The sequence below is a fragment of the Ostrea edulis genome, chromosome 9, assembly GCF_947568905.1.
Source record: "Ostrea edulis chromosome 9, xbOstEdul1.1, whole genome shotgun sequence".
Lineage (NCBI taxonomy): Eukaryota > Metazoa > Mollusca > Bivalvia > Ostreida > Ostreidae > Ostrea > Ostrea edulis.
Genome location: NC_079172.1, coordinates 68,008,697 through 68,136,098, shown reverse-complemented (window position 1 = coordinate 68,136,098; position 127,402 = coordinate 68,008,697). Strand labels below are relative to the sequence as shown.

Sequence of the window (127,402 nt, the reverse complement as noted above, 5' to 3'; positions counted from 1 at the left end):
TTTGGCATGACCACTGAAACCCTCCAGAACATCTACAATAAGGGTGAGATCGATGACAACGTTTTGAAAGAACAAAATGTACTTAGTCCTATAGTCAATGCCATTGGACATCCTACGGAGAAAATCTCTGAATTCATTGATTTACATACTCCATCAGCATGTACAAAATTTACTGTCATACCTGAAGGACACGACTAATTACCTAAATAAAACCCCTTCATCGGACTTGCCAGACCATACCCTCCTTGTGACCATGGATTATTTGATTTACGCCCCGTCGAGAATTTTTCACTCATACTAAGACGTCACCAACTGTAGGTGAAGTACCACAAATTTTTACCTATGTTCAGCACTCAGTGTCGTAGCGATATGGCACCTCCGTTTTTAAGTTCATATCCGAAAGACCCGTGATTTGTAAATGCCGAGCGTTTGGCGAAGGAGCAATCACTACCTATGTTAACGTTTTAGGTTTGACGCGGCCATGGCACGAGCGGGGCTCGAACTCACGACCTCCAAGCTACGAAGCCAACACCCTACCACAGCGACAGGTGTGACCATAGACGTTATTTCACTTTGCACTAACATTCATTATGATGAGGGTATCAAGTCTAGAAGAGAGGTTTGGAATAATTCAATGTCCTTTAACTGAATCAATCATTCAACCTCTTGAACATGTCTTCAAGTTTGATAACTTCATGTACAAATGTGAACACTGCCTGCAAAGCAGTGGCACAGCAATGGGAACATCTTTACGGGGAGACTGGAACTCGGCCTCAGAGATTACCTATTGTATTTGAAATTCATGATCTTGTTTTGTCCCCTCTCATATTTTCTCACCTAACTATAACATTATTTCAAGACATTAACCACATATTTTAAATCTTATATGCACCATCTGATCGAATAAATTAAAGTGGTATCCGGTCTATACTCCTCGTATGTTTTATCAGACATCGCATGCAGTGAGAGATGAGCAATTTTCGGTAGGTAAAATAGCATTTGTTCGATATTGTGTTGTTGGATAAAACTAAATACATCTTGTCTTATTGAAATGTAAGTGATGTTTAAACCTTGGTCGAAAACTCCAATATTTATGGGGTTCCACAAGCTTCAACCTTTTATTGTTATCTCGTCCTGTTGTCAATTGTCCCTAGTACAATGACTTATCAGCCTCGTTTTAGAATGTCCCGATGTGTCTTTGTAGTTGCTTATTAGACTCGTTTTAAAATGTCAAGGAAAACTAACCGAAACGAGCGAATATAAAAGGGGCGTTCCCTGTAGATTCAAACAAATTAACAAACTACTTACACCGTGAGCAGTGAATACAAAATTAGACAGTTTTTACAAAGTCTCTAGTATTCGAGCACGCATTTTAACCTAGTGTATTTTCTCAAATCTTAAACAGGAAGTATATATGAATATGTTAATAACATACCTAATATATTGGCCAAAAGCAAGAGATACAAAATCTTCGCCATATTGAAGAATTTCTATATGTGATAGTAGGTCACTCACGTTTGGGGTTATCAATGTGTCTTATCTAATACGAATGCATAGTACAATATTTCATAGTACGATATTTTATGTGGGTGGAGGAACCATTAAGGTTAAATTAATGTTCCCTTTTTTATTTCCTAACAATACATTATCGTATACCTGTAGTACCACAATTCTTTTATATTTACATTTCCGATGTTTCTGACTTTGATATACTTACAAATTGTGATGCGCGTATGTATACAGATGAATATAGTATGTCCCTTTTAACGTCTATGAATTCCGAAAGAAATAAAAATTAAAATGTAAATATGATAACTAAATTATATTCACACCGGTAATTATTTTCACTACCGGTATATATCACTATAGAGGAAAAAAAGCATTAAAAACCAGTTTGCAGAATTGATGCCAAATAACACAGTCGGAAATGTTCCATGCTACCTGTCTCATCTACCGACACCGGAAAAACAACACCTTACCTGACATATTCGAAAACAAATTACCCGCGAACAAGACTACCCTCAAATCCAGGTGTGTGTTTTTTTTTTTTTTTTTTTGTTTTTTTTTGTTTTTTTTTTTTTTTTACATGTGATGCGCACCTCTAGTATATCCAGGGGTCTGTGTATGCCCTAATCTCTATTTTCCATTGCTTGTAGTTATGAGATATTGATCACTGTTCGTAATCTTCATCTTTCATGAGTGTAAACAGCCGGAGTGCACCTCAGGAAGTAGCCTAAGCTACCAACATCAAATAGCTCCTTTGTATACACTTGGTTATTTCTACAAATTACACAAAATTTCCTAATCAAGTGTACAAAAATTAAGGGAAAAGAAGAGGAAATGACAAAAGCGCACATGAAAAAAACACTTTTAAATATATGGAACTACATTTGACTAAGTTCATTTTGATTGGACAATTACCTGTGTGATACCTGAAAATGCCTGAGGGAATTTCTATGCTTCATACTGTCTTACTTTTCATTAAATACTAACGCGTTTTAAGAATTAAATATGATGGAGTGAAACCAAGATCAATTTCAAATCGAGGCATGAAACTTGGCATTAATTTCACATTTGGTAATCGTACGTAGACTCCAACTTCCCTTTAAAAAATGAAATTCTTCAAAATCATGCTTCAGTTTTAGGCACATTTAATATCCCAGTCAATGGGATGGGTGAATATGAGTTACTGTACCTATACTGCATCCATACATTTCACAACAACCCTTACAAGAAAGATACATTGCTTGGTCCAGTAAGTGCTCTACCAAGCCCCTATCTTTGCTCCTCGCGAAAATGTTAACAGCTGTGAAGGAGAAATTTGAAATATATTGTGCCACAACATATGCCAGAAGTAGTGTAAGTCAAATGTGGATTCTTGAAAACTTCAAAATAACTTTTATTAAATTTGAAATCGCAAAACTTTTCTCAAATCAACAGCATCAAGACGTATGACTTTTTAACACTTTACACGGTCATCTTATTTGCAAATACAACCCTGTCATTGGGTTGAATGTTGTCTGATGTGCTTCCTACTAATTGTTAAGCCGTTTTTAGATATCGATTTTAATTACGGATAACCCCGTTTACCTGATCAAGGACTCACGGTGGGTGTTACCGGTCAACAGGTGGATGCTTACACCTCCTTAGCACCTGACCCCACCTCTGGTATGTACTGGGATCAGTGTTTGTCATACTCTTAATTTCGTATTCTTTATGAGATTTATATGATTGACCACTGTTCGATTTCTTCACGTTACATAGCTCTGATAAAGTGCAGGATTCCTTCGAATTACCGTGTACGTGTACCCTTCATATACAAGTGGTTCAGGAATATAAGTCGATATTATCTACAGTTAACAAAACTTACAATAAAAGTTTTTCATGGATCATCCTCGTGTCAATGGATCTATATATTATGTTGGTAGTATATGCTTATCTCAACTGTAAGCTTAGTTTATTTATCAGCTTAATGTTATAGTCTTAAAGCACGTGATCCTTTTACTGGTGAATGTAATGTATCTATGTATTCATGATGTGTCATTACCTGAATAAAGAAACAAACATTGAAATTAACGTATTTCTTCTTCACCAATCTTTATTCCAGTTATATTTATGCTTTGTCTTATCATATATCTCATATGGAGAAACAGATTACCTAGTAAACAGCCTTTCCCTATTTCGAAAAAAATTGAGCATACCCTTTTGCATAACACATAGCTGAACTTAAGTATAAAATACATGTATCCATCTAATAATGTCAGGAGAAAGTTGAAGAACGATAAAGTTATCAAAAATCAAATTTCCAAGAAATTGAATCAAATATTTTTTCTAAGTCAATAAGTAATATAAATCCCGAATATCTGTCTACGGTACACATTCAAGAACATTTCTTTTTGTTCTACAATGGACGCAGATAAAATTTTATAGGAAACGTAATGGTAAACATATTACCATATAAACTGTTATTGTGTGGACTCCCCCCCCCAGTAAAACAAACTGTTGCATGGCATACCATTGAAGATTTTGATACCTTAACTTATTTATAGGAAACACTTTGATTCTAGCGTTTATTATAGTAAAAAGCTTCCATACCAGTACTTTGAATTCTCAAAATATGTAGTAAAAATTTAGATAATTTGTAAAAGCACTGATATTTTTTCCATCTTTTTTTATCCACAGAAAGTTTGATAATATGAAAAAGTATGGTAAAATCTTTGATAAAGTGTACTAAAGTAAAGACAATCATGATGAAATCTTATTTCTTTCATCCACAATATATTTGTAAGGAGCAAAAGAACAAACAACAAAAGAGAACAAAAAAGACAAGCAAAATGCCCAAAAACTTTGAAACTATAATATTTACGTATATGCCAATGCTTTGTCAGCTATAAGGCTTTTCATTGTAATTTATTTCTGGATAAATTCTGATCCCGCCCTTGTTCAGTTGTTGTGCTTTTTAAAAGACCCCATGAGGTCACGACATATGTGAACATGAATTCGCACAGCATGAGGATGCATCAACATCAATATGACTAACATGACCTTGCTGTTTTCTACTCATCAAATTGAGACAAAAATTACGGATATTTAAAATTTTAACCATCTTCCAAGTCACGATAAAGTTCATTTCCTCACCGATATACAGACTAGAATCTAAAAATGTATATACTAGAAGTGTGCACATGTACAAACATTTGGCAAAGAAGAAAAGAGTTTCTTTCTACAAACCTTCATATTGGACACGTGTTTTGGATGCGTGCGCAGTACAATATACCTCTTCTCAGGAATTGATGCATTGACAACTGTTAAACTGTCATTGAAAGTGAATTGAGTCGTAATGTGTTACCTGATAAATCGTAGAGACAGTGAATACTAATGTCCTGTTCACACGAAGAGTTTAATTCGCATTAGCTACGTGTGAACGCAAAGCAAAGCTAATGCGCATGAAATGTAGACGCATGCGTAATGATAATTGTGGGTCACAGGCATTGTACCCATGGTCAGATATCGATATTAATGTTATTTTTTAACTAAAAACTAATAAACAAACAACATTTCATTAGATAATGTCAGACGTATTCATGTGTGCTCTAACTGCTTATAGGGATACTAAGTAAATGATATAATGGAAGAAATTGCTCTTAAATACGATAAAAATGTTTTAAAATGATGATAATATGATTTTCGTCTTTACATTTTCACAAATATGCCACCCATTGTTTAAATCGTATATGATTTGGCGTCATGGTCGACTTCTAATACGTATTGGTATTTAAGAATTACGTCACAACATTAGTCAGCGGAATAGTAAATGGTGAGAGAGACGTTCAGAGGTTTAAATTAGGCCCATGCGCTCACGAAGAAGTAATATATTGTCTTGATTGAATGCTGGTCTTCAGAAGAAAATAACAAATATTTTTTGAAAACATAAAAGCAAACACGATGAAATTCCTTGTATGTAGATCAGTTACATGTACACTGTAAACATAGAGTACACTATATACAGTGTTTTGAACATTAAATTCTGTATATGTGAACAATATTCATTAAAATATGTATCAAAATAATTTTCAGTGATATGGCCCATTCTTTGATTTATTTCGCGCACCCATTACATCTAGAAATGCTTACGAATTTAATGCACATGAGTTAATTTCGCATTGAATTTTTAAATGTGAAGTGAAATTTACTTCGCATGCGTGTGAACGAGGCATAAGTTTACAACATTTAACACGGATAGATTGAGGAGCGGAATATAGAATGTTTCACAATGAAAAACAATCCTGTCCTAAAATGCTAAATATAATGAATGATAGGTGAAGATAACGAACAGTGGTCGATCTGATATCTCCTACAAACAATACAAAATAAAAAGTTGGGCAAACACGGACTCATGCATATACCAAAGGTGGAATCAGGGACCTTGGGGTAGTAAGCATTCCTGTCAACCGGTCACAGTCTCCGTGAATCCTGTATCTAGATCAGGTAAACGAATTAATCCGTAGTCAAAATCAGTGTGCCAAGAACAGCCTGACAATCGGTATGAAAGATGTCAGACAGCCTTTTACTAAATGATAGGTTGTATTCGGAAACTAGATCGTTATAACGACCATAGAATTAGTGAAATGCTGACTTTAAAGGAGATCGTGAAAATCCCTGCATCACCAACGTGTTTGTCAGTAACCTCTCTCCATTAAAAACTGATCATACGTAGAACAAACTCTTGTGTATGGAATCAGTTGAGATACATGTATATACAGACCATATGCAGGTGATCAATGTAAAACTTACACGGTACCAATTTTGATGCACCAGATGCGCATTTCGACAAATAATGTCTCTTCAGTGATGCTTAACCGAAATGTTTGAAATCCGAAAAACAATGAAGTTTTAGAGCTATTATAGGGGAAAACAGTGTGCCAAAAATGGAGTCAAATTCGTCTAAGGATAAGAGCTATGTAATGGAACATTGCTACATAGATAATGGAAGTTGACGATAGAGAAGCTGAAATCATTCCATTTGTCAAAAAGTTGAGTTGTTAGTTTGCCTGTAATATCCCTTTTTAATAAATTGTGCAATGATTTGCAAAATAAGATACACTGTACATACATTCCTTGGTTTGCAGTTATTGATAATTTCGCTCACATCGTAGAGAATTTTTAGTTCAGCTACATCAGTTATGAGTCCTGAATTTTATCGACAAACACAATGCTTTTCAACATGTAGATCGCTTTTATTTTTGTTATCAATATTGCCTTATTTTTTCGTTAGAAAGACTGTATCTTACCGGAGATCTGGTGGCCTGTCTTAAAACTCTTCATCATAGGCAACAGATGACGTGATCAATTAACTTGCTTTAAGCTGATAGTCTGTCTTTCAGAAGAATGGAAACCTATTTCTCCGAAAACACAACCGACTACTTGTGGCAACACATTTTAATATTCAATAATTGTACATAATTCATAGGTAAGAATTGTTTATTCGTAGATAAGAATTGTTGATCCATCCCTTAATATTCAATGCCGATCTTCAATTAGGACATCATTTATTTGTCCTTGGTAATCATTTGTATTTACACATCTAGTTTCGAAACAGTTGTAGAATATGTAACAAGCTGAATAAATAAATTGACTATAATGTTCAAATATACCCCCTGAGGAAAGTCAAATTAAATTCAAAATGATAATTATGATGATCCTGAAATATATTGATGACTGAAAATCAACAATTTTTATATCAAATAATACAACATGTTACCTTAAACTTTGTATAAAATGGTCAAGAATCTTGTTTTCTACAGTTTTGTACCCAAGTATTCAAAGCCATGAAGTCTTCTGTACTGCTGTCCGTGGTCCTGATGGTCGCCTTCCTGCTCACTGTAAGCGAATGTGTGAAGGATGAAGAACCGGAAGTCAGAGATCTAGAAGCACACTCTTCCGGTAAGATTGTTTTAGGACATGCTTAACAGTAAAGCAAAGACTGTTGATGATATTTTGAATAAAAATTAATTAAAATATACATGCTATGCACAATCTTATTTGATGGATGAAAATCATGTATTACGATTCAGTAATTACAACAGATTAAGTTGTAAGAATTTCCTCAGTCGTTAGGAATATGGTTAACACTGCAGACACTTATTTCAGACTTGTGGTGTATACTTTTAGATATATTTATCAGATTTAGATACATCTATCAGGAATAAGTTTCCGTCTCCATGAATGTAAACAATTTACTAGTATTCACTCTCCCACGTGTAAACCATATATTTGCTGTGGTTTCATTTGTAGTGTGTTATTTTGCATCTTTGTAAGATGTCAAATACATGGTAGAGCAGGTGTATATTGAGCAGTATTCATATAACATGTAATGCACCTTAATACCATACATTCTTATTGCAAAACGTACCTACTTTGTGTTTGCTATTTCATTCATTCATTTTCAAACTAATTTGATACGGGGCTCACGGCGGATGTGACCGGTCAACAGGGGATGCTTACTCCTCCTAGGCACCTGATCCCACCTCTGGTGTGTCCAGGGGTCCGTGTTTGCCCAACTATCTATTTTGTATTGCTTGTAGGAGTTATGAGATTGATCACTGTTCGTTATCTTCACCTTGCATACTGTGAAAGATTGATTTGTGAGGTCTAATAACAAAAAAAAAAAAAAAATGATGTAACATCTGCAGAAACATTTCTGGCATTATTAGCATGCTTATATAAAAGAATTAGATAGGTTACATGAGGAATATGTTTTGGTTCCAGTTGACAAAGATTGTGACAACGATGTCTTTGTTTGTAAGGCTCATTATTACAACTGTATTTTAAACGAACTCCACTACTGCATTACTTCCACTTTTGGTAATCATACTTATACTCCAACGGCCCTTTCAAAAGATGAAATTCTTCAAAACCATGCTTCAGGTTTAGACACATTTAACATCCCAGTCAATGGGTCGAATGAACATGATTTATATATCGTACCCATACTGGATTTCTAAACTTCATAAAATCCTTTACAAACAAAGATACATCACTGGATTCAGTAAGTGTTCTACCAAGCCCCTAACTTTGCTCCTCTCGAAAATATTACCAGCTGTGAGGGAGAAACTTCAAACGTACTGTGCGACTACATATGCCAGAGGTGGTGTAAATCAATTGTGGATTCTAAAAAATTCTAAAGAACTTTTAGTAAATTCGAAATCGCAAAACTTTTAAATCGACAACATCAAAAGGTATGGTTTTTCAACACTTTAGACGATCATTCCTCACGACAAATTCAAGACTAGTTTTTTTGACATCATAGACAGTTGCTTCTTCAACAAAAATGGAAAACGGAAATCTTCATGTCTAGTGATCAGTCATCCAAAAAATTACTTTCTTAAACACCACTCTGATTCCACGCACAAGTGCTCTAGAGTTGAAATAAAATATCTACTGGAGTTCCTCATTGACAATATCTTCGTAGTCTTTGGTGATCAGGTCTTCCAACAGACCTATCTTCGTAGTATTTGGTGATCAACACAGAGTCGTCTACTTCTGCTTCATATTTAGATATTTCATTGAAAAAAGATACTGACGGCAAACTAACAACTCGACTTTATGACAAACGGTATGAGTTTAGCTTCTCCATCGTCAACTTCCCATATGTATGTAGCAGTATTCCATTATCACCTGCATATGGTGTTAATATCTCTCAAGTGATTCGATCTGAAAGAGCTTATTCTGGGTATGGTCAGTTTTAAATCGAGGCAGGCTACTGACAAACAAGTTTCAACAGTTTTGTTTAAAGTCAGCATTTCGCAAATTCTGTGGTTGTTATAACGATCTAGTTTGCCAATACAACCTATCATTGCGCAAAATGCTGTCTGACGTGTTTTCATACCGATTGTTAGGCCGGTCTTGGCAAACTGATTTTGACTACGGATAACCCCGTTTACCTGATAAAGATATGGGGATCACGGCGGGTGTGACCGGTCGACAGGGGATGTATACTCTTCATAGGCACCTGTTCCCACTTCTGTTATGTCCAGGTGTGTCCAGGGGTCTGTGTTTGCCCAATCTGTATTTTTCATTGCTTATAGGAGTTATGACATTGATCACTGTTCGTTATGTTCACTTTTCACATACATGTATTTCATTCTATGAAATAACAGATCTTCAACTGTTTTTCTAATTTCAAAATCATTGTATATAAGGTTCACAATTTGCCAGTCAGTTTATCAATCTTTACTTTTACAGAAACCAACGTCTTATCAAAAAGACGCATTTGCCATCGATTCCCTAAAAGGGTGTCCTTCTACGTTCGATTGACTCGTCCTCTCACGAACTTAAGAAAAAATGATGTCATTAGCTTTGACAACGTGGTATCTGACAGGTACCACACCTACAATAACGGAACTGGAAAATTCGTCTGCCCTAGCTCTGGTCAATACGTCTTCACTTGGACTTTGATGACTCATCACAAAAGATGGGTTGTTTCAGATTTGGTTGTTGGGGGTGAGGTCAAAGGAAAATTGACCGTGGACAGCGATGAAAATTATGAATCTGGGTCAACAACTATCGTGACGTACGTTCGTCGAGGGGCAACTGTATACGTCAGAAATATCGGCGGTGATGGTAAATTGGAGGCTGGGGTGAGCAGCTTTGCGGGATGGAGATTATCTAGAAAGTAGCAGGACGATGGATACTGCCACGGCTACTACTGGTATTTGTGCAACCAGCAATTACTAACATTTTCAAATCTAAAACTCTATTCTTATTATCCAGTTCTCATACTTTTCACTTTGTAATAAACTTTCTTGTCGTCAGTTGCTAGTTTGAAATATTAATAAATATAAAACATGAAATTCTTTACGAATTTGTTATGGTTTTTTTCGTAGTGTTTATTAAGAAATAAGTGAAGGACTGTATTCTGTTTACCAATATCTGTTCCACTGTTTGAAAGAATGAAGATAACGAACAGTGAAAGTAATTATTCACGTAACTCCTATAAGGAATAGAAATTAAAGATTTGGGCAAACATGGACCCCTGGAAAAAACAGAGGTGGGATCAAGTGCCTAGGAGGAGTAATCATCCCCTGTCAATCGTTTACACCCGCCGTGAGGCCTATATCTTGAACAGGTAAATATAGTCACCCGTGGTCTAAGTTAGTATGCCAAGACCGACCTAAGAATCGGTATGAAACACATCATAAAGCATTTGACCCAATGACAGGTTGTATTGACAAGCTAAATCATTATAACGACCATAGAATTTGCAAAATATATTAGAATTATTCAAAACAATGTTTTTAAATTTGTTCTTACATTTTTCTAGAATATTGGAAAATAAAATCATTCGATAATGGCAAATATTCGTAACCGGTGAAGCGACTACACTGTTTCCTGTTATGGTTATAGCAGGTTCCTGTTTCATTTGGGTTCAACTACAAAACTGAAAGAAAAAATATTTTTCAAACAACTGAACTGCAATGGTATAATCTTTTATTGATATATATGGTTGAAAAAGACCGAATTTTAAATACTGTGGGATCGTTTTAATTCGTGGGGGCCAATGTTTGTGGGTAAGGACAATTTTGCTGGTTCATGGGTACGTAATTTTGCTGGTAAGCGATACGATGTCACTAGGAGTGATAACTTTACTTGTATTAAAATATATTTTCGAGGAAGCGTAAATTCGTGGGTGAGAGTGACCCACAAAATCCACGAACATAAATCCCTCACGATTCCACAGTAAGAATTTTCCATTCACAACATCAGTTTACAACAGGAGGTTACGATGCTAGACTTTGTTTTACATAGACTTATAAAGCTGAATTTTTATTTCGGATCACTTATATGGGTGTCTAAAAGGAGAATTATCAATTACTGAAAAGCAATGAATTCCATCAATAATCTTACCTAAGCGAGATAACAAAAGAGATTTTTTTTAAAGTTTCCTATAAAACTGTTTCTGTGTGTATAAAGTGATGCTGTTCTTGAGTGTGTAACTGGAAAGGAGTGTGTATATGGCACCAACATGCAACTTAAATCTTGAACCAAACAGCACCAAAATTGTAACGAGAACCCAGAATTTAATGAAAATCCTGGTTCACACGGCATGCACCTAAAACGTAACAGAAAGCCTTTGTGTATGTTGGGATTGAAAGGAGTATATCTCCTTCCAAAACACTACTTCTATTGCTTTACAAGAAGAACTCATTGTCAATATTACTTGGGATCAGAAAGACTTATCACACTACAGAAATTATGAAACACTGTTTCCGTGTTGTACCCTGGTTCTTTAGCGATTCCTAGGTTAAGTTCAACACCTGGTTTGAAATGATAAGACCTGTAATGTTTGCTATTTCATATAGCATCAGTGAACATGGGTTAAGAATAGTTGATAACAAATAACAAGTTTTCACCGTGAAATGTAATAAGCATAACCAGAGAGGAATTTACCCCAAATAAAAGACCAGAATTACGAAAAATATATACAGTAATAATAATAAAAAAAATGTAAAGTTAGGACACTAACGACAGTAACGAGCTTCAATATTCTGTAAAAAAAAAAAAAAAAAAAAAAAAAAAAAAAAAAAGCAATACAATTTACTACACTCGCGTTCCCACACACACCAACACGTAATACAGTTCAAGGCTAAATGAAAGGTGAAGATAACGAAGAGTGATCAATGTAAAACTTAAACGGTACCAATTTTGATGCACCAGATGCGCATTTCGACAAATAATGTCTCTTCAGTGATGCTCAATTTTGGAAAATCGAAATAACAATAAACTTGTAGGAGCTAAAAGGAAAACTCGAATGCCAAAAACTGGAGCCAAATTCATCCAAGGATAAGAGCTATGCACGAGGAAGATAGTTTTTAATTTTGAAATAAATTTCTAAATTTTATGGCAGCAATTAAATATACATTCGTATTTTCAAGTTAGTAACGAAGTACTTAGCTACTGGGCTGTAGAGACCCACGGGGACTAACAGTCCACCAACAGAGGCCTCGACGCAGGGGTCATAATGTAAAACTTATATGGTACCAATTTTGATGCACCAGATGCGCATTTCGACAAATAATGTCTATTCAGTGATGCTCAAGCGGAAATTTTGAAAAATCGAAATAACAATAAACGTGTAGGAGCTAAAAGGAAAACTATAGTGCCAAACCTCATAACTCCTATAAGCAATACAAAATAGAGATTTGGGCAAACACGGACCCCTGGATATATCTGCGATGGGATCAGATTCATAGGAGGAGTAAGCATCTCCTGTCGAGCGGTCACACCCTTCGTGAGCCCTATATCTTGATCAGGTAAACGGAGTTATCCGCAGTCAAAATCAGTTTGCCAAGAACGACCTAACAATCGGTATGAAACACGTCAATCAGCATTTGACCCAATGATAAGTTGTAGTGGCAAAGTAGATATAAAGACCATAGAATTTGCAAAATGCTGACTTTAATCGAGACTGTTTAAACCCCTGCACCATCAACTTGTTTGTCTATAGCCTGCCTCGATTTAAAAACTGATCATACGTAGAAGAAGTAGTTGGGATATATAAACACCATATAGGGCTCATGGCGGGTGTGACCGGTCAACAGGGGATGCTTACTCCTCATAGGCACCTGATCCCTCTGGTGTGTCCAGGGGTCCGTGTTTGCCCAACTATCTATTTTGTATTGATTGTAGGAGTTATGAGATTGATCACTGTTCGTTATCTTCACCTTGCATGTAGGTGATAAGGGAATGTTGATATATAAATTTCGAAAGAAGCTAAAATGATTCGGTTTGTCATAAAGTAGATATATAGTTAGTTTTCCGTTAGTATCTATTTTCAATAAAATATCTAGGTATGAAGCAGAAGTAGACGACTCTGTGGTGTCTTTTATTTCGAGTTTGCATGGATATATCGAAACGACAGATGAATGAAAATTCTTATTATCAATAGATAGAACGTCGTCGATATATCTAAATGTCGAAGGAAGATTTGTTTCGGAAATGCTGAGGTAGCTTAAATATGTAACTACTAACCATGAAAAATACTCAGGTAAGGGATGGCTAATTCTATCATGAACGAAAGTAAACCTCGACTCTGCTAAGATATCTACATTTTGTCGATAAAGACTGTTTCCTAACGTTAGTTTTACTTATTGCACGTTGAAAAACCCTACTCTACGTAAATGAATAGAAACGAGGTGCCTAGGATGAATAAGCATCCCCTGTTGACCAGTCACACCCGCCGTGAATCCTACATCTTGCAATAACTACGTCATTCAAGTATAATAAACATCAAATTTGTCACACGTGTGTACAGAAGAGAAAGATACCAGTAAGTATTCTAGTGATTTTTTGAAAAATAATTTTATTCAAGTTTTTGGAAATTCGCTAAGTGTTTGTCCCGACCTTATTAAATGCATACATGTACTTTATGATCAAGCTCAGCTATGTGTTATCCAAGAGGGCATACATATATATTCACATTTTTTTTAAATAAAAAGAGGATGTTTACAAAGGATTCTGTTTCTCCATATGGGATATATGATAAGAAAATAATCCCAAAAATATAAATGGAATAAAGATTGGTGAACAAAAGTACGCTTATTCATTCAAGTAATGACACATTACTATACATGAATACATTAAATTCATCAATAGAATAATCACAGTTTTAAGACTACAGATATAAGTTGATACATAGAATAAGCTTATACATTGCAGTTGATTAAGATAAGCATACTTTACCAACATACTATATAAAGCTATTGACACGAGAAGTACCCGTGGCAGGCGTTTATTTTAAGTTTTGTTAACTGTTCATAATTTCGACCACTTGTCTACTGACCACAATTGTCGAACGATTTGATAACATTTATCAGGCTGACTGACCGGTTTATTTCGTTAGGGAATGAATTGCTGATTTTTCATCTATCTTGGCGCAAACTCTGAAACATATGATGTGAATTGAATTTTATGCCTCCAGGCAAGCATATAATCCAGAACATTATCTTATTTGCTAAAGGCTTCTGCAGAAAAAAAAACCCCACTATGGCAACCAATGTACACAAGACATATTGCGATGTATTCTATAAATAAGAGGCCAAAACAATGCTTCAAATGTTGTGTCATACAGGTGTCGTGTTGCTGAAATTTTTTAATTTACTGGGTGGATGTAAACACAAATATCAGAATATGACAACTTAATTTTCGTATTTACACACATCTATGAATTAAAAAATGACAGACTGGAGAAATTAAAATCCGATATTTTGTAAATCTTTATACAACACTGGAATTTTAACAGATTTCAGTGAACCTGCTGTTCTGGGTTAATTTCTGTCGATACGCGTATTTAACCGAGTATATTGTAAATAGGAAGTAGAACCTGTTGCCAAGTGTTCTCCAATAAACCATTGACATTTTCTAGGAGGGATAAGCACCCTCTGTTGACCGCTCACACTCGTCATGAGCAGCCTAACAATTGGTATGAAACAGAAAGCTTTCCACCAAATGGCAGGTTGTTTTTGCAGATAAGATCATTATTTGTAAAATGCTAACTTCAAGGGAGACTGTTGAAACCTCTGTAACAGCAAGGTATTGACCAGTAGCTTGCCTCGATTTGAAAATTGATTCGAGCTATTTAAGAAAAGAATTTCATTGCCGAAAATACATGGACTGCGGTTTCACGCCTGCAAGCTTCACGACACGCTTTAGTACTTCATAAAAATTATGCCATTGTGAAGCACTGCAGTTCACACCCTCATGGATTTTCAAATATGTAATTTATTCCTTTTATTTACAGTCCACTCATAAAATGCAGTTGAGAGTTGAAACAAATAGGTACTTGATTTACATTCTTGTTAGTTAAACTTTTTCGTTTGTCCTTAGGAAGGGACGGGTCATCCCTAGAACTTCTGGGACGGGTCATCCCTAGGAATTATCGAATGTTCGTGTCGTTGGTCATATCGCTGCTTTATATAAAATTTTAATGACCTTGTATCCATTATGCGGATCCGATACCTCTAGGTATCGGGTGTTGTTGGATTTTAGTGCTGTTTCATATCACTATTTATCCACTGCATCAGCTTGATCCGGCTGTATACCCATTTTCCTGTTTGCTTCATAGTTTGTCATAGTTTGTCTCACCCCGTTCGTGATATTCGCCTTTCACATCATAGTTTTGTGTGTTTTTCCTCCAAATTTACATGTACTGGTAATAAAAATCTACCACAAATTATGCATGTAAAACCAGCTTCTGGGATAAAAAAAAACTGCCATGAAATATGAAACAATTCTAAAATCTTTACTTTATTCAACAATTAAAAAAAAAATCAAAAGGCCAATATTCTTAATTTAGTTACGGTAAACAGGCCCACCTAAGTAAATTCTAAACTTTATGCCAATTTTTTTGGAAATCAAATATAGAGTGTACAATAAACCAAATCTGTAAACACAATGACAGGGTGTATCGGTAAACTAGATCGTTATAACGACCATAAAATTTGCAAAATGCTGACTTTAAACTAGATTGTTGACACCCCTGAAATGTCAGCTTATTTGTCAGTAGTCTGTGTCTCGGGCCACCCTGATGATGACGTCTGGGAACAGGGCTATGACTGGCAGCAACACGATACTTAACCAGACGGTACCACTGGACAGACAGGTGGTGTACACTTTATAGTTGTCCTTCAGTGACTGTATAAACTCCCTGTGCAAAATAAAATGTAAATAAAACGTTTCTATGACCTAACACTTGCAATTTAACAAAATTCAACCAAACACTTATATTTAAGACTCTCAGAACGTTTGATTGTATGATGGAGATATAAAGCTTTATGTCTAATCAGCGAAATAATACTCAACATGGGAAACAAGCTTTATTGAGATCATAGATAGCTAGTAGGAGAGTAAGTATTAAATTGTAAGAAGTTTTCTTCCACTCCTTTTGACCGTATCAGAAAAATATGTTAGCATTTTTGTCCGCCAAAGACTATTCCATAAAATGCTGAAAGAATTCAAAACTGATTGAGTATATCATCTGATTACAATGAAGATAAACTCACGGCCATATGATCATGTTGTCCATGAAAGTCAAGCACATATTGACCACACCAGTGGCGACATAAGCCATGAACATAGGAAGTGGCCAGTAGTACGTCTCCAAGCACAGCTGTAAAATATAGTCCACATTTTTAAAGCTCCCAATATTTCCCCAGTAATATCATTGACAAAAAACAAGCCACATCTTCATAGCTCTTAACATTTCCCCCAGTAATATCATTGGTAAAATACAGGTGGCCTGTGGTGTTCAAAGCTTCCAACATTTCCCCTGTAATACCAGTGATAAAATTCAGTATAACTCAACATACACATTAACTGATAAGTTTAACAAGTTCTCAGTATAACTCAACACACACATTAACTGACACGTGTAATCAGATCTCAGTATAACTCAACATACACATTAACTGACATGTGTAATCAGATCTCAGTATAACTCAACATACATATTAACTGACACGTGTAATCAGATCTCAGTGTAACTCAACATACACATTAACTGACAGGTGTAATCAGATCTCAGTATAACTCAATATACACATTAACTGACAAGTTTATTAAGTTCTCAGTATAACTCATATACACATTAACTGACACGTGTAATCAGATCTCAGTATAACTCAACATACACATTAACTGACACGTGTAATCAGATCTCAGTATAACTCAATATACACATTAACTGACAAGTGTAATCAGTTCTCAGTATAACTCAATATACACATTAACTGACAAGTGTAATCAGTTCTCAGTATAACTCAATATACACATTAACTGACAAGTGTAATCAGTTCTCAGTATAGCTCAATATACACATTAACTGACACGTGTAACAAGTTCTCAGTATAACTCAATATACACATTAACTAACAAGTGTAATTAATTTACTACAATCCCACTAAAGTAACTTTTCAATATAACGCAATATTATAATTGTAATTATATAACTAAAATCCCACAAATATAAGTACTCTTAAAATACTTCTTTGTACAATCAATATGCAATAATTATTATGTTATTATAAAATTCAACTAAAATACATGCAAGTACTCTTAAAGTACTTCTCAGTACAATTTAGTATGACAATTGTAATTACATAACAAAATCCTACTAAAATAAGTACCATTATGTATCTCTCAGTACAACTCAATTTGTAACAGTAATTATTATAGGATAACATTCTTTTCGTAGAATTTATTGATTGAACTCCAGATATTTTACTCACAAACTTAAGACAAAAGTATCTGACACTTTAATTAAGTTTGTGAGTAAAATATCCAAAAGGAATGCTAGATTCTTTTCATTCCAATTTGTTCCCCATATTAAAAATTTCAAAAATTTAAATAGTTTCCTCGCTGAGTCTCCGTACATAACTTTAGGCGTTCACATGTGTCCAATCAAAACAATTGTAGTTAATAACATTGGAGTTATATAACTATCATCGTACTAGAATGAATACTCTTAATTACTTCTAAGTATAACTCAATATATAATCGCTCAGGATAACAAAGGTTATAGAGATCATTTCTTACCTTCAAATTGACTGTAATAACACAGATTGTATACGCTATTGTGCCAAAGCTCGAAAGTCCCATCATCTGCAAAGTATGCACACCATTACTTAACCAGCACAAAACGGACCAATGAAATGTCACATACCAAATGAAAGGTGACAACAACAAACAGTGATCAATCTCATAACTCCCACAAACAATACAAAATAGATAGTTGGGCAAACACGGACCCCTGGATACACCAGAAGTGGGACCAGGTGCTCAGGAGGAGCAAACACCCCCCGCCAACCGGCCACACCCGCCGCGAGCCCCACATCCCGATCAGGCAAACGGAGCCACCCGCAGTCAAAATCAATGTGCCAAGAACGGCCCAACAATCGGCACGATACACGCCAGACAGCACCCGACCCACGATAGGTTGTTACTCAATATTTTTATCATTATATTATGACACCACCGAAATTCACTTTACCATATCCCATGATATAATTTTTATCTCTTAACAATTCACACATGCTCCCTTCAAATTCCAGGTGGAAGTCTAAGTCAAGGGACCATCTAGCAAGAATATACTGAAGTCCGAAACCTTCAATAATTCGAGACCTTCATTAATAATTCCTAGATATATATTGCATCATACTTGAAATATGGATTTACCTTGACCACAAAAACGAACTTGCACATAATTAGATAAAAGTTTCAGCCATTCTCAATTTAAGGTTTCCATGACTTCAGTACTCACGGCGGGTGCGACCGGTCGACAGGGGACGCTTACTCCTCTTTGGTACCTGATCCCACCTCTTCATTATCTTCACCTTTCATTAAAATCTTATGACGTTCTTTTTTTAAATGTGACGTAAACAATTAGGATCTTTCAACAACAGGATGTTTTGAGATGCTATATTTCTACCCATTCTTTTACAGCTTAAGTATATGCTTATATTTGTGTTCCCTACCTTCCCATCAGGCCACAGTGAGACATCGTTTCCAAACAAAAACACAACACCAAAGAAGAACACAACGACATGCCATAATCCTACAATAAACAAATCAAGAGTATGATAATTAGCTGCATAAATTTACACTAATGAAAAGGTGAAGATAAGGATCTCATCAATCACATAAGGAATAAGAAACAGGGAGTTGGGCAAACACGGATCCCAGGTATGGATTCTGTCAAAGATTATACTTCTCATATTAATGTAGCAATACATGTGTATTCCATTATCACCTACATATGATGTTTATTTCTCTCTATTATTTCGATACGTAAGAGCCTGTTCTACGTATGATAAGTTTTTAAAATCGTGACAGGCTACTGAAAACCAAGTTCATGTTACAGGGGTTTGAACAGTCTCGCTTAGAGTCAGTATTTTGCAAATTCTATGTTCGTAATAATGATCTAGTTTGCCAATACAATCTATTCTTGGGTCAAATGCTGTATGACGAGTTTCATACCAATTGTTAGACTATTCTTGGTACACCCATTTTGACTACGGATTACGTTTTCCTGATTAAATCATAGGGCTCATGGCGGGTATGACCGGTCGACAGGAATAACTTACTCCTCTTAAGTACCTGAACCCACTTTTGGTATGTCCAAGGGTCCGTGTTTGCCCTACTCTCTATTTTGTATTTTCTATATGAGTTATGAGATTGATCACTGTGCGTTAGTATTCACCTTTCATTTCACTCAAGTCAATCAATGAATAAATATCCCTTAATGGCAGAAATTAACTTGAGCCAAATGGCATGTCATTGTAAATATATGTATGTCATATTTGAGGAAAAGCCGAAGACTGAAGACAATATCGTAATGGATGAATGATTACTACCAATGTATTTAGGTTATATTTGTTTCTGCAAGTATAATATGCAGCAGACCCAATGATTTCTGCTTAGAACTCACGAGAATTGTAATGAGGGTTAGGACCAACAAGAAAAAAAAATCAATAAAAGCATTCACTTACAACTGTATGTTACTGGGGTCAAATAATCCAATAATACACTAGTGAAAGGGAATGAATTACTGAGTTCAAATAGGGTTTCACCTTCATCTTATTAGAAAATTGTTTATTGCTTTGTGCATTTTCACACTTAAAAATTTCCTGTGAAACCTTGTAAGAAAATCTAAGAGGACGTTTTTGCAATACGAGACGAGAATTACATAGCTTCAAATGAATGACGAGATTCACTGTGGGATTGTAAGAAAAGATCAAATGTCATTGATAAGATAAACGTCAAAATCAAAAATTATTTCTACACCAGCTGTAATCTTGTACAATAAAATTTTGTCTTTTGGAGAAATTACATATTTCCTTTATTTTCCATGAAAAATAAGAAAATAAGTAAAAATATACTTACCTAATACAAACCATTGTAAAAAGTTCCTTTTGTCTAATTTACGATTTCTTGTTATATTTCTGCAATTAAAAGACATCATGGAATAATGACAAACATCAGTGACTCCCTGACATAATTGTAGTCCTGTAGCTCTCTGGGAAAAGCCTTGTCTGTCCAAGGGAACTTCAACATACTGACATAACTGCCAACCTAGTCTGTCCAAAAGAACTGTAACATACTGACATAACGACAGACCTAGTCTTTCCCAATATTTCCCCCAGAGAGCTGCAGTTCTGCAGCTATCTCTGACAGGGCTTGTTGAAAATTAAACTCACATTTGGATACATCCTCACTAAAAATAACAAGAATTCTGGGTGGGGCTGAAACGATTTACCGATTCGTTGCCGCGATCTTCGATAGCTTATTTTAAACATCAGGTTCGGTAAAAGACATTAGGCTTCACCTGTACTCATTATGTTTACATGCAGAAGGTACAAAATGGCGTCCATTAATAGTCAGACTGTTTTTATCCTCGATATGAACAAAACCAAGAAAAAACGTAATCCGTTTAAACTACAGTGCCAACAGGCATCTTGCCATTTGGCGGTTTGGAAACATTTTGTGTTTAAAATTTTGATTTTGAATCTTCGCTATTAATTTTTTCTTCGAAGAGGAACTTCATCATACTCAGTACAGATATACTCCAACATATTGAGTACAGAGCAACTCTAACATACTCAGTACAGAGGAACTCCATCATACTCAGTACAGAGGAACTCCAACATACTCAGTACAGAGGAACTCCATCATACTCAGTACAGAGGAACTCTAACATACTCAGTACAGAGGAACTCCATCATACTCAGTACAGAGGAACTTTAACATACTCAGTACAGAGGAACTTTAACATACTCAGTACAGAGGAACTTTAACAAACTCAGTACAGAGGAACTTTAACATACTCAGTACAGAGGAACTTTAACATACTCAGTACAGAGGAACTTTGCCATACTCAGTACAGAGGAACTCCAACATACTCAGTACAGAGGAACTCCATCATACTCAGTACAGAGGAACTTTAACATACTCAGTACAGAGGAACTTTGCCATACTCAGTACAGAGGAACTTTAACATACTCAGTACAGAGGAACTTTAACATACTCAATACAGAGGAACTTTGCCATACTCAGTACAGAGGAACTTTAACATACTCAGTACAGAGGAACTTTAACATACTCAGTACAGAGGAACTTTAACATACTCAGTACAGAGGAACTTTAACATACTCAGTACAGAGGAACTTTAACATACTCAGTACAGAGGAACTCTAACATACTCAGTACAGAGGAACTCTAACATACTCAGTACAGAGGAACTTTAACATACTCAGTACAGAGGAACTCTAACATACTCAGTACAGAGGAACTTTAACATACTCAGTACAGAGGAACTTTAACATACTCAGTACAGAGGAACTCTAACATACTCAGTACAGAGGAACTTTAACATACTCAGTACAGAGGAACTTTAACATACTCAGTACAGAGGAACTTTAACATACTCAGTACAGAGGAACTTTAACATACTCAGTACAGAGGAACTCTAACATACTCAGTACAGAGGAACTCTAACATACTCAGTAAAGAGGAACTCTAACATACTCAGTACAGAGGAACTCCAACATACTCAGTACAGAGGAACTTTAACATACTCAGTACAGAGGAACTTTAACATACTCAGTACAGAGGAACTCCAACATACTCAGTACAGAGGAACTTTGTCATACACAGTACAGAGGAACTTTGCCATACTCAGTACAGAGGAACTTTAACATACTCAGTACAGAGGAACTCCAACATACTCAGTACAGAGGAACTTTGCCATACTCAGTACAGAAACAAACAACATTTCATTAAATAATGTCAGACGTATTCATGTGTGCTCTAGCTGCTTATAAGGATACTAAGTAAATGATATAATGGAAGAAATTGCTCTTAAATACGATAAAAATGTTTTAAAATGATGATAATATGATTTTCGTCTTTACATTTTCACAAATATGCCACCCATTGTTTAAATCGTATATGATTTGGCGTCATGGTCGACTTCTAATACGTATTGGTATTTAAGAATTACGTCACAACATTAGTCAGCGGAATAGTAAATGGTGAGAGAGACGTTCAGAGGTTTAAATTAGGCTCACGAAGAAGTAATATATTGTCTTGATTGAATGCTGGTCTTCAGAAGAAAATAACAAATATTTTTTGAAAACATAAAAGCAAACACGATGAAATTCCTTGTATGTAGATCAGTTACATGTACACTGTAAACATAGAGTACACTATATACAGTGTTTTGAACATTAAATTCTGTATATGTGAACAATATTCATTAAAATATGTATCAAAATAATTTTCAGTGATATGGCCCATTCTTTGATTTATTTCGCGCACCCATTACATCTAGAAATGCTTACGAATTTAATGCACATGAGTTAATTTCGCATTGAATTTTTAAATGTGAAGTGAAATTTACTTCGCATGCGTGTGAACGAGGCATAAGTTTACAACATTTAACACGGATAGATTGAGGAGCGGAATATAGAATGTTTCACAATGAAAAACAATCCTGTCCTAAAATGCTAAATATAATGAATGATAGGTGAAGATAACGAACAGTGGTCGATCTGATATCTCCTACAAACAATACAAAATAAAAAGTTGGGCAAACACAGACTCATGCATATATCAAAGGTGGAATCAGGGACCTTGGGGTAGTAAGCATTCCTGTCAACCGGTCACAGTCTCCGTGAATCCTATATCTAGATCAGGTAAACGAATTAATCCGTAGTCAAAATCAGTGTGCCAAGAACAGCCTGACAATCGGTATGAAAGATGTCAGACAGCCTTTTACTAAATGATAGGTTGTATTCGGAAACTAGATCGTTATAACGACCATAGAATTAGTGAAATGCTGACTTTAAAGGAGACCGTGAAAATCCCTGCATCATAAACGTGTTTGTCAGTAACCTCTCTCCATTAAAAACTGATCATACGCAGAACAAACTCTTGTGTATGGAATCAGTTGAGATACATGTATATACACACCATATGCAGGTGATCAATGTAAAACTTATACGGTACCAATTTTGATGCACCAGATGGGCATTTCGACAAATAATGTCTCTTTAGTGATGCTCAACCGAAATGTTTGAAATCCGAAATAACAATGAAGTTTTAGAGCTATTATAGGGGAAAACAGTGTGCCAAAAATGGAGTCAAATTCGTCTAAGGATAAGAGCTATGTAATGGAACATTGCTACATAGATAATGGAAGTTGACGATAGAGAAGCTGAAATCATTCCATTTGTCAAAAAGTTGAGTTGTTAGTTTGCCTGTAATATCCCTTTTTAATAAATTGTGCAATGATTTGCAAAATAAGATACACTGTACATACATTCCTTGGTTTGCAGTTATTGATAATTTCGCTCACATCGTAGAGAATTTTTAGTTCAGCTACATCAGTTATAAGTCCTGAATTTTATCGACAAACACAATGCTTTTTAACATGTAGATCGCTTTTATTTTTGTTATCAATATTGCCTTATTCTTTCGTTAGAAAGACTGTATCTTACCGGAGATCTGGTGGCCTGTCTTAAAACTCTTCATCATAGGTAACAGATGACGTAATCAATTAATTTGCTTTAAGCTGATAGTCTGTCTTTCAGAAGAATGGAAACCTTTTTCTCCGAAAACACAACCGACTACTTGTGGCAACACATTTTAATATTCAATAATTGTACATAATTCGTAGGTAAGAATTGTTTATTCGTAGATAAGAATTGTTGATCCATCCCTAAATATTCAATGCCGATCTTCAATTAGGACATCATTTATTTGTCCTTGGTAATCATTTGTATTTACACATCTAGTTTCGAAACAGTTGTAGAATATGTAACAAGCTGAATAAATAAATTGACTATAATGTTCAAATATACCCCCTGAGGAAAGTCAAATTAAATTCAAAATGATAATTATGATGATCCTGAAATATATTGATGACTGAAAATCAACAATTTTTATATCAAATAATACAGCATGTTACCTTAAACTTTGTATAAAATGGTCAAGAATCTTGTTTTCTACAGTTTTGTACCCAAGTATTCAAAGCCATGAAGTCTTCTGTACTGCTGTCCGTGGTCCTGACGGTCGCCTTCCTGGTCACTGTAAGCGAATGTGTGAAGGATGAAGAACCGGAAGTCAGAGATCTAGAAGCACACACTTCCGGTAAGATTGTTTTAGGACATGCTTAACAGTAAAGCAAAGACTGTTGATGATATTTTGAATAAAAATTAATTAAAATATACATGCTATGCACAATCTTATTTGATGGATGAGAATCATGTATTACGATTCAGTAATTACAACAGATTAAGTTGTAAGAATTTCCTCAGTCGTTAGGAATATGGTTAACACTGCACACACTTATTTCAGACTTGTGGTGTATACTTTTAGATATATTTATCAAATTTAGATACATCTATCAGGAATAAGTTTCCGTCTCCATGAATGTAAACAATTTACTAGTATTCACTATCCCACGTGTAAACCATACATTTGCTGTGGTTTCATTTGTAATGTGTTATTTTGCATTTTTGGAAGATATAAAATACACGGTAGAGAAGGTGTATATTGAGCAGTATTCATATAACACGTAATGCACCTTAATATAAGATATTCTTATTGCAAAACGTACCTACTTTGTGTTTGCTATTTCATTCATTCATTTTCAAACTAATTTGATACTGTGAAAGATTGATTTGTGAGGTCTAATAACAAACAAATGATGTAACATCTTCAGAAACATTTCTGGCATTATTAGCATGCTTATATAAAAGAATTAGTTAGGTTACATGAGGAATATGTTTTGGTTTCAGTTGACAAAGATTGTAACAACGATGTCTTTGTTTGTAAGGCTCATTATTACAACTGTATTTTAAACGAACTTTGCATTACTTCCACTTTGGTAATCATACTTATACTCCAACGGCCCTTTCAAAAGATGAAATTCTTCAAAACCATGTTTCAGGTTTAGACACATTTAACATCCCAGTCAATGGGTCGAATGGACATGATTTATATATCGTACCCATACTGGATTTCTAAACTTCATAAAATGCTTTACAAACAAAGATACATCACTCAGTAAGTGTTCTACCAAGCTCTAACTTTGCTCCTCACGAAAATATTACCAGCTGTGAGGGAGAAACTTCAAACGTACTGTGCGATTACATATTAAAGATACTAACGGCAAACTAACAACTCAACTGTATGACAAACGGGATGATTTCAGCTTCTCCATCGTCAACTTCCCATATGTATGTAGCAATATTCCATTATCACCTGCATATGGTGTTAATATCTCTAAGTGATTCGATATGCAAGAGCTTATTCTGGGTATGGTCAGTTTTAAATCGAGACAGGTTACTGACAAAAAAGTTTCGACAATTTTGTTTAAAGTCAGCATTTCGCAAATTCTAGGTTGTTATTACGATCTAGTTTACCAATACAACCTATCATTGCGCAAAATGCTGTCTGACGTGTTTTCATACCGATTGTTAGGCCGGTCTTGGCAAACTGATTTTGACTACGGATAACCCCGTTTACCTGATCAAGATATAGGGCTCACGGCGGGTGTGACCGGTCGACAGGGAATGCATACTCTTCATAGGCACCTGATCCCACTTCTGTTATGTCTAGGTGTGTCCAGGGGTCTGTGTTTGCCCAATCTCTATTTTGCATTGCTTATAGGAGTTATGACATTGATCACTGTTCGTTATGTTCACTTTTCACATACATGTATTTCATTCTATGAAATAACAGAACTTCAATTGTTTTTCTAATTTCAAAATCATTGTATATAAGGTTCACAATTTGCCAGTCAGTTTTATCAACCTTTACTTTTACAGAAACCAACGTCTTATCAAAAAGACACATTTGCCATCGATTCCCTAAAAGGGTGTCCTTCTACGTTCGACTGACTCGTCCTCTCACGAACTTAAGAAAAAATGATGTCATTAGCTTTGACAACGTGGTATCTGACAGGTACCACACCTATAATAACGGAACTGGAAAATTCGTCTGCCCTAGCTCTGGTCAATACGTCTTCACTTGGACTTTGATGACTCATCACAAAAGATGGGTTGTTTCAGATTTGGTTGTTGGGGGTGAGGTCAAAGGAAAATTGACCGTGGACAGCGATGAAAATTATGAATCTGGGTCAACAACTATCGTGACATACGTTCGTCGAGGGGCAACTGTATACGTCAGAAATATCGGCGGTGATGGTAAATTGGAGGCTGGGGTGAGCAGCTTTGCGGGATGGAGATTATCTAGAAAGTAGCAGGACGATGGATACTGCTACGGCTACTACTGGTCTTTGTGCAACCAGCAATTACTAACATTTTCAAATCTAAAACTCTATTCTTATTATCCAGTTCTCATACTTTTCACTTTGTAATAAACTTTCTTGTCGTCAGTTGCTAGTTTGAAATATTAATAAATATAAAGCATGAAATGTTTTACGAATTCTTTATGGGTTTTTTTCGTAGTGTTTATTAAGAAATAAGTGAAGGACTGTATTCTGTTTACCAATATCTGTTCCACTGTTTGAAAGAATTAAGATAACGAACAGTGAAAGTAATTATTCACGTAACTCCTATAAAGAATAGAAATTAAAGATTTGGGCAAACATGGACCCCTGGACAAAACAGAGGTGGGATCAAGTGACTAGGAGGAGTAATCATCCCCTGTCAATCGTTTACACCCGCCGTGAGGCCTATATCTTGAACAGGTAAATATAGTCACCCGTGGTCTAAGTCAGTATGCCAAGACCGGCCTAAGAATCGGTATGAAACACATCATAAAGCATTTGACCCAATGACAGGTTGTATTGACAAGCTAAATCATTATAACGACCATAGAATTTGCGAAATATATTAGAATTATTCAAAACAATGTTTTTAAATTTGTTCTTACATTTTTCTAGAATATTGGAAAATAAAATCATTCGATAATGGCAAATATTCGTAACCAGTGAAGCGACTACACTGTTTCCTGTTATGGTTATAGCAGGTTCATGTTTCATGTGGGTTCAATTACAAAACTGAAAGAAAGAATATTTTTCAAACAACTGAACTGCAATGGTATAATCTTTTATTGATATTTATGGTTGAAAGAGACCGAATTTTAAATACTGTGGGATCGTTTTAATTCGTGGGGGCCAATGTTTGTGGGTAAGGACAATTTTGCTGGTTCATGGGGACGTAATTTTGTTGGTAAGCGATACGATGTCATTAGGAGTGATAACTTTACTTGTTTTAAAATAAATTTTCGAGGAACCGTATATTCGTGGGTAAGAGTGATCCACAAAATCCACGAACATAAATCCCTCACGATTCCACAGTAAGAATTTTCCATTCACAACATCAGTTTACAACAGGAGGTTACGATGCTAGACTTTGTTTTACATAGAGTTATAAAGTTGAATTTTTATTTCGGATCACTTATATGGGTATCTAAAAGGAGAATTATCAATTACTGAAAAGCAAGGAAATCTACCAATAATCTTACCTAAGCGAGATAACAAAAGAGATTTTTTTTTAAAGTTTCCTATAAAACTGTTTCTGTGTGTATTGTAGAATATAAAAGTGATGCTGTTCTTGAATGTGTAACTGGAAAGCAGTGTGTATATGTCACCAAAATACAACTTAAATCTTGAACCAAACAGCACCAAAATTGTAACGAGAACCCAGAATTTAATGAAAATCCTGGTTCACACGGCATGCACCTAAAACGTAACAGAAAGCCTTTGTGTATGTTGGGATTGAAAGGAGTATATCTCCTTCCAAAACACTAGTTATATTGCTTTACAAGAAGAACTCATTGTCAATATTACTTGGTATCAGAAAGACTTATCACACTACAGAAATTATGAAACACTGTTTCCGTGTTGTACCCTGGTTCTTTAGCGATTCCTAGGTTAAGTTCAACACCTGGTTTGAAATGATAAGACCTGTAATGTTTGCTATTTCATATAGCATCAGTCAACATGGTTTAAGAATAGTTGATAACAAATAACAAGTTTTCACCGTGAAATGTAATAAGCATAACCAGAGAGGAATTTACCCCAAATAAAAGATCAGAATTACGAAAAATATATACTGTAATAATAAAAAAAAATCTAAAGTTAGGACACTAACGAGCTTCAATATTCTGTAAAAAAAAAAAAAAGCAATACAATTTACTACACTAGCGTGCCCACACACACCAACACGTAATACAGTTCAAGGCTAAATAAGAGTGAATATAACGAAGAGTGATCAATGTAAAACTTAAACGGTACCAATTTTGATGCACCAGATGCGCATTTCGACAAATAATGTCTCTTCAGTGATGCTCAATTTTGGAAAATCGAAATAACAATAAACTTGTAAGAGCTAAAAAGAAAACTCGAATGCCAAAAACTGGAGCCAAATTCATCCAAGGATAAGAGCTATGCACGAGGAAGATTGTTTTTAATTTTGAAATGAATTTCTAAATTTTATGGCAGCAATTAAATATACATTCGTATTTTCAAGTTAGTAACAGTCCACAAGCAGAGGCCTCGACCCAGAGGTCATAATGTAAAACTTATATGGTACCAATTTTGATGCACCAGATGCGCATTTCGACAAATAATGTCTATTCAGTGATGCTCAAGCCGAAATTTTGGAAAATCGAAATAACAATAAACTTGTAGGATCTAAAAGGAAAACTAGAGTGCCAAACCTCATAACTCCTATAAGCAATACAAAATAGAGATTTGGGCAAACACGGACCCCTGGATATATCTGCGATGGGATCAGATTCATAGGAGGAGTAAGCATCTCCTGTCGAGCGGTCACACCCTTCGTGAGCCCTATATCTTGATCAGGTAAACGGAGTTATCCGCAGTCAAAATCAGTTTGCCAAGAACGACCTAACAATCGGTATGAAACACGTCAATCAGCATTTGACCCAATGATAAGTTGTAGTGGCAAAGTAGATATAAAGACCATAGAATTTGCAAAATGCTGACTTTAATCGAGACTGTTTAAACCCCTGCACCATCAACCTGTTTGTCTGTAGCCTGCCTCGATTTAAAAAATGATCATACGTAGAACAAGCTCTTGCGTATTGAAGCAGTTGGGATATATAAACACCATATGTAGGTGATAAGGGAATGTTGATATATAAATTTCGAAAGTTGACAATGAAGAAGCTAAAATGATCCGGTTTGTCATAAAGTGGGGTTGTTAGTTTTCCGTTAGTATCTATTTTCAATAAAATATCTAGGTATGAAGCAGATGTAAACGACTCTGTGGTGTCTTTTATTTCGAGTTTGCATGGATATATCGAAACGACAGATGAATGAAAATTCTTATTATCAATAGATAGAACGTCGTCGATATATCTAAATGACGAAAGGAAGATTTGTTTGGGAAATGCTGAGGTAGCCTAAATATGTTACTACTAACCATGAAAAATACTCAGGTAAGAGATAGCTAATTCTATCGTGAACGAAGTAAACCTCGAATCTGCTAAGATATCTACATTTTGTCGATAAAGACTGTTTCCTAACGTTAGTTTTACTTATTGCACGTTGAAAAACCCTACTCTACGTAAATGAATAGAAACGAGGTGCCTAGAATGAATAAGCATCCCTTGTTGACCAGTCACACCCGCCGTGAGTCCTTCATCTTGCAATAACTACGTCATTCAAGTATAATAAACATCAAATTTGTCACAAGTGTGTACAGAAGAGAAAGATACCAGTAAGTATTCTAGTGATTTTTTGAAAAATAATTTTATTGAAGTTTTTGGAAATTCGCTAAGTGTTTGTCCCGACCTCATTAAATGCAGACATGTACTTTATGATCAAGCTCAGCTATGTGTTATCCAAGAGGGCATACATATATGTTCACACTTTTTTTAAAATAAAAAGAGGATGTTGTTTACAAAGGATTCTGTTTCTCCACATGGGATATATGATAAGAAAATAATCCCCAAAATATAAATGGAATAAAGATTGGTGAACAAAAGTACGCTTACTTCAATACGTTTATTCATTCAAGTAATGACACATTACTATACATAAATACATTAAATTCATCACTAGAATAATCACAGTTTTAAGACTACAGATTTAAGTTGATACATAGAATAAGCTTATGCATTGCAGTTGATTAAGATAAGCATACTTTACCAACATACTATATAAAGCTATTGACACGAGAAGTACCTGTGACAGGCGTTTATTTTAAGTTTTGTTAACTGTTCATAATTTCGACCACTTGTCTACTGACCACAATTGTCGAACGGTTTGATAACATTTATCAGGCTGACTGACCGGTTAATTTCGTTAGGGAATGAATTTGCTGATTTTTCATCTATCTTGGCGCAAACTCTGAAACATATAATGTGAATTGAATTTTATGCCTCCAGGCAAGCATATAATCCAAAACATTATCTTATTTGCTAAAGGCTTCTGCAGAAAAACCCCCACTATGGCAACCAATGTACACAAGACATATTGCGATGTATTCTATAAATAAGAAGCCAAAACAATGCTTCAAATGTTGTGTCATACAGGTGTCGTGTTGCTGAAAATTTTCAATTTACTGGGTGGATATAAACGCAAATATCAGAATATGGCAACTTAATGTTCGTATTTACATACATCTATGAATTAAAAAATGACAGACGGGAGAAACTAAAATCCGATTTTTTGTAAATCTTTATACAACACTGGAATTTTAACAGCTTTCAGTGAACCTGCTGTTCTGGGTTAATTTCTGTCGATACGCGTATTTAACCGGGTATATTGTAAATAAGAAGTAGAACCTGTTGCCAAGTGTTCTCCAATAAACCATGGACATTTTCTAGGAGGGATAAGCACCCTCTGTTGACCGCTCACACTCGTCATGAGCAGCCTAACAATTGGTATGAAACAGAAATCTTTCCACCAAATGACAGGTTGTTTTTGCAGATAATATCATTATTTGTAAAATGCTAACTTCAAGGGAGATTGTTGAAACCTCTGTAAAAGCAAGGTATTGACCAGTAGCTTGCCTCGATTTGAAAATTGATTCGAGCTATTTAAGAAATGAATTTCATTGCCGAAAATACATGGACTGCGGTTTCACGCCTGCAAGCTTCACGACACGCTTTAGTACTTCATGAAGTAGGCCATTGTGAAGCACTGCAGTTCACACCCTCATGGATTTTCAAATATGTAATTTATTCTTTTTATTTATAGTCCACTCATAGAATGCAGTTGCGAGTTGAAACAAATAGGTACTTGATTTATATTCTTGTTAGTTAAACTTATTCGTTTGTCCTTAGGAAGGGACGGGTCATTCCTAGGACTTCTGGGACGGGCCATCCCTAGGACTTCTGGGACGGGTCATCCCTAGGACTTCTGAGGACTTCTGGGACGGGTCATCCCTAGGAATTCTCGAATGTTCGTGTCGTTGGTCATATCGCTGCTTTATATAAAATTTTAATGACCTTGTATCCATTATGCGGATCCGATACCTCTAGGTATCTGGTGTTGTTGGATTTTAGTGCTGTTTCATATCACTATTTATCCACTGCATCAGCTTGATCCGGCTGTATACCTATTTTCCTGTTTGCTTCATAGTTTGTCATGGTTTGTCTCACCCCGTTCGTGATATTCGCCTTTCACATCATAGTTTTGTGTGTTTTTCCTTCAAATTTACATGTACTGGTAATAAAAATCTACCACAAATTATGGGATAAAAAAAACAACTGCCATGAAATATGAAACAATTCTAAAATCTTTACTTTATTCAACAATTAAAAACAAAAACAAATCAAAAGGCCAATATTCTTAATTTAGTTACGGTAAACAGGCCCACCTAAGTAAATTCTAAACTTTATGCCAATTTTTTTGGAAACCAAATATAGAGTGTACAATAAACCAAATCTGTAAACACAATGACAGGGTGTATCGGTAAACTAGATCGTTATAACGAACATAGAATTTGCAAAATGCTGACTTTAAACTAGATTGTTGACACCCCTGAAATGTCAGCTTATTTGTCAGTAGTCTGTGTCTCGGGCCACCCTGATGATGACGTCTGGGAACAGGGCTATGACTGGCAGCAACATGATACTTAACCAGACGGTACCACTGGACAGACAGGTGGTGTACACTTTATAGTTGTCCTGCAGTGACTGTATAAACTCCCTGTGCAAAATAAAATGTAAATAAAACGTTTCTATGACCTAACACTTGCAATTTAACAAAATTCAACCAAACACTTATATTCAAGACTCTCAGAACGTTTGATTGTATGATGGACAGATAAAGCTTTATGTCTAATCAGCGAAATAATACTCAACATGGGAAACAAGCTTTATTGAGATCATAGATAGCTAGTAGGAGAGTAAGCATTAAATTGTAAGAAGTTTTCTTCCACTCCTTTTGACCGTATCAGGAAAATATGTTAGCATTTCTGTCCGCCAAAGACGATTCCAAAAAATGCTGAAAGAATTCAAAACTGATTGAGCATATCATCTGATTACAATGAAGATAAACTCACGGCCATATGATCATGTTGTCCATGAAAGTCAAGCACATATTGACCACACCAGTGGCGACATAAGCCATGAACATAGGAAGTGGCCAGTAGTACGTCTCCAAGCACAGCTATAAAATATAGTCCACATTTTTAAAGCTCCCAATATTTCCCCAGTAATATCATTGACAAAAAACAAGCCACATCTTCATAGCTCTTAACATTTCCCCCAGTAATATCATTGGTAAAATACAGGTGGCCTGTGGTGTTCAAATCTTCCAACATTTCCCCTGTAATACCAGTGATAAAATGCAGTATAACTCAACATACACATTAACTGATAAGTTTAACAAGTTCTCAGTGTAACTCAACATACACATTAACTGACACGTGTAATCAGATCTCAGTATAACTCAACATACACATTAACTGACAAGTTTATTAAGTTCTTAGTATAACTCAACATACACATTAACTGACACGTGTAACAAGTTCTCAATATAACTCAATATACACATTAACTAACAAGTGTAATTAATTTACCACAATCCCACTAAAGTAACTTTTCAATATAACGCAATATTATAATTGTAATTATATAACTAAAATCCCACAAATATAAGTACTCTTAAAATACTTCTTTGTACAATCAATATGCAATAATTATTATGTTATTATAAAATTCAACTAAAATACATGCAAGTACTCTTAAAGTACTTCTCAGTACAATTTAGTATGACAATTGTAATTACATAACAAAATCCTACTAAAATAAGTACCATTATGTATCTCTCAGTACAACTCAATTTGTAACAGTAATTATTATAGGATAACATTCTTTTCGAAGAATTTATTGATTGAACTCCAGATATTTTACTCACAAACTTAAGACAAAAGTATCTGACACTTTAATTAAGTTTGTGAGTAAAATATCCAAAAGGAATGCTAGATTCTTTTCATTCCAATTTGTTCCCCATATTAAAAATTTCAAAAATTTAAATAGTTTCCTCGCTGAGTCTCCGTACATAACTTTAGGCGTTCACATGTGTCCAATCAAAACAATTGTAGTTAATAACATTGGAGTTATATAACTATCATCGCACTAGAATGAATACTCTTAATTACTTCTAAGTATAACTCAATATATAATCACTCAGGATAACAAAGGTTATAGAGATCATTTCTTACCTTCAAATTGACTGTAATAACACAGATTGTATACGCTATTGTGCCAAAGCTCGAAAGTCCCATCATCTGCAAAGTATGCACACCATTACTTAACCAGCACAAAACGGACCAATGAAATGTCACATACCAAATGAAAGGTGACAACAACAAACAGTGATCAATCTCATAACTCCCACAAACAATACAAAATAGATAGTTGGGCAAACACGGGCCCCTGGATACACCAGAAGTGGGACCAGGTGCTCAGGAGGAGCAAACACCCCCGCCAACCGGCCACACCCGCCGCGAGCCCCACATCCCGATCAGGCAAACGGAGCCACCCCCAGTCAAAATCAATGTGCCAAGAACGGCCCAACAATCGGCACGATACACGCCAGACAGCACCCGACCCACGATAGGTTGTTACTCAATATTTTTATCATTATATTATGACACCACCGAAATTCACTTTACCATATCCCATGATATAATTTTTATCTTTTAACAATTCACACATGCTCCCTTCAAATTCCAGGTGGAAGTCTAAGTCAAGGGACCATCTAGCAAGAATATACTGAAGTCCGAAACCTTCAATAATTCGAGACCTTCATTAATAATTCCTAGATATATATTGCATCATACTTGAAATATGGATTTACCTTGACCACAAAAACGAACTTGCACATAATTAGATAAAAGTTTCAGCCATTCTCAATTTAAGGTTTCCATGACTTCAGTACTCACGGCGGGTGCGACCGGTCGACAGGGGACGCTTACTCCTCTTTGGTACCTGATCCCACCTCTTCATTATCTTCACCTTTCATTAAAATCTTATGACGTTCTTTTTTTAAATGTGACGTAAACAATTAGGATCTTTCAACAACAGGATGTTTTGAGATGCTATATTTCTACCCATTCTTTTACAGCTTAAGTATATGCTTATATTTGTGTTCCCTACCTTCCCATCAGGCCACAGTGAGACATCGTTTCCAAACAAAAACACAACACCAAAGAAGAACACAACGACATGCCATAATCCTACAATAAACAAATCAAGAGTATGATAATTAGCTGCTTAAATTTACACTAATGAAAAGGTGAAGATAAGGATCTCATCAATCACATAAGGAATAAGAAACAGGGAGTTGGGCAAACACGGACCCCAGGTATGGATTCTGTCAAAGATTATACTTCTCATATTAATGTAGCAATACATGTGTATTCCATTATCACCTACATATGATGTTTATTTCTCTCTATTATTTCGATACGTAAGAGCCTGTTCTACGTATGATAAGTTTTTAAAATCGTGACAGGCTACTGAAAACCAAGTTCATGTTACAGGGGTTTGAACAGTCTCGCTTAGAGTCAGTATTTTGCAAATTCTATGTTCGTAATAATGATCTAGTTTGCCAATACAATCTATTCTTGGGTCAAATGCTGTATGACGAGTTTCATACCAATTGTTAGACTATTCTTGGTACACCCATTTTGACTACGGATTACGTTTTCCTGATTAAATCATAGGGCTCATGGCGGGTATGACCGGTCGACAGGAATAACTTACTCCTCTTAAGTACCTGAACCCACTTTTGGTATGTCCAAGGGTCCGTGTTTGCCCTACTCTCTATTTTGTATTTTCTATATGAGTTATGAGATTGATCACTGTGCGTTAGTATTCACCTTTCATTTCACTCAAGTCAATCAATGAATAAATATCCCTTAATGGCAGAAATTAACTTGAGCCAAATGGCATGTCATTGTAAATATATGTATGTCATACTTGAGGAAAAGCCGAAGACTGAAGACAATATCGTAATGGATGAATGATTACTACCAATGTATTTAGGTTATATTTGTTTCTGCAAGTATAATATGCAGCAGACCCAATGATTTCTGCTTAGAACTCACGAGAATTGTAATGAGGGTTAGGACCAACAAGAAAAAAAAATCAATAAAAGCATTCACTTACAACTGTATGTTACTGGGGTCAAATGATCCAATAATACACTAGTGAAAGGGAATGAATTACTGAGTTCAAATAGGGTTTCACCTTCATCTTATTAGAAAATTGTTTATTGCTTTGTGCATTTTCACACTTAAAAATTTCCTGTGAAATCTTGTAAGAAAATCTAAGAGGACGTTTTTGCAATACGAGACGAGAATTACATAGCTTCAAATGAATGACGAGATTCACTGTGGGATTGTAAGAAAAGATCAAATGTCATTGATAAGATAAACGTCAAAATCAAAAATTATTTCTACACCAGCTGTAATCTTGTACAATAAAATTTTGTCTTTTGGAGAAATTACATATTTCCTTTATTTTCCATGAAAAATAAGCAAATAAGTAAAAATATACTTACCTAATACAAACCATTGTAAAAAGTTCCTTTTGTCTAATTTACGATTTCTTGTTATATTTCTGCAATTAAAAGACATCATGGAATAATGACAAACATCAGTGACTCCCTGACATAATTGTAGTCCTGTAGCTCTCTGGGAAAAGCCTTGTCTGTCCAAGGGAACTTCAACATACTGACATAACTGCCAACCTAGTCTGTCCAAAAGAACTGTAACATACTGACATAACGACAGACCTAGTCTTTCCCAATATTTCCCCCAGAGAGCTGCAGTTCTGCAGCTATCTCTGACAGGGCTTGTTGAAAATTAAACTCACATTTGGATACATCCTCACTAAAAATAACAAGAATACTGGGTGGGGCTGAAACGATTTACCGATTCGTTGCCGCGATCTTCGATAGCTTATTTTAAACATCAGGTTCGGTAAAAGACATTAGGCTTCACCTGTACTCATTATGTTTACATGCAGAAGGTACAAAATGGCGTCCATTAATAGTCAGACTGTTTTTATCCTCGATATGAACAAAACCAAGAAAAAACGTAATCCGTTTAAACTACAGTGCCAACAGGCATCTTGCCATTTGGCGGTTTGGAAACATTTTGTGTTTAAAATTTTGATTTTGAATCTTCGCTATTAATTTTTTCTTCGAAGAGGAACTTCATCATACTCAGTACAGATATACTCCAACATATTCAGTACAGAGTAACTCTAACATATTCAGTACAGAGGAACTTTAACATACTCAGTACAGAGGAACTTTAACATACTCAGTACAGAGGAACTTTAACATACTCAGTACAGAGGAACTTCAACATACTCAGTACAGAGGAACTTTAACATACTCAGTACAGAGGAACTCCAACATATACTCAATACAGAGGAACCTGAACATACTCAGTACAAATGAATCCCTTGGCTTACTTGTATAGGTGTGGATTTTCGATGAGATCTCGTTGTGATATATGTTGTTCAAGCAAACTGTATATGAAAATGGGGAGGGAAGTCATCGTGTTGTTGTAGAGCATCAGATGGGAGGTTGACAGCACGGACTGAAGAAAAAGGGGAAATAGATTATAAAAATATTGAGTACAGTGGAAATACTAGCTTTTACAGAGGAAAATACTTTTTTTTCTAATTTACTTAGTTACTAATCTTATATTGAATACCGCAAAAATATAAACTTTGTTAAGTTGAAGTACATTGGAAATACTTAGTGATTATAGTTGAAATGCTTACCCTTTTAAAGCACCGTGGAAAAGCTAATCTTTATGAATACATTGGAAATATTAACTATTATTGAATAAAGTAGAAATGCTAACATTTACTGAATTCAGTGTAAATTTTAACTTTACTTTTATTTGGAATTCCCATGGACACGAATTGTACTCCTTTCTCAGCTGACCCATTTTATATTCTTCTGAAGCAGAATTTATTCAAAAACCTTTACATGGGAAGAGAAAATCGCTTGCTGTGGTCTTCAATTTAACATTTAGAGATATCGACGACTTTTTATCTATTAACTATAATAATTTTCATTCATATTTCGATTCGATAGATCATTAACGGCAAACTGACAACTCAACTGTATGACAAACGGGATGATTTCAGCTTCTCCATCGTCAACTTCCCATATTTATGTAGCAATATTCCATTATCACCTGTATATGGTGTTTATATCTCTCAACTGATTCGATACGCAAGAGTTTCCTCTGTGTATAGTCAGTTTTTAAATCGACGCAAGCTACTGATAAAGAAGTTGAATGTACAGGGGTTTCAACACTCTCGATTAAAGTAAGCATTTCGCTAATTCTATGGTCGTAATAACGATCTAGTTCGTCAATACAACCTATCATTGGGTCAAATGCCGATTGTTAGGCCGTTCTTGGCACGCTGATTTTGACTACGGATAATCCTGTTTACCTATCAGGATATAGGGATTACGGCGGGTGTGACCGGTCAACAGGGGATGCTTACTCTTCATAGACACCTGATCCCATCTCTTGTGTGTCCAGGGGTCCGTGTTTGTCCAATCCCTATTTTGTATTGTTTATAGGATTTATGAGATTGATTACTGTTCGTTATCTTCACCTTTCATCCATGTGAATTTGAAATAAAGGACACCATAGAGTTCTCCACATCTGATTTGCACTTGGATATTTTATTGAAAGCAGATATTAAGGGGGGACACTCCACTTTACGGCAAACGACATTATTTCAGCTTCTCTATCTTCATATATTTATGTAGCAATATTCCATTATCACCTGTATTTGGTGTATATATCTCTCAAATGATTCGATATACTGACAAATAAATTGATGTTAAAATAATTTCAACAGTCTCGTTTAAATTCACCATTTTGCAAATACTATGGTCGTTAAAACGATCTAGTTTGCCAGTGCAACCTAACATTGGGCCAAACTCTGTCTGACGTGTTTGATACAGATTGTTATGTCATTCTTAGCACAATGATTTTGACTACGGAGTACTTCTTTTACCTGATCAAGATTTAGGGCTCATGGTGGGTGTGACTGGTCGACAAGGATGCTTACTCCTTCTAGGCACCTGATGCCACCTTTGATTAATCCAGGGGTCCGTGTTTGCCTAACTCCCTATTTTGTATTCCTTATAGGAGTTACAAGGTTGTTTACTGTTCGTTATCTTCATATTTCATTGAGTACAATGGGATTATGAATTGTATCAAATATAGTGGAATACTAACTGTTATGGGATGAAATTTTCATGGTTTGAAATAACTAGTAAGTTCATCCCCACAAGTGTTGTCTTTCTTTACTTTTGTTCAGACTCTTATTGCTGGAGATTTTCAGTTTGCGGGAAAGTCCACACCACAAATTATTTAAATAAATGACCATTTCTCTCCCCCTTCCAAATTATTATTAATTAAAGAAGTAGGTACAGTTTCTACTGTCATCTGGCCCAGAAAATAGATGATTTCAGCAGGGGTCCCAAAATCTGGCATTCAAATAAGGAATATGTAAGCAAATCAAAACTACGTTTAATTTGATCCGAAATTACTTTGAGTTGTATGACAGGAGCGTGAAGTTGGCATAAAATTGCCAAAAATGCCAAAATGAATGAAAAATTTCATAAATTCAGGGTGTTTTCCTTTCAGAAAACATACAGCCCATGCGTCGAGCAAATTCATATTCAAATATATTTTTCGCCTTCTCTTAATACACAATATATATTAATTGCATTTTGCTCGACGGATGGGCACACCTTTTCCTAAGCAATAATCTGGATCAAATTTAACAGTTATCAAACTCTTTTTGAAAAATAGCGGGAAAAACTCTTATTCATGACGTAATAATGCTATAAAACTAGAAATAACTTTGATTTAAGTTGAGATTGTGTACTTGGCATGTATTTAACTTATTCAAAACACAGATCAAGCTTGATTCAAAACATTTAAATCAGAGAAATTTTTTGGTCCTTTTTATGTACACAATCGTACCTTTACTGATTTAACGAGGATTGCAAACAGCCCTAAGGCTAGGAATATGTTCCTTTCAAATTAATTATTTTACAAATCATACAAAAACTGGATGCAATGTTATGTCTAGGAGAGATGTTGCCATAAAACAGAGATTGATTGATTTTGTATTGTTTAATGTCCCTCTCAAGAATTTTTCACTGATATCCAGATGACACCATTGCTAGTGAAGGGTTTCAAAAGTTCTATCTATATTCGGTCCTTACGGCCTTTGAACAAGGAAAGATATTTATCGTGCCACACCTGCTGTGACATGGGACCTGGGATTTTTCGGTCTTATCCGAAGGACCGCTCCATTTAGTCGCCTTTTACGACACACAAGGGGTACTGAAGATCTATTCTAACCCAGATCCCAACGGGATTAAAAACAACACAAACACTGATCTACAAATATGTAGCTATTTAAGAATTTATCAAACTTACCTGTTGGGAAAAATCAGATTGAAAGGAAAAGAAGAACTGCATGGTGATAAATGCTACATTCTGAAATATATCAGTATAGAATATTCATTACTTCTGCTGGGTTTACAAAATCTTTTTGTATTGGACAATTAAAGAATGTGAAAAAAATTCACACAGGGTTTTAAAAATCTAATGTAAAATGTATTTTTCATTATTTTCACCTCTCATAAGTATGTCATTAGAACATAGCATTGATTACTTATCAGAATCCGTCATTACCATCATAGAGTCATTTACTTATGTAAGATGCCACTGCAAACACTAGGATCAATTATTTATCATGAGATGTCACTACAACCATAACTACTTATAATGATATGAGGCTAATGCTTACTTTGTAAAAGAAATATTGAACTAGAGTTGTCAGTCGGTGGTAATAATAATGGCCGTGGACTAAAAGAAGACGCTGTAAAAACCGGAACTTGGCGAATGCGTAGTCACTGTTACGAACAGCCTGTCTCCCCTCTTTTCCCATGATTCCTGTTCATTCACAAACAATCATCCATTACTGTCACATTTCACATTTCAACCATCTATGACTTGAAACCATCTATTTTCTCATTAATGCTAGAAAAATGTATCTCTTAGTTACTCATCAAAAAATTAATAATCATACTGTTAGATATGAACCAAAATTGAGAACACAAACTCTTACAAACTGAGGAAAATAAAATGAAGCATGCATACCTAATCCAACATGTGCTTCCTGAATCATGCTGACGTCATTAGCACCGTCTCCTAAAGCTGCTGTTACAGGGGCATGGCTGGCAGTCTTCATCATCTTCACAACCTACCAACACATAACAGCTAATCATTGAAACGCACACCAACACACAACAGCTAATCATTGAAACTCACACCAACACATAACAACTAATCACTGAAACTCACACCAACACATAACAGCTGATCATTGAAATTACAGTGTTTACTACATACAGAGGTAAGTTGTCAACATTTATACAACATACTGCAAACAATATATATAATCTTAAATGTTGATGCTCTGGCCTTGTTTTTGTGGTAATATTAAACATGTGACCCTCCTACTAGCTCTGACTATTGTGTTAATTTTTTAGCTTGATTGGTAGAACACTGGACTGTCGTGCCTGAGGTACCACGTTCGATCCCTAGCAGAGACAACCATCGTCTCTGTTACTTTTTATATTTATTGACTTAATCGAATGAAATGAACCTAAACTCCCAGAAGGGCCCTTTATTTGTAAGATAGTTATAACAAATTAAGATTAACTCTGAGTTTACTTTTGGAGATAATTCTGCCCTCTACACAGAGGTGTACATCTTTTGATCTGTCTGACATGCTTTACCTCAGCCTTCTGTAATGGGGACATCCTACAGCATAAAACGGCTGCACACTTTTGACATAGTTCTCGGAATACTTCAGTATGCTCTCCAAGGGCAAAAGTCAGGCTAAAGCCGTCTACGATCAACACAAACTGCTGGCTGGAAGGACTCCAATCTTGAATTCTGGAAAGGTTACAGAGAAAACAATTTATGGTGCATATGTATGGTATACCTTTATAAACATATTCATTTATGTATTAAATATGTTAACTATAAATGATTTGTTTTCAAAGAATGACCACATGTTAACAGATGAGGGTGAGGCGTATTTTAAGAAAATAAGTAAGGTGTCTAATTCTAACAGAATCAGAATACAGACAAGGGATAGTTTTACACCAGATCTCTATTCGTTACATGTGGATATGTTTAATGATTTCTGTACTATCATGTTACCTGTGGATATGCTTAATGATTTCTCCACTATTCCGTTACCTATAGATGTGTTTAGCAAATTCTCCATTATTATATTACCTGTGGATATGTTTAATGATTTCTCCACAATTCCGTTACCTGTGGATTTTTTTAACGATTTCTCCACTATTATATTACCTGTGGATATGTTTAATGATTTCTCCACTATTCTGTTACCTGTGGATATGTTTAATGATTTCTCCACAATTCCGTTACCTGCGGATATTTAGTGAATTCTCCGCTATTCCGTTACCTGTGGATGTTTAATGATTTATCCACTATTCTGTTACCTGTGGATATGTTTAGCGATTTCCTCCCCACATCTCTTGTGATCAGCACACGTGGCTTTTGTCACACGAAGTTCCTCCATTCCATTGATGATGTGTCCAGCAGAATAACTGATATTGACTGCCGTCTCCTCCTTGTCACCAGTCAACACCCACACCTGTAATATATCAGTATATAAGACATCCCTCCAAATTTATCCACACCCACACCTGTAATATACCTGTATATAAGACATCCCTCAAAATCTATCCACACCCACACCTGTAAGGCATCTCAAAAGATATCTCATCATACACCTAAACACTGACTCTCTAACATAATATGTTTCCATCCATCAGTTACAATATTTCACAAAGAAAACACAGAAAGAAGGGCTGCATAAATCGGGGCCTCTCCAGGAAACCTGATGTAATCAAAACATGACACTAACTCTAGTTGATGTATTTACACTGTACACAGTAACTTAATAACAACAATAGATTCAGTGGTACACTGTACAAGCCCTTTACCTTGATGCCTGCTCTGCGTAGAGTGCAGTGTTACACTGTACGAGCCCTTTACCTTGATGCCTGCTCTTCGTAGAGTGCAGCTTTACACTGTACAAGCCCTTTACCTTGATGCCTGCTCTGCGTAGAGTGGTGATGGTTTCTGGGACACCGTCCTGGAGCCTGTCCTCCACAGCAGTGGCACCGAGAATGTGGAGGTCTTTTTCCACCGTTAGGAAGGCCTTTTGCAACTAGATAAAACACATTTAAAAGTATTGTATTAACAAATTGTTTCATATTTGTGATCGACATGCATCACATTCATAAAACAACTACATTTACAGTATCATCCCGGCCACATGATAGGCATTCCGCCTTAGATTATTCTGCACTGTAAGAACAATGGTGTACCTTTTCATCCCAACCGTCAAATGAACTCCTGGCCTCAGTCAACATGCCATTCACCCTCTCATATTCTTTTGGTGCCAACACTCTCTTGCCTAGGGTCAATGTTCTCAGTCCAAGCTGTAATATCAATGAGCATTAAAAGTAGGTAACTGAAAAGTCAGAAAGTCAGAAAGGTACCAGCAATAAATCTGAAAGCCTTCCCCTCCCTAACTCAAGTATTTTTAATAAAATTCATGAAAATATTCCCCAGGACACTTTAAAAGTTATCACTTGACATAGAAGGTGCTATGAGCAGAAACATTACCAAAGAAATCCAAGCATTACTTTTACATTCTATGAAAATTAGTGCATACCATAGAAAGTGTTTTATTTTATTGATATTGAAATATTAAAAGTCCCATAACTCTGTAAAGACAAAACAAATAAAGAGGGTCTCCTGTGCTTAATCCAAGTATCATGTATGAAGGTGAAGATAACGAACAGTGATCAATCTCATAACTCCTACAAGCAATGCAAAATAGATAGTTGGGCAAACACGGACCCCTGGACACACCAGAGGTGGGATCAGGTGCCTAGGAGGAGTATGCATCCCCTGTTGACCGGTCACACCCGCCGTGAGCCCCATATCCTGATCAGGTAAACGGAGTTATCCACAGTCAAATCAGTGTGCCAAGAACTAGATCGTTATAACGACCATAGAATTTGCGAAATGCTTACTTCAATCGAGACTGTTGAAATCCCTGTATAAAATTCACGAAAATTGCATGCCATAGAGAGTGCTGAGAGACAGAGTTATTACTATAGGGCACCCGCCACATGGTGAGGCCTTAAAGATTTGTTCTGAACATATGCCAAGCCTGCCTTAGCTGTCACATCTTTACAAAGACCAGTGGCTATAAATAACCACTTTAAGATTTTCTATAGGAGTTTTTCTATACATATTATAACCCTATAATGTGACCAGAAGCCAGGGACCACCGTATAATGAAAGGTGAAGATAACGAAAAGTGATCAATCTCATAACTCCTACAAGCAATACAAAATAGATAGTTGGGCAAACACGGACTCCTGGATACACCAGAGGTGGGATCAGGTGCTTAGGAGGAGTATGCATCCCCTGTTGACCAGTCACACCCGCCGTGAGTCTATATCCTGATTAGGTAAACGGAGTTATCCGTAGTCAAAATCAGTGTGCCAAGAACGGCTTAACAATCGGTATGAAACACGTCAGACAGTATTTGTCCCAATGATAGGTTGTATTGACGAACTAGATAGTTTTTAAATCGAGGTAAGCTACTGACAAACAAGTTGATTGTACAGGGATTTCAACAGTCTCGATTGAAGTCAGCATTTCGCAAATTCTATGGTCGTTATAACGATCTAGTTCGTCAATACAACCTCGCATTGGGTCAAATGCTGTCTGACGTGTTTCATACCGATTGTTAAGCCGTTCTTGGCACACTGATTTGGACTGTGGATAACTCCTTTTACCTGATCAGGATATGGGGCTCACAGCGGGTGTGACCGGTCAACAGGGGATGCTTACTCCTCCTAGGCACCTGATCCCACCTCTGGTGTGTCCAGGGGTCCGTGTTTGTCCAACTATCTATTTTGTATTGCTTGTAGGAGTTATGAGATTGATCACTGTTCGTTATCTTAACCTTGCATAGTTATAATGACCATCGAATTAGCGAAATGCTGACTTTAATCGAGACGGTCGAAACTCCTGTACCATCAACGTGTTAGTCAGTAGCTTGCCTCGATATAAAAATTGACTATAGGCAGAACAAGCTCTTGCATATCGAATCAGTTGAGAGCTATAAACACCATATGCAGGTGATAATGGAATATTGCTACATGAATATGGGAAGTTGACGATGGAGAAGCTGAAATCATCCCGTTTGTCATCCAGTTGAGTTGTCAGTTTGCCGTTAATGTCTACTTTCAATAAAATATCTAAGTATGAAGTAGAAGTGAACGAGTCTGTGGTGTCCTTTATTTCGAGCTCACAGGGATATATTAAATCGAGATATGAATGAGAGTTATTATTGTTAATAGACAAAACGTCGTCGATATATCTAAATGTCGAATTGAAGGCCACAGCAAGAAATTCTTTCTTCTCACTTAGAAGTTATTGAATAAATTCTGCTTCATATGAATATAGAAACAGGTCAGCTAACAAAGGAGCACAATTCGTGCCCATGGGAATTCCAACAGACCGTTGGAGACCTGATCACCTGATAAATGATATATCTATTAGAGAGCTGAGTTTGTATTCTACTTGCCACCGCATAGTCGTGAATGTGATCATAGGTTCTGTCAATTTCCCCAGAAATTCCAATCTTCAATACAGCTGTTTCAGCTCCCTTACACAACAACACAATCTCACCTGTCAAGAGAGATAATCTATCATGGAAATATTAGAGTTTCTTATGTCAAATTTAACAGAAACAGGAGGTCTATGAGTCACATATGTCACTTGAGTCATCCTGACCCTGCCGTTGTTCAACTTGTGTGAGTTTTATTATCAATCTTTATTCCCATGAAAATATTTAGCCCCATATTGTGGCCAAAACCAGCTACATAGAATCACAGCATAACTGAAAATGATTTTACTTAATACAGAGATGCCTCAACACCAATGACTGATATGATCTTGCTGTTCTGGATAAGACCAAGACTAGAAGGTCGTAGATCATGGTATGATATGAAAAACCTTACCATATTTATTGTCAAACTTAGAAGTCAAGGTCACAACGTTTAACATCAAAGTATGATAAGGTTTTGGCATAAAGAATATATATACAAAATATACTTAAAATAGTTCCTGATGTATTCAATAGGTTATGTTTGATCAAAAGTAGGTCAAAGTCTGAGTTCAAGATCACAAGATCAGGCTTCAAGGTCTAGGTAAAAATCACACTACAGCAACAACACATCACATGAAAAGTCTTTCCGTAAAGAATGTATACACAAAACATGAAAGTTGTAGCTTAAACCTTCAAAAATGTTCCCAATATATCAGCATATAAAACTTTCATCCCCTATTGCGGCCCCGCCCTACCCCAGGACCATTATTTGCACAAACTTGGATCTACTCTATATCAGAAAGCTTTTATGTAAACTTCCATTTTTCTAGCCCAGTGGTTTTTGAAAAGATAATGAGATATTATCCCTATATATTCGTATATATAACTTTGATCCTCTATTGAGGCCCCACCCTATCCCTGGGGACCATGATTTCAACAAAATTAAATTTGCACTATGTCAGAAAGCTTTTATGGAATTTTCAACTTTTTTTCTGTATCAGTGATTCTTGAGAAGATGTTTGAGTGACCCAAACCTATTTTGCCTTTTCGTGATTATCTCCCCTTTTAAGGGACATGGCCCTTCATTTGAACAAACGTGAATCCCCTTCACCCATGGATGAATTGTACCAAGTTTGATTGAAACTGTCCCAGTGGTTCTGGAAATGTTTACGACACACGAAGGATTATTGGTTGGTTGTATTTTGTTTAAGATACTGCTCGGGAGCTTTTCACTTATATGGATATGTCAACATTACCGGTGAAGGGCTGCAAATGTTAGGCCTATTAACAACACTTATGGTCTTTGAACAGGGAGGGATCTTTAGCGTGTTACATCTGGTGTGACACGGAGCCTTGGTTTTTGTTGTCTCACCCGAAGGACTACCAGATTTAGTCGTTCCTTACGACAAGGAAGGGGTACTGAGGACTTATTCTAACCCAAATCCCCATGGGACAGGTGGACGGACAGACGACAGAGAAAAGGTAATCAGAAAAGCTAATTTGAGCTTTCGGGTCAGTTGAGCTAAAAGGAGAGTTTTCTAATATTTTGTATTTAATTGAAAATGTTACGTCTTTCATCAAAAAACCCAACTTGATGAACATTCACACAAAACTTCAGTTAATAATAGATACAGTATGTTACATAGAAAAGTGAATGATATTCATACCATGTGAGTGATGTTCATACCATGTGACATTCATATCATGTGAGTGACATTCATATCATGTGAGTGACATACTATATGAGTGACATACTATATGAGTGATATACTATATGAGTGACATACTATATTAGTGACATACCACGTGAGTGATGTTCATACCGTTTTCTCTCTGGATGATGACACTCATTCTTTTCCTTGTGGCGTCAAACTCCAGAACATGAAGCAATCTGTATCTCCGCATCTCTCCGTGGAATGTTACCTCTAAATGGTCGTCTCTGATACCGTGAAAAACAACTCCGTACCTAAAGAAATCAAGAAGCGAAAACTGCAGCTGTCCTTAAAGAATTAAACCCCAGTGTGGTGACACACCCAAAAATGGGTTTATTTCGACAAGCAGTATATTTGAATTCTTCATTCTTTAATCCACCCCTGTTTAACTACGATATACCCTTGACTGAGGATCATGAATCACATTCCAATCAGAAGAATTTGATGTGTGAAGATTGTTATTAACTAATGACAGACTTATATGCCCCCTTGACAACAAAAACCGACAAATAAATTGGAGGTCAGATGCTATATCAAAATCTGGAATTAAACAGGGGAATTGTAGATATAAACTGATATCATGAGAAAATTCCTTTGATAAACATACATTACGTAACAAATAAGCTGGAAATTGACCTAAATTGCTATTTTTAAAATCTTTTATGAAATCAAGGTCGGAGACCATATTTTTCACCATCCATAGAAGCAACATCCTGCGATGAGCGATATCTATGGAAGAAATAGATCCAACTGCTGTCTGTAACAACTGAAGCCTATAATGTAGGTCAGGAGAAGCATCCGGGCCAGCAGTTAGCGAAGTGACATCCGAAGAAGTGTGGTGAATTCAATTCACAATGAATAGGTTTTTTCCCGCGTGTCGCATGTCTAACAGCAAAAAGATGATTTCCTCCAATTTCATGATGTGGAGACATGCCCACATCAAGACTTATGCGGACCACGAATCTTTCATTGACATTCCTCTGTTTTTCAATCGAGAGTTTTTATAAATATTTAAGATGTGGTGCCTGAGTGTCTGTGTGAATACTATTCACTCATTCAGTCTTTACATAACATCGCTACAGTCCACCCCACTTATATTGAAGTCGGTTATATTGAAGTATCTGTTATATTGAAGTTGAAATAAATCCCCCAGTAGCAATATTTGTGTAGTTCAGCATTGGTTATATTGAACTTTGGATATAATGAACAATTCAGGTCGGTCCCCTGGATTTCATTATATCCGGAGTAGACTGTATTTACCTGCAGCAGGCTTCTACAAAAGCTTTCTCGTCAGGAGACGAGGACTGATACTCGTAGTCCATCCCAGTGATACTATAGAGGGTCGACGCCCCCGTCTCTGTCGCTTCGCTGTGATCGACCCGTACAGTGTGACAAAGGGCAAGTAACTCCAGAAACTCGTCTATCTCAGCCTATGAAGACAAATGACTAAACTGTCTACTCCAGTCATACAAGTTTAAAATGTTTACAGCTGTAGCACTGATCAATGAAATGGCTATAGAGTTTGATCGTGGAAAGTTTATTTAGGTTAACAGAAGCAAAATATGATTTCTTATCAACCCATCAATACTAGATGAGTATACAAATGTAGGAGTTTAACAGAAAATCAGAGAAGGGTATCTGGGTATTATCATAATCAGTTTTTTCAATCAGTGCATTGTCTTAGTAAAAGGTGAAGATAACTAACAGTGATCAATCACATATCTCCTAAAAGGAATACAAAATAGAGAGCTGGGCAAACACGGACCCTAGATATACCAGGGGTGGGATCAGATGTCTATAAGGAGTAAGTATTTCCTGTCGACCGGGCACACCCGCCGTGAACCCTATATCCTGATTAGGTAAACGGAGTTATCCGTAGTCAAAATCAGTGTGCCAAGAACGGCTTAACAATCGGTATGAAACACGTCAGACAGCATTTGACCCAATCATAGGTTGTATTGACGAACTAGATCGCTATAACGACCATAGAATTAGCGAAATGCTGACTTCAATCGAGACTGTTGAAACCCCTGTATCATCAACTTGTTTGTCAGTAGCTTGCCTCGATTTAAAAATTGACTATACGTAGAACAAGCTCTTGCATATCGAATCAGTTGAGATATATAAATCTTTTAATTACAATTACTGAGAGTATTGCATGACAATACATGTACATTGTCTACTACCGATCGCACAACATACTGTACCGCATCCGTGAATAATCTTAATTAGTTGTATCTGTGCATATTTTTAATCAGTTTTCTCAATATTCCTTATTATTTGAATACAGATAATAAAACCAAATAAAATGATGCGAAATTTTTATTGCATCTTTGGAACATAATTCAGAAGGTTTCTGCTAGCAAATGAACTAAATCCTTTGCGGGGATTTATGGCAATACCTTGTAAATAAAGGATTTCTTTTCTTCTGCCTGTTTGAGTAATTTAGACTCTTTAATTATGAGAAGTTTATAAATCCCCACACAAACATCTGTTAGTCCGGCTCCGTGATTTACTTACCGTGAGTCGAATCACAGGGGTGCTCTGTCCTCCATGTGGCGCCATCTCGTGTAAATGTCCACCAATTTCCTCGTATTTGATTGCATTAATTGAACACCGTCGGAATTGCATGTCGTTTTCTGTCATTGTCCCTGTCTTATCAGTAAACAGGTACTCCACCTAACAATTATAATGACAGGATTAATGTCCCCTGATCCCACATAAAATCTGTGAATAATTATAATGACAGGATTAATGTCCCCTGATCCCACATAAAATCAGTGAATAATTATAATGACAGGATTATTGTCCTCTGATCTCACATAAAATCAGTGAATAATTATAATGACAGGATTATTGTCCTCTGATCTCATATAAAATCTGTGAATAATTATAATGACAGGATTAATGTCCTCTGATCCTATATAAAAATCAGTAAATAATTATAATGACTGGATTAATGTCCTCTGATCCTACATAAAATCAGTGAATAATTATAATGACAGGATTAATGTCCTCTGATCCCACAAAAAATCAGTGAATAATTATAATGGCAGGATTAATGTCCTCTGATCCTACATAAAATCAATGATGTAGAAATATTGAGATATCTTTAAACTTGGAAATACTGGTGGCAGTATATTAGTCTTTGTAAAAATGAAATCAATCTAAGTAAAACAAAAATGTTTATGACTGACCTCGAGGTCTGCACACAGTTTAGTATTCTGTTACCAAGCAACCAGTGACTGGCATCAGTAATACAATACACAAAAGAGTTCTCATCGAAACATGTGGTTAGGAGAGGGGGAGGTAACATGACAATGAATGAGAAGAAAAAATGAACGGGAGATTGTGTTTAATACATTGTATGTTCTTTTTGAGAAGTTTACTTAAGAATGACTTTGGTCTTAACGTGCAGTCTCGGAATCCTGAGACAGATGAGACAGATGATCAATTAAAATTTCATGATCTACCGTGTTGTATCTGTACAAATGCATCTACACATATTGACTGACCGAGGTTTTGATGTGATGTGTTGGGCTGGGAGGTACAGAAACTTATTGGGGGAAAATGTCTCCCCAGCTCCCCAAATTGGAGTGCACCAAACCTCCTCCCTTCAATGTACTGCATGGTAAGAAGGAGAAAGCATGGACAGGACCATAAACATTATGAACTCTGATAAGGCATATAGGAGAAGTGTTCACAAGCTATGTTACACCCTCCACCCCTCTTAGATCCACTATAACTTTTAGAAAAATAATTGAATCTTCCTGTTTTGACATGGTTGTGGTATGGAAGGGTTAATATGATAAGAAATAAGAAGAAAAGAAAAACAGTGAATGTAAGATGTTTAATATGTTCTTTTTGACAAGTTTATCAAGAACGACTTCTGTTTACACCAGTCTTGGAATCCTGGGACAGATGAAAAATTAAAATTTTATGATATTCCATCTTGTATGTGTATAAATGCATATACGAAATATAAGAAATGACTGACAGATTGACTAACCTGACCGAGTTCTTTTTTTTTTAATTTTTTTTTTTAGGTCGGATGTGTTGGCCTGGGCAGTGGTGAGAACTCGGTCAGGTTAGTCAATCTGCCGCAGTCATATGACTGCGACAGATTGACGAACCTGACCGAGTTCTTAGTTTAAGTCGGATGTGTTGGCCTGGGCAGTGGTGAGGCATAATGATTGTGAGAAATTGACTAACCTGACCGAGTTCTTCGTTTAGGTCGGATGTGTTGGCCTGGGCAGCGTTATCTAAATCCTCATCATACATTTCTAAATCCCATTGCAAAAACCTAGAACCCACAAACTTCTGGATCTCTGAAATCGAATATATAGCAGATTTTAAAATTGCACAAATCCATATAGCCTGATAATTTCCTATTGTCGTTTAACAATCAAGGTCCATATGATCATCTTCTCTTTGTCATTAGAAAATACGTTGATTATAACAATATTCTACAAAAAATGTATTATCACCTGCATATGGTGTTTATGTATCTCAAGTGATTCGATATGCAAGTACTTGTTCTGCGTAAGGTCAGTTTTTGATCGGGACAGGCTACTAACAAACACGATAATGTTACAGTGGTTTCTAGAGTCTCGTTTAAAGTCATCATTTCGCAAATTATATTGTTTTTATAACGATCTAGTTTGCCAATACAACTTGTCATTGGGTCAAATGCTGTCTGGCGTGTTTCATACCGATTGCTAGGTAGTTCTTTACATACTCATTTCAAATAAAGATCACTCCGTTAACCTGATGAAGTTATAAGGCTCACGGCGGATGTGACTGGTCGACAGTGGATGCTTACACCTCCCAAGCACCTGATCTAATCTCTGGTACAGTAAAACTCGAATATAGCGAACACGGATATAGCGAAATTACGGCTATAGCGAAGTGAAAACGATTTCCCCGGCAAATTCTTTATATATTCTATATAAAAATCTGAGTCTGTAACGAACACGGATATAGCGAATTTACGGATATAACGAAGTAAATTCCTATTCCCCTTGAATTAAAAATGAACGTAAAAATCACCTTTTATAACGAATTTATTTTTTTTCATTTTAAACTCTTTGTGATTTTTAACAATCGATTTCCATTGACATAAAGGATCCACACTTATTACAAAATTTCTGTTTGTATTTTTCTCCGAAAAGGTTGTTAACGCAAAACAATACTTATACATACGTTTAAGAAATATATTGTCGGTATTGTTTACTATTCTCGTTAATTAAATTTGAAGTTTGATTCCATTTGTTTTATTGTACACTCCATTATTTGTGTAAAGCAACAAGTAAATGACAATTGCAATATACTGTACATGTATGTATTGCGCAAACTTTTGTTGACATTTCTCTCTCGACATGTTCTTGCATGACTTAATAATCCATCAAGATAAATTATCATATATAAATCAATGTGTATATTTCTTGTATAAAAATATTTCTTCTCGAAATATATAGGCTTCATTTCACTTGAAGCCAATACAAACGGAAGTATATCGATTGCTGCTTTTTTATATAACTGGTATACATGTAGAACAAATCAGTTTTATAACGAATTCGTTATATTTAAAGTATGAATTCGCTATAAACGTATAGCGAATTACTCTTATAGCGAATTTTTATAGAGGATCCCCAGAAATTCGCTATATCAGAGTTTTACTGTATATCCAGGGTCCGTGTGTGCCTAAATCGTAATTTTGTATTCCTAATACATGTAGGAGTTATGAGATTGATTCCCCAGTGTGTTCAAGAACAGTTAGGAATCGGTGGCTGAAGTTTCATTTAAGGTCGCGCTGTCCCCATGTTAGTCCGTTACTTACATAGAGGCGATGTCAATGTCGAATGCAGTGGCTGCTTGCACATGCTTTTATAAATCGATTGGCCCATTGGAGACGCGTGTTGTTCACTGACGACTCGTGCTTCACGCTTTACAGGTCAGATGGACGACAACGTGTCTATTGATATCGTGGTGAGCTATATTCTGACGCTTGCGTAACGGAAAACGACAGATTCGGGGATAGTCTGTTATGTGATGGGCAGGGATATATCAAGGCGTGAAAACACCTCTCCTGGTTATTTATGACAATCTTACATCAGTAAAAGATCGGGATCAGGTCTTGAGACCACACGTCGTTCACCAACGTAAGCTTACGTTGCAGCTAGACAACGAGAGGCCCCATGTTGCTAGGGTTTGTTTTCAGTTTGGATCAAAACATCCAAGTGCTTCATTAGCCACCATACTGTTCAGATTTGTCCTTAATCGAGCATTTGTGGGACGAGCTGGGCAGTAGCGTTTGGGAGAACGTGAACGTCCCATTTAACATCACTAAACACACACATATCCTTAATCAAGAGTTAATAATAGTCCTAAAAGGACAATAAACACCTTGGTCAATGATAAGGATAGTAAGAACAGCGACTGAAGTCAGGGGTGGGCACACACGCTACTGATTTGGATCGGGAACGGCGTAGAGTACCCTTGTTTTTACGGTATCCACGCAAACGCTTTCTATGATAGGACAACAAAAATCATCAAAATATATTCAGTAAAGAGAAACCGAAACAATGAACTAATCATGAATGAATCAGGTAAAATAACTATCGAAAATAAACTTTTCTTCTTTCCGCTAGTACATATATATTATTTGAAATAATTTTCTAAGCTGTCTGCTTATGGCTACCACTCAATGAGGTTTAAACAGGAAGAGGAAGTGGTATGATTTGGTAGCTCATACCACTAATTGGTATCTCTATAGTCAACTTGTACAAAGTTGTATTCCATCAATTTGTATATATAGTAGGTTGTCACTCAATTAAAAGCTCATGCTTAACCTGGGTGTCTCTCCCCATCTGCATCAAAGCATGAAGGCAGGTTACTCATGGCTAGGTGATATGTCATGGAGTGTTGGTTTGTTTCACTTAATGCTTGGGGTCCGATGCAGTCAGAGCTAGGTCCCCCTCTATCTCTATAAAAAGGAGGAGAGGCTACAAGCCTGTTGGAATTAAAACTGAACGGTGACTTATACAAGTAGCAAGCGAGAGACAGGGTGAAAAAACTGGGTCTTGTATACCTGGCCACCAGGCGTGGTTTGTAATATAAGACATGGAGTGGTTCCATGTTAAGCCTGGTTCCCATCTGGCACTCGCATCAAAGCAGGCCACTAGTTTTGCCCACCGTTCATTGGTATACTAGTTGTCTCCCTAGATTCCTACAAAAATTTTGGGGCCATTCGTATCCACTACTAGTGTAATATAGTTTGATTGAACAATAAAAGGTTAAATACAACTTGGTGTTGTCATTGTTATTCAGTGCCTAATTTGGATAACATTGTGAGCGATGTTGGCTCAGCTACATGCTACACTTGACTTTTTCATCTTCAATTAAAGATGTTTGTACAACTTTTCTGATAGATGAGGATGTTTGTACAACTTTTCCAGTGGTCTGTGTTTACCATTTTGTATTGCTTGTGGGAGTTATGGAGATTGATCACTGTTCGTTGTCTTCACCTTTCATATGTAACTTGTAGCAAAATGCTGGTGATCTTAAAATATAACTTCTTGGTTTTTTTCTTTTGGTATTTTTATTTTGACGATTGTTTTTTTTTTTTTTTTTTTTACTATTTTCTGAGCGACTACATGATTATATAGTTACTCTCGGTACATCTGTATCTTTCAATGATTGATCAATGGCAGAAAAATAAAATTTTTGTTCTCAATGCGCTCAGTGATATTGGTAGAAAAAAAATCCTGGCAGATGGTAAAGTGGTTTATTTTTAAAATAAATTAACGATAAATGGCACTAGACTGGTTTTGTCACATAAGAATTGAACTTCAAAATATCTATTTCATATCTCCAAAATATCACATGGATGATTCCCATTAGTATGCCTTATGATATATACATGCCTAGCTTTTACTTTATACTTACCAACAGTAACATACAAAGAAATAGGAATGATGTAGTTGTAAAGAATCATGAAGGAGAGAAAATCTGATATCACATTCTTAGCCTGTCAAAAAACAAGAAAATGAAAATCAATCAAGCATTCCAATTACTCTATAAATATACTGCAAACCAACTTTTATTCGTGTGTGAGAAATTATCATGAGGTTCTTGACGTTGTCGTCGTGAATATTTTTCCCAGCGAAACAGTCCTTTAATGTCTCCTATTTGTTAAGATTATCTTTACAGTTGTTTATGAAATTATTTGCCACCAACCAGTTTACCACTGGTAAAATCAAGTCATCAGAAATTAAAGTTGGTTTACAATAAAATTTCAATGACACAGTCACAGTTTCATAGATTTCTACTCATATATATATATATATATATATATATATATATATATATATATATATATATATATCTTCACACAATTCTCTACATTGGACATATATACTCCTACCCAAATTGTTTACATGGGTTTTTTCTTTCACATAGAATAAATCTATTATACTGGACATCATTACAGTTAAACCTGCCTAACCCGACATGTACTGGGAGACAAATGTTTCGTTGGATTGCACTGTGTGTCAGAATAAACAGTGTAAAAACAATGAAGATATGAAATTGAGAACGAAAATGAGGGTCGGATTGTCCAGTGAAACGGATAAGACCGGTGTCGGATTAGGCAGTTTTCACTATACAATTTTCATCTCTTTCAAGAAGTCTATCAATAAGATCTCTTTACGATAATGACTTTTGTGATAAACAGTTTCTGCTTGTGTACCCTAATCATATTGTACACCTACATTTACATCCTGCTTGGCATCTGGTATGTACCATGGATTCCCGACACTGTCCTGACCCATATACCAGTACGAAAGAATAGTACTCGCTAATACTTCCAACAACAAGATCACAAGGAATGTAATCAGGTACTTATTCATACCTCTAAAATCAAACGTCAACCACATTAACAAAGTTCAACACCATTCATTAGATATTTCACTGCTACATTCATTATATACTACAATGTCGAATTCATTAAATATTTCAATGCTGTGGTAAGTTATTTGCATACCTTTCAACTCTGGAAAACTTGGTGCTTTTGGCCTTTGAATTCAAGGCCATTTTTGTATCTGGACCCGTATAAATTGCACAACCTAAATATACACATAATGTAATATTTAGTTTCACAATAATGTAACACTGCATCTACATACAAGTGGAAACGGGCCCTGTTTAACAATAGAACTTACGACCACGACTAAAAATGTAACATACTTGTAAACAATAATCAACTTAATTACATAATCAAATTCTTCTTTACATTAAAATCACAATTTTATGAACGTAAAGATTAAAATAAATCGCAAAAGAAGATTTTGATCTTAGTCGTAAGTTCTTCTGTAGAACATGGCCTTGAAGCCCATTTTGATCTTAGTCGTAAGTTCTATAGAACATGACCTTGAAGCCCATTTTCATCTTAGTCGTAAGTTCTGTAGAACATGACCTTGAAGCCCATTTTGATCTTAGTCGTAAGTTCTATAGAAAATGACCTTGAAGCCCATTCTCACAATATATGGAAACCGGAGTCTATCTTACATCTATAAAATATGAGGAAGAACATCTGCTAATAATAAAACAGATATCAGTACCTGTGTATCTATAGTTCACACGGCATTATCATCTAATAAAGGTTTTTTAAAACACTCAGTCACTCAGATTACCATATACAAAAGGTGTATTTTTAAGTCTGGCTCCCCGAAGCAGGATGTTTTCTGGTCCCAAGGATTTCAGAACATGGTGGGAATCATTGTACACTTTTATACGACCAATAAACTTGTAGAGATCTGCAATAGGTTTCGGACATTCAATGTTGGCACATAGATCGGTGAATACGCCTTCTTTCTGGAACCTTTTCGTCTCCGGAACACAAAAATGAGTCTGCAAGAAAGTGAGCAATATCGGTATTTCAGGAACAAGGAATAATTCATCTGGGTAATCTAGCTCATATCATTAAAACAATAATTCATCTGGGTAATTTAGCTCATATCATTAAAACAATGAATAATTCATCTGGGTAATCTAGCTCACATCATTAAAACAATGAATAATTCATCTGGGTAATCTAGTTCACATCATTAAAACAATGAATAATTCATCTGGGTAATCCAGTTCACATCATTAAAACAATGAGTAATTTATCTGTGTAATCTAGCTCACATCATTCAAACAATAATTCATCTGGGTAATCTAGTTCACATCATTAAAATAATGAATAATTCATCTGGGTAATCTAGCTCACATCATTAAAACAATAATTCATCTGTGTAATCTAGCTCACATCATTAAAAAATGAATAATTCATCTGGGTAATCTAGTTCATATCATTAAAATAATGAATAATTCATCTGGGTAATCTAGCTCACATCATTAAAACAATAATTCATCTGTGTAATCTAGCTCACATCATTAAAACAATGAATAATTCATCTGGGTAATCTAGTTCATATCATTAAAATAATGAATAATTCATCTGTGTAATCTAGTTCATATCATTAAAACAATGAATAATTCATCTGGGTAATCTAGTTCATATCATTAAAACAATGAATAATTCATCTGGGTAATCTAGCTCATATCATTAAAATAATGAATAATTCATCTGGGTAATCTAGCTCACATCATTCAAACAATAATTCATCTGGGTAATCTAGCTCATATCATTAAAACAATAATTCATCTGGGTAATCTAGTTCACATCATTAAAACAATGAGTAATTCATCTGTGTAATGTAGCTCATATCATTAAAACAATAATTCATATGTGTAATGTAGCTCATATCATTAAAACAATGATTCCTCTGGGTAATCTAGCTCATATCATTAAAACAATGAATAATTCATCTGTGTAATGTAGCTCATATCATTACAACAATAATTCCTCTGGGTAATCTAGCTCATATCATTAAAACAATGATTCATCTGTGTAATGTAGATCATATCATTAAAATAATGAATAATTCATCTGGGTAATCTAGCTCACATCATTCAAACAATAATTCATCTGGGTAATCTAGCTCATATCATTAAAACAATAATTCATCTGGGTAATCTAGTTCACATCATTAAAACAATGAGTAATTCATCTGTGTAATGTAGCTCATATCATTAAAACAATAATTCATCTGTGTAATGTAGCTCATATAATTAAAACAATGAATAATTCATCTGGGTAATCTAGCTCATATCATTAAAACAATGAATAATTCATCTGGGTAATCTAGCTCATACAGTGCACTTAACACTGAAACTGGTTCTCAAACTCTCTCAGATATCAAAAGAATGGGTATCTATGCTACATTTAATGGAAGAATGGATACTTCATCTGGGTAATCTAACTCATATTGTGCAGTTAACATCAAAACTGGCTCTCAAATTCTCAAAGATATTTTGATATAAAGCAGAATAGGTATCAATCTTAAGCAACATTTAGTGGATATATTTCCTACGGTACATTTAGTGGATATATTTCCTAAGGTACAGAAAGTGGATGAAAAGGTGAAGTTAACGAACAGTGATCAATCCCATACCTTCTATAAGGTATGCAATTACTTTTTACCATTTTTGTTAACGAAGCAACTGTCTATGTCAAAATTTCTAGTCTTTCATTTATCGTGAGCAATTGTCATATGAAGTGTTGGAAAGCCATACGTTTTGATATTGTGAATTTGAGAAAAGTTTTATGATTTGAAATTTGCTAGTTCTTTAGATTTATTTTATGTTAGAGTATTATGATAGTTTTGGATTGTTGCAATTAAAACTGTAAAGCCATATCTTATCGTTAGAAAAGGTTGTAAAATATTTGTAACAATCGGTGATCGAACACGGGGCCTTTTCATTAATATTTAGCTGATTTAACCACTGAGTTACAAAGTAAGGTGATATTACTACAACATAAGATTTAAACATTTCGAAAATCATACAAGAACTCTTCACATCGAGGAGATGAAAAAATTATTTTTATAAAGAAAATGTCAGAAATGTCGCATCCTTAATTCTTTTTAATGAAAGGTGAAAATAACGAACAGTGATCAATCTTATAACTCTTATATAAGCAATGCAAAATACAGAGTTGTGCAAACACGGACCCCAGGGTATACCAGAAGTTGTATATATAATGTTTCTCCATTACAAACTTACGACCAAATGAATATTTGTAGAAGGGGGACATAAAACTTGGCCAAATGACCAATTGTTTCTGCACTATTTAACGATAAACGCACTGTCTGATCATTAGCAGTCTGAACCTGTAATATTTGTCATTTACAAAATAATGCTTTGAGACTTTTACAGCTTTTGTGAAAAACTTCATGTAAACAAATTGTCACAGTGCATCAAGCTTTTATTCTCAATGTCCAGGAATAAAGAGGAGAGTCTTGAAAGGTTGTACTATTTTAGACATTCATTTTTTCAGTTTATTTTCTACATCTAGGGCTCAACAATGGCAGTGAACACAAAATTCATAATTTTTGTTCCCTATGCCCAATTGTTACTTTAGAGCAATTTTGGTGCAAATTGTTCATGCAGTTTCTGAGATGTCCAAATGTTATCAACGATGCATGATCGGCAACAATAGATGGCCACTAATAGCAAAATGTCATCAAAGTGGCTCAAATGACCCAAATGCATAAGGTTGGATGTTCAAATCTATAATTGTGTTCCGGTTTAACTGCTCGACTGATTACCTTTAAATTGGTTTCGCCATCTAAGTTAGCTGTTGTGACGTAACATTTCCCCTCGGGATCATGGGAGGATATCATCACCAAGTCACATGGGAAACCTTGATTTGCTTCCACTTTCACTATGTCTCCCACCTATCAAGAAATCAACAGCAAATGTAAAACAGATGTTCGTCATCTTCGCCTTTCATGGACAAATTGATTACTGTAGAGTTTACATATGCCTTGGTGGTCCTCATGTTTTTCGTTTTGTACATGTATCTTCAGATACAAAATCAAATGAGCACTGTGCTCCTAATTTTTCTGAATATGAAAATGTTTGCACCGTATGAATTTTAGTACAGAACCTATCTTCATAACAAATGAGTGCTCTTCCTGAATCAGATTTTTAACCGGAACTTTTAATACGTTTTACTTGAGATGTCTTATTAAGATAAATGATACATATTTCGTTGGCTTTATGGCTAGTTTTACAAACTGTTTACAATGTATATCATGTCTTACATTAATTTTATGCATGGTGTGCCTGTTCAACATTCTGTCCTTCACTTGGGTGTTGTCACCTACATTAACATTCTGTCCTTAACTTGTGTGATGTGACCTACATAACAGTCTGTCCTTCATTTGAGTTATGTGACCTACATTAACATTCTGACCTTGACTTGAGTGTTATGACCTATATTAACATGCTATCCTTGATTTGCGTACCTTTATATTTAGACCTTGACTTAAGTTATATGACCTACATTTACGTTCTGTCCTTGACCTAATTGACCTACATTAACATTCTGACCTTGACTTGAGTGTTATGACCTATATTAACATGCTATCCTTGATTTGCGTACCTTTATATTTAGACCTTGACTTAAGTTATATGACCTACATTTACGTTCTGTCCTTGACCTAATTGTTGTGACCTACATTAACATCCTGTCTTTGACCTAAGTGTTGTGACCCAAATTAATATTCTGTCCTTGATCTAAGTGTTGTGACATATATTAACATCCTGTCTTTGACCTAAGTGTTGTGACCCAAATTAATATTCTGTCCTTGATCTAAGTGTTGTGACATATATTAACATCCTGTCTTTGATCTAAGTCTTGTGACATATATTAACATCCTGTCTTTGATCTAAGTGTTGTGACATATATTAACATCCTGTCTTTGATCTAAGTGTTGTGACCTACATTAACATCCTGTCTTTGATCTAAGTGTTGTGACATATATTAACATCCTGTCCTTGATTTGAGTGTTCAACATTCTTTCTTTGCCTTAAGTGTTGTGACCTACCTTAATGTTCTGTGCCTTTATTTGTGTCAGCTCACCATTGTGGACGATGAATGCTTTTCTATTGTTGACCTCATTGTCTGCTTTGTGTCGTAACCAGTCCTCATACCCCTGTAAAAACAAACACACTCTCAGAAATATTTAGAAGTGTAACCAGTTCTCATAACCCGTAAACAACAAACACACCATCAGAAATATTTAGAAGTGTAACCAGTCCTCATACCCCTGTAACAAACACACTATCAGAAATATTTAGAAGTGTAACCAGTCCTCATACCACTGTAACAAACACACTATCAGAAATATTTAAAAGCAAAATTGTCTCATTATTGTTTACAGCGGTATGAGAATAATTTGGTATGCTCTATGCCCCGGGAACTACACCATTTTATGCCCTCTGCCCCGGGAAATGCGCTGTTTTAAGCCACATACCCCAGGAATTGTGCCGTTTTATGCCCTCTGCCCTGGGAACTGTGCTGCATAGTGCATTTACGACGTCATACACATTAAATGTTTCTGATGAAAAGTTTAGGATTTATGAACTCGGACGCCTGAACGGACGGACGGACTGACAGACATGACGGCGACTATATGCTCCCCTGAAATTTTTCTTGGAGCATAGATATTATTGGGTTGATTTATGTCCTCTCTTCTGTTAAACAAACACAGACTTATATTCGTGGACTGTTAGTCCCCGAGGGTCTCTACAACCCAGTAGCTAAGTACTTCGTTACTAGCTTGAAAATACGGATGTATATTCATTGCTGTTTTAAAATTTAGAAATTCATTTCAAAATTAAGGATTATCTCCCTCATGCATAGCTCTTACCCTTGGACGAATTTGGCTCCACTTGTTTGGCACGCTGTTTTTGGCTATATTTAGATCTAAAACTTCATAGTTATTTCGGATTTCAAACATTTCGGTTGAGCATCACTAAAGAGACATTATTTGTCGAAATGCGCATCTGGTGCATCAAAATTGGTACCGTATAAGTTTTACATTCACATGTTTGATAGCTGTGAATGTTGTGCCCCCTAAATAATGTCGCACCTTTTTGATGGCTGTGTAACTCCAAACATTCGTGGGACTATGCAGATGTGCCCTCTATAACATCTTACCTGTTTGATGGCTGTGACAGTAACTACAAACACTCATGGAACTATACAGATATACCCCATATAACCTCTAATCTGTTTGATTTCTGTGACAGTTCTGCCCTCCTTAAAATCAAACACACATGGGACTATATGAGATGCACCCCCTCCCCTACAATCTTTCACCTGTTTGATGACTGTGACAGTGAATACAATCTCTCACCTGTTTGATGGCTGTGACAGTGACTACAATCTCTCACCTGTTTGATGGCTGTGACAGTGACTACAATCTCTCACCTGTTTGATGGCTATGACAGTGACTACAATCTCTCACCTGTTTGATGACTGTGGCAGTGACTACAATCTCCCACCTGTTTAATGGCTATGACAGTTACTACAAACACTAGAGGGACTATATAGATGTACCCCACTACAATCTCTCACCTGTTTGATGGCTGTGACAGTTACTACAAACACTAGAGGGACTATACTGGTGGCCGAACTCACAGGACTATCCATTATCAACTGAAAAACAATTACATTGATTGTATAAAATATTCAAATGAATTAAAACTACAAAGTAAGCATAAGAGTCTATTTACTACCAACACAAACAGTTGAAACATGATGTAATGTGATAGCTTATGCAAAGTTTAATAAACACAATGGAAGTACATCTGTATTATGTAAAACTTATACGGTACCAATTTAGATGCACCAGATGTGCATTTCGACAAATAATGTCTCTTCAGTGATGCTCAACCGAAATGTTTGAAATCCGAAATAACTATGAAGTTTTGGAGCTAAATATAGCCAAAAACAGCGTGCCAAAAAAGTGGAGTCAAATTCGTTCAAGGATAAGAGCTATTAAAAAATGATATTTTATTTCTTACATTTATATTTTCTATTTTGATTTGTGTTCTTACCGAGCTTCGATGAGTATGTAGCAGATGACCAAAATAACGATCGTAGAACACAAAATATAGTTCGTTAGAGTTTTATCAAATAAAAAATTAGGAACAATATAAAAGAGAATATAAGATAGAGATATTTAATTGAAAATGTTAAAAAAAGACGAAACATGTGTAAAATAAAGGTAATATAGAGCGTAAAGTTAACTGAAATGACGACAAGAAGAGCAGAGTAAACTACATCCGTGATGTGATTTGGGCGCGATCAGCGATGGAGAATCTGGTGTCGGTCTAGCTTACTAAGTTGAAAACGCTTGTTGATCACAGATTTTGACAGAAATTCAAAGGATCTGAGAGAATTGATGGTGGATATGATGGGTCAAGTTAACGTTAAGCTCTTAGTCAGGTTTTTGGAAAGAAACAACGGTATGTTCATCGTTAGGACTCGCGGTAAACGTAGCCATGCAGGAGACGATTCAAGACAGTAGGACAGATTTAGACAAAGTGCAGGTAGGTTGCGTCTTTTATTTACCTTCAATGTGTGTAAAAGAAAATAAAAACGAACTGACGGAGTTTTTGTTCCCTTGAGAAATTTCTGTTGTAGGATTTTAATGAAGACTCGCACCGGTACCCTGAAATGAACATCTAAATTTTTCGAGCCTCGAAACCAGCCTCGCTTATGATCAAGCCGAGTCATAGCTGTGATGGAAGTTGCCAGGAAACAATAGGTTAACTTATCATCATAAAGTAAATAGGCTTTTAACTCGGTCTACATGTCTTCGCTACCAATATCATAGAACTTTATAAAATCGCCATGCAGAAGTTGAAGACGGTATTACTGTATAAAATGAAACAACAGAATGATATGTTTAATGTTTATCTGTTATAAATTGATGAAATTCTTGTTTGTTTACAAAATAAAATCTGTATAAATATCCTTCTGCGTTTTTTTTTGTTTGTTAATGATATCATTGCAGTGGCGGATCTAGGCTTTACGAAGGGGTGTGTGGGTGGGGGCGAAAGTCAAGTATTAGCCAAAATACTCAGCCATTTTGGGTGCCAATCTGGAATTTTACTCGCACTATTTCTATTATTTAAATTTGTGGCGAGAGTGGGGGGTATCTAAATCCCCCACTGTATTGCATAAGCAAGAACCCAGGTGAAAATACAGGAACTGACTTTTGAAGCGGTGATTGTATTCATACGCAAGAACAAACTGATCACGTGACCAAATTCATGTCAAACGAAATTGAACATCGATTTCATTAGTACTGTAATGTAATTAAAGTGCATTGGCAAATGTAAATATATAAAAATGTGCACACAATGAAGATATGGCACATAAACAGACACTTTAGTTGAAATCTTATTTGTAAGCGCATTATCGATTCCCCCGTCATAGGTTAAGAGCCGATTGATCTCTTATCATAAGAGGAAGACCCTGATCCATGACTCTATACAGTGAATGTATGCTCCTCTAGATGAGGAAGGGGAAAAGTCGCAATCTCGAAATCTGTCACTTGTTTTTACTTTGTAGATGCTTAAACTTTGTCCTTTTGTATTTCAACATTGCAAATAACTTTTAAACAGGAAATGTGAAGGAAGTTCCTCTCCATAAGATTCAGATTTAGTGCAGCGAGTCATATACTTATAATTTTAGAAATGACCTTTTTATAGGTGATATACATTTCTATGGAAAGGAAGGATCACACACTCCGTATAGATTGTGAAAATGATAGAACAAGTAAACATCCAATCACACACACAACAATTTTGACTCATTTTCTATCTCAAATCCTAGAACCGATTTAGATTCCCCCCTAAGGAACCACTTTTAGTAAACAAAATATAAGCTAAAACATTGTCGTACACATGTAAATAATGCTATAACTATCTGTAATGATGAGACAAACAATATACCGTATATTGGCTTTTTCCGGGTTAATTTCATTTGCATACTTCTCTTCTTTATATTGCAACATGAAATGTGAAGATAACGAACAGTCTAATAACTCCTATAAAGAATGTAAAATAAACAGTTGGGCAAACACGGTCGGTCCCTGGATATACCAGAAGTGGGATCAAGTGCCTTTGAGGAGTAAGTATCCCTTGTCGACTGGTCACACCCGCCATGTGCTCTATATCTTGATCAGGTAATACATACAATGTGTTGTGCTGTAATTTATTAATGAATCCCTGTTGTTTATTAGATTTAATTTTCACTACTAATTTCTTGGTCACATATTGTGAACAAAATCATTTGTCTTATTCAGTATTATTGGGGGTGGGCGCAAAATATACTACTCAAAATTTGATAAGGATCATAGATATTTTTCTGTTAAAAAGATTGATAACTGCATAACTGGCAATATTGTGTCTAAGTGAAATCAAAAACGTCTTCAACAAACTTGCACGTGCATTTCATGCCATGGGAAATGCGTTTCTCGTCACAGTTTATGCTTTTGCTTCCATTGCACGATTTTCACTCAGGCATCAGTGTCTGATTCTTTCTAAAATTTCAAAGTCACTTGAGTGTTTACACTACGTTTATCAACACAATGCCCCCTCAACGTGTAAGGCGTCGCCTGACGACAGAACAACTGGGCAGATGCATTGGAATACTTGACACAGGCTATTTACAACGTAGCGTTGCAAATGCACTAAACGTCAGCCAGATCGTTGTAAACAGGGCCTGGAACCGACAGCAAACTTTTGGTACAGCAGCACACCGACATTGGGGTGGTCGTCAGAGGTCGACAACCCAACGCCAAGACCATTTTGTGGCTCTTCAGGCACGACGACACCCTTCTGGACAGCAACCAACCTACGTAACGACCTCATGAACGCCCCGGAGGTGAATGTGTCTACTCAGACGATACGGAATCGGCTTCACAATGCAGGTCTCAACTCGAGAAGGGCATGTGTTCGATTCCCTCTGACTGTTCGACACCGGCGGGAGCGATTGGACTGGGCTGAAGATCATGTCACTTGGACACAGAACGATTGGGTTCACCGATGATCCAGGTATTGTTTGGACTTTACAGACAGGAGGCACTGAGTGTGGCGACGACAACGTGAACGTTTCCATGATACCAACATCAGTGAACATGACCGTTATGGTGGTGGTTCCATCATGGTCTGGGGTGGAATCAGCAGGGATGGAAGAACAGATCCTCATGTCCTGGAGAGAGGAACAATGACGGGAGTGCGGTAACGGGATGAGATCCTCGAAGTTTACGTCAGACTCTACGCTGGTGCTGTTAGCCCTGAGTTCATCCTGATGGATGATAACGCCCGTCCTCATCGCGCCAGGGTGGTGGAGCAGTACCTTCAGCAGGAGACAATTGTCCGTATGGACTGGCCACCGCGCTCGCCGGACTTGAACCCGATTGAGCATGTATGGAACATGCTGTAGGTTGCCCTTTCACGCCGTAGAGCACAATCCACGACTTTGGCAGAGCTCGGAAACGCCCTCGTGGAAGAGTGGAACAACCTTCCCATTGGAAACATCCGGGTGCTTATTGACAGCATGGCTCGACGTTGTCAAGCCGTCATTGATGCAAGGGGAGGCCATACCCGATATTGACACTTCATCGACTAAGTGTAATGATGGACTATCCCCAAAACTGTGTAATTCTTTCTCTGGTTTGCTGTTAACTTTTTGTAATGAAATGCCTTTTGGTGTTGTTATCAGATTTCAAGCATTCCGTATTGATAAAAGTTCATGCCGTTCATGAATTTTCATTCATAGCCTGAGTAAACACGTTTCTGAGTCAAATTTATGTCTTTTATTATGTTAATGGTAAATTACACACATATAACCTAGTGATCCATATCAAATTTTGAGTAGTATATTACAAGATCGACATATGGACTCATAGAGGCAACACAGTGCATATTGATTATACCTGGTTAATGTATCACGATTATTAATTATTATTATTAAATTTCAGGTAACAGGGCTGGAAACTCAACGAAATTAAGAGCCAACCACAGTACTAGCTTTACTGAATGTGGTCATCGCTGTTCTAAATCTGCCAGTTCCGATTTTCTGTTTTGTAAAGTTTATTATTTTTTTCATGAATTAATTTTGTAATAAACCTTATTTGTGACATGTGTGACCAGATATGGTATTGTGAAATAGAACTCGTCATTATCTACAACTTTTGTTATTTATGTGTGCACAAATTATTTTTGCCTGAAAAGATATTAAGGAAAATGTATCAAAATTGCAAGAAAAATATGTCGAGCATTTCAGAGCCCTAGCAAAAACCGGCGTCTTTTACATAAAAAAGATCGCAATATGTCACATCACATCTATCACTAAACACGATGTTGTTGTGAACAACGAATAGGTCTTTCGTTCAAATTTGAAATGATGTGATCAAACTTTCCTACAATTTTTCCTATGAATCGCTATTTCAGTAATCAATGATTGTTTTGTATTGGGGATATCAGGAAACCCTATATCACATCTACCAAGTCTCCTCTACAATCACAGAAAATCTCATCTACCAAGTCTCCTCTATAATCACTGAAAATCTCAACTCGATATTTCTAATATTTTCCTAGAATATTCAAGGACAACGTAACCATCTGAAAATCGTCAATACACTACGTAGTCAGTGACGTAATCAAAATGGAAAGCAAAACCTATGGAGCTCAAGTAAATATCTGACATTCTTGAAATTTTAACAAAATCGGTGAACATATATCGAAGAAATCGCGTGCACAAAAGAAGTAAACATAATACTAGAGAAAAAAATAAAAATTACGATACCAATAAGGTCTTCCGTTGGAAATAGAAGGCCTTAGTACTAGAGAGAAAAACCTTACACTATCAGTAAGGTCTGTCGTTGGAAACAGAGTAAAACAGAAAGTTCCCAACTTTGTTTGGGGGAACTAATTGGGCAATATTTTAACGTAAATGTCATCTAAAAATATTGCCAAATCAATTCAACTTTGAAACCAATGGAAAATACTTGTGTGTATTATATACCAAATACATGTATTTCCCATTGGTTTCAAAGTTAAAATAATAGTATAATTCATTGATTATCTTTCAAACCTCTTCTAGCAAATCACTTCCTATGTTGTCCTTTAATGAAAAATAGACGGAGTTTTTCTTAATATTTAGTTTTACTTTGATGAAAATCATGTATCGGACACTTTAATAAAATCCTTTTCTCAATGTTTGTAAAATGAATATCGTACTCGTGTGTTTGTTATTGTTATAAAAGGGTCAACTGTGATAGGTTGATTATATGTTGATTAACGTCCCGCTCGAGAATTTTTCACTCATATCTGGGTCGAGGCCTCTGCTGGTGGACTGTTAGTCCCCGAGGGTCTCTACAGCCCAGTATCTAAGTACTTCGTTACTAGCTGGAAAATACGGATGTATATTTAATTGCTGTTATAAAATTTAGAAATTCATTTCAAAATTAAGGATTACTAGTATCTCCCTCATGCATAGCTCTTATCCTTGGACGAATTTGGCTCCACTTGTTTGGCACGCTGTTTTTGGCTATATTTAGATCTAAAACTTCATTGTTATTTCGGATTTCAAAGATTTCGGTTGAGCATCACTAAAGAGACATTATTTGTCGAAATGCGCATCTGGTGCATCAAAATTGGTACCGTATAAGTTTTACATCGAGACGTCACGATTGCTGATGAAGGGTTGCAATATTTAGGTCTATGCTCGGCGGTTACGGCCTATGACACAGGCACTTGTTTCTGTAAATGACTTATGACCTCTGTATACTAATAATAACACGGTGTTATTATCAGTATACAGAGGTCATAAGTTATTTACAGAAACAAGTGCCTGTGACCTATGAGCAGGGAGGGATCTCTATCGTGCCACACCTGTTGTAACATGGGGGCCTCGCTTTTTGCAGTCTCATCCGAAGGACCGCGCCATTTGGTCGCCTCTTACGACAAGCAAGGGGTACTGAGGAGCTATTCTAACCAGGATCTAGTCAATTGTGATTGCAAGAATGTTTGATTTGGATCCTATGGTAAATTTTATTTTGAAAGTGCATGCTCAATTAATCAATGTGGATCGCCCACAAAAATGAAATATGAAATATAATACCTGTATAATTCCCACACAAAGGAAATAGAAGTTGGCAATTTTTCTAAACTGTTCAAATAAATTCTTTGGTATGAAGTTCCAAACTGTGTACTGAAAGTAACGAAAAATGCATAAAAATTCACAGTAAATGAAAGGTGAAGAAAACGAACAGTGATCGATATCATAACTCCTATAAGCAATACAAAAGAGTTGGGCAAACATGGACCCCTGAATATACCATATATATGGTGGGATCGGGTGACTAGGAGTACGTAAAATGTGTATTTATATATTGGTATATGTTTTATATGCACAATACATACAGTTCACTAAAACCTTTAAGATATTTTAGTTGTGCCATTTTACACCTCAAACTTCAATATTTTGAATATTCATGCAGACCATATTAGATGATTAACATTCCGTTGACAAAACCTATCATCTACATTTTCAAAAAATAAAATAAATAAAGTAAATGAAACCCACTGTTTTTGTGACATCATATTTCAGAATAAGGAACATGTGATATGATTTTGATCTTTGCTAAGCAGCTATATCCATGACAATACATCACATTTTAACTTTTCTTTTTGATTTTCAAGGTCAAAGAATTATCACAATGAACTAAATGCTTTGCAAGATTAGGTGAGAAATTTTATGCTTGTACTAGAACCCTAGAAATATTAAAGCAAATTTCTACTAATTTCTACAGTAGTGATACATTTCTTTATCAAACAAGGACAATGTATAAAACAGTGTGATAAATCTGTATGACATAGAGTGTTGAATAATCGTGTTAAGCAAGCACTTGCAATAAACTTGGTTGCTATCATACTGTACTGAGTGTGATGAAAGTACTTTGAGATGAGAAATAAACGGCTAAGTCTGAGATTTATTAATCAAAATTCGATTCAATACTGTCAGTCACACGTATTTAATAATCCTCTATTTATGCATTCTTGTATTTTCGGATTTTCAGCTAATTTTCGTAAATGTTCAATTTGTTGTTTATATACAATTTGGGTAACGCCCATCTGGCTAATGTAACACCAACATAAAGAGCTTTCATGTAACACAGCAAACACTTAATAGTATTGACTGCTTGTCTCCCCTTTGAAAACTATCAGTGATTTTTTCTCTTTCAAATGAAATACAATCCTTTGAAAACCTGGATGATGAAATTCCGAATTCCTCCAAAGCTCTCAGAATGCAGGAATCTAAAAATTCTACTCATCGCGGAAGGGGTGGTCTTAAAATCTGCACTAATCAGCACACCTGTTGTGGCTCAATTTGAAATAAATGCCTGTGAGAACAGATCGCACCTTTGATGAGACCACCCTGTTGTTGGGGTAGTGCTGATGTTGATGTTTGACCACTTCCGGACTCTCACCGACTGGGGCTTTGTTGTCCACATAGATTGATCTGTCTGTAGGTATCTGACGTTTGAAATAATCCTAAAAACACAAGTGAAATCAAATTATTAAAACAAAATATCACAGGAGAAACATAAAAGTAAAATATGACCTACACTTCCTCCAGAATATTTTCTATGTTAATGTGCAGCCAACATAACATGTCTTAATTGATCACATTTCTAACTGGTTTATACCAGGCCATGGGGCATGTACAAAAATTCTGTAAAAAAAAAATTGGCACACATTCTACAACGCAAAAACTCAAATGTAACACAATATTGAACATGTTTTATGATAATGAGCATATTGTTAGCTATTCGTTAAATACTATACCTCCGATTTCTTTTTTTTCATTTTCCTCAATTTTAGTCAAATGGTGGAAACCTCTAATCATAGACATTTAACATCCTCCTTGTAAAGGTTTAAGATGCAGTCTTTTCCAGAAGGAAATGCATGTGTCAAATATCCTATTTGATAGATTTCATAGATAGAGACTCAGAGGATCTTCTTCAATCAATTTGATATATACTTGTGCAAAATGTGAAATCAGTATTCAATAATTTTACTCTATTGTTAAACGTATTGCACATATCCCTGTTATCATTCAGTGTGTTTGGAGATTTCAAAATTCCAAAATATCCTAATCCTAGGTTGAATTTGTTTTTATTTTAGAATATATCAATTTCTAAATCATTTTGTTTATTTTTTTTTTTAAATTTAAACCAAACATTTCCTTTTAAGAGATCTTGACATGAAGCAATTTTACATTTAAGATTTGAGATTGACGAACCATGCATGTTATATTGTACATTGCGGTGCACAAAAATATATCAAAACACTCTTATTTTTATAGAAATTTAGTAACAAGCAAGTCAGCTTTATTAAAAAATAGTATCATTTTTTGTAAAATATATGTAGATAATTTTTACATAGGGCACATTCTTATCATGAAAGTTAATTTCACATTCTTCTTACTGGGGTCTGATACCCTATATTTGAAACTAAGTGAGAAAAAAATTATACGATTGATTTCTATCTTATCATGCACAATAAGAAGTTTTGTTCCTTCGAACAAAATAACATAGTTTCAACAAAATTGAAAAAATTTTACGTATCTGTTTGGTATTACCTTATTTTCACACAGGACTAAATAAAAAAATTCTTTCTTGCTTTCTGCATAACCCACTTTGTGATGTTTGTGATTTAAGGCTATGCAACATCAGATAGGCCATGCAGATCAAGGCGTGCAGATCACTTGTTTACAATGCAGTAAGGAAGAATCAGACAGGAGAAAAATTTCCGAGGGAAATAGCATTGATGAGATTTTATGCATCAGTGGTTTATCAACCTCGTTCTAGAATGTCACGGTTTATCTTTGTAGTGGTTGTTCAACTTCGATTTAGAATGTTCATATTTGTCTATGTAGTGATGGATTAGCCTCGTTTTAGAAGGTCCCGATTTGTCTTCGTAATTATTTATCAGCCTCGTTTTTAATACCTTGATTTGTCTTTCTAGTGGTTTGACTCGTTTTAGAATACCCCGATTAGTGTATGTAATTGTTTATTAGGCCCGTTTTAGAATGTCCCGATTTGTCTTTGTAGTGGTCTATCAACTTCGTTTTAGAGTACCCCGGTTTGTCTTTAAAGATGTTTATTAGCTTCGTTTTAGAATGTCTCGGTTTGTTTTTGCAGTTATTTATCAGCTTCGTTTTAGAACACCCCGGTTTGTCTATGTTGTTGTTGTTCAGTTTAGTTTAAAAAGTGAGTTTATAAGAACAATTTTCAATGATATCTTTAAAACACAGAATAACCATTTTCACTAAACAAGTCATCTAGAATAACAAAAACCTTCTCATACAAAGATTTTTGAAAAAAGTACCTCGTTTAAAGTCAGCATTTTGTAAATTCTATGATCGTTATAACAATTTAGTTTGCCAATACAACCTATTATTAGGTGAAATGCTGTCTGACTTGTTTCATGTGACTGTTAGGCCGTTCTTGGCACACCGATTTTGACTTATCAAGATATACGGCTCACGATGGGAATGCTTACTTCTGATCCCACCTCTGGTATATCCAGGGGTCCGTGTTTGTCCAACTCTTTATTTTATATAGGAGTTATGAGATTAAGAACTGTTTGTTATCTTCGCCTTTCACTTGTCTTGTTTTGAAGGTTCTACTGCGTCAAAGTCGCGTGATATATACAGGGTATGTAGGATGTCTTTAGAAAACAAAGCTCCAAACAACTCTTTAGGTTTCATAAAGACCCCATTGGAAATAAGCCAATTACGGCTCTCATTGGTTCTTCTCAAGTCAATGGCTCTATATCATGTTGGTAGTCTATGCTTATCTTAATTAAGAATAGATTAATTTTATGTATCCGCTTAATGTTATAGTTTTAAAACATGTCATCATTTCACTTGTTACTTTAATGTATTTATTATTCGTAATGTGTCATTACTTGAATAAACAAAGAAACGTATTGAAATGAGCATTTTCTCTTCACCAATCTTTGTTTTATATTTTCATGTTGACGTATCATAATTCTATGGTCATTATAACGATCTGGTTTGCCAATACAGCCTATAATTGGGTCAAATGCTATCTGATGTGTTTAATACCTACTGTTAGGCCATTCTTGGCACACTGGTTCTAACTACGGATTACTCTGTTTACTTAATCAAGACAGAGCTCACAATGGGATTGACCGGTCGATAGGGGATGCTTATTTCTCTTAGGTACCTGATCCCATCTCTGGTATATCCAAGCGTCCGTGTTTGCCCAGCTCTCTATTGTGTATATGAAATTGATCACTGCTATCTTCACCTTTCATCGTCATATTTTCATGCATTGAACCAGTAAAAAATATATACAATTCTTATTTTTAATAAACACCTCAGGAAGAAAACGTAACACATTTCATGTTTTATATTTATTGATATTTCAAAGTAGCATCTGATGACAAGGAAGTTTATTACAAAGTGAAAAGTATGAAAACTGGATAACAAGAATAGAGTTTTAGATTTGAAAATGTTAGTAATTGCTGGTTGCACAAAGACCAGTAGTAGCCGTGGCAGTATCCATCGTCCTGCTACTTTTTAGATAATCTCCATCCCGCAAAGCTGCTCACCTCAGCCTCTATTTTACCATCACCGCCGATATTCCTGACGTAGACAGTTGCCCCTCTACGAACGTACACCACGACAGTTGTTGACCCGGATTCATAATGCTCATCGCTGTCCACGGTCAGTTTTCCTTTGACCTCACCCCCAACAACCAATTCTGAAACAACCCAGCGTTTGTGATGGGTCATCAAAGTCCAGGTGAAGACGTAATGACCAGAGCGAGGACAGACGAACTTCCCAGTTCCCGTATTGTAGAGGTGTTGCCTGTCAGATACCACGTTGTCAAAGCAAATGACGTCATTTTTTCCTAAATTCGTTTGAGGGCGAGACAATCGAACGTAGAAGGACTGCCTTTTAGGGAATAGGTGGAAAATGTGTCGTTTTGATAGGACGTTGGTTTCTGTAAATATAAAGATTGGTAAACTGACTGGCAAATTGTGAACCTTATATACTATGATTTTGAAATGAGAAAAAAGTTGGAAAAAAATTCTACAATTTTCTAAATTGAAATACAGATAAATGTTTTGTCGTAGAATTTTAATTATGAAGTAGAATATTTATGAAATTTTAATGAAGTAGTCTAATTAAAGAACATTGAAACACTGCATATTAAAGAAACCAAAAGAACATTTTACCTTACTGATACTTTCTAAATGTTAAACATTAAATTTGTGATGTTTATTTATTTCAAACTGATAAATGCAGAACTGCATTAAGGCACAAAAGATAAGGTTGATCAAATAAATAGTAAAACATTGATTTTTAAAAATTTAATTGTTTCTTTGAGTCATGGTTAGGAAATTCAGTTTCTCCTTTAGTCATATTTTGGTTAATAAAAACATGATACTCCTAGTATAACATCTGAAGATAGGAAACACACAGACATATAAAAGGTGAAGATAATGAACAGTGATAGTTATAATGCTGTTTCTCAAACATTATTATTGATTTGTGTATAAATGGTCTTGATATTGAAGTCGTTGGAAAAAAATTTGTAAGGATATAGGTAATGGAAATTTACTAGTATTATAGCAATGCTACGATAAAGGTAACTAAAAGTGTAAGATTTACAAATCATACCATTGATGAAATGTACATTTAATATAAATACACGCTAATAATGTCGGGAATGTTTCTCTTGATGTCACATCATTAGTTCTTTTTATACCTCACAAGTCAATTTTTCATAGTAATGAATTAGTTTGTTCAATATACATCTTGTTCTACCATATATTTAAGATCTTACAAGGGTGTAAAATAATATGTTACAAACGAAACGACAGCAAATGTACAATTTACACGTGGAGGAGTGAATTCTAGTGAATTGTTGACATTCACGGGCCAGCACATTTATTCCTAAGAAATGTATCTACATGTATCTGATAGCATACATCACACACGTGCAAGTTTGTTAAGTCTGACATAAATTTCCTCAGTGTTTAACCATATTCCTAACGACTGAAGAAATTTTCTACAACTTTATCCGTTTACTGAATTCTAACGCACGATTCTCATAGTGCAAATAAGTTAGTGCAAAGTACCTATACATATTTTCATCATTTTAGTTCTTTTTTATTCAAAATATCATCAACAGTCTTTGCTTTACAGTTAAGCATGTCCTAAAACAATCTTACCGGAAGAGCCTGCTTCTAGATCTCCGACTTCCGGTTCTTCATCCTTCAGACATTCGCTTACAGTGACCAGGAAAGCGACCAGCAGGACCACGGACAGCAGTACAGAAGACTTCATGGCTTTGAATACTTGGGTACAGAACTGTAGAAAACAAGATTCTTGACCATTTTATAGAAGGTTTAAGGTAACACGCTGTATTATTCAATAATTTAACATGATATCATCTATTGAATTAAAAAACTTATTTGTTGATTTTCAATTATTGACATATTGTAGGGATCGTAATAAGCGTCATCTTGAATTACATTTGGACGTTTTTTGTTGATAAAATACAAGACTGATAACAGATGTAGCTGAACCTTTTAGATTCTCTACGATGTGAGAGAAATTATTAATGACTGGCAACCAAGGAATGTATTTATCTTATTTTGTGAATATTGATAATATTCAGCATTTTAGGACAAGAAAGTTTTATTGTGTTGTCTTCTTCACCTTTCAGTATGAGCGATTGTATATTGTGTTCACCAATCTATCTTGTTAAGATTGTGTTGTAAACTTCGTGTTCACCGTCCATACGATGTGTCCGTTTAAACATTACGATTCAATTCCCTTTCAATAACAGCTTCAAGTTTTCAACACTAAATAGATCCCTGAGAAGAGGTATATTGTTCTGCGCACGCGTCCAAAACACGTGTCCGATCCGAAGGTTTGTAAAATGACGCTCTTTTCGTTGCCAAATGATTGTACATGTGCACACTTACTGGATATATATTTAAATTGTAGCATGTAAGTCGATGAATAAATGGATTACTTAGTGACTTTGAAGATGGATAATTTTTAAATATCCGGTTTTGTCTCACTTTGATGGGTACACATTTAATATTTTTATAATGATTGACGTTTTGTTTTCATGGGTGTTATACCAATGTATAATTTCAATCAGTACACTTCACGATCTGATGTATATGTACATTTTCCCTCGAATTCACAGTGTTGGTAAATACAAAATGAAACTTATATGAAATAAGCAAAATTCATTATCATCTTATATTTACACCCACCCTATAAACGTTTGACCCCTCTTGACCCTTTAATGGAGGATCTGGTCCTTAAAATATGACATTGTGAAACAAAACTCGAAATTACTTACAACTTTTGTTTTATATGTCTTCATAAATCATTTTTACATAAAATGACATTAAAGAAAATGTATCAAAATTGCACGAAAAATTTGTCGCGCAATTTAAAGCCTTATGGAGATCCGACGCCTTTTGTATCAGAGAAATCGCAATATGTTATGTCACATCTATCAAGCATCCTCTAAAATCGCTGAAAATTTCAACTTGATATTTTGTTTCCAAAAACACTCAAGGGCAATGTGACCCTCTGAAAATCAATAAAACGTCAATATCTGACGTAAGTGACATAATTAAGATTAAAAAAAACCAATTATCGAGTACAAGTAAATATTAACCGTCCCTGAAAATTTCACAAAAATATATCCGAGAAATCGCGTACACAAAATTTGTAAGAAAAAGAAAATAACTAGACACGATCTCGTATTATCTGTTTGCGTCTTCCATTATCTGTGTTTGCTTGCACTTGCTTCATCTTTCTAAATTATATTTGAGATAAGCATTTTAGCTAAAAAAAATTTCGATTGATTATCATCTTCAAATAATTATTTCTGTAAAGTTATGTATCAAACTAGCGTTTTACCATGAAATGATATGAGTTGATATTCCTATTAGTCATTTTCGTTTTTAAAAGCATGCGCCTTTGACAAATTTAAAAAGCTCTTTCATATATTTTCGTTCATTGCTAAGAAAAAGGCAGAGGTGGTTGGAAGATTGAAGAACCAATCAGATAACGGGAGACGCCAGGTGGTGTCACAACTTCCTTTAAGGCTGTCAATGGACATAAAAGCTCAAGTAGAGTGAAATAAATGGCAGAATACGACAAATAAAAAGAATGACATGGGATTTAGATGAAATACATAAGTAGAACTACATTAGCCTGACGAGATATTTGCAGAAATTCCTTCGATAAAGTTTATTTATACCCCGTGAACCGGTCTCGAAGTAGGTAGCCCCCTGTTTGTTTGCATGATTTGTTGCACACCTTTACATATATTAGTATGTCAAAAGTGGTCATCTCTAAAGCTTACAGAAGGTACAAACTGACTATTCAGAACGACTTGTGAGGGTGACCGGTTGGGAAAAAACATATTTTGAAAACATTTTTATTTATGTATAAAATAATTTCATTCTAGAGGGGGTTATGTACATATTTGAGATCTATACAAGCTATCCACACTTCATTTACCTGTGGGATTATTAGTGTAATAGTAAAGTATAACATGCTTGTAATGAAAACGCTTAGAACGAATTCACACTTATAACAAAGTGATGTTTAATACCCTGTGGGAAGAAAATGATAAAGATTGTATTGGATATACAACATTTTGTGAAAGCGAACTGTTCTCACTAGCTCCCTATAGCAGTGTTCTACTGAATGAAAGGTGAAGATAGCGAACAATCTCATAACTCCTATAAGCAATACAAAATAGAAAGTTGGGCAAACACGGACCCCTGGACACACCAGAGGTCAGATCAGGTGTCTAGGAGGAGTAAGCATATGCATCCCCTGTCGAACGGTCACATCCGCCGTGAGCCCCATATCCCGATCAGGTAAACGGAGTTGTCCGTAATCAAAATCAGTGTGCCAAGAACGACTTAACAATCGATATAAAACACGTCACACAGCAGGTGACCCAATGCTAGGTTGTATAAAATATGTGAAATGCTTATTTTAAACGAGACTGTTGAAGCCCTGCACCATCAACTTGTTTGTCAGTAGCCTGCCTCGATTTAAAAACTAACCATACCCAGAACAAGCTGTTGTGAATCAAATCAGTTGAGATATATAAACACCATATGCAGGTGATAATGGAATATTACTACATGAATATCGCAAGTTGACGATGGAGAGGCTGAAATCATCTCGTTTGTAATAAAGTTGAGTTGTTAGTTTGCCGTTAATATCTACTCTCAATAAAATATATAAGTATGAAGCAGAAGTGGACGACTCTGAGTAACTGAGTAAAGTACCATTACATAGTGCTGAGACAATACCTCAGTAATTCACAGACCCCCGATTTTTTCTTTGTGATTTATTAGCCTTGTTTTAGAATACCTCGGTTTGCTTTTGTAGTTGTTTATTAACCTCCTTTTAGACTACATCAGTTTGTATATGTAGCGGTTGATCAGCCTCGTTTTAGAATATACTGGTTTGTTTTGATAGTGGTCTAATAGTCTTACTTTAGAGTGTCCCAGTTTATATTTGTAGTTTGTTTTTATCAATATTGTTTTATAATGTCCGGGTTTGTCTATGTAGTGGTGTATTTGCCTCGTTTAAGAATGTCACGATTTGTCTTTGTAGTGGTGTATTGGCCTCGTTTGAGAATATTCAGGTTTGTCTATGTAGTGGTTTATAAGCCTTGCTTTAGAAAAACTCGATTTGTCTTTATAGATGTTTTAGTCTCAATTTAGAATACCCTGATTTATCTTTGTATTGGTTTATTAGCCTCGTTTTAGAGCACCTCAGTTTGTCTATGTAGAGGTTTATCAGCCTCGTTTTAGAATGTTCTGGTTTGTCTTTGTAGTGGTTCATTAGATTTGTTTTTAGAATACTCCGATTTGTCTTTGTAATTGTTGATCAGCATTGTTTTAGAATATTCCGATTCTTATTTATAGTGCTTTATTAGCCTCGTTTTAGAATACCCCGATGTGTCATTGTAGTAGTCTAATAGCCTCGTTTTAGAATACCCCGATGTGTCATTGTAGTAATCTAATAGCCTCGTTTTAGGATACCCCGATTTGTCTTTGTAATAGTTTATCAGCTTCGTTTTAGAATATCGAGGTTTGTCTAAGCAGTGGTTTATCAGCCACGTTTAAGAATATCCAGATTTGTCTTTGAAGTGGTTTACTATCCTCGTTTTTTATTGTCCCAGTTTGTTATTTTCGTTTTAGATTACCCAATTTTTCTTTATAGTGATTTTTATCCTCGTTTTAGAATGTCCAGGTTTCTCTTTTGTAGTGGTTTATTAGCCTCGGTTTAAAATATCCAGATTTGTCTTTGAAGTGGTTTAGTAGCCTCGTTATCAACAACCCGGTTGGTCTATGTAGTTGTTGTTTAGTTTTGTTTAGTTTAGAAAGGTGAGTTTACAAGATAAAAAGTTCAATATCTTAAAAACACATAGAATAACCATTTCCACCAAACAAGTCTTCTAGAATAGTAAAACAATTTCATGCAAATATTTTCGCATCTTGTATCATGATTTTGATCTACTGAGTCAAGGTTTATTGTAAGATGCATATAAAGTCTGGAAAAAAAATATTTTTTTTTACAAAGAATTATAAGAAGATCCAAAGAACTATTTAGTTTTTCTCAGAACCATCAAGAAACATAACCGTGTATGACTAATATTATTACTATCACTTGTTTAACATGTTCATCATACAGATTCATTCTTCTTTTATTGAATTTTGAAAGTTTGATGAAAATTGTATCCTAAGACAAGTTTTGGTATATATCATGAACACCCCCATTGGAAATAAGTTTATAACATCTTTCGTGTGTTATCTTCGAGTCAATGTCTCTATATGCTGATATTAATTAAATACAAGCTTATTTTATGTATTCCACATACTGCTATAGTTTTCAAACATGTGATAATTTTACTTGTTATACTTTAATATATCTATGTATTCATGTTGTGTCTTTACCTGAATAAACACTTCTTGTTTTATATTTTTAGTTTGACGTATTATAATTCTATAGTCGTTATTATGATCTAATTTGCCTATACAACCTATTATTGGGTCAAATGCTGTCTGACGTGTGTTATATTGATTTTACGCCATTCTTGGCACACTGATTCTGACTACGGATTACTCCGCATACATGATCAAGACAAAGGGCTCACGGCGGGTTTGACCGGTCGACAGGGAATGCTTACTCCTTCCAGACACTTGATCCCACCTCCGCAGGGAAACAGAATATACAGCCCTTCACTCATTTTTATCGAACACTTCGAAAAAAGTCACACACTTCATGTTTTATATTTATTGATATTTCAAACTAGCAACTGACAACATGGAAGATAAACTGGATGATAAGAAAAGAGTTTTAGATTTGAAAATGTTAGTAATTGCTGGTTGCACAAAGACCAGTAGTAGCCGTGGCAGTATCCATCGTCCTGCTACTTTTTAGATAATCTCCATCCCGCAAAGCTGCTCACCTCAGCCTCTATTTTACCATCACCGCCGATATTCCTGACGTAGACAGTTGCCCCTCTACGAACGTACACCACGACAGTTGTTGACCCGGATTCATAATGCTCATCGCTGTCCACGGTCAGTTTTCCTTTGACCTCACCCCCAACAACCAAATCTGAAACAACCCAGCGTTTGTGATGGGTCATCAAAGTCCAGGTGAAGACGTAATGACCAGAGCGAGGACAGACGAACTTCCCAGTTCTCGTATTGTAGAGGTGTTGCCTGTCAGATACCACGTTGTCAAAGCAAATGATGTCATTTTTTCCTAAATTCGTTTGAGGGCGAGACAATCGAACGTAGAAGGACTGCCTTTTAGGAAATAGGTGGAAAATGTGTCGTTTTGATAGGACGTTGGTTTCTGTAAATATAAAGATTAGTAAACTGACTGGCAAATTGCGAACCTTATATACAATGATTTTGAAATGAGAAAAACAGTCGAAAAAAAAATCTACAATTTTCTAAATTGAAATATAGATAAATGTTGTGTCTAAGAATTTTAATTATGATGTAGAATGTTGATGAAACTTTAATGAAGTAGTCTAATTAAAGAACATTGAAACACTGCATATTAAAGAAACCAAAAGAACATTTTACCTTACTGATACTTTCTAAATGTTAAACATTAAATTTGTGATGTTTACTTATTTCAAACTGATAAATGCAGAACTGCATTAAGGCACAAAAGATAAGGTTGATCATATAAGTAGTAGAAAATTGATTTTTAAACATTTAATTGTTTCTTTGAAGCATGGTTAGGAAATTCGGTTTCTCCTTTAGTCATATTTTGGTTAATAAAAACATGATACTCCTAGTATAACATCTAAAGATAGGAAACACACAGACATATAAGGTGAAGACAACGAACAGTGATAGCTATAATGCTGTTGCTCAAACATTATTATTGATTTGTGTATAAAGGGTCTTGAGATTAAAGTCGCTGGAAAAAAATTGTAAGGATATAGGTAATGGAAGTTTACTAGTAATATAGCAATGCTACGATAAAGGTAACTAAAAGTGTAAGAATTACAAATCATACCAGTGATGAAATGTACACTTTAATATAAATACACGCTAATAGTGTCGGAAATGTTTCTCCTGATGTTACATCATTAGTTCTTTTTATACCTCACAAGTCAATTTTTCATAGAAATGAATTAGTTTGAAAATGAATATATGAAATAGCTAACACAAAGTAGCTACGTTTTGCAATAAGAATATCCTAAATGAAGGTGCAGTGCGTGTAATATGAGTGATGTTCAACATACATCTGCTCTACCATGTATTTCAGATCTTACAAAGATGTAAAATAATACATTACAAACGAAAAGACAGCAAATGTATGATTTACATGTGGAAGAGTGAATTCTACTAAATTGTTAACATTCACAGGGCAGCACACTTATTTCTAAGAAATGTATCTAAATCTGATAAATGTATCTCATCGTATACACCACACATGTGGAAGTTTGTTAAGTCTGAAATAAATATCCGCAGTGTTTAACCATATTCCTAACGACTGAAGAAATTTTCTACAACTTTATCCGTTGTAATTATTAAATTCTCATGGAGCAAATAAGTTAGTGCAAAGTACCTATACATATTTTCATCATTTTAATTCTTTTTTATTCATAATATCATCAACAGCCTTTTCTTTACAGTTAAGAATGTCTTAAAACAATCTTACCGGAAGAAAGTGCTTCTAGATCTCCGACTTCCGGTTCTTCATCCTTCTGACATTCGCTTACAGTGACCAGGAAAGCGACCAGCAGGACCACAGACAGCAGTACAGAAGACTTCATGGCTTTGAATACTTGGGTACAGAACTGTAGAAAACAAGATTCTTGACCATTTTATAGAAAGTTTAAGGTAACACGCTGTATTATTCAATAAATTTATATGATATCATCTATTCAATTAAAAACTTATTTGTTGATTTTCAATTATTGACGTTTTTAGGGATCGTCATCAGCGTCATCTTGAATGAAATTTGGCCTTTTTGAGGGGGAAGGTGTAAATACTATATTCAGTTTATTTATTCATGTGGACTAAAAGCTTGTAACTTTATGGTTCACACCTGTTTCGAAATGACAGCCAGGAAAACAAAATGATCTTTCAATTGTACACGTGTAGATGAGCAATGGATATTAAAGAATTGTTAAAAAATTGTTATGTATGAATTATATAAAATTATTGAATGTTAAAGTGTGTTACCACAGGTAGTCTTTTATGTTCTTGAAGAAAACGTTTTTGTTATTCCCAAATGTCACCTTGAAACAAATCAATTGGGTAGGTCTGTGTCTATTCTGACGAATCTACAGACAGACCAGCACATCTCCGGTAAGATCTTTCTAACGAAAAAATGATAAGGCAATATTGCTTATCAAAATAACGGAGATCTACATGTCCACGGGCATTGTGTTTTGTTGATAAAATTCAAGACTGATAACAGATGTAGTTGAAACTTTTAGATTCTCTACGATTTGAACGAAATTATTAATGACTGGCAACCAAGGAATGTATTTATCTTATTTTGTGAATATTGATAATATTCAGCATTTTTGGAGAAGAAAGTTTTATTGTGTTGTCTTCTTCACCTTTCAGTATGAGCGATTGTATATTGTGTTCATCAATCTATCTTGTTAAGGTTGTGTTGTAAACTTAGTATTCACTGTCCATACGATGTGTCCGTTTAAACATTACGATTCAATTCCCTTTCAATAACAGCTTCAAGTTTTCGCCACTACATAGATCCCTAAGGAGAGGTATATTGTTCTGCGCACGCGTCCAAAACACGTCTCCAATCCGAAGGTTTGTAAAATGATGCTCTTCTCTATGCCAAATGCTTGTACATGTGCACACTTACTGGATATAAATTTAAATTGTAGTATGTAAATTGATGAATAAATGGATTACTTAGTGACTTTGAAGATGGATAATTTTTAAATATCCGGTTTTGTCTCACTTTGATGGGTACACATTTAATATTTTTATAATGATTGACGTTTTGTTTTCATGGGTGCTATACCAATGTATAATTTCAATCAGTACACTTCACGATCTGATGTACATGTACATTTTCCCTCGGATTTACAGTGTTGGTAAATACAAAATGAAACTTATATGAAATAAGCAAAACTCATTATCATCTTATAAACTTTTGACCCCTCTTGACCCTTTAATGGAGGATATGGTCCTTAAAATATGATAGTGTGAAGCAAAACTGGAAATTATCTACAACATTTGTTATATATGTCTTCATAAATCATTTTTGGATAAAATGATATTAAAGAAAATGTATGAAAATTGCATGAAAAATTTGTCGCGCAATTTAAAGCCTTATGGAGATCCGACGCCTTTTGTATCAGAGAAATCGCAATATGCTATGTCACATCTATAAAGTATCCTCTAAAATCGCTGAAAATTTCAAGTTGATATCTTGTTTCCGAGAACACTCAAGGACAATGTGACCCTCTGAAAATCGAGAAAACGTCAATATCTGACGTAACTAACATAATCAAAATAAAAAAAAAACAATTATCGAGTACAAGAAGTAAATATCAACCATCCCTGAAAATTTCACAAAAATATATCTGAGAAATCGCGTACGCAAAATTTGTAAGAAAAACAAAATAACTAGACACGATCTCGTGTTATATGTTTGCGTCTCGCGTTATCTATTTTTGCTTGCACTTGCTTCATCTTTCTAAATTATACTTGAGATAAGCATTTTAGGTGAAAAAAATTTCGATTGATTATCATCTTCAAATAATTAATTCTATAAAGTTATGCATCAAACTAGCTTTTTACCATGAAATGATATGCGTTGATATTCCTATTAGTCATTTTCGTTTTTAAAAGTATGCGCCTTTGACAAATTTAAATAGCTCTATCATATATTTTTGTTCATTGCTAAGAAAAAGGCAGAGGTGGTTGGAAGATTGAAGAATGAATCAGATAACGCGAGACGCCAGGTGATGTCACAACCTCCTTTAAGGCTGTCAATGGACATAAAAGCTCGAGTACGATGAATTAAACGGCAGAATACAACAAATAAACGAATGGCATGGGATTTAGATGAAATACATATGATAGAACTCCATTAGCCTGACGAGATATTTGCAGAAATTCCTTCAATAAAGTTGATTGATACCCTGTGAACCGGTCTCGAAGTAGGTAGCCCCCTGTTTGTTTGCATGATTTGTTGCACACCTTCACATATATTAGTATGTTAGAAGTGGTCATCTCTAAAGCTTACAGAAGGTACAAACTGAGTATTCAGAACGGATTATGAGGGTAACCGGTGGGGAAATAACATATTTTGAAAACATTTTTATTTATGTATAAAATAATTTCATTCTAGAGGGGGTTATGTACATATTTGAGATCTATACAAGCTATCCACACTTCAGTTACCTGTGGGATTATTAGTGTAATAGTAAAGTATAACATGCTTGTAATGAAAACGCTTAGAACGAATTCACACTTATAACAAAGTGATGTTTAATACCCTGTGGGAAGAAAATGATAAAGATTGTATTGGATATACAACATTTTGTGAAAGCGAACTGTTCTCACTAGCTCCCTGTGGCAGTGTTCTACTGAATGAAAGGTGAAGGTAGCGAACAATCTCATAACTCCTATAAGCAATACAAAATAGAAAGTTGAGCAAACACGGACCCCTGGATATACCATAGGTGGGATCAGGTGTCTAGGAGGAGTAAGCATATGCATCCCCTGTCGAACGGTCACATCCGCCGTGAGCCCCATATCCCGATCAGGTAAACGGAGTTGTCCGTAATCAAAATCAGTGTGCCAAGAACGACTTAACAATCGATATAAAAAACGTCACACAGCAGGTGACCCAATGCTAGGTTGTATAAAATATGTGAAATGCTTATTTTAAACGAGACTGTTGAAGCCCTGCACCATCAACTTGTTTGTCAGTAGCCTGCCTCGATTTAAAAACTAACCATATCCAGAACAAGCTGTTGTGAATCAAATCAGTTGAGATATATAAACACCATATGCAGGTGATAATGGAATATTACTACATGAAAATCGCAAGTTGACGATGGGGAGGCTGAAATCATCTCGTTTGTAATAAAGTTGAGTTGTTAGTTTGCCGTTAATATCTACTCTCAATAAAATATCTAAGTATGAAGCAGAAGTGGACGACTCTGAGTAACTGAGTAAAGTACCATTACATTATGCTGAGACAATACCTCAGTAATTCACAGACCCCCGATTTTTTCTTTGTGATTTATTAGCCTTGTTTTAGAATACCTCGGTTTGCTTTTGTAGTTGTTTATTAACCTCCTTTTAGAGTACATCAGTTTGTATATGTAGCGGTTGATCAGCCTCGTTTTAGAATATACTGGTTTGTCTTGATAGTGGTCTAATAGTCTTACTTTAGAGTGTCCCAGTTTGTATTTGTAGTTTGTTTTTATCAATATTCTTTTATAATGTCCGGGTTTGTCTTTGTAGTGGTGTATTGGCCTCGTTTAAGAATATTCAGGTTTGTCTATGTAGTGGTTTATAAGCCTTGCTTTAGAAAAACTCGATTTGTCTTTATAGATGTTTTAGTCTCAATTTAGAATACCCTGATTTATCTTTGTATTGGTTTATTAGCCTCGTTTTAGAGTACCTCAGTTTGTCTATGTAGAGGTTTATCAGCCTCGTTTTAGAATGTTCTGGTTTGTCTTTGTAGTGGTTCATTAGATTTGTTTTTAGAATACTCCGATTTGTCTTTGTAATTGTTGATCAGCATTGTTTTAGAATATTCCGATTCTTATTTATAGTGCTTTATTAGCCTCGTTTTAGAATACCCCGATGTGTCATTGTAGTAGTCTAATAGCCTCGTTTTAGAATACCCCGATGTGTCATTGTAGTAATCTAATAGCCTCGTTTTAGGATACCCCGATTTGTCGTTATAATAGTTTATCAGCTTCGTTTTAGAATATCGAGGTTTGTCTAAGCAGTGGTTTATCAGCCACGTTTAAGAATATCCAGATTTGTCTTTGAAGTGGTTTACTATCCTCGTTTTTTATTGTCCCAGTTTGTTATTTTCGTTTTAGATTACCCAATTTTTCTTTATAGTGATTTTTATCCTCGTTTTAGAATGTCCAGGTTTCTCTTTTGTAGTGGTTTATTAGCCTCGGTTTAAAATATCCAGATTTGTCTTTGAAGTGGTTTAGTAGCCTCGTTATCAACAACCCGGTTGGTCTATGTAGTTGTTGTTTAGTTTTGTTTAGTTTAGAAAGGTGAGTTTACAAGATAAAAAGTTCAATATCTTAAAAACACATAGAATAACCATTTCCACCAAACAAGTCTTCTAGAATAGTAAAACAATTTCATGCAAATATTTTCGCATCTTGTATCATGAATTTGATCTACTGAGTCAAGGTTTATTGTAAGATGCATATAAAGTCTGGAAAAAAAAAAAATTTTTTTTTACAAAGAATTATAAGAAGATCCAAAGAACTATTTAGTTTTTCTCAGAACCATCAAGAAACATAACCGTGTATGACTAATATTATTACTATCACTTGTTTAACATGTTCATCATACAGATTCATTCTTCTTTTATTGAATTTTGAAAGTTTGATGAAAATTGTATCCTAAGACAAGTTTTGGTATATATCATGAACACCCCCATTGGAAATAAGTTTATAACATCTTTCGTGTGTTATCTTCGAGTCAATGTCTCTATATGCTGATATTAATTAAATACAAGCTTATTTTATGTGTTCCACATACTGCTATAGTTTTCAAACATGTGATAATTTTACTTGTTATACTTTAATATATCTATGTATTCATGTTGTGTCTTTACCTGAATAAACACTTCTTGTTTTATATTTTTAGTTTGACGTATTATAATTCTATAGTCGTTATTATGATCTAATTTGCCTATACAACCTATTATTGGGTCAAATGCTGTCTGACGTGTTTTATATTGAATTTACGCCATTCTTGGCATACTGATTCTGACTACGGATTACTCCGCATACATGATCAAGACAAAGGGCTCACGGCGAGTTTGACCGGTCGACAGGGAATGCTTACTCCTTCCAGACACTTGATCCCACCTCCGCAGGGAAACAGAATATACAGCCCTTCACTCATTTTTATCGAACACTTCGAAAAAAGTCACACACTTCATGTTTTATATTTATTGATATTTCAAACTAGCAACTGACGACATGGAAGATAAACTGGATGATAAGAAAAGAGTTTTAGATTTGAAAATGTTAGTAATTGCTGGTTGCACAAAGACCAGTAGTAGCCGTGGCAGTATCCATCGTCCTGCTACTTTTTAGATAATCTCCATCCCGCAAAGCTGCTCACCTCAGCCTCTATTTTACCATCACCGCCGATATTCCTGACGTAGACAGTTGCCCCTCTACGAACGTACACCACGACAGTTGTTGACCCGGATTCATAATGCTCATCGCTGTCCACGGTCAGTTTTCCTTTGACCTCACCCCCAACAACCAAATCTGAAACAACCCAGCGTTTGTGATGGGTCATCAAAGTCCAGGTGAAGACGTAATGACCAGAGCGAGGACAGACGAACTTCCCAGTTCTCGTATTGTAGAGGTGTTGCCTGTCAGATACCACGTTGTCAAAGCAAATGATGTCATTTTTTCCTAAATTCGTTTGAGGGCGAGACAATCGAACGTAGAAGGACTGCCTTTTAGGAAATAGGTGGAAAATGTGTCGTTTTGATAGGACGTTGGTTTCTGTAAATATAAAGATTAGTAAACTGACTGGCAAATTGCGAACCTTATATACAATGATTTTGAAATGAGAAAAACAGTCGAAAAAAAAATCTACAATTTTCTAAATTGAAATATAGATAAATGTTGTGTCTAAGAATTTTAATTATGATGTAGAATGTTGATGAAACTTTAATGAAGTAGTCTAATTAAAGAACATTGAAACACTGCATATTAAAGAAACCAAAAGAACATTTTACCTTACTGATACTTTCTAAATGTTAAACATTAAATTTGTGATGTTTACTTATTTCAAACTGATAAATGCAGAACTGCATTAAGGCACAAAAGATAAGGTTGATCATATAAGTAGTAGAAAATTGATTTTTAAACATTTAATTGTTTCTTTGAAGCATGGTTAGGAAATTCGGTTTCTCCTTTAGTCATATTTTGGTTAATAAAAACATGATACTCCTAGTATAACATCTAAAGATAGGAAACACACAGACATATAAGGTGAAGACAACGAACAGTGATAGCTATAATGCTGTTGCTCAAACATTATTATTGATTTGTGTATAAAGGGTCTTGAGATTAAAGTCGCTGGAAAAAAATTGTAAGGATATAGGTAATGGAAGTTTACTAGTAATATAGCAATGCTACGATAAAGGTAACTAAAAGTGTAAGAATTACAAATCATACCAGTGATGAAATGTACACTTTAATATAAATACACGCTAATAGTGTCGGAAATGTTTCTCCTGATGTTACATCATTAGTTCTTTTTATACCTCACAAGTCAATTTTTCATAGAAATGAATTAGTTTGAAAATGAATATATGAAATAGCTAACACAAAGTAGCTACGTTTTGCAATAAGAATATCCTAAATGAAGGTGCAGTGCGTGTAATATGAGTGATGTTCAACATACATCTGCTCTACCATGTATTTCAGATCTTACAAAGATGTAAAATAATACATTACAAACGAAAAGACAGCAAATGTATGATTTACATGTGGAAGAGTGAATTCTACTAAATTGTTAACATTCACAGGGCAGCACACTTATTTCTAAGAAATGTATCTAAATCTGATAAATGTATCTCATCGTATACACCACACTTGTGGAAGTTTGTTAAGTCTGAAATAAATATCCGCAGTGTTTAACCATATTCCTAACGACTGAAGAAATTTTCTACAACTTTATCCGTTGTAATTATTAAATTCTCATGGAGCAAATAAGTTAGTGCAAAGTACCTATACATATTTTCATCATTTTAATTCTTTTTTATTCATAATATCATCAACAGCCTTTTCTTTACAGTTAAGAATGTCTTAAAACAATCTTACCGGAAGAGCCTGCTTCTAGATCTCCGACTTCCGGTTCTTCATCCTTCTGACATTCGCTTACAGTGACCAGGAAAGCGACCAGCAGGACCACAGACAGCAGTACAGAAGACTTCATGGCTTTGAATACTTGGGTACAAAACTGTAGAAAAAAATTTTCTTGACCATTTTATAGAAAGTTTAAGGTAACACGCTGTATTATTCAATAAATTTATATGATATCATCTATTCAATTAAAAACTTATTTGTTGATTTTCAATTATTGACGTTTTTAGGGATCGTCATCAGCGTCATCTTGAATGAAATTTGGCCTTTTTGAGGGGGAAGGTGTAAATACCATATTCAGTTTATTTATTCATGTGGACTAAAAGCTTGTAACTTTATGGTTCACACCTGTTTCGAAATGACAGCCAGGAAAACAAAATGATCTTTCAATTGTACACGTGTAGATGAGCAATGGATATTAAAGAATTGTTAAACAATTGTTATGTATGAATTACATAAAATTATTGAATGTTAAAGTGTGTTACCACAGGTTGTCTTTTATGTTCTTGAAGAAAACGTTTTTGTTATTCCCAAATGTCACCTTGAAACAAATCAATTGGGTAGGTCTGTTGTCTATTCTGACGAATCTACAGACAGACCAGCACATCTCCGGTAAGATCTTTCTAACGAAAGAATGATAAGGCAATATTGCTTATCAAAATAACGGAGATCTACATGTCCACGGGCATTGTGTTTTGTTGATAAAATTCAAGACTGATAACAGATGTAGTTGAAACTTTTAGATTCTCTACGATTTGAACGAAATTATTAATGATTGGCAACCAAGGAATGTATTTATCTTATTTTGTGAATATTGATAATATTCAGCATTTTTGGAGAAGAAAGTTTTATTGTGTTGTCTTCTTCACCTTTCAGTATGAGCGATTGTATATTGTGTTCATCAATCTATCTTGTTAAGGTTGTGTTGTAAACTTAGTATTCACTGTCCATACGATGTATCCGTTTAAACATTACGATTCAATTCCCTTTCAATAACAGCTTCAAGTTTTCGCCACTACATAGATCCCTGAGGAGAGGTATATTGTTCTGCGCACGCGTCCAAAACACGTCTCCAATCCGAAGGTTTGTAAAATGATGCTCTTCTCTATGCCAAATGCTTGTACATGTGCACACTTACTGGATATAAATTTAAATTGTAGTATGTAAATTGATGAATAAATGGATTACTTAGTGACTTTGAATATGGATAATTTTTAAATATCCGGTTTTGTCTCACTTTGATGGGTACACATTTAATATTTTTATAATGATTGACGTTTTGTTTTCATGGGTGCTATACCAATGTATAATTTCAATCAGTACACTTCACGATCTGATGTACATGTACATTTTCCCTCGGATTTACAGTGTTGGTAAATACAAAATGAAACTTATATGAAATAAGCAAAACTCATTATCATCTTATAAACTTTTGACCCCTCTTGACCCTTTAATGGAGGATATGGTCCTTAAAATATGATAGTGTGAAGCAAAACTGGAAATTATCTACAACATTTGTTATATATGTCTTCATAAATCATTTTTGGATAAAATGATATTAAAGAAAATGTATGAAAATTGCATGAAAAATTTGTCGCGCAATTTAAAGCCTTATGGAGATCCGACGCCTTTTGTATCAGAGAAATCGCAATATGCTATGTCACATCTATAAAGTATCCTCTAAAATCGCTGAAAATTTCAAGTTGATATCTTGTTTCCGAGAACACTCAAGGACAATGTGACCCTCTGAAAATCGAGAAAACGTCAATATCTGACGTAACTAACATAATCAAAATAATTTAAAAAAAACCAATTATCGAGTACAGGAAGTAAATATCAACCATCCCTGAAAATTTCACAAAAATATATCTGAGAAATCGCGTACGCAAAATTTGTAAGAAAAACAAAATAACTAGACACGATCTCGTGTTATATGTTTGCGTCTCGCGTTATCTATTTTTGCTTGCACTTGCTTCATCTTTCTAAATTATACTTGAGATAAGCATTTTAGGTGAAACAAATTTCGATTGATTATCATCTTCAAATAATTAATTCTATAAAGTTATCCTTCAAACTAGCTTTTTACCATGAAATGATATGCGTTGATATTCTTATTAGTCATTTTCGTTTTTAAAAGTATGCGCCTTTGACAAATTTAAATAGCTCTATCATATATTTTTGTTCATTGCTAAGAAAAAGGCAGAGGTGGTCGGAAGATTGAAGAACGAATCAGATAACGCGAGACGCCAGGTGGTGTCACAACCTCCTTTAAGGCTGTCAACGGACATAAAAGCTCGAGTACGATGAATTAAACGGCAGAATACAACAAATAAACGAATGGCATGGGATTTAGATGAAATACATATAATAGAACTCCATTAGCCTGACGATATATTTGCAGAAATTCCTTCAATAAAGTTGATTGATACCCTGTGAACCGGTCTCGAAGTAGGTAGCCCCCTGTTTGTTTGCATGATTTGTTGCACACCTTTACATATATTAGTATGTTAGAAGTGGTCATCTCTAAAGGTTACAGAAGGTACAAACTGAGTATTCAGAACGGATTATGAGGGTAACCGGTGGGGAAATAACATATTTTGAAAACATTTTTATTTATGTATAAAATAATTTCATTCTAGAGGGGGTTATCTACATATTTGAGATCTATACAAGCTATCCACACTTCAGTTACCTGTGGGATTATTAGTGTAATAGTAAAGTATAACATGCTTGTAATGAAAACGCTTAGAACGAATTCACACTTATAACAAAGTGATGTTTATACCCTGTGGGAAGAAAATGATAAAGATTGTATTGGATATACGACATTTTGTGAAAGCGAACTGTTCTCACTAGCTCCCTGTGGCAGTGTTCTACTGAATGAAAGGTGAAGGTAGCGAACAATCTCATAACTCCTATAAGCAATACAAAATAGAAAGTTGAGCAAACACGGACCCCTGGATATACCATAGGTGGGATCAGGTGCCTAGGAGGAGTAAGCATATGCATCCCCTGTCGAACGGTCACATCTGCCGTGAGCCTCATATCCCGATCAGGTAAACAGAGTTGTCCGTAATCAAAATCAGTGTGTCAAGAACGACCTAAAAATCGGTATAAAACAAGTCACACAGCAGATGACCCAATGCTAGGTTGTATAAAATTTGTGAAATGCTGACTTTAAACGAGACTGTTGAAGCCCTGCACCATCAACTTGTTTGTCAGTAGCCTGCCTCGATTTAAAAACAAACCATACCCAGAACAAGCTCTTGTGAATCAGATCAGTTGAGATATATAAACATCATATACAGGTGATAATGGAATATTGCTACATAAATATGGCAAGTTGACGATGGAGAGGCTGAAATCATCTCGTTTGTCATAAAGTTGAGTTGTTAGTTTGCCGTTAATATCTACTCTCAATAAAATATCTAAGTATGAAGCAGAAGTGGACGACTCTGAGTAACTGAGTAAAGTACCATTACATAGTGCTGAGACAGTACCTCAGTAATTCACAGACCCCCGATTTTTTCTTTGTGGTTTATTAGCCTTGTTTTAGAATACCTCGGTTTGCTTTTGTAGTATATGTAGCGGTTGATCAGCCTCGTTTTAGAATATATTGGTTTGTCTTGATAGTGCTCTAATAGTCTTGGTTTAGAGTGTCCCAGTTTGTTTTTGTAGTTTGTTTTTATAAACCTCGTTTTATAATGTCCGGGTTTGTCTATGTAGTGGTGTATTTGCCTCGTTTAAGAATGTCACGATTTGTCTTTGTATTGGTGTATTTGCCTCGTTTAAGAATGTCACGATTTGTCTTTGTAGTGGTGTATTGGCCTCGTTTGAGAACATTCAGGTTTGTCTATGTAGTGGTGTATTGGCCTCGTTTAAGAATGTCACGATTTGTCTTTGTAGTGGTGTATTGGCCTCGTTTAAGAATGTCACGATTTGTCTTTGTAGTGGTGTTTTGGCCTCGTTTAAGAATGTCACGATTTGTCTATGTAGTGGTGTATTGGCCTCGTTTAAGAATGTCACGATTTGTCTTTGTAGTGGTGTATTGGCCTCGTTTAAGAATGTCACGATTTGTCTTTGTAGTGGTGTATTGGCCTCGTTTGAGAATGTCACGATTTGTCTTTGTAGTGGTGTATTGGCCTCGTTTGAGAATGTCACGATTTGTCTTTGTAGTGGTGTATTGGCCTCGTTTGAGAATGTCACGATTTGTCTTTGTAGTGGTGTATTGGCCTCGTTTAAGAATGTCACGATTTGTCTTTGTAGTGGTGTATTGGCATCGTTTAAGAATGTCACGATTTGTCTTTGTACTGGTGTATTGGCCTCGTTTGAGAATGTCACGATTTGTCTTTGTACTGGTGTATTGGCCTCGTTTGAGAATATTCAGGTTTGTCTATGTAGTAGTTTATCAGCCTTGCTTTAGAAAAACTCGATTTGTCTTTATAGATGTTTTAGTCTCGTTTTAGAATACCCCGATTTATCTTTGTAGAGGTTTATTAGCCTCGTTTTAGAGTACCTCAGTTTGTCTATGTAGGGATTTATCAGCCTCGTTTTAGAATGTTCTGGTTTGTCTTTGTAGTGGTTTTTAAATTGTTTTTAAAAGTTTAATTATTTCTTTGAGGCATGATTAGGAAATTCGGTTTCTCCTTTAGTCATATTTTGGTTAATAAAAACATGATACTCCTAGTATAACATCTAAAGATGGGAAACACACAGACATATAAGGTGAAGACAACGAACAGTGATAGTTATAATACTGTTGCTCAAACATTACTTTCGATTAGTATATAAAGGGTCTTGAGATTAAAGTCGCTGAATAACAATTGTAAGGAGAAATTCATTTCAAAATTAAGGATTATCTCCCTCATGCATAGTTCTTATCCTCGGACGAATTTGGCACCAGTTTTTGGCACTCTATTTTTCCTTTTAGCTCTTACAAGTTTATTGTTATTTCGATTTTCTAAAATTTCGACTTCAGCATCACTGAAGAGACATTTTTTATCGAAATGCGCATCTGGTGCATCAAAATTGGTATCGTATATAAGTTTTATATAGCTAATGGGAAATTTACTAGTAATATAGCAATGCTACGATAAAGGTAACTAGGAGTATAAGAATTACAAAATCATGCCATTGATGAAATATACATTTCAATATAAATACACGCTAATAGTGTCGGAAATGTTTCTCCCGATGTTACATCATTAGTTGTTTTTATACCTCACAAGTCAATTTTTCATAGTAAGAAATTAGTTCGAAAATGAATATATGAAGCTAACACAAAGTAGCTACGTTTTGTAGTAAGAATATCTTAAATGAAGGTGCAGTGCATGTAATATCAGTGATGTTCAACATACATCTGCTCTACCATGTATTTCAGATCTTACAAAGATGTAAAATTGGAACGACAGCGAATGTATAATTTACGCTTGAAAGAGTGAATTCTTGCAAATTGTTGACATTCACGGGCCAGCACACTTATTCCTAAGAAATGTATCTCTATGTATTTGATAGTATACATCACACACGTGCCAGTTTGTTAAGTTTGAAATAAATGTCCGCAGTGTTTAACAATATTCCTAACAACTGAAGAAATTTTCTACAACTTTATCCGTTGTATTTACTGAATTCTAACACAAGATTTTCATGGAGCAAATAAGTTTGTGCAAAGTATATATATGTTAAATATCTTAATTATTTTTTATTCAAGATATTATCAAACGTATTTGCTTTACACAGTCCACCAGGTCCTAAAAATAATGCTACCGGAAGAGTCTGCTTTTAGATCTCTGACTTCCGGTTCTTCATCCTTCACACATTCGCTTACAGTGACCAGGAAGGCGACCATCAGGACCACGGAAAGCAGTACAGAAGACTTCATGGCTTTGAATACTTGGGTACAAAACTGTAGAAAGCAAGATTATAGAAGGTTTTATTGAAAGTTTAAGTGATGAATGAAGGTAACTTGTATTATTCAATAATTTTATTGAATTGAAAAATTATTTGTTGATTTTCAATCATTCACATATTGTAGGGATCGTCATAAGCGTCATTTTGAATTCAATTTGGCCTTTTTGAGGGGAAAGGTGTAAATACCATAGTCAATTTATTTATTCATGTCGACAAAAAGCTTGTAACATTATAGTCTACACCTGTTTCGAAAACTAGATGTGTAAATGACAGCCCATGAAAATTAAATGATCTTTCAATTGTACGCGTGTAGATGAGCATTGGATATTACGGATGATTAAATAATTGTCATCTATGAATTACGTAAAATTATTGAATGTTAAAGTGTGTTACCACAGGTAGTCTTTTATGTTTTTGAAGAAAAGGTTTTTGTTCTTCCTAAACACAGAATGTCAGTTTGAAACAAGTCAATTGATGAGGTCCTCTATTGTCGTTTTTGTCATCTGTTTCCTATTATGGAAAATCTAAAGAACGAGCACCAGATCTCCGGTAAGATAATTCTAATGAAAGAATAAGGCAATGTTGACAATAAAGATAAAGGAGATCTACAAGTTCACGAGCATTGTGTTTTGTTGATAAATTCGGGATTTATAACAGTATAACTCTATCATTAAAAATGACAGAAAACTGATTATGAACATGGATATGAGTTACCACACCTACACTGGATTTCTAAACTACATAAAAACCCTTATAAACAAGGGTACATTGCTCGATCAAGTAAGTGCTTTACCAAGCCCCTATCTTGCTCCGCAGGAAAATATTAACAGCTGCGAAGGAGAAACTTCAAACTTACTGTGCGACTACATATGTCAGAAGTGGTGTTAATCAAATGTGGATTCTCAAAACGTTTAAAGAACTTTAAAGTAAACTTGAAATCGCAAAACTTTTCCCAAATCAATAACATCAAAACCTATGACTTTACACGACCATTCCTCACGATAAATTAAAGACTCGACTTTTTAACATCATAGACAGTTGCTTCTTCAACAAAAATGGAAAACGGAAATATGAGTGATCAGTCATCCAAAAAATTACTTTGTTAAACACCACTCTGATTCCACGCACAAGTACTCTGAAATTGAAATAACAAATATGCTGGACTTCCTCATTAACAATATCTTTATTGTCTTTGGTGATCAGGTCTTCTAACAGTATGTCGGAATTCCCATGAACACGAATTGTGCACCTTTGTTAGCTGACCTGCTTTTATATTCATAGGAAGCAAAATTTATCCAAAAACTTCTACGTGAGAAGAAAAAATCTCTTGATGTGGCCTTCAATGCGACATATAGATATAATGAAGACGTTTTTAATTAACAATGCTAATTTTCATTCATGCAAGGTGAAGATAACGAACAGTGATCAATCTCATAACTCATACAGGCAATACAAAATAGATAGTTGGGCAAACACGGACCCCTGGACACACCAGAGGTGGGATCAGGTGCCTAGGAGGAATAAGCATCCCCTGTTGACCGGTCACACCCGCCGTGTTTGCCCAACTCTCTATATAAGATAAGAATTTACAGACATTTCAGTATAGTGCAGATTGATATTTGATCATACCATGGCAGTTTAGGCTAAAATTGGGATTCAAAGCTTTACATTAGAATAGGTACAAAAGGTTAAAACAATCTTTTTAGGAGTAGCAGGGCTACACTAGATGAAACGTGGTACTTATATCTGGGATTAAAGTTCACACAATAGACGAATATAGGGAGAAATGTTGTTCACCAGAATAACAGGGTGATGTTAGCTATAATGTTGCATCCCATTGTTGTGTAGATTCAAGTTCTGTGAAGTCATCATCTCTTCGGATGAGGATGGAGTCAAACATTTTCTAGGGAATGATGAGAGTAAAAAGATATTTTAAAAATTTCTGAAAAACAGTAAAACCAAGGCGACTCAGGTTACCTTTGTAGTCTATGGGCACTTTGTTGATCTGGACATCCTTGTTGTTTTCAACATATTTCATTTAAATATTTATACCTCCTTGATAGCATTTTATTTGATATAATCAAAATCATATCCGAATGCCATCACAATACTTATCATTTCCATTGGTGGAACTCTTCAAAATAAAGGCGCGTAAAGTCCTGATACCGGGACAACATAATGTAAACACATTACTTAGGCATACGTAATATAAATTATGGTATCGAATACATATTATAACCGACTGCAAACCACAACACTGATTAAAATTCTAAAGTCAAATTTAGGAATTGATTATTCTTACAAGAAAACAGACGAACTTATTAAACTATGTGAGGAAGAGAAGCTACTAAAGCCAAATCTGACCGATATAAAGCGTCAATCGCAAGAAGAACTGTGAAGGGAAAAACCTCCAACACAAGAACTTTTCTTGTAATTAATGTGATGAATATGTTTTTAAAGTTATTCTGTCAGACTATGAAGACATTCTATTTTATCATACAATCAGGACAAGTTCATATGGCATGGACTTTGTAATCGTACACGTACCCCCCCCCCCCCCCCGGTCAATTTCCATATATCAGAACAAGTTATATATATGTATATGCCAAACTGCATTTTTTTAAAGACGTTTATAACACTAATTAACACACCTAATGCGTTTCCAAACAGCATCTAAGCTAATTTGAAAATTACAAAATATTGATGGACTTGGGTGTCCAGAGAACATCGTTGTTTGGAATTTTTAAAATAGGTGTGGTGGAGTTTAAAAAAAATGTAACATCTTTAATAAGATAGTGTTAGAATATTTGACAAATGCAGTTTGACTAATGGTAATTTTATTTAAAAATACACCATGTATTTTAACTCTTAAAAGGGGGGGGGGGTGCTCTGAACGTTTCGTTTATGTCCCAGTAATCTCGCACTTGCTCGCGAGATTTGTGCATATTTTTTTTTACCAATGACGCACAAGAGTCATCAAAGCGCGATAACTCCAACGAGCTGGTAATGAGAAGTATTCACTTAATACTCCCCTCCTTGTTCATAAACTGTACACGTAATTCAGATTTATAGATCACATGACACTGAACTTCCAGAACTCAATATTCATACATGTACATTAGTTTTGATTTTTTAGCACGTATTTGTGTTCTGAAAGCATAATATAATGGTGTTAAGAGGTCATCTTGTGATTACTTTAATCCTTAATGTGGGGATAAATTTTGGAGGGTAGGGGTCACAGATGTGTGGTTGATTGACAAGGATGTTTTCCTTAGATTCGAACTTTTGACATATTGCAGGACTATGGTAGCTCTACTGCTGTACAAAAGCTAAGGTTTGTTAATGGAATTATGTCCAATGTGCCATTTTCTTGCCCACGCTATGAAATGGTTGGTGCATTAAATGTTAATGAAAGGCGAAGATAACAAACAGTGATCAATCTCATAACTCCTATAAGCAATACAAAATAAAGAGTTGGACAAACACGGATAATATTTCCTATCACTCCATTCTTCTGTCATGACTTAGTTTTTTGATCTGACATTATATCTGTTATTGTGGTAAATATAATGGTATACAAGTTCATCATGAGAATTCTTGAATAATTTTGACAGAGTTGTCTCCTTTGGACTTGGAAAATTTAAATAATGTTTGTTTCCGCTCATACAGTGAATGTAACGATTAGTGATCAATCTCATAAATCCCACAAGAATACAAACTCAATACAAACTCAATTTTTTTTACAATTACAAATTAAGGTCAAACACGGACCTCTGGACATAACAAAGGTGGAATCAGGTGTTTTAACACGATACGATGTGCGCAATCGGAATACCTCGCCCTTTCCTCCGTTTTTATGACGTAAAGGGCGAGGGCGAGGGGTACCAATTGACGATGTGCGTTGAGTAACCTTAAAAATGGTTTTGGGCAGATGATATTTCGGCAGAGTTATGCCCCTTCATTGGGCTTAGAAAATTTAAAATATTTACAGTTTCCGCTCTTTATCTCAGTCATACGTTGATATTTTGGATGAAATGTTGGGCAATAGATGTATCACATAAGAAATGTAAAAGTAAATTTTTCAAATCAGAAATATGTTCTTACAACAAAGAGCAGCATATCAGTACAAAATTACTAATAAATACTGTTGTAATTAGGTCTTTCCACCTTTCTGTGGAAAGACCTTTTGATATTGTTCTGTTTATTATTCCTTTCTTTCCGCCGCGAGAAGCTTTTGACGTCTTAAGACTTATCGAAAATCAATGTAGACCATCCTTTTCGACATCTCAAAACATGCTCAGATTTGACCCTGCGTAACTGAACTTTGACCTTTAACGAACTTGGAGGACTTTACGCGAAAAACCCTTGTTATCGGTTCTTCTCGAAAACCGTGAATGATAGGAGCATCCGACCTTTTCTAGAACACAGAGGTGACTTGGTCCAATTAACATGGGCATTCAACGAAAGGATTCGAGGACCCTTTCAGGAAGTTAGTACCCCTCATGATTTACGATTTCTGCGTAAGAAATTGTCGACTCCTAAAGCATTCGTCGTAGAGACACCGAACCCACTGGAACGGGTTGGGTGACCTTGACCTTGAAAAGTAGGTCAAGGTCAAAGGTCAAGGTCACCCAGAATGGCCAGAAAATGGCACTTTTTATACGCTCTTTCACGCTTCAGATAACATCGAAATATCATATGGGTCAGCATGGAATTCTGGACTGGTCTCGGTATTACGAATGTCAACTCTGAAACATTGACCACTCTGCGAATGCCGGCGACTTAAGGTCGAAAACCCCGTTATCGCTACTCCTACTAGACCGCAAGTCGTGGAGACGCAAGACCTTCGCCGACGAATTCACGATAAAACCCCCTTGCATCGAGAAGTTGACCGAGGGAAACAGAGAACCCTTAAGCATGGTTCTCGCCCCCGAAAGTCTCCGACATAGTCATTCGAGCCCACAACTTCTTCACGGATGCAGATAGAGGCACGGTACAACTGGCACGAAGCCCCTCTGACCTTCAAAATGAGGTCAAGGTCAAAGGTCAAGGTCACACTTTCGCTCCCATGGGGTTTTTGAGGTTTGACCTTGAAAGTGGGTCAAGGTCAAAGGTCAAGGTCACGCATCCAGGGGCCAGTCTCCACGAGTAAGGCAAACCCACCCATCACGCCTGTCGTCCCCAAGGAAGAAATCCCCCACCCTTCAAGTGATCTGTCTGTGATCAGCTGTTTATACACTATTTTGACCGGTCTCATGCCCAACAACAGGATTCTATAGCTAATCTGACCTACACCTACACATCTGACCTACACCCATTTCTTCCATTTCTTGACTGTCTTGTAAATCAAACATGAATTGCATTTGCATTCACGAAAAGAAGATATCAATGTCTGCCAGTGCATCAAAATAAAGACTAAGTTCAGTTGTTGTTGTTGTTTTTTATGATAATGATGATGCAACTTTACTCGACAGTTGAACTCATTGACATTCCATCCCGACTGTCATTGTAAACAAATAAACACTTACCTGCAGGATCAGATGGGATGCAGTACTCCTATTCTCCGTTCAGATATCCTACATGCACTCAGAAACTTTCTAATTCACCGGCCGCCATTTTGGTTGTTTGTTGTCAAAGCCTAAATCCGTATATGCATGCCTCCTTGGGTGAAAAGACTGAAAGACATTGTCTCCGTGAATTAGAACACATAGGATGAGCAATTACAAACTGTATATTAAATTCCACAATCCACAACACACACGGTAAAATCCAGTGCATCTTCACAACATCAACATGAGGCTTGTAGACTCCCAGCATGCACGATCAGCAGCTACAATCTCTGAAAATGTCACATCCGGTTTCTTTGCACCTCCAAATATCCTATCTAACAGGTCTAAAGTCACCCCAAACACCTGCACAAGTCCTATTACACTTTTACCTGATATGTGCATATGTGCTGGCTATCCAACACCCACACCCCTTTCCCCCCCAAAAAAAATTTGAAGGGTACTTAATGCGAAACCAAGCATTGAACACACTTCAACACTCAAATTTAGGCGGCAAATTTGAATTTCTTTTCGAGCCAAATCAATTTTTTTTGGCCTCATTTGACCTACTTAAGAATGGATCAAGATCAAAGGTCAAGAAACAAATCCAGAAAAGGTGGAAAGACCTCTAATTGTTCGCGAACAATTAGGATTACTAGTTGTTTTAATTATTTGAACCATGTTTATTTGCTTTACGTCGACTTGTAATTTTTTCTCTCATATTGAGATCTCACCAAGGTGAAGTACCACTTTAGACATATTCTTAGCTCTCAGGGCCGTAGCAGTGAGGATTCTTTAACGTGCCCACGCATGTCGCGACACGGGACCTCGGCATTTAAGGTCTTATCCAAAAAATATGATTTCATTTCTAAATGCCGAACGTTTGGCGAAGGAGCAATCACTACCTATCTTCCCGTCTTAGGTTTCCCGCAACCATGGCATGAGATGGGCTCAAACTCACGACTTCCTGGTTATGAAGCGAAAACTTTACAACTGAGCTACTTTAACCGTTCTATCCCAGACCTCTGTATTACTAGTCAGGTGTTCTAACCACTGAGCTACCGCTACCGGTCTATCTGAGATCCCTGTATCACTAGTCAGGTGCTCTAACCATGGAGCTACCGTGACCGGTCTATTAGAGACCTCTGTATTACTAGTCTGGTGCTCTAACCACTGAGCTAACATGACCGGTCTATCTAAGACCCCTGTATTACTAGTCAGATGCTCTAACCACTGAGCTACAGTGACCGGTCTATCAGAGACCCCTGTATTACTAGTCAGGTGCTCTAACCATTGAGCTACCGTGATCGGTCTATCAGAGACCCCTGTATTACTAGTCTGGTGCTCTAACCATTGAGCTACCACAACCGGTCTATCAGAGACCCCTGTATTACTAGTCAGGTGTTCTAACTATTGAGCTACCATGCCCAGTCTATCTGAAATCACTGTATTACTAGTCAGGTGATTAACAAACAGAATAATGTTTAATAAGTAGTCCATCACACAGAAAGAAGTACCTAAGTAAGTACTCAGTAGTGGATGTACTATAATTCAAGGCTACTCACAAAATACTAACAAAGTGAAATGTCTTAATATATAACAAGAACTGATTGACCTGTATTAAATTGTGTAAAGTGATTGTTGTGTGTTAAATTGTATAAGGTGGTTGTTGTGTGTTAAATTGTGTAAGGTGATTGTTGTGTGTTAAATTGTGTAAGGTGATTGACGTGTGTTAAATTGTATAAGGTGATTGTTGTGTGTTAAATTGTATAAGGTGATTGTTGTGTGTTAAATTGTATAAGGTGATTGTTGTGTGTTAAATTGTGTAAGGTGATTGTTGTGTGTTAAATTGTATAAGGTGATTGTTGTGTGTTAAATTGTGTAAGGTGATTGATGTGTGTTAAATTGTATAAGGTGATTGTTGTGTGTTAATTAAATTGTGTAAAGTGATTGTTGTGTGTTAAATTGTGTAAGGTGATTGTTGTGTGTTAAATTGTGTAAGGTGATTGTTGTGTGTTAAATTGTATAAGGTGATTGTTGTGTGTTAATTAAATTGTGTAAAGTGATTGTTGTGTGTTAAATTGTATAAGGTGATTGTTGTGTGTTAAATTGTGTAAGGTGATTGATGTGTGTTAAATTGTATAAGGTGATTGTTGTGTGTTAAATTGTGTAAGGTGATTGATGTGTGTTAAATTGTATAAGGTGATTGTTGTGTGTTAATTAAATTGTGTAAAGTGATTGTTGTGTGTTAAATTGTGTAAGGTGATTGTTGTGTGTTAAATTGTGTAAGGTGATTGTTGTGTGTTAAATTGTATAAGGTGATTGTTGTGTGTTAATTAAATTGTGTAAAGTGATTGTTGTGTGTTAAATTGTATAAGGTGATTGTTGTGTGTTAAATTGTGTAAGGTGATTGATGTGTGTTAAATTGTATAAGGTGATTGTTGTGTGTTAAATTGTGTAAGGTGATTGTTGTGTGTTAAATTGTGTAAAGTGATTGTTGTGTGTTAAATTGTGTAAGGTGATTGTTGTGTGTTAAATTGTGTAAAGTGATTGTTGTGTGTTAAATTGTGTAAGGTGATTGTTGTGTGTTAAATTGTGTAAGGTGATTGACGTGTGTTAAATTGTATAAGGTGATTGACGTGTGTTAAATTGTATAAGGTGATTGTTGTGTGTTAAATTGTGTAAAGTGATTGTTGTGTGTTAAATTGTGTAAGGTGATTGTTGTGTGTTAAATTGTGTAAGGTGATTGACGTGTGTTAAATTGTGTAAGGTGATTGTTGTGTGTTAAATTGTATAAGGTGATTGTTGTGTGTTAAATTGTGTAAGGTGATTGACGTGTGTTAAATTGTGTAAAGTGATTGTTGTGTGTTAAATTGTGTAAGGTGATTGATGTGTGTTGTATAAGGTGATTGTTGTATGTTAAATTGTGTAAAGTGATTGTTGTGTGTTAAATTGTGTAAGGTGATTGACGTGTGTTAAATTGTGTAAGGTGATTGTTGTGTGTTAAATTGTATAAGGTGATTGTTGTGTGTTAAATTGTGTAAGGTGATTGACGTGTGTTAAATTGTGTAAGGTGATTGTTGTGTGTTAAATTGTATAAAGTGATTGTTGTGTGTTAAATTGTGTAAGGTGATTGACGTGTGTTAAATTGTGTAAAGTGATTGTTGTGTGTTAAATTGTGTAAGGTGATTGACGTGTGTTAAATTGTGTAAGGTAATTGTTGTGTGTTAAATTGTGTAAGGTGATTGTTGTGTGTTAAATTGTGTAAGGTGATTGACGTGTGTTAAATTGTGTAAGGTGATTGACGTGTGTTAAATTGTGTAAGGTGATTGTTGTGTGTTAAATTGTATAAGGTGATTGTTGTGTGTTAAATTGTATAAGGTGATTGTTGTGTGTTAAATTGTGTAAAGTGATTGTTGTGTGTTAAATTGTATAAGGTGATTGTTGTGTGTTAAATTGTGTAAAGTGATTGTTGTGTGTTAAATTGTATAAGGTGATTGTTGTGTGTTAAATTGTGTAAAGTGATTGTTGTGTGTTAAATTGTGTAAAGTGATTGTTGTGTGTTAAATTGTATAAGGTGATTGTTGTGTGTTAAATTGTATAAAGTGATTGTTGTGTGTTAAATTGTATAAGGTGATTGTTGTGTGTTAAATTGTGTAAAGTGATTGTTGTGTGTTAAATTGTGTAAAGTGATTGTTGTGTGTTAAATTGTATAAGGTGATTGTTGTGTGTTAAATTGTATAAGGTGATTGTTGTGTGTTAAATTGTATAAGGTGATTGACGTGTGTTAAATTGTATAAGGTGATTGTTGTGTGTTAAATTGTATAAGGTGATTGTTGTGTGTTAAATTGTATAAGGTGATTGACGTGTGTTAAATTGTATAAGGTGATTGTTGTGTGTTAAATTGTATAAGGTGATTGTTGTGTGTTAAATTGTATAAGGTGATTGTTGTGTGTTAAATTGTATAAGGTGATTGACGTGTGTTAAATTGTATAAGGTGATTGACGTGTGTTAAATTGTATAAGGTGATTGTTGTGTGTTAAATTGTATAAGGTGATTGACGTGTGTTAAATTGTGTAAAGTGATTGTTGTGTGTTAAATTGTGTAAGGTAATTGTTGTGTGTTAAATTGTGTAAGGTAATTGTTGTGTGTTAAATTGTGTAAGGTGATTGATGTGTGTTGTATAAGGTGATTGTTGTGTGTTAAATTGTATAAGGTGATTGTTGTGTGTTAAATTGTATAAGATGATTGTTGTGTGTTAAATTGTATGAGGTGATTGACGTGTGTTAAATTGTATAAGGTAATTGACCTGTGTTAAATTGTGTAAGGTGATTGTTGTGTGTTAAATTGTGTAAAGTGATTGTTGTGTGTTAAATTGTGTAAGGTGATTGACGTGTGTTAAATTGTATAAGGTGATTGTTGTGTGTTAAATTGTATAAGGTGATTGCTGTGTGTTAAATTGTATAAGGTGATTGTTGTGTGTTAAATTGTATAAGGTGATTGTTGTGTGTTAAATTGTATAAGGTGATTGTTGTGTGTTAAATTGTATAAGGTGATTGTTGTGTGTTAAATTGTATAAGGTGATTGTTGTGTGTTAAATTGTATAAGGTGATTGTTGTGTGTTAAATTGTATAAGGTGATTGCTGTGTGTTAAATTGTATAAGGTGATTGTTGTGTGTTAAATTGTATAAGGTGATTGACGTGTGTTAAATTGTATAAGGTGATTGTTGTGTGTTAAATTGTATAAGGTGATTGACGTGTGTTAAATTGTATAAGGTGATTGACGTGTGTTAAATTGTGTAAAGTGATTGTTGTGTGTTAAATTGTGTAAGGTGATTGTTGTGTGTTAAATTGTGTAAAGTTATTGTTGTGTGTTAAATTGTGTAAAGTGATTGTTGTGTGTTAAATTGTATAAGGTGATTGTTGTGTGTTAAATTGTGTAAGGTGATTGTTGTGTGTTAAATTGTGTAAGGTAATTGTTGTGTGTTAAATTGTGTAAGGTGATTGACCTGTGTTCAAATGCATATACACTGTAGATAAATAACTAGCAAAGCATTAAAATGAGTCATATTTGTTCACTAAATATAATAATACAGATATTATAAAATTGAAATTACAAAACAGTACAGCGATAGATTAATGCTCAATCAGTAGACACAACAATAAGTACAAGTTAATTACACATTACAAACACAGGGCGGTAATTAACATGGAACTGTAATTAACAAGGAACTGAAATCAGTAGACCCAGTAATAAGTAAACGTTAATTACACATTGCAAACACAGGGCGGTAATTAACATGGAACTGTAATTAACATGGAACTGTAATCAATATACAGAAGTAAATAGCTCTCTGTTTAGATCTGTAATTAACATGGTTTGTACATATGTAATTAACACTGTGTCAAGATGCATAATTAACACCGTGTTTGGATATGTATTTTACACGATCTTGATATGTGTAATTAACATTGTGTTTAGACGTGTAATTAAAAGTGTTTAGACGTGTAATTAACATTGTGTTTAGATGTGTAATTAACATTGTGTTTAGACGTGTAATTAACATTGTGTTTAGATGTGTAATTAACACTGTGTTTAGATGTGTAATTAACACTGTGTTTAGATGTGTAATTAACATTGTGTTTAGACGTGTAATTAACAGTGTTTAGATGTGTAATTAACACTGGGTTTAGATGTGTAATTAACATTGTGTTTAGATGTGTAATTAACATTGTGTTTAGATGTGTAATTAACACTGGGTTTAGATGTGTAATTAACACTGTGTTTAGATGTGTAATTAACATTGTGTTTAGACGTGTAATTAACAGTGTTTAGATGTGTAATTAACACTGGGTTTAGATGTGTAATTAACATTGTGTTTAGACGTGTAATTAACAGTGTTTAGATGTGTAATTAACACTGGGTTTAGATGTGTAATTAACACTGTGTTTAGATGTGTAATTAACATTGTGTTTAGACGTGTAATTAACAGTGTTTAGATGTGTAATTAACACTGGGTTTAGATGTGTAATTAACATTGTGTTTAGACGTGTAATTAACAGTGTTTAGATGTGTAATTAACACTGGGTTTAGATGTGTAATTAACACTGTGTTTAGATGTGTAATTAACATTGTGTTTAGACGTGTAATTAACAGTGTTTAGATGTGTAATTAACACTGGGTTTAGATGTGTAATTAACACTGTATTTAGATGTGTAATTAACATTGGGTTTAGATGTGTAATTAATATAGTTTTCACTGTTGAGATGTGTAATTAACACTGTGTTGAGATTTGTAATTAACACTGTTTAAATGTAATTAACACTGTTCAGATTGTGCAAAGATTATACTAATTAATTAATCTTTAACCGGACATCAAAAATGAAAATCTTTGAATCTCAGCTGAACACTGAATTACCGCGGCTTACTCCTGATGGAATCTTCATTGGACAGAGAGATTAAACTGCTTCAAACACCATCATAATTCCCATGAGACAATTCCTCTATCTGTTCTGTGATATGCTTGAGCCTTTGCATATATTTAAATCATTAATGTTAGAAACAAAATATTAAAGTAGACATCTTATGTACCTACATTTTAGGGGATGTGTGTATTTCTTTGAATAATGATTATTGAACAGGGTTACTGAATTACTCTCTGACATATGTAGGGATTACCTCCCTTAAGACATTGGGTTTTTTAAAAAAATACTTGCCATTATAAAAGTTTTATTGACCCGATCTTAAGCTACAATTTACATTACTGTATAGATGCACAAATTGACAAAGTTGTTCATACTTGGACTCGTATCTACATGGACCCAAAAAGGGATATGCCATATCATCGTTTGAAATTATAGGTCAAAGTGACCTTGATTTAGGGCACAACACACCTTCTTCTTAACGTGCATTAGACTGACCAAGTTTGATGATTCTAGACCAATAATTGTCCAGTTACGAGTCAAACAGGCTTTTATCATATATTGTCTTACTTAAAGGTCACAGTGACTTAACTTTAAAGTGCAGACCTCCCTTTACCCAACATGTATCAGCTGAAAAGGTTTAACAATTATAGTGTTCGAGTTATGAGCCCAACACAAAGCAGGACAGACGGACGGACACGATCGTCATACCATAATACACCTCGTTTAAAAAAGTGTAATTCTATTTATAAACGGGGGAAAAATCAGGTCTGCATAAACGGAGTAATCCGTAGTCATCTGTGTCCAATAAAATATCTAAATATGAAGCAGATGACAGGTGAAGATAACGAACAGCGATTAAACTCCTAACTCCCACAAGCAGTACACAATAGAGAGTTAGGCAAACACGAGCCCCTCCTGGATATACCAGAGGTGGGATCAGGTGCCTAGGTGGAGTAAGCATCCCCTCTTGACCGGTCACACTCGCCGTGAGCCCCTTGATCAGGTAAAAAGAGTTATCCAACGTCAAAATCGGTATGAAACAAGTCAGACATTTGACCAAATGTTGTATTGGCAAACTAGATTGTTATAACGACCATAGAATTTTCGGAATGCTAACTTTAAATAAGACTGATGAAACCCCTGCACCATCAACTTGTTTGTCAGTAGCCTGCCTCGATTTGAAAACAGATCATACACAGAACAAGCTCTTGTATATCGAATCAGTTGAGAGATACAAACACCATATGCAGGTGATAATGGAATATTGCTGAATAAATATGGCAAGTTGACCATGGAGAAGCTGAAATCATCCCGTTTATCATAAAGTCGAGTTGTTAGTTTGCCGTTAATATGTATTTTCAATAAAATATCTAAGTGAAGTGGATGACTCTGTGGTGTCTTTTATTTCGAGTTCACAGGGATATATCGAATCGACATATGAATGAAAATTAGCATTGTTAATTGATAAAATGTCGTCAATATATCTGAATGTCGCATTGAAGGCCACATCAAGAGATTTTTTCTTCTCACGTAGAAGTTTTTGGATAAATTTTGCTTCATATGAATATAAAAACAGGTCAGCTAACAAAGGTGCACAATTCGTGCCCATGGGAATACCAACAGACTGTTGGATTGATTATTTTGCTGTTTTCCGCCACACTCAACAATTTTTCAGTTATCTGGTGGCGCCCAGTTTTTATTGGTGGAAGAGAGAACCGAGATACAATGTACCGACCTTCCGAAAGTAAACTGGGAAACTTTTTCACTTATCAGCACGAGCGAAATTCAAACCCACACCGACCAGAGGTGAGAGGCCGTGTGATTTTTAGCGCGATGCTCTAACCACTCGGCCCCTAGACTGTTGGAAGACCTGATCACCAAAGACTACGAAGATATTGTCAAGGAGGAACTCCAGCATATTTTTAATTTCAATTTCAGAGTACTTGTGCGTGGAATCAAGGTGGTGTTTAACAAAGTAATTTTTTGGATGATTAATCACTAGATATGAATATTTCCGTTTTCATTTTTTGTTCAAGAAGCAATTGTCTATAATGTCAAGTCTAGTCTTTAATTTATTGTGAGGAATGGTGGTGTATAGTGTTAAAAAGTCGTAGGTTTTGATGCTATTGATTTCAAAAAAGCTTTGCGATTTCAAGTTTACTAAAAGTTCTTTAGAAATTTTTAAAATCCACATTTGATTTACACCACGTTTGGCATATGTAGTGGCACAGTACATTTGAAGTTTCTCCTTCACTGTTGTTATTTTCGTGAGGAGCATAGAGGCTTGGTAAAACACTTACTGGATCCAGCAATGTATCTTTGTAAGGGTTTTTATGAAGTTTAGGAATCCAGTAAAGGTATGGTAACTCATACTCAGCTGACCCATTGACTGGGATGTTAAATGTGTCCAACACTGAAGCATGGTTTTGAAGAATTTCATTTTTTGAAAGGGTACATTGTAGCTGGAGATGTTGAAGACTCTGTGGTGTCTTTTATTTTGAGTTCACTGGGATATATCGAATCAACATGACTGAAAATGATTATTGTTAATAGATAAAACGTCATTGATATATCTAAATGTGAGTTCATGGCCACAGCAAGAGATTCTTTCTTCTCATCCTTCTACAGCTTTTGAATCAATTTTGCCTCATAGGAAAATAAAAAGAGCCCAGTTAATTAAGGAGCACAATTCGTGCCCATGGGAATTCCAACAGACTGATGGAAGACCTGATCACCAAAGATTACAAAGATATTTCTGAGGACACAATTTTATTAAGTTTGCAAGAATTACGTCAACAACAATGTCACTTCTATAATCACACAAACAGACTTCAGACATACCGATGTTGGACACAAACGGAAACATCGACTGATGGAAAAATCCAAGGGCCAAATAGTAAAAACACACAACAGCTCTATGGATGAATGGATACAGAGAGACTGAGATAAACATAAACAGTATAAATATACAATCACAATGCATACATTCAGACACATCAAATGTCAATGGGCCTGCCATGAGAAAGACAGAATTAATCAAAATGTATGCATGGAACCCCCTCCCCCCTTCTGATTAAGTAAAGTATATAAAAATAATGTATTTTAAAACTATAGTCCCCAAATCTAGATATGCATGAAATAATCAAAACATGCAATTCCAATAAATTATCCGAGAATTAATTTCTTTGAAGAATAAATTTACACCAGTTTTTGACTTGCATACTGAAGCTCGTCTCTGACCTAAATATTCTTTTACCTAGTTACACCCCCCTTCCAACACTATTTCCAAAATAATACAATATTCAGACTTAACAAAGAAGCCCTGACAAAATAATGCTAGTAAACATACCTACAGTAAATCCAATATGGTATGCACATGTTTGTAATCCACATGAAGAAGTAGCAGTTGTTTCCAGTTAATACCTGCATTCTACACTGTGTACTAGTACCACAGTACCATACAACACTGTAGTACTATTCTGACTTCAGTATAAGATGGGATACGACAAATACGACAGGCATTATCTGAACATGTAATCACTGCGTCTCACAACTCACAAAAGCTTCACAAACACATAAACAACTCACGCTTTAAGGACACTCGATACAAACAAAACAATGGATGCATGGGTTGATTCTAGTATACATTATTTGGCTTACATTCTGTAGTTTGATTGTGATAAATACAAATCTTAAATTCCTGTTAAACTTGTAAATTTGTAAAGTTTGAATGAAAATACATGAATAACTCTATACAAATTTTACCCCTGTTTTGGACTTAATTGAGAAATCATGGAAATGAACTACACTCCACATCATAAATTGTATCATTGACTGCCCTATTTCAGTGACTGACCAGAATCGGTGACCTTTTGTTTACATGTGCGCGTTGTCGTTTCCAGGTGTTGATTATGTCATCAATTTCGCCAGTGTTGGTAAACATACACAGAGCACGTCTTCAATTTTTTTCTGAAAATGAACTACTCGAAGGAGAGTATGCAAAAAATCAACATGGGCACCCCAAAAATAAGCCCATTTACTTATTACTTTTTCAAGCAAACCTTCAAATTAATATAAAGCATACCAAAAGTCTAGAATTCTACACAATGTTATTTTATCAATTGACATTTAGTTGCACATTCCTCCTGTATATACGTTTTAACAGTTACAAACTTTTGATAAACCTATATTAACAATGGTCACCGAAATAGGTGACGTCAACATTTTAGGAGCACAAAGTGACATGTTTTTTATTACAAAAATCTATTCAATTAACGTACCAATGGATTTGGAATTTTCCGATCAAAGTAAAGGAATTTAATTACTTTAAAGGTAGATGTCTTGTCTATTTATTTAATCTAAGTGACTGATGAGAAAATCGTGGTTTATCACTAAGGTCACCGAAAATGGTCAGTCGACGATATTCATTTTCTTATAAAATAAAAACCAAATATCAAATTTTGATTTTTACCCCTTGTTTTTCAAATTTTGTTTGTAGCAAGTGTCATTAAATTGAAAAAAGTATGCATGCTATAAATAGAAAACATACAAAACCGGAAAAGTATGCATGCTATAAATAGAAAACATACAAAACCGGAAAAAAGTATGCAAGCTATAAATAGAAAACATACAAAACCAGAAATAAATATGCATGCTATAAATAGAAAACAATTATCTTGAAAAGTTAACAGTAGTTTTGCAAAGAAGAAAAGATATTCATGTTAAGAAAATCTTTAGCAACACACCAAGAAAAATTCTGAAATGCATCTTACATGTCAAAAAAGCTTAATATACAAAGATATCCGTAAAATGTGCATTAAATAGAAAACGTACACTGCTGGGGAAAATTATTATCTGTAAAAAATGACAATATTTTTGTAAATGAAAAAAATATTTGAGGTAAGAAAATCTTTAGTAACACACCAAGAAAAATCCTTAGAATTAATCTAAAATCCAAAAGACAGCAATCTGCTCTAAGTCTATGGTAGTAAGCTTACTGCTAGAGGAGTCAAGCTACCAGCTCCAGATTTGTCACTTGCACATAAAATGCATACACCAAGTTCATACCATGATGAACCACATACAATTTGAATGATGTCAACACCATACAAAAAAACATTCAGAGACTCCATGACAACCGAGTGTCACACATACTTCTACAAAAACACCAAATAAGTACGAAATGTCTTCTGCTTGTTTCAGTCTATATTGCTTGTGTTCACATGTTAATAGAGTGAAACAATTACAGGTACCAGTAATTTGTTCATTATCATTCATCTTCTAAAGTAAGAATATGTAGTTTGAAAATGTCTAAGTTGACAAGAACAAGTTGGTAATTTCATAACATTGGCAGACATACAGTCAAAAATCATAAAACGTATCACACAATATACCTTAGATGTGAAAATCACTTAAACAGGTGTGCCATGTGTTTTCAAGTTCTGCAAATCTGAATTTACTCTGCTCACATAAAATTCCACAATAGTATTATAAAGTGGCCTTATTTGGTAAATTTACCCAAAAATGTTAGAAGTATAAACTATTATCAAAAGACTGGAAAAGGAAATATATATTTCTATGTTAGCATTATGGGTATCTACCTCAGGAACAATATACCAACAATGACTGCTCCCTAGTTTACAACCTCAGCAATTACTGCTCCCTGCTTTACCCCCCCCCCCCCCCCCTGTAATGACACCTCTATACTTTATAAGCCCAGCCTATAAAGCATGTCTGTGCAAGTCATATACCTATATCATTCTGTCCGACGGGTATCAGGACCAGCCCTTAAACCCGTAAACCCATGGTCTGAAAAATGTTTTACCAACAGTCCAGCTGTTTTTAAACATTTTTCAAAACTTTACCCTCTAAAAATCTAACCAAAGCAAAGTTTGTTTATCCTGCCTAATCTGTGTTGTGGGCTCATACTTGAAAATGAATTGCAGTCTCATAAAATTTCAGGGTCGAGAACAACGGATTTTCCATTGATCATGTATATAATTTGCATGGAGACAAAAAAAAAAAAAAAAAAGGTTCACTGCAGTAGGTATCAGTATCAATTGACAATGTTAAAATCAAAGTTGATATTTTTTATGCAGCTCTTTACTGGAAAACAAAATCTTTCACAAACTGTATAGTTGAAGATGGGGACAAAATACAATCCACACAATTTAAAACAATTCAGAAATGAATAGATAGATTATGGAATGTAAAAAACATAACTACCCAAGAATAAAACTGAAACATATCAGGTTAGCATTCAAGTTGTATAAAACTAAAATATCATAACAAATCTTAAAACTGAGACATGTTACTAAAATCTGTTTTGAATACAACTTACCAATACTTTAAGGTTTAGCAATTTAACTTTTGTTTTAACCTAGAACATCTCTTATTAGTTATGGTAGAATATTAAGGTAGACTGTCTCTCTCTTGGTGATGGTAGAACATCTCTATGTTCAAAGAGAGACACACAAATCTCATATGGATACTAATTCCTTTCTACAGGAGCACTTCCGAAAAAATTTTGACAAGAAAGGTTATCACAAAATCTGTAGCATTTCAATTAAGATATGAACTTTGGGAATGTCAATATCAGTAAAGGAAATTTTTACTTAGAATGCAGATTGTTAATAGAAACACCAAAATGGCCTCTTCAATTTTACAAATCAAATAATTTAAAGTAGTCACAAATTTTAATGGAAAGTAAACAAACACAAAACTACTGCAGATCTATGACTTCACTTCTGAACACAGACAGATGTGTGCAAAATTCCTGAACATGAACAGATGTGTACAAAATTTCTGAGCACGGACAGATGTGTACAAAATTTCTGAGCACGGACAGATGTGCACAAAATTTCAGAACACGGACAGAGTGTACAGGAACACAGACAGATATATACTTACTTAGCTTACCGTATGTTTGAATACATTCAATATGATATAGTGGTATTTCAAAACAGTCATGAAAACACTACATTTGTACAAATGTAACAATCAACATTCATTAATCAACCAGATATAACAGAGACCAGATAATTAACTTTGGCAGGCCTTGCAGCATATATAGGACAAGTCCCTTTCCTGACCTTTTTTAAAATACAATATTTGAGGAAAGTCACTTAGCGTCAGGAGTTACTGTTTAGGAGGAATAATACATCTTAACGTCCGACTTCCTTTTAAAACTTTGAATGCAAATATAAATATCAGCAGTACATGTTTATTCCTGCACTCAGCAAATGTGTCGACTGCTGGGCACTCAGTAAATGTGTCGACTGCTGGGCACTCAGTAAATGTGTCGACTGTTGATCTGTAGTACATGCGTTCACACCTAGATGTAGTTTTGATTTTTTTTCTTCAGATTACTTTCTACTAAAACGGCATGTTTTTTTTGTTTTGTTTTTTTTAATCTAAATCAGGTAACTTTAAAAGTTTTTAATTTCAAAATTTTGTAGTACTTATCCTCCATTTTCCCTCCGTATCAGATTTCTCTGGTGTGTTATTCCTCCCGAACAACACGATTCTCCTCTGTCCAATTCAACTATGTACGTTTGTACTATATCATGGAAGTATAGCAACTTAGAATTGAGCTGTATGATTGTGAGTGTGCGAGAGAGAAGTGAGGGCAAACTATGTGAGTGTGTGCTTAAGTGGTCAATAAAAAAAATTATTTTTGAAAGTTAAAAAATCTAATCAAGGAGAATTCATTATAAGATTGTTCCTCCATCATGAACAGATTTTTAAAAATATTTAATCCGAAGAAACAAAATTACATAAATGTTCTTTTCCCCATTCGTTTTTATGTACTTGATAAATGTATAGAATTGAGTGATCATATAAACTACATTTTATATGACTTCTTTACAATGGAGAAGAAAAAGATACTATAGATTTTAAATTCTAAGCCACAGAAAATTATAAAGCTTTACTGGTTGATGACGATCGCAGTACAGAAATTTGCTGTTGCTGATCGCAGTACAGAAATTTGCTGTTGCTGATCGCAGTACAGAATTTTGCTGTTGCTGATCGCAGTATAGAATTTCACTGTATAACACCACTTGGCAATATACCATAATAGCCCTTAAATCTGTTTTATAAAATTGTCAAAACTCTACACAGACAGCATTATAAGCTGGTATCAACTGGATTCTCAGCTCGGATGCAGGAGGTGTAGTGTCTCCAGAACATGTAACATAGCCTAATCCAGTGATTCTGGATCCGACTCCGGATCATAAGCTGGCAGATAGAACATGATCCGAGAAAGATAAACCTTCATTTTGGGTGGAACAGGAAGTCGACGCGTCTGCTCGAACAACTTCCTCTTTCTGCTAAGTCTCTGTTGAATCACTTTACGACACAAGTTCATCAGCGAATGGGGGGAGTTCATGTTCTTTTTATACCACATCAAGAAATTGGGGTCATCTCTCATTAGCTCCAGGGGAATTCCTGGACCCTTCCATTTGAGCCAGTCCACGAGATTCAACATATCACAGCCGGCTGCATACAGAACCTTAATACAGGGCACCTGGTATTTCAGGTCTTCTTTATACAGACCAGTACTGAGAGAACTGACACACACGTATAGTGGTGTTCGGCCGTGATTGTCTAACTTGTTCACATCACTGTTCACGTTCAGTAAAATCCGGATCATGTCTTTTAGCTTCCAGTGAGCCGCTACATGTATTGGGTATCGTCCGGAGTTGTCACACCTACAAGTACACACCGTAACATGACAGAATTTAGAATTGTCACACCGTAACATGACGGAATTTAGAATTGTCACACCGTAACATGATGGAATTTAGAGTTGTCCCACCTACAAGTACACACCGTAACATGACAGAATTTAAAGTTGTCACACCGTAACATGACAGAATTTACAGTTGTCACACCGTAACATGACAGAATTTAGAATTGTCACACCGTAACATGACGGAATTTAGAGTTGTCACACCTACAAGTACACACCGTAACATGACAGAATTTAGAATTGTCACACCGTAACATGACGGAATTTAGAATTGTCACACCGTAACATGATGGAATTTAGAGTTGTCCCACCTACAAGTACACACCGTAACATGACAGAATTTAAAGTTGTCACACCGTAACATGACAGAATTTACAGTTGTCACACCGTAACATGACAGAATTTAGAATTGTCACACCGTAACATGACGGAATTTAGAGTTGTCACACCTACAAGTATACACCGTAACATGACAGAATTTACACTATTCACTACAACAGACCCAAATAAGGACACTCTGAAAGGTACTTCTCTCAGAGGTGTTAATGCTATGCTGACGGTGGGGCTATCAAAGAAGTTGAGGGTTTATTAAGGTAAAATCCCTGTTTATCAGATATCTATATTCACCTGCATCGAACATTTAGCAATATGTTATAGACTCCTACTACTATGCCCGGATGATTTTTAGAATGAGAGAATACACTGCACAATTCTGATTTATATTTGATTAAAATCTATAGTTGTTGTACTTTTGAAACATGTACAATCACAGGTTTGGTTTACACTGTTTAACGTCCCTCTTGAGAATTTTTCACTCATATGCAGATGTCACCCTTGCTGGTGAAGGGCTTCAAAATTTAGGTCTATGCTCGGCACTTACGGCCTTTGAGCAGGGAGGAGGGATCTTCATCATGCCACACCTGCTGTGACACAGGGCCTCAGTTTTTGCGGTCTCATCCTAAGAACAGTCCCACTTAATCACCTCTTACAACAAGTAAGGAATCAGTGAAAAAAGAATCGTTCTATTTTCAATCAAAACCCAGTTTAGAATTAGAAGTGGACAAACTTTATTCATATTAAAATATGAAAATTTTATGCAGTCATTATCAAACCTAAAAACAAGAACAAAGTCATGAATACGTCCAATACTGCATTAGTCCCGACTGTCCCAAATTTTTAATAAACTAAACTAAATACACACACAGTGCTACATTGCAGCATGAACAATAGACCATCTTCTGCTTATCCATTGTCACAAATCACGGGTTATTGTTTCCATTCCGTTCCACAAACTAGATGAAAACAATAACCTGTGGTTTGCAACAATGTTGCTTACCTTAATTGATACAATTAGAATATTTCACTGACGCAGTTCCAGTTGATTACAACCACATGGGATTCAAGCTATGATTTGCCTACCACAGCCAAGGAAGATAACTCTAATTTCCCACAATTTGGGTGATTGCTGCCAAAATTTCCAGTGATATGGTACTAAGTATGGTGAAATTTTGGATTTGTTTACTACATACCAGTGATGTCTTCTGCAGTGTTAATTTACTTCACAGTATTTCAATTCAAAATATTAATCTGAAGTAAACTTTAAAAGTGTGTTAGTGTGAACAAGGTATTTCATATCAAAAGAGTATTGATACATTTTCTGCTCTTAGAAAGCCTGCAGCTGAAAACAAATACTCCATTACAATGCAACTAGAGCATCTAATATTCCAGCAGACAACATTTCTATGGTATTCTGAACAGAGAAACACAGTGCAGTCTGACCTTACCTATTCATAGAGGCCCCAGCAGACTATCCTGATTCGAGAAACATTGTGGTCTGGCCTTACCTATTTATAGAAGCCCAGCAGACTATTCTGAATAGAGAAACACAGTGCGGTCTGACCTTACCTATTTATAGAAGCCCAGCAGACTATCCTGATTCGAGAAACATTGTGGTCTAGCCTTACCTATTTATAGAGGCCCCAGCAGACAGCAAACATTCCACTGCTGTGTAACTTGAGTGTACAAAGGCATTCTGAACACAGATATACAATGGAGTCTGTCCCTCCTTATCAGCCTGATTGATGTTTGCTCCTAGAAATAAAATAAACCACATTTTTTTTTTTGCAATCTACAAAAGGCTTACTCTGTTAATAACATAATATTACTGTACAGGCATAATCTCATAAGCATTTAAAGGGCACAGCCAAGCAGGGCATCCCCTCACAATACAACGGCTATCATTTTCACTTTTATACGAAGCCTTACAGATCAAAAAATATCTACTACTGTATCCAAAACATTCTCTAATTAGCTGTACTCAGTCACTCACTGTGCCTTTCTATAATCAGTTGTACTCAGTCACTCACTGTGCCTTTCTATAATTAGCTGTACTCAGTCACTCACTGTGCCTTTCTATAATTAGTTGTATTCAGTCACTCACTGTGCCTTTCTATAATTAGCTGTACTCAGTCACTCACTGTGCCTTTCTATAATTAGTTGTACTCAGTCACTCACTGTGCCTTTCTATAATTAGCTGTACTCAGTCACTCACTGTGCCTTTCTATAATTAGCTGTACTCAGTCACTCACTGTGCCTTTCTATAATTAGCTGTACTCAGTCACTCACTGTGCCTTTCTATAATTAGCTGTATTCAGTCACTCACTGTGCCTTTCTATAATCAGTTGTACTCAGTCACTCACTGTGCCTTTCTATAATTAGCTGTACTCAGTCACTCACTGTGCCTTTCTATAATTAGCTGTACTCAGTCACTCACTGTGCTTTCTATAATTAGTTGTACTCAGTCACTCACTGTGCTTTCTATATTTAGCTGTACTCAGTCACTCACTGTGCCTTTCTATAATTAGTTGTATTCAGTCACTCACTGTGCCTTTCTATAATTAGTTGTACTCAGTCACTCACTGTGCCTTTGACCTATCTTTACATGGTGACCACAACATTCTTATATTAATCACTGACTGTTACTGTGACCTTGACCTATAACCTTTTGATTGAGAAATCTATAAGTCTTTCTCTCATTTTCATCTGCTATCCCAAATTCCCAGTCCACAACATTATTACAGTTAATCACTGCCTGTGACCCAATACCTTTTGACCCAAAAATCAATAAAGATCTTCCTTTTCTCACCTCCTATCACAATTGTAGCAAGTATAAGGACAATATATCTGAAATAATATTCCAGATACACACATTTAACCATGCATGGGCAAGTTATTTATATTCCAAAGTAATTTTTGTGAGGGAATTAGAAGGGCAATGGTAATGCACAGAACACTATCACAAAGTTCCCAAACCCTGGTAAAATGATTGAACAGATCCCAAACCCTGGTAAAAATGAACATTATCACAAAGTTCCCAAACCCTGTTAAACAAGAGGCCCAAGGGCCTAGAATCGCTCTTCTGATAAATTGTACAACCCCACCATTTCTATTCTTAGCCTCTTAGTATTCTCAATCTTTAGTTAAATCCTAAGAATTCAAAACAAGTAGGTCAATGTGACCTACTTTTTGGTTTACACATTTTGAGAACCCAAGAAATATCAACTGACAAAGTTTGATGATTTTAAGCCAATTAGTATCTGAAATATATAAATATAGCCGTCCAATTCCAAAAGTAGGTCAAGGTGACCTACTTTTTGGTTTTGGTCGAAACCCTTCGAACATGCAAGACCCATCAACTGACAGAGTTTGATGATTGTAGGTCAATTAGTGACTGAAATATATAAATATAACTGTCAAATGCCAAAAGTAGGTCACAGTGACCTACTTTTTTGGTCGATACACTCTGAAGACTCAAGATGCATCAACTGACAAAGTTTGATGATTGTAGGTCAAATAGTGTCTGAAATATAGTAATTTAGCTGTCAAATACCAAAAGTAGGTCACGGTGACCTACTTTTTGGTCGACACATACCGAAGACTGAAGACGCATCAACTGACAAAGTTTGATGATCCTAGGTTTTACAGTGCCCAAAATATGCATCGAAAATTGAAAATGTGAAATTTGAATATCTGCAAAATTCAAAAAGTAGGTCACTGTGACCTACTTTTTTATAAATATGTTTCAAGGCCTCAAGATGCATCAACTTACAAGATTTGATGATTCTAAACCTCTCGGTATTTGAAATAACAACTTAAAATATATCTATAAATGATAAGCCATAAAATTCAGAAAGTAGGGTACGGTGACCTATTTTTCAGTTGACGCATTTCAAGGTCCCATGATCCACCAACTGACAAGTTTTGATGATCATAGGCTTCAAAGTGTCCAAGATATGCATCAAAATTAATTTCAAAATAAATACCTGCAAAATTCAAAAAGTAGGTCACCGTGACCTACTTTTGAGACAACTTGACACAAGGTCCTAAGATGCATCAACTGTCAAAATTTGATGATCCTAGTCCTTATAATGACTAAAATATCAAAGATTTAAGGAAATATAAATTTAGGTCAACTTTGAAGTGACCTTGAGACCACGCCCTTTGCCCCAGGGTAATGCCTTGAACAATTTTTAATCTACAACATATCCTCATCCTTATGTGTAAGTTTGGTGATAATCTGCCCAGTAGTTCTTGAGAAGAAGATTTTTTAGCAACCACTACTTTTGTTTGTATTTTCCTGATTATCTCCCCATGTTAAAGGGTCACATCCCTCTATTTAGTATGTATGAAAGCCCTTGGGCCAATGATACCCTGTAACAAATTTGAAAAAAATTGGCCAAGGGGTTCTTGAGTTATAGCCCTTTTTCTAAAAAGTTTACGCACACCGCACAAATGGCCATAGCATTAGCTCTTTGAGCCTTCGGCTCAGAAGAGCTAAAAAAGAACATTATTGAACAGATCCCAAACCCTGGTAAAAATGAACATTATCATAAAGTTCCCAAACCCTGGTAAAACTGAAGATTATCACAAAGTTCCAGAATCCTGGTAAAACTGAACATTATCACAAAGTTCCAAAACCCTGGTAAAAATGAACATTATCACAAAGTTCCCAAACCCTGGTAAAACTGAACATTATTGAACAGTTCCAAAATCCTGGTAAAAATAAACATTATCACAAAGTTCCCAAACCCTATTCACAGTTTCCTACCCTGATAAAATAGAACATTATACAAAGTTCAAAATTTTCTGTAACGATTGTAAATTCTAGTCTTTTTAAATTTGAAGTCTTAGTTTTTTTCACCATTTACCAGAGAAACCCAGCTTACCTGCTTCAAGCAGCATTTCTATGAGGACAGGCCGACCATGAAATGCAGCTTTGTACAAAGGGGAGCAACTGTTTCTGTCAGTCAGATTAATGTCAGCTCCAGCCTTTATCAGAATCTGAAGGGGGAAAAAATCAAACATTTTACTGCAAAGTGAAGATATAGTGAACAGTGATCAATCTCATAAATCCTGTAAAGAATACAAATTACAATTAGGGTAAACACTAAACACCGACTCCAGGACACACCCGAGGTGGAATCAGGTCCCCAAAAGGAGTAAGCATCTCCTGTCAACCGATCACACCCATCATGAGCTTTATATCTTGATCGGATAAACAGAGTAATCTGTAGTCAAAATCAGTATGTAAAGAACAGCTTAACAATGAATCTGTTAGATCTTAAAAAATGAATAACCCACATGTCTCCACATGATGAAATCACAACAATGCATGATCAACCTCTGTAATCGTGCTAATCTCCACACAATAATCAGACATCAGGGTTTGAAATTAAGAGTCACCCACTCGCCATTTGCGACTAAATTTCCGAGTGGGCGAATTAAAATTACAGTCCAAGTTGCCCACATGGCGATTAGAATATTTCAAAATAAATATTTGCTTTTCAATTCTGTCAGATCATTTCAGTTTTTTTTTCTTTAGAAAAAGTTCATGATCTGCAAAGCACTTCATAATTAACTTTTAGAATGACTTCTCTGCAAAGCAAATAAGTGTAGCGTTAAATCTAAAGCAAACTAGCATGGCACTGCACCATGCCCTTTTTGGCTGGCGCCATGCCCTTTTTAATTGCACCATGCCCCTTTTTCTCAATAAATTTAAAAAATATTTGTTACTATAAACAACTGTTCTTTATTTCACAAGGTTGATTGAAAAGTTTAAAATCAAGGCAGCAGGTATTAACTTTTAAAGAGGCTAAATGATTATTCTTTTACAATCATAGTATGACACAATAAAAGTGCCCCGAAATTGTCTTGCTGCGACGAAAAGTGCCCATTTGAACATATCATATGTGTGCCCTCTTTGGATCCTAGAGTTAACACTAAAGTGATTTTGAATTACCGACAATATGGCGATTTATAAATGGGGTCAGTGAACCATACAGACAGAAATGAGTATCAGGGTGATTACGATAAGACAAAAAGACAACGGAAGTTGCTGGAATCATGGAAGACCAACCGACTGTGGCTAGAAAACGCGGATGTAAATTATTCGTATTGTGAGTTAATACTTGATACCTCTTCTTCGGGAAAAAGGCTGGGAAATATGCTCGTCACATGCATGGGTTGTTGTGTCGTGGTCAGTTTGTCTTCCATGATTTCAAACTTCCGTTATCTTTTTTGTCTTATCGTATTCACCGTGATACTCATTTCTGTAATGCCATCATTGTCTGTTGCCGGTTGCATGTCCTATCAACCAAACAGCATAACAAAACATGAAAATACTTTTCAAATAAAAGGTGTTCTAATCAGTGGGCGACTAAATTTTGATGTGGGCCCCTATAATTGAAAGTTTCAGTAGCCCACATGGTGACCAAAGTTTTCAAGTTAGTTTCAAACCCTGGACATCTGTAACCTCCACGATTATAACACAATGATCAGACCTCTGTAATCTCCACATGATTATAACACAATGATCAGACCTCTGTAATCTCCACACGATTATAACACAATGATCAGACCTCTGTAATCTCCACACGATTATAACACAATGATCAGACCTCTGTAATCTCCACACGATTATAACACAATGAACAGACCTCTGTAATCTCCACATGATTATAACACAATGAACAGACCTCTGTAATCTCCACACAATTATAACACAATGATCAGACCTCTGTAATCTCCACATGATTTAGAGACACGGCTGCCAGCAGTGGGGTGGTGCTGTCCTTGATGCTTGGTATCAAGGGATTACTCCATGGATAATTGATGTCAGCTCCATGACTGATGCACAACTTGACCCCTTCCCTGTCATTAGCCATGACAGCAAGGTGAAGGTCACGTTCCTTCTGGGGCATTTCCAGTGACTTGAGTGTTGGCATGTCATCGTCAAAATACCTAGTTGACTTCGAGGACTTGGAGTTGCCCATTTTTCCAACACATAAAAATGGGTTCAACTTCCTGTATCCTGAAAAATCAAGGAAGACGTGTAATTTTTTTTTACCCCTTTTGTAAAAATAGAGTTCTGGAAATGTGACGGTGCAGCGGGGATGCTTAGTTTAGTTTTGTGAAATTTCTTAATTTTTCCCTGCTGCATAAAATGCCCTGTAGATCACCTCCCCCTGACAATACTAAATCTGCAGACCACAACAGTGACTACTTTATAATCCATTCTAAATGCATAATAATGAGTAAACTCAGACATGTACTAATGTGTCAATATTTAATTTTTAAATGTAGACATGCTAGTCAATATCTTAGATTTTTTCAATCCATTTTCTTTCTCATCTTGACTGTAAATGACACTTAAAGTTGGCTGCAATACACGTATCAACACTTTGCCACAAGTTACGTCCCTTAGCGGGGTCAGCCAAAGGTCAATTGGTGAAAAACCAAGTTTACCTTACCAAATGTAAGACGTTAATACAGTACTGTGAATCTTTGCTAATTATCAAGCTTTCATACAAGCTAATGGGTTGTCCCAGGGGATTATTGTAGTTCCTTGAATGCAATTGATGGAAAAATAACAAATGTCAAAATTACAGATAAGAAAATTACAAAGGCCAACATAGGGAGAAAACGATTGTTAACCAGGAGATGATGGACAAGGGATGTAACTTGCACAAAGTGTTGGTATGTGTGTAGTTGCACCAGCTGATTTACTAAATTGAGTACATACATTTAAAATGACTTTTGTATTGCTCAAAAATTTTAAAGAATATAAAAATTTCCAATCACAAGAGGCTCATGGGCCTCAACAGTCAGTATCATAGCTCATATTTGCATTTAAGCCTCAATATGAATTCTTTTGTGCACATGTTTATGATCTTTTGAAATATGTATTACAGTTCCTATTCGAGTAAAGACGAAGAAAAAATGGAAGAGTTCTGGTAGTATATTTCTTGACAGTTTGTACTACGATTGGAGATGGACAGATTACTTTATACAAAGCATTTGAGCATAAAAATTAAACATGTTAAAAGCAATAAAAAGAAAACTGTAATTTTTAACCAATGTATTTGAAGGCGTCCTAAATTATCCGAACTCTTCAGTGTTGAGAAGGTAAATATGAAATGGTGGCCATTTGCAACAGCTTCAAAGATAAGCAACTTTTTTTACTATGGGATTTACACTAGTTATGTAAAGGTAAGAAATGCATGTTTCATTGTGATCATGGTGATAGGGAGTTAATAGGATGTCTAAGGCAAAAAGTTACAGCGAACAAGAAATTCAGTTTAACCCATTTCAATCACAACAAGCGGGCAAATTTCAGGCAAGATTTCCCAAATCACTTTGTGTGACACTGGTCTGAGATTCAGAAGAGGCGTCAGTCCAAATATCCAGCCAAGATGAATTTCGCTGAGATTAATTATATTAAACCATGCATTTAGTTTTTAATTTTTAAAATATGGCCTTTTAAAGCATATTTGGCCCCGCCTAAGAGGCCATAAATTATTCTCAGTCTATGCGAAAGACATCGGACTGTCGGACCTGACCGATGTGCAGTGTCTCAGGTCCGACGCATCATTTTTTACACCGGACCGGAATGTCCGATGTCTCAGTGTCCGGTTTTGAGCTTTACTATTTTGATGCGGAGTCATTTAAATGTTTGTTATAAGTAAAAAATAGCACACAAATCCAAATACGTAAATGAATGTGATTAAAACCGCATGGACTGTCTAGAGTATTATACGGGAGGGATCCCTGGTATAGTATTACTAGTATAATAAATAAGATTCCCTTGGTTTTGCATTTTCACGTGTTTCACTTTTTTACATTAGGTTTTTCGGTCTGACAAAATTTGGTTCGGTCCGGTGTGTTCATTGATTACACAGGACCGAATGTCCTGTGTGGTCCAAAAAACTTTCGCATATACTGTATTCTCATTGGTGGTAAGGTAATAAATTTCACATTCTATATTCCTCTTGTCCTTATAGAGGTGCTTCACACCAAAAATGGTAACAATAAACAATTGGTCTTGCAGTTTTCAAGAAAAAGTTAAGAATGTAAAATTGTTAATGGACGACGAATGACAACGGACGAAGACCAACGGCAATAGGTCACCTGTCATTCTCTAACCAGAGTTCCATGCGCTCCTCGCACTACACCTCTGTCAACTGCTTTTTACAGAAATCTTGTAAAAGTTTCTTTGATCCAACATTTATGATTTGGACTAAATATTTAGTCATATTATGATATATTTTTGGTGCAATCAAATTGATGCTTACTGTAAATTGTTTAAAATCACCATTTTCTGATCATAAATTTGGAACTACTTCATAATATGCATATGAATGTAGAAAATACACGTGGTGGAGATTTAAATATAAACAAAGAATCAAAAGTAAGAAAGGCTGTAAAAATACGATAAAACTTGTAAAATAAGAGACAAACAGCTAAATGGTAAATATGCACTTATAAAAGTGTCAGTTGGCTATGAAAAGAGCCTGATGTATCACCTGTTGTCTGAACTTTTAAAGGGAAAGGAAACCGAGAATGACTGTTTATATCATGTGATTATATTATCACGTGGTTCCAAGCGTCGACAGAGGTGTATGTGAAGCTTGCGTAACGTGCCCTCTGGTGAGAGAATGGTCACCTGTAAGACTCAAGTGACTAGGGGGTGAAACGATGCATCGCGATGTGGCCGAATCGCGATGTAGTGATCTCGATTCGATGTTTGATTTATTAGGGGTCTGTTTCGGTTCGATATGGTTCTAAAATCATAGCACACATTGCTCTTGATAACACAGTTTCTGATTAGCCAATGGAATTGAAAATTGCACAATCAACATACGAGTAAACTTTGCTGTATCAAAATGGACGCATTCGAGTTGAGAAATGCACCCCCAATGTATAAATCCTGGGTATGGCGACATTTCGGCTTTAGGACAAGTGATAAGAGTGTTGCTGTATGTTAAACGGTTTTACATTATGTAGAATTTATTTGCAGAGAGCAATAAATACAATGAAACATAAAAAATCTTTGCATTTATAAAGAATTTGGTACATCCTATTGTATCGAATCGAAAATCATTGAATCGAGACTAAAGTATCGAAAATCGAATCGAATAGGTACTGTATCGTTTCACTCCTACAAGTGACCTAAAAATGTCTTAAAACTGTGTCTCTGTACTTGTATAATTATCT

At 35.4% G+C, this 127,402-nt stretch overlaps 8 protein-coding genes and 2 long non-coding RNA genes across 10 annotated transcripts in view; 3 read left to right on the top strand and 7 right to left on the bottom strand.

Moving 5' to 3' along the window:
• The window catches only part of LOC125659171 (uncharacterized), a 4,419-nt gene extending 2,874 nt beyond the window's left edge, over positions 1 to 1,545 (bottom strand). The window contains exon 1 of the long non-coding RNA XR_007363953.2: positions 1,436 to 1,545. This is a non-coding gene — a long non-coding RNA (uncharacterized LOC125659171). The remainder of the gene's footprint in view (positions 1 to 1,435) is intronic.
• A 5,734-nt stretch (positions 1,546 to 7,279) lies between these two features.
• Positions 7,280 to 10,355, top strand: LOC125658834 (complement C1q-like protein 4). Its single transcript, XM_048890263.2, has 2 exons — positions 7,280 to 7,443; positions 9,745 to 10,355. Exons 1-2 carry the CDS (start codon positions 7,329 to 7,331, stop codon positions 10,176 to 10,178), a joined length of 549 nt encoding a protein of 182 aa, XP_048746220.1. The 5' UTR covers positions 7,280 to 7,328; the 3' UTR covers positions 10,179 to 10,355.
• Positions 10,356 to 15,275: 4,920 nt separating this feature from the next.
• On the bottom strand, positions 15,276 to 20,687 carry LOC130050397 (phospholipid-transporting ATPase IF-like). Its single transcript, XM_056150421.1, has 5 exons — positions 20,437 to 20,687; positions 19,029 to 19,108; positions 18,091 to 18,156; positions 16,560 to 16,666; positions 15,276 to 16,204 (listed from the first exon to the last, which is right to left on the bottom strand). Exons 1-5 carry the CDS (start codon positions 20,513 to 20,515, stop codon positions 16,057 to 16,059), a joined length of 480 nt encoding a protein of 159 aa, XP_056006396.1. The 5' UTR covers positions 20,516 to 20,687; the 3' UTR covers positions 15,276 to 16,056.
• Positions 20,688 to 24,563: 3,876 nt separating this feature from the next.
• Positions 24,564 to 27,008, top strand: LOC130050396 (complement C1q-like protein 4). Its single transcript, XM_056150420.1, has 2 exons — positions 24,564 to 24,702; positions 26,385 to 27,008. Exons 1-2 carry the CDS (start codon positions 24,588 to 24,590, stop codon positions 26,816 to 26,818), a joined length of 549 nt encoding a protein of 182 aa, XP_056006395.1. The 5' UTR covers positions 24,564 to 24,587; the 3' UTR covers positions 26,819 to 27,008.
• Positions 27,009 to 30,541: 3,533 nt separating this feature from the next.
• LOC125658573 (phospholipid-transporting ATPase IF-like) lies at positions 30,542 to 71,444 on the bottom strand. The gene is made up of 28 exons (XM_056150419.1): positions 71,346 to 71,444; positions 70,920 to 71,051; positions 69,619 to 69,708; positions 63,055 to 63,135; positions 61,520 to 61,627; positions 60,236 to 60,364; positions 57,215 to 57,431; positions 56,566 to 56,647; positions 56,294 to 56,435; positions 55,470 to 55,551; positions 51,735 to 51,850; positions 50,043 to 50,201; positions 48,783 to 48,952; positions 47,634 to 47,776; positions 45,787 to 45,890; positions 43,505 to 43,618; positions 43,222 to 43,344; positions 42,611 to 42,765; positions 41,873 to 42,032; positions 41,232 to 41,334; positions 40,879 to 41,024; positions 40,506 to 40,565; positions 37,492 to 37,619; positions 36,572 to 36,630; positions 35,164 to 35,243; positions 34,227 to 34,292; positions 33,063 to 33,169; positions 30,542 to 32,707 (listed from the first exon to the last, which is right to left on the bottom strand). Exons 1-28 carry the CDS (start codon positions 71,364 to 71,366, stop codon positions 32,560 to 32,562), a joined length of 3,225 nt encoding a protein of 1,074 aa, XP_056006394.1. The 5' UTR covers positions 71,367 to 71,444; the 3' UTR covers positions 30,542 to 32,559.
• LOC130050399 (uncharacterized) lies at positions 63,606 to 64,453 on the top strand. The gene is made up of 2 exons (XR_008798837.1): positions 63,606 to 64,031; positions 64,126 to 64,453. It is a non-coding gene; the product is annotated as an uncharacterized LOC130050399 (long non-coding RNA).
• A 2,484-nt stretch (positions 71,445 to 73,928) lies between the features above and the next one.
• Positions 73,929 to 75,917, bottom strand: LOC130050395 (complement C1q-like protein 2). Its single transcript, XM_056150418.1, has 2 exons — positions 75,771 to 75,917; positions 73,929 to 74,536 (listed from the first exon to the last, which is right to left on the bottom strand). The coding sequence occupies exons 1-2, from the start codon at positions 75,883 to 75,885 to the stop codon at positions 74,103 to 74,105; spliced, it is 549 nt and encodes a 182-aa protein (XP_056006393.1). The 5' UTR covers positions 75,886 to 75,917; the 3' UTR covers positions 73,929 to 74,102.
• A 4,963-nt stretch (positions 75,918 to 80,880) lies between these two features.
• Positions 80,881 to 83,093, bottom strand: LOC125659106 (complement C1q-like protein 2). Its single transcript, XM_048890653.2, has 2 exons — positions 82,792 to 83,093; positions 80,881 to 81,465 (listed from the first exon to the last, which is right to left on the bottom strand). Exons 1-2 carry the CDS (start codon positions 82,904 to 82,906, stop codon positions 81,032 to 81,034), a joined length of 549 nt encoding a protein of 182 aa, XP_048746610.2. The 5' UTR covers positions 82,907 to 83,093; the 3' UTR covers positions 80,881 to 81,031.
• Positions 83,094 to 88,264: 5,171 nt separating this feature from the next.
• LOC125659105 (complement C1q-like protein 2) lies at positions 88,265 to 90,359 on the bottom strand. The gene is made up of 2 exons (XM_048890652.2): positions 90,176 to 90,359; positions 88,265 to 88,849 (listed from the first exon to the last, which is right to left on the bottom strand). The coding sequence occupies exons 1-2, from the start codon at positions 90,288 to 90,290 to the stop codon at positions 88,416 to 88,418; spliced, it is 549 nt and encodes a 182-aa protein (XP_048746609.2). The 5' UTR covers positions 90,291 to 90,359; the 3' UTR covers positions 88,265 to 88,415.
• A 20,492-nt stretch (positions 90,360 to 110,851) lies between these two features.
• The window catches only part of LOC125658511 (serine/threonine-protein phosphatase 6 regulatory ankyrin repeat subunit C-like), a 17,466-nt gene continuing 915 nt past the window's right edge, over positions 110,852 to 127,402 (bottom strand). The window contains exons 2-5 of the mRNA XM_048889788.2: positions 123,925 to 124,220; positions 122,077 to 122,191; positions 118,816 to 118,942; positions 110,852 to 116,810 (exon numbers count right to left, since the gene is read on the bottom strand). Coding sequence (XP_048745745.1) covers positions 116,300 to 116,810; positions 118,816 to 118,942; positions 122,077 to 122,191; positions 123,925 to 124,182 — 1,011 coding nt within the window. The 5' untranslated portion in view covers positions 124,183 to 124,220 and the 3' untranslated portion in view covers positions 110,852 to 116,299. The remainder of the gene's footprint in view (positions 116,811 to 118,815; positions 118,943 to 122,076; positions 122,192 to 123,924; positions 124,221 to 127,402) is intronic.

What these genes read in the sequence shown, in the direction of transcription:
- LOC125658834 (XM_048890263.2), top strand. Translation starts at nt 7,329, where the DNA reads ATGAAGTCTTCTGTACTGCTGTCCGTGGTCCTGATGGTCGCCTTCCTG. An exon ending in TCTAGAAGCACACTCTTCCG is followed by an intron (nt 7,444 to 9,744) that starts GTAAGATTGTTT and finishes TTACTTTTACAG; the next exon opens with AAACCAACGTCTTATCAAAA.
- LOC130050397 (XM_056150421.1), bottom strand. Translation starts at nt 20,515, where the DNA reads ATGATGTCTTTTAATTGCAGAAATATAACAAGAAATCGTAAATTAGAC. An exon ending in TTTACAATGGTTTGTATTAG is followed by an intron (nt 19,109 to 20,436) that starts GTAAGTATATTT and finishes TGTTTATTGTAG; the next exon opens with GATTATGGCATGTCGTTGTG. An exon ending in GACAACATGATCATATGGCC is followed by an intron (nt 16,205 to 16,559) that starts GTGAGTTTATCT and finishes TATTTTGCACAG; the next exon opens with GGAGTTTATACAGTCACTGA.
- LOC130050396 (XM_056150420.1), top strand. Translation starts at nt 24,588, where the DNA reads ATGAAGTCTTCTGTACTGCTGTCCGTGGTCCTGACGGTCGCCTTCCTG. An exon ending in TCTAGAAGCACACACTTCCG is followed by an intron (nt 24,703 to 26,384) that starts GTAAGATTGTTT and finishes TTACTTTTACAG; the next exon opens with AAACCAACGTCTTATCAAAA.
- LOC125658573 (XM_056150419.1), bottom strand. Translation starts at nt 71,366, where the DNA reads ATGAAAAAAAAGAAATCGGAG. An exon ending in AAATACACCTTTTGTATATG is followed by an intron (nt 56,648 to 57,214) that starts GTAATCTGAGTG and finishes GTGTATATTTAG; the next exon opens with GTTGTGCAATTTATACGGGT. An exon ending in CCCCATTACAGAAGGCTGAG is followed by an intron (nt 41,335 to 41,872) that starts GTAAAGCATGTC and finishes ATGTGTTGGTAG; the next exon opens with GTTGTGAAGATGATGAAGAC.
- LOC130050395 (XM_056150418.1), bottom strand. Translation starts at nt 75,885, where the DNA reads ATGAAGTCTTCTGTACTGCTGTCCGTGGTCCTGCTGGTCGCTTTCCTG. An exon ending in TCTAGAAGCAGGCTCTTCCG is followed by an intron (nt 74,537 to 75,770) that starts GTAAGATTGTTT and finishes TTATATTTACAG; the next exon opens with AAACCAACGTCCTATCAAAA.
- LOC125659106 (XM_048890653.2), bottom strand. Translation starts at nt 82,906, where the DNA reads ATGAAGTCTTCTGTACTGCTGTCTGTGGTCCTGCTGGTCGCTTTCCTG. An exon ending in TCTAGAAGCACTTTCTTCCG is followed by an intron (nt 81,466 to 82,791) that starts GTAAGATTGTTT and finishes TTATATTTACAG; the next exon opens with AAACCAACGTCCTATCAAAA.
- LOC125659105 (XM_048890652.2), bottom strand. Translation starts at nt 90,290, where the DNA reads ATGAAGTCTTCTGTACTGCTGTCTGTGGTCCTGCTGGTCGCTTTCCTG. An exon ending in TCTAGAAGCAGGCTCTTCCG is followed by an intron (nt 88,850 to 90,175) that starts GTAAGATTGTTT and finishes TTATATTTACAG; the next exon opens with AAACCAACGTCCTATCAAAA.